The following is a 136,710-nucleotide window of genomic DNA, read 5'->3' on the forward strand; positions in this document are numbered from 1 at the left end:
TACAATTTGCAGTTCAATTAAATGAAGTGCAAGCTATCACCATTTCAATTTCCATTTCCCTACAACAACCGATACCAACTGGCTACTGGTGGGTTACGTTATCAGAAATAGTGGATAAAGGAGACTATGCACGTATCAATATTTTGAGAAAATGATATTAATTTATGGTTATTTTTTATGTGTACGTAAATTTATTAATTATTATACTTAACTTATTTCTTTCTGTCGACAAGTCGACACAAATGTTGTGTAGTAAAACAAACTATGTACGTACGAAGTATGTAAAAATCTTATGTGGAGCATCAAGTGACTAATATTGCACAAGAAAATTGAAAGAAGATATATTTCCTAGCAAGTGGCAACGTTATGGTAGACGACGTGTCGTGACGTGTTGACTGTCGAGGCTTAATTGGAAAACCCAGTCATTTCACACGGAACCACCAACCACGTATTATTGAAAAATAACACCTATACTCTTGTTAATTGGGTAATAATAAAGTTACAAATTTGATTCTCAATGAGATTTATATATTGACTTTCTTGATTTGAGTCAATCAGTTACGAACATCTGATTGGTTTACCTCCTTATGAGTCAATTAGTTACGAACATCCGATTGGTTGGCGTGTGATTATTGTATTTGAATGTTATAAATTCAATTTTACCAGCACTCTCTGAGTACAACTTGTCACACATAATTTTTTTTAGTGCAACTTAACTCTATTTAAAAATTACTTAAATTGATATTTAAAGTGTCATTTTGTTGTATAGTTGGTCCACTTTTGATTCGGGTCAAGTCAAAATATATTTGGGTTCTCTTAAGTGATGTTTAATTTAATATATTATACTATACGCTCAAAAAATGACAAGGGGTGAGCCTAAAAAGTTTGGCACATGTGCACCCTTGACCCGGACACGTCGAATATCCGGTTAGGTCAAATTGTTGTGACGAATATTTTGGTACTTTTGCTATCCAAAATTTTTAATTTTCTCTACTTACAAAATCTCTCTACTCCAACCGGGTCAAATTGTTGTGACGAATATTTTGGTACTTTTGCTATCCAAAATTTTTAATTTTCTCTACTTACAAAATCTCTCTACTCCAACACTTCTATTATAAACTATGAAGTGCGTCTTTGTTCAAATTCACTGAAAAGTTAATATCTAAGTGCTCAAATATTTAAGTGTAGTCCATTGTATCCTGAGAAATTGACGTTTCGACATTCCTAACACTTAGGAAGAAGCAAATTGATTTTAAGGAAATTATAAGTATCACACGCATTAAATTTTTGTTAGTTCTTGCAAACTAATTTTTTTTTAGAATTTTCTCGAACATCTTTTGTGAAGTTTGTGGAGTATTACAAAGGAGCATGTTGTACAAGGTATTCTTAGTTTTGGGGTGGGGATGGTGCACCCGTGCCAAAAGTTTATCCAATGCACATGCTTGGATAATGGTAAAGATTTTTTTTAAAATAAAAAATAAAAAATAAAAAATATTACTCGTACTATTTATGTAGATATATGCTCATAGTGATTAAGTTGTGTTGCTAAACTTTCAAGATGTACAATACGGAGTAGTTGAGAATGACATTATCCAATTTGCTTTTGGCTAAACAACCGTACCCAACGTAACAAGGCAACAACCGAGTGAGTTGATACCATCTACGGATCGGAATGATAAAATATTAGCAATTGTTTAAGTGACATAAGACGTGTAATATATATTTTTTAATGAAAATATAACTTTTTTTTAATCCCGTAAAAATGTTTTATTTTCACTATAGAGAAATGTGTTTTACGTAAAATGGTCTTACACAATTTGTATGAATATCAAAATATATGAATTGAAGTTTTTTTTCTTTTTGGAAAATGAAAATTATTTATTTGCTTACATTATTCGTAAATTAACTAGCCCTACATTGAGTTAGTAGAATATTTATCCAACAAAAAATAACACTTAAAAGAGAGTGACTAATACGAAATAATAATCGTAAGGCTCTTTATTGTAGCATTATTCTCCAAATTATTACTCTAGCTATTTAATAAGTAGGTGTCATACTGTCATTAGCGTCCTTTTTCTCTATTAATTATTATGTTTTGTGATCATAAAATAAAGATTAAAATAATAATTATCATTATAGATTGACAAAATTGAGATAACTATCAACCAAAAGAGATATCAACATCAAACCTACCAAATGAAGGGGCCGGAATACCTTTGCTTTCCTAGATAAGATGGGTAAATTACTATTTACAGTTAGTGTGATAGATATATGTAAAAAAAAAAAATTCTATTTAAAATTACTAAAGAATTTTATTTTTCAATAGAAATATTGTTAATAAAATTTTTAAATTAAAAATTCTTTATTCCAATTAATTACTCGTTAACTAGTCGACATAATTAGAAATTAACAAAAAAAATTCACATAATATTAATTAGAAAACAAATAATATATACTACGGAGTATATAATTAATTATATCAGAGAATGAATATTAATAAGTGATTTTTTTTTCTTTAAAAAAAACGTTTCATTAGTCTAAATATACGATGATGAATAATTTGAAATGCAACTAGTATTTGTAGCTATTTGGTATTGTATGTTTCCATATTTGGTCATTTTCGGGTAACCTTATTGCACATACATGATTAAGATTATTTAGCATATATAGCATTACTGCAAACGTGTCTCCAGGCTCTCTTTTCTTTCAAGTTTTTTTTTTTTAAATTAAATTTCGCCAGGCTATATTCTAAATCTCAAGAATTCGCAATTGTTATATTGTAAATTAAGATCAATCATGTCCATGATAGACCATGCTTAGATTATATACCTTCAATAGTTCAATTTATTTACATATATATAATATGTTAATTGAAAAGTACAAAATATGTTAACTATATATGCATTGTAAATTCTGGTTCATGATGTAATTTGCGCCTGAACCTATTATAGGCTTATAAAGAAATAAATCGAGTTAAGTTGAATTCGACACTCAACATTAAACTATACACTTTTATATATAAGCATAATTTAAAGTTAAACCTCCAATATTCATAGCATGGATCCAACTTGGTTTGATGGGCTTAACTCACTAATTCAGTAGGTAGTTTTTGAGGGAAGAGATCAATGTTCGAATCTCGACAACCATAATATGGAAATTATATTTAAAGTGGATAAATCTTTTATGCACAGACATTTAACTCTGTTTGCTGAGTCATTAAATTACTGTGATTTATATTCTCATAAATATTTTGTGGTGCTAAGATTTGTGATTCAAATTTTTGAGAGAAGAAGCATGGATCCAACTCCCATGATTAGAAGTAACTCATGGGAGTTATCAACCGACAACAATGACCGACACGTACGCAGAGAAGAGAATCAGTTATATCTGCCACTTGTAAACAACTTCAAGTGGATTAGATTCCTTATTTTCTTGGCCCACCTGCACCTTATAGATAGGGCTCCTTTCATGTATGCGGCCCTTGCGGGTTTGGTAAGGTGGGTCCTCCATTCTCTCTCTCTTTTTTTTTTTTTTTTTTTCATATAATTATAAGTTATATATTCTCTAAAATTAATTAATTTTTTTAATATTTACATTCTAATAGTCATATGATATTACTTGATTATACCTTTTATATTTAAATATTGAGTAAATTTTTTAAATCATTATAGGATCAGCACAGTCAAAACTAATGAATATACAGTGTTGTATTACCACGTGAGTTTTAAGAGATAAAATTGAGATAAAAATATTACTTACTATATGATATTACTTGATAATAATATAACTTTTAATAAAAGTCAAAAACATCTGAGATTAGATTTTGGAAATTGACTTCCAATTAAATACTTGGGAGACATATGTGAGGCGATGGCTTCGAGTCTCAAATGGAGGTGGTATTGACTCTTACTTCAGTAGGTGTTCGAAAGTATATTCGAACAGATATAATACTTGGAAAAAGTTGTATGATAAGATTCCAAAATTATTAATAATTATAATCTTATTATTATCTAAGCAATAAGCAATTGCTTTAATCAACAATATTTTTCTTTCACAAGTAGTATTATTATTTTGAAGGGGTCGTCTTGTTCTTGTACAATCCTCTAATAATATACTCTATCATCACCGTACCGTTACATACAGTTGAAATACAATCAAGGCATCATAAGGTAAAATCCAAACCCAAAACCATCTGTACAATATTTACCTGGAGGATTTTTCCAAGACAGACTATATAGTACGTAATTAATTACGTACATATATATATGACAAAACAGTTTCTAATTACTATAATATATTCATATTGTACGTATTATGGTTAATGGTCGGATTTGCCCATGGTGAAGCCAGTAAATGAAGAGAGTTCACTCATGTGGGGAATGGTGAATGGGCCCTGCAACAATCCTGTGGCTATCAATTTATATGCCGCTTCCGTTAAGTGCACTCCGTCCCAACTAACGTACGTTGACGGATCGTCGCACGTCGTCGATCCGGGACCGCCGCAGTCGACGGAAGAGTGATAGTGGTATGGACCCTCCCCTCCACAACATGCACTTGTCGCACTTGCAAATCCTACACCAAATAAAAGAAATAAATTAAGTATTCCGATTTTTTATCGTCCTAAAGTGGTCGGAACTCTAAGGTTTTTGATCAAATAATAAGATTTAATGTGGGAAAATATTGCATGGGAGTTGAGACGTACCGAATTTGCTAGGGGCACGGTAGATTCGCATGGCAGCGTTGTAATAATCAGCGTAAATAAGGGTAACGTCGGGGTAAAGTTGGCGGAGGCGGTCGAGTTCCTCCTGGAGGAGTTGGTTGTGGTACTGGGAGAATTCGTTTAGCCAATTGAGACAACCAGTCGTGGCATCATAATCGTTTTTATTATCACTGGCTAAAACTGTAAGGTAGGCAGCTGAGCATCCAATCGGTAGGTTTCCTGGAACGATTAGTGTTTGAGCCCCGAGTTCGATTAATTCCTGGAAATTGTTACAACAGACGGTTGTCACAAAAAGATGAAAACCAAAAAATAATGAAAGAAAAAAGGTCACTAAAGTTTGGTGAGAAGTCTTACATTAATAGCTAAGCTGATGGAGTTGACAACATCAGGCACATATGTTAAGACTTCTTCCTTGGAATGACCTTGCAAGAAGGGGTGATTATAGTCATTTCCTCCAATTTCTCCCATCAGAATAAGCGATTCTTGAAGATATTCTTTGCAACCTGTACACCGCAATTTAAAAATTACAAATATTATAAATACTTCCGCTATATAATTCAAATAATTCCTTTTAAATAAATAGTTTCATATTATTATCATTCTGTACTTAATCCAATAATTAAATTCTATTTCGACCGGCAATCATTGTATGATTAGTTTAAAAGTAGTTGGTGAGTTAAGACTAACCCACCACACCTTTCCCCAGCAATGAAAGAAATTGTCCAAACAGAACACGCAAAGCATAGTGCTATACACACATCTTATTGGATATTGACATCTAAATTATTTTAGAAATTATAATATGTTTTGAAGATTTCTATTTTGAACAAGTCACAATTCAATATAGTTATAGAATATAAATTTTTTCATGTAAAAAATATTTCTTTAACCAATTAGTGAAGTTTAGTTCTAAAAAAATATGAATTAAAAAGTCGGGAAAATTAAGGTAGTAAAAAAAAACAAATGGACTGCCGTTTTCTTCAAGATTCAACAAGGGCGGTCGTGGAAGCATTGACATTTTCAACATCGTGGAGCCAAACGTCGCTTTATTTACCTACCAACGGTCACACTCTTTATTTATGCTTTTTATTAAAAAAAAAAATATTTTTTTCCATTAAAACCGGACACTAAAAACCCACCCCCTAAATTCGGCCTAAATTCAAAATTTTATAGTCCTCATGTTTTATCTTTTTTTTTTTTTTTTTTACTAATTATATTTTGCTCACAAAAGGAGAAATTCTTTGGGCAAAATTTCTTTGTCCTAAAAAGTCCCTACATCCTGCCAGATAAATAGTAGAGTGATAAATCACTGTGATTCAATAAAATATTAACTTACTTGATGGAGTGTTGCATACAGATGGAAGCATTTGCTTGAACCATTCCAGCTGAGTTCCCAGGGAAACATTGGTGCTAGGGTTACTCACCCCTCTCGCCTCCAAATACGAGATATCAACCGCCGTGGCTCCGGCCACCGCGAAGTTCACACCTTTGGTAAAATCTCCGGCGGCGTTGGCGTTGGCGCTTCTCCTCGCCGCAGACGGTGGCAGGAGGGGGAATCCCATGCTCTGGGCTGCATATAATCAATGCTCCAATAATTTAGTCAAGTTTTTAATTTATTTACACAATTACACGGGCTGTTACGTTGTAAAAACACACTTTATTAGCAATTTACGTACCAATGAAATCAACCACGAGACGGCCGTCGGAAAAGCGGCCGGTGGGGTGGTGGAAATAGGTCTCTCCGTACGGAAGCTCGCCGGAGACGACGCGCTTATTGGACTGAGAAATACGGACCAAGTTTCCGGTGTCGGCCAGAGAGTCGCCGAAACTAATCATGGCCCGGAACTGGCCAACAACGTACCCACACGAAGCGAATAAGCTCAGAACAACATAAATTAACACAAAACCATTACGAGAAAAAGAAGAAGAAGAAGCCATGGCAGATGAGAAGATTAATGTTATTTCGTGCAAAGAAAAATATTTGTATATATTGATATATTGCTTATTATTACAACTGTCGTCTACAAGAGGCTTTACACTCTGAAAGTCCTCTGGTGGTTTTTGTATTTTTGGCGCACTTTTATAGACGTAGGAGTTCACCTACCAAGGACTAAAATGTAAAATTCCTCTTATCCACAACCACCATTTAAATTTTAATAAATATTTTATTTTCTTAATAGTGCCCACCTAACTCCCGATTATGTTACATGCATTCAGGACGTATTTCATTAATTAAATACTTTTATTTACAATTATTCTAAATTATCATAATTATATATTTAATATGCAATTAAGTATATTAATTGATCTTCATATATTATTTCCATTTAAGTAGCAGGAATGTCGGATTAGGAACATAAATCCGTATATGATCTTCCATTCTCAATACATTATTATTATTATTTTAAAATACTGACCAAAGTATATATATATATATATATAATGTAGGTACATCTAAAAATGAAAAGTATAACCCAACATTGGTTGTATAATAAAGGCTTTGAGGAAAAACTGGATATATAATAAATGAAACTGAAGTCAATTCTTATAAATATTTATGAAAGTCAATCTTAATAAATTCAAGTAGCTAATGAAAGAATCTAATCTTGAGAAAATAATCTTTTAAACAATTTTTGCATCATATAATGTCATTGTGACATGTAATTAACCAACCCACTATGAGTTTTTTTTTTTTTTTTTTAGTACAACCCACTATGAGTTAATTAATCAATTGAAAAATAATTTCTTGACCATTAATTTATATAAAATAGTAATTTTAATTTCTCAATTGTTAACATGAGTATTATTAACCATTCAATTTTTCGTAACATGGTGATTTTGGTTCCTTTCTAATAGAGATCAATATAGTCTAACACATATACAGTCTATTACAGTCCGTTTGGTTCGCTGAAAAATATTTGTAAGTTTCTAACAGGTCACCCTAATTTTTTCTTCGCCTTCGTCTCTGGCAAGACGAAGTTGTTTTAAAAAAAAATAATTATTTTTAAAAATTATTTTAAAATTAGGGTGACCTATTAGAAACAAGCAAATTGGACGAATTGCATTAAATGAGTTAGCTTAGGGATTCAATTGTAGTTTTTTAATGGTTTGATGGCCTAATTATATTATCGTGTGCAGTTACATGACCTATTTTATCTTTATTTCAATAATATAATACACAATATTTGCCATATGGATAAATGAAGAAGGTATTTCAATATCCTCCATTCATAAGGTTCAAATAGGAAATAATGGAGGGAGGGAATATGAAGAATAAACGCATAAAGACATTTATGTTGAACAAAAGCAAATGTATATTGGTAGGCAGCAAGGAAGCCAACGGTTTGAGATTATCCATATACTGCACCCCTGGGGCCCCTCAGTCTCACCACCATGGCCGAAAGGTGGAGAGGGGTGGTTGGCTAATATTGCCCAGTCATTAACAATTTTTTATTAATTAATTAATTAGTGTTTGGTTTCTTTCTCTTGTTGAATACTTATATATTAATTAAGCAGGACCAAATTATTGTTGAATATGTGTGTTGGTGTGTCGGGTGTGTTACATTTTTGACATTTTGCAATGTTTTGATTATATTAATCATGATTCATTGCCATTTATGTTATAGGAAAGAGTCATGCAACTCGGTATGAGAATATTTTTTTAATTTGTTTTTATTAAAATCTCAAGAGCTAGTTCCATGTATCTCTCAATTATTTAATTTTGTTTTTGTATTTGGTTTTCAATTTTAAAATCGACTTTATTTTGTCATTTGGTTTTGAGTATTCTACCAACCAAAAATAGAGTGCATTTTGTTATGATACAAAAAAAATTATACACTTCTACGCACACGAGGAGCTCAATCAATTCAAATACAAGCTCTCAATTTAAAACGCAAATTTTTTCAAAGTCATCCTAAGTTCTATTTTTAACTTCATGGATAGATTTTCTGTATCAATTTCTTATTCACCTATTTTTCATTTTAAGTTTATAAATATATGAAATTCTATTCTACCATAAGATAATTCTAATACCCACCAATCCAAATCAATAGGAGTGAACGGTAGACCCCATTTAAAATAATGTTTCAAAACCAACAACCACATACCAATTTTATGCCAAAATTTCGACACATTTCTGACGAACTTTAGCAACATACAATCAAGTTGTAGTGTTTGTCAGTTTCAGTTATCTATTACATACCAAATCGACCCATCAGTTGCACGCAAATTATATCGTGGAGCGTGGTCCACAATGCATTATGGACTGCGCATCAAAACGACGTCGTATTGATTAATAAAAATAGACGGATGAATTCGCGCCACTCACTTTCAGTTCATATACACTGCAGTTACATTTCAACACAACTGCAGTTACATTTCAACACAACTACAGTTACATTTTGATATAACTACAATTTCATTCGATAATATAAAAACACAAATGTGAAGCTGTTATTCAGTATCAGTTCATATACACTGCAGTTACATTTCAACACAACTACAGTTACATTTCGATATAACTACAGTTTCATTCAATAATATAAAACACAAATGTGAAACTGTTATTCAGTATCAGTTCATATACACTGCAGTTACATTTCAACACAACTACAGTTACATTTCGATATAACTACAGTTTCATTCGATAATATCAAAACAAATGTAAGGCAGTATCTTTTGAGATGAACTGTAGTGTCAATTACGGGCTCCGTCTCCCACTTACTGAAACGACGTCGTTTTGGGACCGCTGTCCACGATATAAGAACTGTGAGTTTCATGGGCATCAAATTCAATAGTACAAATGTACAATTATCATTTATCATTTCCTTAGGTTAAAATTTAAAATGTTTCAACAATTATACAATCAAAATCCTAACATTAAGGTTCAAAATTAAACTTCACACTAGTTAAAAAACATACAAACAAACAAAAACAAAAATACATTCACTCTAGCTTCATGCATGCAACCAGTAATTAAAGACTAATAAAATTTGACTTTAAATTTGAAGATTCTGACGATTTACATTATTTGTCAAAAACTTTAAGGTGTCAACAAATAAAAATTACAATTTTACATTAAAATGTAATGACCAACCAACATATATATTATAAAAGACCGACAAAAAGTAACAAATTTTCAATAATCAAAGACTAAAAGTAATTGATTTTGAATCGAAAATTCAAATATTTTTGAAAAAACACCCCCCAATAGTCAACAAACCTTTATTAGAATGAATACAAACAATCATCATTCCCCAAATTTGACTGGAGATTATTTGTTGGTGTGATCACTACCAAGTCCATGATCGAACTCGCCAGCTCAGCTAACCTACCTGTTCTTTGACTGGCTACGTGGTGAGCTCAGTCACCTGCTGGCCACTTGGCCACTTCTCTTGGCCCCATTTTTGACTAGTCTGATTTATTCAACCGGTCCGACGTCGTCAACTTGGACAAATAATAAAAAGGACAAATTATTTTGTAGGTGAGGAAAATTAAAGCAATTTAAAAAATGGAGATACAAATTATGTACTGTTGGGTTGTACTTATCCATCCATTAATTCTTAGGTTTGACGACCAAATAAATGCCCCTTCCAACTTTTTTTATTTGCTATAAAAGCTAGATTAAGGTATTAGTGTGATTTATTTATCTCATATGATTTAATTTCTATATTATTGCATAAAAGTCAAATTTATCTAATGTACTTGTAACATTGAATAGTGATTGCAGATCTCCGTTGTTATATATCAAACATTTCATAAATATAATTATTAAAATTCATATAATTTTATTATTATAATAATAATTATTATTATTAATGTTATTATTAGTCAATAATAATGCATATAAATAAAATAAAATGATAAGTGTATTCTTAGAGAAAAAGCTGCGCTGCATGTTCATATTTTATTAGAAGAAAAAAAATAATAAAAACATTTGTGTATTTTTTCTTTAGTCGATTAATTAGAACATGCCATATCAAAACTCTTTTGGTCAAAGCTATTGTACATGATCATCCTAGTATGATTGGAAAATGATAACGGGACTCCAAAAGAGTAAAACTTCCGCTACGTGTCTTGATTTTATTGGAAGAAGAAGAAAAGAAAATAATAAAAACTGTGGGTCATATTTTGTTTTGAATGAATCAAAGTGTGTCATGTAAATAAAGAATATGAAATGGAATAAAAAAGTGAGAGTATGTGTAATATTACTCATTATATATGATTAATAGATTAGTACACAAGAACATAATTTACCTATATATACACTCTCAAATAGTAGCTGCATGTTTCTTCCATTGCGAACATCCTTAGTTGGGAATTATCATTGATAAGCTAAGATTACTTTCATAGTTTCATTTAGGTTGGAAGAAAACGGCAACTTGCTTTAGCGCTGTGCTTTTCCCACCAACCACATCCTAAGTCAAACGCCACTGCCGTCGAAGTTGGTAGTGAAAACCAACCAACCATACGTTTTACTGTTGAGACTTTGGCCAAAGTTTTGAGAATACAAACACGATAATCATTGATTAACCTCGTAATGTTCATTAAGAGTTGAACCACCAATTTTTTAAGTCCTCCTAATTTATATCAAATGGCCGGGTGTCACTTTTCCTGATCATTTAATTTTTCTTCCCTTTTTTATTTTTCGGTCAAATTAAGGATGTTTCTCTACTAAAAAAAATTCAATAAATACTGACATAGTGTCATATCACATTTACACACACATTCACTTATGCACGCATCAATAGAAAATTTGGTGATTTAGTGATTCAAGGTTGTCGTGGCCAATTTTGCCAACATTAAGAAAAATATTTAACTAATTAAGGAGGTCTTGAATTGATTTCATTAGTTTGAGTCTTACAAAAACATGTATAGCTATGTTGGTAGCATTTATTTTAAAGTTTATAACTTATTTTAAATTACAAATAAACTATCAATTTTATTTGGTAAAACATAAAGAGTTTTAAATAAAAGCTTATTTATCTACTCCTTTTGATTCAAAATAATAATAATAATAATATTCCATATTATTATTATTATTATTATTATTATTATTATTATTATTATTATTATAAATAATATTAGTCAAAGAAAGAAGGAGTCCAAACAAGAAAATAAGGAAGGCTACCGGAAGTTGTAACTGTACAGAAATGACATTATATAAAGGCTCAGAAAGACAAAGGGTCTCAAGCTTATTCAGTCCTAAATAACCTATCTTCTAGGTATTCTTCTTCCTCTTTCAGTCATGGTCATGACTGCCTTTGTACACGTACTATACCTACAATATACATAGTGAATTTCGGATTGACTTAGCTTAAAAAGACCCGTGGTTTTCACCGTTTTGATTTCCATGTCAAATATCTTGTGTCTGCTTATTTATCAATTCCATGCAAATACTTTATCACTATTTTATTCATCTTTTTTCTATGTATAAATTTATTTTCTCCATCAAATAATAATAATAATAATAATAATAATAATAATAATAATATCTTATTTTAAAACATTAACATAAGTAGCGTTTCAAAATAAGCTAGTAACTACTAACTTTTAAGCTTTCAATTTTAAGCTAGCTTATACGGGCAAATAAAGTCTTAGTATTCATTTATTTAAAAGTTAGGTTGTATTAATTTGTACTTAGGTTGCATTAGTGTTGCTAAATGACTCCTTTGAAATTATACCGGCGTTGTTTGTAATGTATTAAGACCTCATTTATATGGATTGAGAATTATTAGTTATCATTAATAAAAATGAAAAGTTTTATAATGTCATGAATTACAATGTTGCGTTTTATTGTAAAGTTATTTGTAAGTTGTAAAATGTTGTGTTCTATGTTGGTCATTTGTTTACTACTGGTAAAGCAGTAAAGCATAATGTTCATCTTCACAAAGAACAATGTAATATTGTAAAATTTCCTTTATTAATATTTTTTTTTGGAAAATGAAGAGGGTTAACTGTAGAGATAACACATCAGGATCAAATCACGCCCAACTCTTTTGGTCTCTCTAAGAACTCTCATACTGATTGCGAGAGATTCTCAAGTCTCTCCATGTATGATTGCTTTCGATCTCAACCAACTTGTCAATTATTTTGTTTGGTTCATGTATTAATATATTAATAAGTGTAACTATATTGACAAATTGTAATTATATATTATCATACTAAACATAAGTAGAACTATATTGACAAAATTTAATTACATGCATGTTAAAAATAAAGAGAGAGAAAAGGAACTCGATCGATTTGTTGGATTGAAGCTAGCAAACCAAGCAAGTAATGACATAAAGAGTACATGTATATTGAAAGGAGATCATATGCAACCAAACATAATAAATAATGTCTCCTTTAACACTAACTCCAAGATTAAACAGTTGTATTCAATAATTAAAGAATGTGTATGCATCATAGTATGCTGGGGAAGTACAAACAATGCAAATAAAAGAGGAAATGAGATTATAACAGACCAAAGGAATCTCTGTGACGTCACTTTTGATTTAAAGAAAGCGATGGGGGAGGGGGAAGGGGAAAGAATCTCCTACTTAGGAAAGATGCATTCAAGTACGAATGTACCTATTTGAAGAAGTCATATGCCTAGAGAGGCAAAACACCACCATTGTTTTCGAAGCATAAAAGAATTGGTTTCATCGACTCAGTCTTTTGTTATATTCATTTATTTTACTAACAATAGTTATCATTAAAAAAAAAAAGTACAATCAAGAGAGTTTCAAAAGTCTAAATATGTTCTACACGCTCCTGATCAAACCAATGTTGAGTATGACTTTGATGTCAAATTGAGCAATTATATACTACTTGAACTAGTTACATAAGATTTATTTTTAGTCAATGTTGAAAAATCGCTTGGCGCCCGTGTATGTGTATATATATATAAGAGGCGGCATGTTCTGGACGGCTCCCATGAGTTTATGCCTAATTTTTTTATAGGCAACTGGAGGCGCGGCGGCGTCGCGGTGACCAATAGGGTGTGGCAAAGAAGTGGCCTGCGGCGACTACCGACTAGAGTCTGGGTGGACTGGCCAAGGTGTCTGGGCGTGGGCGGCCTTCTGGAGGAGGGGAGCCAGCAGAGAGAGTTGCGAGCCTGCGACTAGGGTGTTTGTGTCTCACAATTGGCGATTTTTATTTTTTTAAGGGTTATTCGCTAAACCAGCGTTGAGACTGAATCGGTCGGCTCGGCCGCCTAAGCGCCCGACATCGGAGGATGCTGATTCCGGTATTCTTTGGCGTGATGGCGCACCGCCTATCGCCTAGGCACGATTTTTACAACATTGTTTTTAGTATATTAAATTTTTTTTTTGAAGATTTATTTTTAAGTATACAACCTAAATTTAAAAAAAAAAAAAAAAAGAACCTTCAATATATTAAAAATGAACATCTATCCGAGACAACCTCATTTAAGTTGGTCAGACTGTTGATTTGAAAACACAGCGTTCCCAGAATCCAAGTTCAACTACTACTAGTGGGATTGACATATTGACCTTCTTGGTTTGAGTCAGTTAGTTATAGGTAACCTAGGTAGGTTTACCTCCTTGTGGTCCTTTGCTGACTAGGGTCAAAATGCGAGATTAATCCACTGCACACCTTCAAGTAGTGACTGCAGGTTTCCCTCGTCAACCCCAAAAAATATAATGAACATTTATGAAAGATACACATTTTGGTCCATAGTATAATTTGCCCAAATTAAATGATTTGTTCTTTTTCAATTAAAAATTTATATTGATGCCAAAGATTTTGTGGTTAAGCGGCATAAATGTGACTCTTCCAAACGAGAGGTCACGGGATTGGAACACTAGCGCATTCGTAGTTAGATGACACATCTTTTATTTATACAATTTAAATTTTATCATCACAAGCAATAAGCATTTAATATCCAGTGTCAGTTTACATTTCTTTTGTCGCAGAATATTATTTGGTAGAATATATGCAAACGTAACAAGATAGTTTGATATGTCACTATGTATAAAGTTGTAAAATGAGGTAATTGGTAGATTCCGTGTTGTGCTGGGTCAGCCGGCTTGCAAAACATGAACCGGGGTGACCGGGTCAGCACAACCTCTACGATTATGTATACATCATTTTTTTTTGGTTAGAGTAACACTTATCTAAGACCGTCTCACAGATTTTTGAGACAGTTTCACACAAATTTTTGTCTGGTTTTTTTTTTATTAAAGAAAACAAAAGTAAAGAAAGGAAACTTGCAGTATACAGACCATATACAACAAATTTGATCAAGAGGGTGTTGATAAGAATCGAACACGTAACTTTTAAGTATGATTCATATATATTGAACACATCTTCCAGAGTTGCATACATCATGTTTAGCATAGGGATGAATGTTTACCAAAAAAAAAAAAAAAGGAATAAGGTTCAAATTGGCCACTGAACGTAACCTGAAAGTGCAATCAGGCCACTAAAAAAAAAGGTGCAATTATGCCACTAAACAATTCAAATGTATGCAATTTCACCTGATAGCAGGTTATCATCCATTTCATCAGGTTACTTGCTTACGTGAACGGTGAGTTAGCATTTTAAAATATTTTAATAAGTAGTAGGCAGTTATTCAACGTAGGCGGCGGCCACCCCGACGTTTTTTAATTTTTAATTTTTAATTTATATTTTTAAAGTTTATTATTAAAAATTATTTTAAAATGTCAACTCCACATGTAACCTGATGAAATAGATGCTAACCTGATATTAGGTGAAATTTCATATATTTGGAGTGTTTACTATTCAGTGGCATAATTGCACTTTCATGTTACGTTCAGTGGCCAATTTGAACCTTATTCCAAAAAAAAAAAAAAGAGCATAGGGATGAATGGATGATAAGTCTCCCCAATAATTAAAGGGTGACACTTGTGTGAGACCGTCTCACGGATCCTTATTCGTGAGACGGGTCGGGTCGGGTCAAATCACCATGCAAATGTCATACTTATATGTGCAAATCTCACACTTATATGCTCAAATATAACACTAATCAAAAATACAATTTTTGTTACTTATAAGAGAAAAAGTAATACATATTTCATAATAAGTAATATTGACAAGTGCCTCTCACTTATAAGGGCAAATATAATACTTTTGAAGAAAAATGTAATACTTTTAAATCGAAATGTAAAAGTATTGTATTTTCCCTTAAAAGTATTACATTTACCCTAATAAGTAACAAAAATTTTATTACTGATGAGTATTACATTTGAGCATATAAGTATGACATTTGTGCATATAAGTGTTACATTTGCATATTGACCCAACCCGTCTCATGATGAAACAGTCTCACACAAGTTTTTGCCATAATTAAAATGTTTCATTATAATAGGTTGAAACGAAATTCATATTAACATTCAAAATGCATTCTAATATATAAAACTAGAGAAGGTAATTGGAGTTTTAAGAGAATTTCCATAAATTTAAATTTTCGTAATTTATTATTATTACTTTGAAATACTCATTATTCTTTACAAAGTAGCATCTATTTTTATACATTTTAAACATTTTTAGTCTAAAGAAGCTAAGTTACGGAATGCATGCAGTTGACAATTTTTTGTAATTTATTTAATACCATATTTTATTTTTAAAAATGAAAGGGCTACCACATATACATTTAACATTATTTATTGTGTAAAAGAAAAGAATGAGAACTACTACAAATGCTAATCCGTCACTGTCAAACCGACTAAAATGAGTCACTGAAAATGAGTTCACACGTCATAGTTACCACTCCCACAAGCATGCCATCCCAAAAGTCTATTCCCTTTCTCAAAACTCAAAGACATTTAAAAAATGGTGGTTCTAGTGTTGTTTAGTTTTAAAGTAATTTGGGCATTTAATTTGCTCACATATATGTATCTATGAAATTTCGTTTGGATTTTTTTTAATGATATTAAATCAAATGATATATTATGTTTCAGTAAAATATCTAAACGAATCATATTCAAGAAATTGTTGTGGCATTTTGATAAATTTTTCTAACTTTAAATGTGCAATTTTAACACTATATATAAATGCTATTTTTAACAATATAGTATGCACTTTTGAATAAACCCTAACATCTAATCCAAAAAATTAAATTATAAACCCAAACCATAAATATTAAACCCTAAGCAGTAAAAAGCGAATCATACACCAAATTATGAAGTGAAATACTAAACTAAACTAAAAAGTAAACCATAAATCCTAAAAGGTGAACATAAGTGCACAGCATTTTTAAACGAGTCAAAATATACGGTATAATGTTACATAATGCACCATGTAGTGTTCGAAAGTGCATTTTTAAAGTTGGAAAAATCACTAAAATGACACCACAAATTTATTTTTTCATGCTCTGGAACTGTTAGATTTAGCTAGATTGATAGATGACCGAGATTAATTTTTATCCTTTAAAAAGTTACAAATTTAATCTCGATAGATATTACAATTTTCTTTAAAAATTTAAGACCATGACTATATTTATATATTCACATCATATGAGGTGTAAACGTGTAGTAGGTTTCTTTGAGGAAAGCAAAAGTTGGCTTTCAAGGAGAAGCAAAATTTTGCCAAATTTAATGAGTGAGTGTAACATATGTACTACTTTGAAGCCACGCCTAAATCTCGATTGGTTTTTGGCCTTTTTGGGTATAGTATGATTGTTACATATAACGATCAACATGTAATTAACAACACAAATAAGTTTTCATCACACATCATATCACCACAAGTGCTAGACCGCAATTTGTGAAGAATTCAAGGAAAATATAACAAAAACACTTCCCTTATTACATGTTAAATAACACTTTGAAGCCACGCCATTTTAGATTCTTTACTTATAGCCAAAGGAAGTAAAGAATAAAGTAGCTAAACTCCTAGCTCATCAAACATATCCACACTCAACAATTTGTATTTATAAAATAAACACATGTAAATATGTAATTACAAAAATAACTTCATACTAAAATAGATGGCATATAGAGACTTTAAGATAGGCTCAGAATTGGAATGTAAGGGGATCGAAAAGTTCGTAACTTCAGGGTGAGAAGGACAAGTTCAGGATGCTGAGAGGATCAAATAAACTTCACTCACGTTATTATTACAACACTCGTTCAAGGTAAGGAGGATATTGAATGTATTGATGTTTATATTGAAGCACAAAGAGTTGGTGAACACTTCCAGTGAAGTTTAAACTCACAACCTTTCATATGAGAAAGCAATTTGGTGCAACATGACCACAAGGTTGACTAGTATTTTTGTATCTAATTATGTGTTGAATTAAAATGTCAATTTTTGTTAATCTCCAACATTAGCAAACCCACTTTGACTTTTCCACCAACCTTAGCTTGCGCCTCCATAGCTAATTGCCTAATTGTTCAATTGGCCAACCCTTTTGAGAAGAAAAAATTAATGCATTAAATCATCAGAAAGAATGTCAACAAGAAAAGGAGGAGGGTTATCAAACCACTCTCCGCAATCTGACATATAAATGGCTTCCCTAGCAACAGAGTGGGCGGCACAATTCGCAGATCGCTTAGCAAAACAGAAGCTAACCCCATTAATCATGGAAGCTACTTCTTTAACATCGTCAATAATATAACCAAAAGCAGAAATAAAAGAGTTTGAACATAAAGCAAAATAAACCAATTGGGAGTCAGTCTCAACATCAATATCTCCCATCCCAGTATCCTTTAACCAGCTTAGAGCTTCGCGAATACAAACGATTGGCCATCCTTTTAATTAGTGGTTCATCAATTAAGTATGCTCCGCGGTACCAGTTCAACTAGTACAGTCAAATCTCAATCACGATATTTATTAGCAAGTTAAGTTGATAGGTCCATGCTATTTAATGTCGCACAAATTGGTTGAAAACAGAGTTTAATTCAATGCGCAAAAGTGTGCATACATACAGAACCAAAGCACACTTTCGATATTAACTACAAATTTTCTAATAAAAAGAAAGGGGAAAAAAAAAGGGAGAAAGTTCGATAGCAAATATGATGGGTAAACTTGTATTGATTTCTATTTTGAGATGTCTAAAAAGAACTGGGTTAGGTCCCCGGCAATTTATATCGTGGACTAGGGTGCACAATGCATTGTGCACCCCGTAAGGAGATGAGTTGTGTGTATTCTAGGCAATCGTTCTGTGTATTCTAGGCAACCATTCTGTGTATTCTAAGCAACCGTTCTGTGTATTTATGTTAGTAACACAGGTTGTGATGTGCTTGTGTATTCGAATGTTTAGGAGGATGAGTTCTGTGTATTTTGTGTCAATATTCAGTGTATTATAGGCAATCGTTCTATGTATTCATGTTAGTAACACAGGTTGCGATGTGTTTGTGCATTTGAATGTTAGGAGGATGAGTTCTGTGTATTTTGTGTTAATATTCTGTGTATCCTAACATTCGAATGCACAAACACATCACAACATGTGTTACTAACATAAATATACAGAATGATTGCCTAGAATACACAGAACAATTGCCTAGAATACACAGAGCTCATCTCCTTACGGGGTGCAGAATGCATTGTGCATCCTGGTCCACGGTATAACGATCCGTCACGCTAATGGAATAAAAATGTTAGTTGGGCTGAACCGATACGGCCTGCTACAGTGCTGAGCCCATATAGGGTAGACGTGGGCCGGCTAAATTTTATTTTGCTGGGTTACCGCTAATTAAGCTGAAAGACCAGCATCATCAGAGACCCATGAGTATTAAATTAGTAAAATGAAATTACATAAAGAAACATACTCTCTTTAGATAAACAAACAAAATCAACAGAAATTAAAGGCTCATTTAACTTCCCCAATGTACACAACAGTTCAAAAGCCCAAACCCAAACTCAAATCCTAAAAGTTAAAATAAAAAAGACACTTCCTTTCACTAGAACCACAGAACAAAATTGATATTTTAATTTCCCTCCTTTTCACACTCCACTCTCTAACGTGGTAGATCCACAATTCAAAACGGTTATGTAGCATTACTATTTTTAAAAACATATATATTACACGAGTACACGACCTTTTGCCACGTCAGAGAGCAATTAAGGAGGAAGGAATAGTAACATATTATACAAACACGAATTTCATCTATGCATCTCATCTAACAATGAATCGTTAATCTGCATCATTTTTTATGAATGTCGTTTCAATTAAATTTGGGCAACTCGAGATGTTTTGCTAGAGTCAAAGCGACACAAACTTTTCATCCGAGGATAGGTATACGGACCCTCTAATAAACCGGTGGTAATAAGTTGATAGGCAGCCTCCGTTAAGTGATAACCGTCCCAGTTAACATACGAGGAAGGGTTGTCACAGGCGGTTGCTCCCTCGTTACCGCACTGTGCGGAGGTGTTGAAGTTGTACGGACCTCCGCCGCCACAGCATGCTCTCAGAGCTCCCCCTGAAAACCCTGTACACCATTCCATGCATACAATGCAATCAGGGAATGTTTTTGTATGTATATATTGTATATACATTTATATATATATATGAATTAGGTTTTTAATTTTTTAAATTATTAAAAATTACACTAATTTAACATTGTGACTAAAAATTGACCACAGGGATAGGGTTGGGGTTGCGCCCCACCCTGTTGCCATCCCTTTACATATTTGCATCCCAGTCAATGATGACAATAATATGAAACTGTCCAAACTTTGTGCTTTTTTTAATAATAAATACTCCGTATTAGAGTAAATATAACTATCAACATCTCAACAATTTTAATACTATTAAAAATATGCCACTCCTCACGATCTTATCAAAATTAGGTATAATAATAGATGATAGCTTCCCAAAAAAAAAAAAAGAAAGAAAGATGATAGACCCATTTTTGTCCCACTAAATACTATTGGATGGTCCACCCAATTAAGTTCAGTAAGTAATATCTGTAACCTTGCCCTCAGGTGCATAAATGCCCGTGCCATGTGTGCGACCCACATGTTTGGTATCCACTAAACTTCTTGTGAGGTATGATTATTGTACTTTTTTTTTTTGATTATTGTATGATTATTGTACTTAAATTCTTTATATAATCATATCATATCAACACGAGAAATAATTATAAGATGAAAAAATAATAATATTTTACTTAGAGTGAGGATAGAAATTTACCATAAGTATCGGGACCCTGGTAAACCTCCATAGCGGCATTGTAAATATCGGCAAAGACGATATTGGCATAGGGATGAATTTCTCTTACGTTGGCGAGTTGTTGCTGGAGGAGTTGGTTGTGGTAAGAAGCCATTTCGTTAACCCAAATAAGACAACCTAGTTCATCGTAGTCATCTGGGTTGGGACTTGGGTAGTATGTCAAGTACGAGGCTGCACATCCAAGTGGTAACACGCTGGGGATCATTACTGTCCTCGCACCTAGCTCCACTAGTTCCTGCATAGTGTTGTTAATTATTTAATTATAATATCAAACTTTAATTGATTTCTATAATAACGAGAAAAATTTACAGTCAGTATCTAAGAGTATGAAGATGCCTAATAAATTAGAAGATATAAATTTATGGCAATTGATTGATACTCACATGGACAGCCTGAGCAATTGCGCGGGTGACGATTGGAATGAACGGTCGGATGACATTAATACCTTTTCCGGATAGAAGCGAGTGCGTGTAATCGTTGCCTCCAAATTCTCCCAGTACAAACAATGACCCATCCAATAGCTCCTTGCAGTCTATATATATATATATATATATATATATATATATATATATATATATATATATATTAAATACAAAAGTATTAATTTTCTCCTTTCGTTTTTTACTTCTCAATCATTCAATCCGCATGACTATTCCAACCGGAAAAGCTAAATAAATAAGAGAAGAAAATTGTGATGAAGCACCACGTAGCATCATCATCCAGAAACCGAAGGCTTTGATTGGATGAAGATGGACTTTAAGATGGAGGGTGTGGACACGTAACTACGACTTTAGGTATGCAACCGTCCAATAAAATACAATAACTAAACGACACTTTTTACTTCCTGATAGCGACCGGGATAAAAATACCAAGTGTTTTCACACTAAAATACTTTTTTTAGTGAGGTGAGAAATCCGTAATTGACGGGTAATGTAGTTAATAGACTGTTTTTACTAAAAATAAATGTTGAAACATTAAAATTAAAAGTCGCCCCGATATTAATACTTTGATGTTATAAGTAATTAGTTGTTTAGTCACATCTATTGATGATATTGCAGTTTGACCGTTATTCATTTATATAATCTCCTTTATCCTAAAATGTTGAATCTTCTTGGAATGATGTAAATTAAGGTGCTCGACAGACGAGACTAAATTAAGAAATTTGTTCATTTTAAACATAATTTTTACACTGTAAAATTCGAATCTTAAATATTGTCGACTAAATTAATAAGTTAAGTTGGTGCAGATATTTATATAATCTTCCTTAAAATTAGGGATGGAGGAGTGAAATGACGTACCGTGAGGCGATGAGCACAGAGATGGGAGCAATTCCTTGAACCAATTCAACTGATCTGTCATGGAAACGTTGGTGACAGTGTCGAAAATGTCTCTCTGCTCGTAGAATTGCGCGTCGAGCGCACGTGATCCGACCACCGCGAAGTTGACTCCGGCACGGAGGCGGTTTTTGTCGCCTTCCAAACTGGCCGGGATCGAAGGCGGGGGTAGCGGAAGCCCGTAATGCTGAGCTGTAATTTCAAAATATTAGACGAGATTAGAAGGGCAATTATGACGACTGAGAATCAAAGACCGTTAATTAAACGGGGAAAACGAAAAGTGTCAATGGCAAAAGAACAGTACGAACCGATTAAATCGACGATGAGGCGGCCGTCGGAGCAGCGTCCGGTGGGCTTGTCGAAGTAGGTTTCGCCGTAGGGCGGGAAGTACATGTGGGGGACGGTGCCGTCAGGCTCAAGGCGGATTAGGTTTCCGGCATCCGTGAGGGAATCGCCGAAGCCGAAAACGGCCGAATAGCAAGCGGCGGCGTAGCCAATGGAAGCTAAGAGTATCAAGACACCAAGCAACGAGGAAGAAGGAGCTGCGGCGGCCATCGGAGCAGCGGTAATAAAGTCCAAGGAGAAGCGGCGCAGTGTTAATAATGAAAGAGCATAAGAAAGAGAAAACGCAGTCTGGCTAGCTTATTGGCTTATTACCGGTTTGAACAAAAGACTATTTTATAGTACACAACACATGGGCTTAGGTGGTCGGCATATATGATATGTGATATATGATCATATAGTATATATGTAATATGTTAGCCAGACCTATTGTCACATGTTTGACATGGATTCACACAATATGTTGTTGGTATTTTGTTGAAAATTATTGCACTCTACTGGTCAACAGTTTCATTAATTTTCTCATTATCGAACCAAATTTGCCTTGAGATACGGTAATAAAAACTCACCATCAATCAATTAAGCTGCTTCAGCTTTCAATAATTTTTATTTATAATAATACATGGTTTATTTATACTAAAACATATATATAAAAAATGGGGGTGGAGAAGGGCCCCTCCCCCTATGGATCTGCCTCTTGGTGGAGGCATGCCCACGATGTAGACACGGATGCAAAGGGGCGATGTTACATGATATTAAAAAAAAGGAAAAAGTGTCAAATAGGCCACTGAACTTATCGCTTTTGTGCAATTGGGCCATTGAACTTAAAAAGTGTGCAATTCAACCATCAAACAAGTAAAATTTGTGCAATTGGACCATTTTTATAAAAATTTTCTAGTAAAATCCAATTATATTACTAACATATATGTATTAAGAGTGGCATTTTTTTCTATCATACTAGTTGGGAGTCAATATTGAAATGTTTTTAACTCAAATTGAATTAAAAAATTTTGTAAAAATGGTCCAATTGCACAAATTTTGCTTGTTTGATGGTTGAATTGCACACTTTTTAAGTTCAATGGCCCAATTGCACAAAAGCGAGAAGTTCAGTGGCCTATTTGCCACTTTTTCCTAAAAAAAAAAATCTCTTATTAAATGATGAGAGAATTTATTTATATAAATTAATTTATCTTATTAGAGTTATCGAATCATGACACCCAATCAAAACATAAGTTATGACATGTTTAGTAAATGGTTGTTAACTGATTGATTTAGATGGTATAATTAGTTAATAATATTAGCTGATTGCAAAAATGTGCATGATAAATTAGTTGTTAGTTGTTAGCTGATAACTGTTTTGTATAATTTATTTTTTAAAAGGCTAATGAAAAAAGTTGTTTTGAGCAACTTTTCGAATTTTAGCATTTTGAAATTACAAAAAGCTGATTAACCAAACACGTATATTAATTTTTTAACCAAGTCAAATAACTAATAGTATTTAAATAAATCAAAATTGACTAATAAACTAACTGTTACCAAATAGGGTCATAAGTTATCTCGTTATATTCGATTTAATTTTAATTTATACAATTTCATTATTAGCCTAGCTTGCCGTGTGGACAAACTACTTTTGTAGTGTTTATAAGCATTATTCTCAATAATTATAATTTTGTAGCCCATGTGCGAGCACACAACTTTTGACATCATCTGATCTGTAGACAGTAGACTAGTGAAAAATATTTTCATATTCCACACGTCCGATTTCCTATTTCACACGTGCTGCTGATCAATTTGGGGTTTAATTTAGATGTAAATTTTGGGAAGTATTCATCTTAAACATTTATTTTTACTTTTTCAAGTTTTTTATTCTATATTTTTAAATTTTATTTTCTAAATGTACAAGGAAACATATTTCATTTTTTAATATTTTTAAATTATTTTTAAAAAATATATAATTTTACTAATTAATTAATAAATGTATCCTTAGAGTGTTTGCACAAAAAAAATGTATCCTTAGAGTTGACAACAATTGTCCACTGACAAAGACTCTTTTTAGACTATGATTGGTTGAAATGGCGTTCCATAATGCTAATGTACATTATATTACTCCAATTGTCACATTCGACTTGTTATATTTACTATTCATTAATCAAAATATTTTTTTTCACTGATTTTCTTTAATATTTTTTAAAATAATTTTTAAATTTATATTTATTATTTAATAGTACTTTTAATATATTTTTTAAATATATAAACTTTTTATACTAATACAATATTAAATTAACTATTACGAAAAATTAAATTATAAATAACTTGAGTCAATTCTTAATAATCAAACAAGACACATAAAATAAGGCGAATGAACTATATGATATATGAATCAAATAATCTACCTAATATATTTCATAAAATAATAAAGTCCTAGTCCAATAGAGAATTGTTTATTTATTTATTATTTGTAACTCTAATCCACTTGCGACCCAAAGAGAATGGTGGCTAATATTACAAAATAAAAATGGGGTCGGCATTGAATTGGCAATTTAGATTTTAGAAGTCGATCTCCACCTAACACTCTACACACGCTATTCACCAAGTCACCTACTTAAATTGGTTCCTAAAGTATTGGCATATGCAGAAATTTTGCTGATGGAATCCCTTATATTGGGTATATACCTCATAAATATAATGTTGTAGTCCTGAATCTATTAAGTTTTTAAATAACTAATTCCTGCTGACATGTATCAACACATAACTCGTTAAACATAGCTAATTCTAACATCATTCTACCCGATGGGCATTATTGGTTGTACATGGTCGAGCTACCATCTCGTTAAATATTGTCTTATGAAAAATTCTACTAAGCTTTTGAATCGATTTATTGAACTAGACATGGAATCTAATGATAATTCCCCAACACAAATAAATTAAAGACAAGCAAGATTCATTGCTCTTGTCTGTAGTAAGAGAATCCAATATCAATGGTTGTTAGGGATTTGAAGTTTCAACCTTCAACATACAAAACTAGATTAAAATTAGGGCTGCGTTGATTTTCTCTTGGAAAATTTTTGTCCACGTACAAATAAAGCCATACAGGTGCATGTATGAGAACTTATGTGATAGGCTTATGTTCAACGTGTTTTTTTGTGGCATAAAAATGCTAGTTTTACTTCTTTTGTTTTTTAAAGTAATTTTAAAAATATTTTTTAGCACAAAAAGTTACAATATTTAATTAGTTTCATAAAATTAACTTCTAATGAATCAATGATGATTAATAAATATGATTTTTTACTCTCAAAAAAAATATGATTTTTTATTACTTAATTTACATAAATAACAAACAAATTAGAAATATTAAAGACACTTGGCATAAACTAAATGAAGAATAAGAAGATTCATACAGGTAAATTAATGAAAAAAAAAATTACGGAGTAACAATTTTTTTGTTTTCATATTTTATCTGACATTTTTTGTTTCCCTTTATTTGGTTTGGAATAATGCTAAGCTCCACGCCTAAATCATTATCGAAGCTTTTCTGACTGATTTGATATTTGCCATTTCGCTGAGGGAAAAAAGGCAGCCGGAGGAGTTGGGAATTGGCAAAAAAAGCAATGAAGTTGATGGTGGTGGCTGCTGAGTTGTTGGACAATGTGGTTAGGCAAGTGAGGAAAGCAATTATGATGACAGGGTGGCGGCTATGTGGTACATGATGATTAGAAACGGAATTAATTTTGATATAATTTCGCATTTTAGAAACGGAATTAATCTGTCCTAATTTACAAGTGATTGTAAAGTACTAGTAATAGTTTAAGTGGAAAGTGAGAGGCGTCCATTCAATTGTTTAGACTGGCAACTTATTTGCCTATTAAGGACCAATTGATGGCTATGTTGTATGTATGGTTGAAAAAATTGATAGGCACTCGGGGAGCAGCTAGCGGCTAGCGGCTAGCGCCTAAGATGCCTAGACGGGGATTAATCGGCGTCTAGACGCTTGTGTATTTTTTTATTCTTAAAAAATTTGTTTAAGTATTTTAATTTTTTAAAGACTAATAATTATAAACTATATAATACTTTAATAGTTAATACTAAAATATTAAATATTAATCTAAAAAATATCTAGAGTTTGTACAATTTAGAATTATTTTACTCAAAACGATTTTGTTTTGAGCAGCCTAGTGAGTGCCTAGGAAGCCTAGGCGGCCGCTGGCGGTCGCCTAGCCGGCCAACCACCTAGACCACCATTTAAGGTGATACGCTAGGCAGTCGACCGGCGCCTAGCGCCTAGGTGGCAATTAATCGGCGCCTAGACAAAATTTTTGCAACACTAGTTGTATGAGATGATTAGAAATAAGATTAATTTTGATATAATTTTACATCGACTCTAATCTATTAGAGAGTAAATAATTATAAAGTGATACTTAAAGTTAGATATCATCTTTCCAAACACATCATGATCATCTTCCTTAGGCTTCTATTATTTATAGATATTGTTGAAATTGTTTGATCCATATTCTTGTAATATATACCTTTATAAAAATTTAGAATAAAAAAAAAACTCAAGCATTATTTCCAAATATCCAGCAACTAAAGAGAGAAAACAATAACACCAAACAAGGGCAATGGAGTCCTAAATTCATAATAATCCACTAAATAACAACGTTAGGTAGGAAGATAACACATCAATCATCCTATGTTTACATAAGTTTGGCCTAAATGCCTAATAAGGTGTTAGGTATCAAGTCACTTTCACATGGCCTAATCATTTTGCGCGTGAGTCATTTCAGTGTTTACAAATCATTTGGCTATCACATGATAGATCGCCTTTAGTTACTCAACAATGCTAAAGTTATATAGATCCAAACACCTGATTGAATAACTAAAAGACCACTTAGGCCGTTATCACCAATATAATGCAATAGAATTTTTAGCACTTTTAGTCCCACGACTATCGTGGCACTTGCAGGATTGGTCCACGACTTTTAAACTTTGTAATTTTGGTCCACGACTATTGTTTTTGTTGCAAAAATGATCCTTTTTCCCGCCGGAAAATAAATCCGGCGGTTTTTCCGGCAATTTTTGCCGGAAAAAAAAATATTGGCATATTTTTTGTCAAAAAATTTTCCTTTTTCAAGTAGGATTAAAATGAGCATTTACATTGTTGAAAAAAAACCCCCTTTCAAGCAGGAAAACATTAGTTGTCATGTTTAACACGCCATCTATTGCAAAAAAAAAATAAAAATTAATTCATTTCTAAAATGCATGAGATCGTGTCAGTATGGACTCCAAAATTATTTTGATTTTGGTAAACTTAAAGTTAAAACTAATTCATTTCTTAAAAAATATGTAGGCAATTTAATCTTAGTAAAATTAAGTACAAATATAATTCAAAATAATTTTTACTTTTTAGTTTAAATTTAATCTTACCTTTTTAGAATTAACTTTAATTAATTTACCAAAATCAAAATAATTTTGGAGTCTAGACTGACGCGATCACATGTTTTTTAAAAATGAATTAGTTTTTTTCGGCAATAGATGACGTGTTAAATGACAATCGATGTTTTCCTGCTTGAAAGGGAAATTGTTTTCAACAATGTAAATTCCCATTTTAATCCTACTTGAAAGGAGAATTTTTTCAGACGAAAAATTGACAAAAAATATGCCGATATTTTTTTTCCCGGCAAAAATTACCGGAAAAACCGTCGAATTTATTTTCCGGCAGAAAAAGGACCATTTTTGCAAAAAAACAATAGTCGTGGACCAAAATTGTAAAGTTTAAAAGTCGTGGACCAATCCTGCAAGTACCACGATAGTCGTGGGACTAAAAGTGCTAAAAATTCTAATGCAATATGTTATAACTTCTCTTAGCTTCCGCTCCATGGCCACAACCATCTAATAGTTCTCCTTCTATATCATAAATACTTCATCCTTCCTCTGAGAGTGGGTTCTTAATTCATCAATATTCAAAGTACCAAGAGGGGATCTTTATTCAGACACGTCCCAATTTTCTTCGTAAGCTATAATTCACAGCCTAAATCATTTAATAATTTATGTTAAGATTATAAGACGTATAAAACACTAGCATAACGAAATAATCTAGTTCTCACTTTTACTCACATAAACAACTCAACACCAAACACTCAAACCACAGACATCTTACCTTAAAGAAAGCAGTACAGTTCAACCCCAAACTAGCCTAGATGAATTCACAAGTCTTATACATCCATATATCTTGTTTTGGTTAGTACTCTAAAATAACCATTTCATGATCAATTATATGTTTTTATATCAAATTGCAGCTTAATCAGCTTAGTTTACAATAGCATTAGCTAATTTATAAGTAAACACCAAATATGAACTATCAAATGTTTCAATATCATATTCATCACAAAAATAAATAAATAAATAAATAAAATATGAATAACATTTTGATCAGCTCACTCAAATTCTTTAATTTATTGTGAAAATAAACTAATATTAATCATCATCCATAATAAACCTGTCAAAATGATTATTTAATCCGTGATGTTAACGATCCACGAAAAGATCAAGTGAGGAAGAAGACTGTGGTGTGAATTATTATACAGAGCAGCAGTAAGGGAAAAAAAGGATGATACAGAGTGCACCTTGATTAACAAGGGATTTGTTCAGTGAACCATTTGATCACCGAAAATGGAGCCTTGATCAACGACACGGCCAACTCTACGATCCACGTTACACAAAAGCAGCACGGGCACACGCAACTCACCAAACTCCTGCAATCACCCGATCAAATTCATTTCCCAATTAAAAAACAATTCAAAACCATAAAACCTGTCTCTTTCCCTGGCCAGAATTAATTCTATAATTAAAACAAAAATAGAATAAAGCGATTTTCTATGGTTGCATAGACATGCGGAGAGAACGGAGTACCCGACGATCCAGATGGCGACGCCGACGATGGAGAGGACGAGGGCAACGAAGGCGAAGGGGAGGCCTAACAGAAAGCCCAACGGCCGGCATTCACCGTCTTCTCCACAACACATCGTTGACTGACTTCGCGATTCCCCTTACTCTTCTACGCTCTGCCCACGCAATCTCTAGGGTTGTGACTTGTAAGAGACCCGACAGAATGGAAGATTGGAAGCCCAATTAGATTTAGACATTGAGTTATGGATTTTCACTTTCACCTCTTATGTTTTACAAAGTTTCATTTTAAACCTCCGGTTTTATAAACGCTTATCTTGCTTATTCTTGCTGCTAAGATCGCGCGGTCTAGTGGTGTTCGATTGCATTCTTATAAGAAGGGGTAGGTTCAACTTTCAAGTCTCATTGAAAACGATATTAACTCTTTGTGCTTCAGTAGGTTGAAAAATTAGTTATGAACAAATACTGCAATGATTCTTTTATAAAGATGTTACGTTGGATCTTTACCATTTTATTTATCAAGCCTATTGCGCTACTCAACCTAAAGAAGAGCGAGGAGTATATAATGTCGAATGATAAGTCGAAGAACACGATTTTTTTTTTCTTTTTCAAATCAAATTTAAATAAAGTTAGATTAGGATTATGAATATAATTAGTAATCTTTAATGACATATCTTAAATTAGTTACTCTCTTGATTAGTAAGGTTTTGTATATATTTCATAATACATTTCATGAAATTTTCGAATATATAAATTGTTATACTAACACTAACCTAAATATTTACCCAAAAAAATTGTAAATAATTTCAATACAATTTTATTAACCGATTTCTAACCCATAAAAATTAGATGAAAAAATACGGAATTAATATATCAATTGATGTGATATTCTAGGTATACACATACCTTTCCCTAATCATGTTCTTCTAGAACCTGCAGATTTTTAGGATTTAGCTTTATAAAATTACTAGTATTTTCTACGCGCGATGCGCGAAAATTCGTGCACAATATTAAAACATTAATTAAAATTTGTAATTTGAATTATATATACACAAATAATATATGTATTTTATATACACGCATATATGATTTACCATGCATAGAAATTTAATTAAAATATAATAATCATTAAATTAATTATATAATGATTTTAATAAAAATGATAATTAAAGAATAGGAAAAAGATATGATAAATATAGGTGTATGGTAATAATGATAAAGTTAAAAGTAACGGTGTTATAACGGTGTAAGGGTAATTTTGTATAACAAGAATGTATTAGGGGCAATTTTGTCTAATAACATTGAAGTGTACAACATTTAAAGTATAATGTATACATTTATTAGTATACAAAAAGATGGACATAAATCAAGAATATAACCTTGATTGAGACTTATTAAGTTTTTAGATACATTCTTTTGAAGGAAAATAAAATTATACATTTAAAAGAAGAAGAAAAAGAAATAATGGTGTTTAGTTTTGAACGTCTCTACAAAGCATTAATCAAAAGAAATAAATAAAAGCTTTAAAGAAAATACGTTACCAATTCAAGGTCAATAAATTTCAATACATTATAAATTGAAAGAAGATAGAAGATTCTTCACAGTGTAAAATGTTTATTGTGTTCTTATTTCTTATTAATAATTGTTGCTATTGCATAAATCCATTCAATGCAACTTTAGCTAGATATGCACCTGCCATTGCAACATGGTACGGTCCACCAAATGGACATGGAACTGATACTGGAGCATGTGGATTTGGAAATGTAGGCAAGCATCCTTACAATTCCTTAATAGCGGCAGGAAATCAAGCTCTATTTAAAAGAGGCAAAGGTTGTGGACAATGTTGCCTAGTAAAATGCACTTCAAATCGATCATGTTCAAGAAAGCCTATAAAAGTTCATATAACAGATGAATGTCCAGGTGCTTGTAACAATCTGTCAGTTTGGTTCGACTTGAGTGGAATCGCTTTTGGTGCCATGGCAAAATCGGGTCAAGCTAATGCCATGCGCAATGCAGGAAGGGTTCAAATCTCATACCGACATGTGAAATGCTATAATAAAGGTCAACAACACTCGCATATGATATAATTTCAAATGGCAATAATTTGTCACATGTTTAAATCAATGTAGTTACCAAATTCAAGTCCTCAAATTCTATAATTTGTTGGTTTGAGTCTTTGAGATTTTATATGAAAAGATGTAGATTTGATCTTTAAAATAAGATAGGTTACTTATTTCAAAAAAATAAGATAGGTTACAAATCAAACATAATTTAATTTATACATAAAACGTATGACAAATTCAAGTAATACTACAATTTTTGTTGTAAAACTGATAATAATATTAAATAAGGATACACAGAATAACTGATAACTCACCGCAAAAAATTAATGCGCATTATTATTATAAAATAGAAAAAAATAAAAATTCAATAAATCATTGAATTAAACACGATACTACCAATTAAATCACTGAACCTAAAAAAAATCTACAATTAAATATCTAAACTAACTAATTTAATGCGTTTTCAAAAAAAACTAATTTAATGCAATTCCTACCATTTGTAAATTTGTAAAAATTAAAATGTTATTCGTACGTAATTCCGAAATGATTGTGTGAGCAACCTAAAGCAAGACCAATGGTCTTCTACGTTGGCATATGCTAAAAAGTCAAAAGTCAAAAGTCAAAAGCACGTTGGACGACGGTGACACTTTGTACATAAACATAGTGCTATGAACACTGCCTTTGTTGGTGGATCAGATTGAGGAGCGTAGTGTAAGAGAAAAATAGTGGGAGTCATCATCCATAATGAGGCCAAAGATTTATGTTTTTGGGGACTCCATAACCGAGATGTCCTTCGAGGATGGCGGCTGGGGCGTTTCCCTCGCCGATCACTTCCGTCGCACGGTCATCAAATCATCTCTCTGCTCTTTAATCTTCTTCTTTGTGTGTGTGTGTGTAATTTTGTGTGTGCATTTTGGTTCAGGCTGATGTGGTGTTGAGAGGGTTCAGCGGTTACAATACGAGGTGGGGTTTGAGGATAATCGACAAGGCGTTTCCGGCGGAGCAGGGCGGAGGTGCGCCGCTGGCGGTTACGGTGTTCTTCGGAGCAAACGATGCCTGTGTTCCCGATAGATGCTCTTCCTTCCAGCACGTGCCTGTCGATGAGTACAAGCAGAATCTGCGTTCCATTGTCTCCTTCTTCAAGGTATTCCACACTCCCAAGTCCCAACCCTTGGGATTTGGAGCTTGTTGAGAACTCCAAAACCTCATTTTTGGACATATTATATACTTTCTGTGTTTATTTTTCCTAGAAACATGTTATCTCCTTAACGTTGTCAGGTAAAAATGACTATACTGCTTAATGTTATGACTCAGTCTGCAGCTGTATCTTGTTGTGTTCCACACTTCCACTTTTAGGGAGTAGAAAAACATTTTGAGATCTACTATGTAAAATGCCATCGGTGGCGAGCAATTTTCCCACTAAGATAGCATATTTCTTGCCCACAAAAGTTGAAATCCCTCACCACGGCCCCCACACCCTGGTCAGACAGGATTTGTAGAGGTGGTAAATCATGATACTAAGTGGCCCATTAGGTGGCCCCACACTCCGGTTAGACAGGATTTGTAGAGGTGGTAAATGAGGGTACTCAGTGGCCCATTAGGTGGCTCCCACATTCTGGTCAGACAGGATTTGTAGAGGTGGTAAATCAGGATACTCAATGGCCCATTAGGTGGGAAGATAGTATATTTCTTGTAACTACTAGGTACTAGTACTACCCACTGTGCCTTTAGTGTGAATAGAGATGATGCAAGAAATTACTTCAATTTAAGTATGATTGAATGTGTGATGAAAATTACTATTAGTAAGGGTGGAAGGAACAGAGTATACTTTCCTTTATTCATCTAGGGAGAAGAGTATAAGTGCAGGTACATTGAGATGAAGAACGTAATAACCTTGATGGGGGTTAAGTCAGAGATTTAGGCCTTCAGGGTGGGCAGAAAAAGTTTGGGTCGAGTTTACAATATGAGTTTACTAAAAGAGAAAAGTTATGGAATATTGATTTAGTGAACTTTTTTGAAGTGCTCAAGTGAAGAATCAATCGAAAGTATCTGCCTTTTGGGTCTTCCTTCTGTCTTTGATTGTTTGTTTGACTGTACACATCATTCTTAGAAGTCTATATCAATTATATTAACTTTAGTCCAGCAAAAAAACATATTAAAGCTATTAAAGTGGTCCATATATGGACAATCTCCAAATCCCTTTTTTCTTCTTGAAGTCTTTTCAGCAGTTATCTGTATATTTTCCATTGTTTTGTGTTTATGTGAATTCTTTTCTGCACTTGATGCTTGTAAAAAAAAAAAAAAACCTGGTTGCCTATTCTTCAGTCTTGATCACACTATGGGCAGTAGTCTAAAATTTATCTACTTATGCAGCTGCGGAATGCGATTCTGTTCTAACTTTACTGCTTTCACATAGCTATTCATTTCTCACTGATATAGCGAAAATCTAGAGTGAACCAGTATATCAGCTAAAAGCCTAAAACAATCTAATGCTTATTGAGTGTGCACTTTTTTTTTCTTTGAATTGGTGGGCCGGGAAGGGCCACTTGAAAGTAAATTAGCAAAAAGTATACACCCAGGAGGCCCAGTAGTTGCTATTAGTGTTTGCCACTTGACCATTTTTACTAGGCTTTTGCTGCTAAATTATTTAATACAATGCATGGAGTGCCCTGTCAGTTTCACTCACCCCTATAACTTTGTTTATGCACAAAGGTTATAAGGCAGTGCAATGCTCGCATAGCTTTACAAAGAATGTATCCTCTTTTTCTTATAAAATATTGGCTAATGGGGTGATTTGGTTGGTTGTTCATCGTTTTATTCTACCTAGAAAGATCTGTTCAGCTAATAATTGTGGCTGGTGGCCCATACAGCACAACTGTATTCTATTGTCTAATACTCTAATTGCATGCACCAATTTAAGTGTACATTTGATGATTTGAATATTGCATGACTTTGAATAGGGAGTGGTCATCATGCAACTGATAAAGAAACTTTAAGTAAAGCAAGAACTATTACCCTCAAGATAAACAATCTTCATATCTTCATGCTTGGTTTTTTACCTGATTTTGTGAACCAGGATTCTTTTTTTTTTGGTATGGCTCTATAGTTAATTGTCTTGTTAATAAAAGGCCAAAAAAGAAAAAAGGTTTAAACTCCCTGTTTTACATTCTACATTGTTAAGCTGATGGTTTTATCTCAAAGGTTTATGTGATATTAGAGAAAAACAATCTTAATGTAAGTTGTTTTCCCCCATAGTTTCTGCTGGTGTAAATTCTTACTTTTATTATAATCTTGATTATTAAAAACTATGCTAAAATGCAAGTTTTTGATTTTTCAGAAACAATGGCCAACAGTGCATGTCATCCTCATTACACCGCCTCCAATTTATGAACCGGCACGCCTTCTGTAAAGTTCTTCTCCACACATTCATTTCACGTGTATATGCAGAGTAGTGTTTTTTTGAGTTTAACACTACAATATTCTTCCTTTGCCCTATATGGACATTTCTACTGTTACTTGCAATTCGCGTGGATGACTGTTATGAGAAACTATGATATAATGTTACTTAAAAACCATGTGCAGATATCCATATGGTGAAAACAACTCGGGCCTTCCAGAAAGGACATATGAAGCTGCTGGAACTTATGCCAAAGCGTGTCTTGCTGTTGCAGCAGAACTTGGAATTCCATCTGTGGATCTATGGACAAAAGTTCAGGAAGTTCCAGACTGGCAAACTGCTTGTTTGAGGTAATATTGCAATGGATGTTCATTCTTTGTTTCTGTAGTCACCATACTATATAGGTATCGAAGGAATGTAGTAGCTAGTAAAACACTAAAACATCATGTTTTCTGCATCCAATTTCATCTGAAATGATTTGACTTAACTATATGGACACTAGACAGTCTAACTTCATATGAAAACGAATACATGTTTGATTTCTATGTCATATAATCTGCTCGATTCATCCTATTGCAAATTAACATCGTGTCACCCTTGAAATGCAGTGATGGTTTGCACCTCAGTCGTGCTGGGAATGCTATCGTCTTTAAAGAGGTGGTTGATGTGCTGAAGAAACTAGGCTCCAGTGTGGAAACTCTAAGGGTTGATTTCCCACTCATAGATGACATTGATCCAAATGATCCCCTGAAATCCTTTGAAAACTTGAAGAACTAAATCAGCATGCTGTTCTTGATTCTGATCCTTAAATCGGGTCTGTCTACAAACAATATCTTGATACCAACTTGTTCAATTTCCATGCCAACTTTTTGTACTTTAATACATAAACATGGTATGTAGCACGTTTGTTGGTCTTGTTCTTCTGTTATAAATTACAAACCAGATGATGCCGTTTATAAATATGATAATTTTGTGTTATCTGCTGCCCCTGTTTTGCAACCTTGTAATCAATTTGCTGTGAAAGAGTTTGGAACATCAAACATGCACTGCTAGTATAGAAGTATAAATGTTCATGGTAAAATGCTAACAGTTGAAGAAATGGGAAGACTAAGAACAACTTCTAGGGGCGTTTGGTTCACGGAATCTTGGATTATCTTAGGTAATAGGATTACTTCCAGGAAAGTAATGTGAGATTTTGAGGATGTAAGAATACCTTATAGGTTTGGTTTGATTGTGGAATATAATATTACCTTATTTGGTTAAGGCTTATATTTTAGGGTATATAGACCAATTCACTATAATGTCCTCAATAACACACACACATATAATTTAGTTCAAATGAGGTTGGGGTGCTCAAGTGCGGTTGTGTGGTAAGAGGAGAGCCATTGATCTTGCAAAAATCAACGTAGGGTTTTTGCTTAAGGTGCGTAAGTCTTGTGCTTAAGGTGTGTGGTTTCTGTGTTTAAGGTGCCGCCAGTTCTTCAGTTGATAACTTAAGGTGTGTTTTTTGTTAAAACTTAAAGGTGCGTCGGACTAAAGCTTTAGATGTGTAGGTTTGTTCTTAAGATACGTGGTTTTCCTTTTTAAGGTGCATCTTTGTATCACTTAAGGTGCGCCAATGTTTATAAACTGAAGGTGATGTTAAGACTTAAGTGCGTCATTTTAACACTTAGGGTGTGTTTGGAAAGTAGGAAAATGGTTTCTGGAAAATGATTTCCGGAAAATAGGTCATTTTCCAAAAAACATTTTCTTTTCTTGTGTTTGGATGCAGAGCAGAAAATTGACATTGTGTTTGGCTCATTTTCCAGAAAATAGACAAAAAAATTAACAAAATTGTAGAAAAAATATATCAAAAACAAATTAAACCAGTCGGCCACACCCAGAAACAGTGGTCGACTGGTTTCTGGCCGGAAACCAGTCTGGCCGGTCTGGCCGAGACTGGTTGCTCGAAACCAGTCCGGCCAGACTGGTTTCTTGACCAGCCCAAGCGAAGTCGTCATTTTCCGCCAAAAGAGCCTTGTTTTCCCCAGTCAACGGAAATCATTTTCCGTTGACTGGGTTTTCCCATGGTTGCCAAACACCCAAAGCCCGGAAAATGATTTCCGGAAATCATTTTCCGGGCTTCCAAACACACCCTTAAGGTGTTGTTCCATTTTTAGCTTGTTTTTTTTTTTTTTTTTTTTTATTTCATTGATTTGAGCTGTTGATCAACTGCTCAGATCTAACCGCATGACTGCACCTGGAACTTTTTACACGCCTGAACCCGTCCATATATATATATATGTGTGTGTGTGTGTGTGTGTGTGTGTGTGTGTATGTGAATGTATATCAATGCTTAAATATTAAAAAAAATAAATATATAAATAAACACACATGTATATTTGATTATATAAACACATATTTTATTATTATTATTATTATTATTATTATTATATTATATTAAATTAGTTAACAAGGGCAAAATTGAGATAATTCAAGATAATTTAAGATTACTTAAAAAAAAAAAGATACTCACATTACCTTGAAAAATATAACCATTTTAGATAATCTTAAAATTTGAACCAAACAAGGTAATATAAAACTCAAATTACCTAGGTAATCTAAGATTACCCGAACCAAACGCCCTTCTAGAGACATTTTATTGATAAGATACTGATAGATTCATACAAAGTCTTGCATACAAACTTTATACTCTCTTACATGACTTCATTTGATTAACTTTGTCAGTCGAAACATGTAAAAGACTATAAATTTGTGTGCAGATCGATGATGTTTTCCTTAGTGATGGCATCCTGGGCAAGCAAGCTAGCTGAAGATTGCTAATGATGTTCAGGATCAGGTCCTTCAGGTGCCAATCTGTCTTTACCCCCTCCCACCTTGTTATTGTTTCTGATTGTTTTTGGCAAATTGGAGCCTAAATCTTGTAAAACTTGCCTGCTATTCACCCTTTTCTGCATATTCACTAATCCACCATATCTTGTTGCATTTGAACTGCTGACATGCAAGGAAAGAATCAAAAAAATGAACACTAGACTTAGCATGCATCTTAAACTTGCCATTTCTTGGTGCAAAAGTGCAGAAATGCAGAGCTTCCCAGTAGAGATTATATTTGATAGCAATAATGTAGTGATGCATCAAATAACATTACGCGAATATATATAAGACCCGTACGTGTAGTGTCCAAGAATATGACCATTCCGCGAATTTTTGGCCTTTGCAGGAATTGCAGCACTCTGTAATGGAATTGCTTTCACTGTATTGAGCTGGATGACTACTCATCTTGCCACTTTAATAATATGTGCATTCTTGGATAGATTTGAAACATATCATTTTTCTCATACTCTCTTGCAATCATTCCAATAAAAAACAGCAATAAGACAAAGGTTACTTTAGAACATAAGACAACAGAGTCGCATCAGCCTAAAAGGTTTCCCTGTCATTCTCCTAACTGTGTGATGAAGCCACTGCCTTTATATTCAAATCGCCGCGTGGGAATTCAACATTATTCGTCAAGATTCAAGAATATAGTGGTGCTGATTCTTTTATGTTGTCTATTTATGAAAAAGGAGTTGCACTTTTAGGTCCTAAAAGGACAAGTTGCAGATCAGATCAGATAATCATTTTCTTGAGAATGTGCTTATCCAACTTGAAAGGAGAATTAAAAACATTGAGTGGAGATGGTGGCCAAATGATCATATTTCCCTTATTCAATATCCTGGTTTTTTTAATCTTTTGCAAGTCAACATTGGAACCATAAAACCTAAATTATCTCCCAATATGGAAGGAGAAAGGGGCAATTAGTGCAGAGTTTGTGTTCATGTAAAGTGTCTTTGCTTTTGTTTTTCCTAATACTTGGTCAGGACTAAAAGACAAAAGCACTTTGGTGGTTGACAGATCAATGCACAAAGTAATCCTTGTCTGTTTATACATGATGGGATTATAGGGTAGCCTAATTAGCTTAATAACCCAAATAGTAGGTCCATTATTAGTGCAATTTGCTCCGTAGGGGTCAAACTAAGTCAATCTATGCCTGTCATGTTGCTAAGCTAGGCCGTTGTAGATGGCTGATGATACTTACATGTTGTCAATCTGACTAACCACGTCCACCAACTAGGAGGTGTCTTATTAGCCTACTTACAACTTGTCATCATGGCACAAGCTAGTGGAATATTGAGATTCATCGATTAGTGCAACTTTCACCATAAGGGGTCAAACTAGGCCAATTTATACTTGTCATGTTGATAAGATAGGCCGTTGCATATGCCGGATAACACTAACATGTTGTCAACCTGACTAACCACGTCCACCAACTAGGAAGTACCTTGTTAGCCCACTTGCAACTTGTTATCATGGCACAAGCTAGTGGAATATTGGAATTCGCTATGAATACCACTTTAGCTTTTTTTGATCACCGCAAAGTACACTGAAATTCACCTGCACAGAATTGAAGTATGTGATTTATCTCAACTAAAAGCCTAGGTCGATTACCTTTTTTATGTGCTTTGATATCAAATTAAGCATGTACTCCATCTCAATTAAAAAGTTTAAGTTGATAGTTGAATTGCACATTTATGTTTATATATTATATGCTCAACAGAGTGGAGTAAAAATATGCCGCAATGTGTTTTTACACAATCCGCATTAAGGAGAATTAAATGGAGAAATGGAGGTAAACGGTGCATAAAACCCAATCCGCATTAAGGAGAACTAAATGGAGAAATGGAGGTAAACAGTGTGTTGGACAAAAGTTTGATGGGTCAAGCCCAGAGCATTCGTTCTTTTAACTAGGTTTTCTCCTTGTCCTGTGACCCTAGCCAGCAAAGAACTACAAGGAGGTAAACCAGTCTAGGTTACCCATAGCTGACTGGCTCAAACCCAAGGGTTTGAGGATCGAACCTCCAATCTCTCGGCTATAGGTAGAATACTCTTACCACCTAGACTGTCCTTACGGACTCAAGCCCAGCATTCGTGACCAATAAGGACATAGAGTTGCACATTATGGTATAGTGATATGCGCTTGATCGTAGCATTAAACAATACCTAGTTGAGTTGGCTTATTGCATCCCTGAGAAACATTGAATGAATCTAAGGAAAAGATGACAGTAGATATCATGGAGAATTTCTTCTCTGTAAAACAATGAAAGAGGCAACAGATGAATAATAAGGCATTTTATTCTTCTTCAACAGTTATATTTATTGAACAATCAAAATGAAAACTCACAAACAATCATGTTTGGAGCATATTAAAACTGCCTACACCATTTCCAACGCTCCATCAAATAGTGCAGACAGAGCTAACATTAGACTCAAGAACCTGTCTGCTAACTGTAGACAATGGAAAATTACAAATGGCAAATTAAGCTTTAGCACACACAAATGTTTTCTCTGTGAGTTCCATTGATCATAAGCCTTCAGAGACTAGAAATGTTCAAAGTGATGATGAGGATCAGGTCCCCCGGGGCTCACGCGTTCAGGTCTGCCCGGACTCATACTCTCAAATTCTGCCTCGAATACTTCCTTGGACATCTTAATATGCCTGAGAGGCCGAGCAACCCGAGCTTCAGTTACTGGTGGTGAAAGCAAGAGCAATATAAGGCACATTGAAAACTTCAACCAAGTCATTGCAGTAATCCTCTAGAGATTGACAGGTATGAACTTTGAATTGAAGTAGTAGATGTAAGTGTAAATCAAGGTAGAAGGATCTATATATATACATTTGTAACAAGCATTTGGCTTTTCTTTAAACTATAGAAACTGTATTATGAGGACAATGATGCAAAAAGCACAAGTTGTTGTCTGCACTTGTGGAAAGATAGATAGTTTGGCAGTTCTGGAGGATGCTCTGATTCGCAGATGTATCGAGAAAATATTCAGTGTCCAGTTATGTTTAAGAATGAGCTGTGTGCAGTCCACTACATAAATGGCTAGGACAAGTCAAAACTCAAGTAGGTACATTGTGTGTGGAGAAGAACACAGTGGAGATGCATGAAGAAGATGGAGATTATGGAAGATGACTTACCCAAAAGTGAATTTACAGCAAGGATGATGAGTTATTGCATAGATGCTGACACAGATTTGGAAATCAGAGGCTAATTCCTTAGTAGTCCATAAAGGGATGCTCAGAAGGGACAATAAGTCAACTTTATTGTGGTTTTCTGTCACTTTCTATGATCTTTTGGGTAACGCCAGTCAAATTGGTCAGGCTGTTGACTTGGTAACCATAAGGTTACAAGTTTGACTGTTATGGGCAAACTAGGTTAGTAACCATAAGGTTACAAGTTTGACTATGGGCAAACTAGGTTGATTTACCTCTTTGTGGTTCTTTACCGGCAAAAGCCACAAGGTAGGGTTTACCCATGCACACCCTTGGATAGTGGCTACGAGTTTCCCTGATGTGGTTGTGAGTTTCCCTTGTCAGTCAAAAAGTCGAAACAGGCCCAGGCATAACTTTATTTGAAGCTCAAAGCTTAAGGCCTTAGAAGTTTATCACCCTATTTATTGATTCAAATTATAAACATTACAAACTCATCACTGCCTTTTCCATACTATCATCACCACAATCTCAGTAGCTTCTGAGCCTGTTAATGTATTGTAAATAACATGGTATATATCAGTGTAGTAATATAAATTCCGTTGTCCTATAGTTTTGCGAATTCTCAGAACAAACAGATGGAAGTAAACGCTCATATCTTCCAAAGAATGGAAATAATAGTAATACAAATGGCTTCACATTACAGTTCCTTTCAGACAAATTTGACACTGCAAAGACTATATTTTTCTGTTTAAAACTTTCTTAGACAATACAATCAACTTTCTTAGACAATACAATCTTCATTGGCGGCTTCTGCTCCAAAATTTAGGCCTTAGTTCTTGAAAGTCAGGCGGTCTCTGATATATGATGGAGGCAGCATTGATTAAAATGCCAGCAGTTAGAGCCCAAATAACATAAACTTCATTCTCTGCCTGATGATCAAAGAAATGGAGCAGATACTTATTTCCCATCCATTCGCGCTCCTGTTGTCTTCTATTTTCGTCCTGAATTCATCGAGTATATAGTTACTCGATAAGGGCAAAAGGAGCTACAGATATGAGGTATAAACATAAGAATTTCAAGAATCTAGACTCAAATACCTTCAGAAACATCTCTAAAGGAGCATCAAATATGGCGTCTACTTCATCAGCATTTGCAACGAGATTCATTGAATTCTTGTCCCAAACTATGCCAACGACCGGAACTACTGTCATACCACGCTGCATGAGCAGACAGAACAATTGGCAAACTGGTTAATGTTGGTGAAAAATACTTGCTCAAAGTTCTTATGTCATTATAAGGAAACTAGAGTTGGGGCATTTTAAGGAATATTAGCTGACTTTTGAGTGACAAGGGAACCCTGCAACCACTATCCGAGAGTGTGCACTGGGTAAACCCCGTCTTGTGATCCTAACTGGCAAAGGACTACAAGGAGGTAAACTAGCCTAGGTTGTCCATAGTTGATCGGCTCAAACCAAGAAGGCCAATATGCCACTCCCGCTGAGTATCGAACTTGTAACCTTGTGGTTATTAGTCAATAGTCTGACCAATTTGGCTGGGTTTGACTTGAATATAGCCGACTTTTCACATGAATGTAGTGTCACTGAGGAGCATATTATTAAAATGGCTCTTAACAAAAGAATTTGGAGCATAAACAATTACCATTTGTCCAGTTATTAATGAATATTTAATATAGTAGTTTAACATGCTCTTTTCTCATCAATTTGATGGAGAAGAATCTTCCCCACCCAAGGGAATAGAAATCACTAACATTCAGACAAACTACTTCAAACTCATAAATATGTTATTAACAGAGTAAAACATCCCAATTTCTTTTATCTCATGCCTAGACAAAGATTAGGTTTCTGAACAGTTCATAATCTTCATGCCAAAGGCTAGAGAACCATAGATTTAGGCCTCATAACTAGTGAAAAAGCACCATAGATTTAGGCCTCAATTTAAAGCTGCAAGCTTTCACCTTACTTGTAAAGAATTCGGGAACAGTGACAACTAGTTAAAAAGCACCCAAAAATTGAGACCTCCATTAAAGCTACAAACTTTACCTTATTTGTGAAAGGTTCAAGGACAGTGACAACATCCACAAGTGAAGGGTCTAATCCTATCTCCTCCTTAGCCTCCCTCAAAGCTGTCTCAATATCATTGGCATCTCCTTCTTCCACTTTCCCTCCAGGCAATGCAACTTCACCTACCAAAACAAAACACTCCAAATTTGTCATATCTGGTTTCAGATTCCCAAACTTAAAAAAAAAAAAAAAAAAAAAAAAGTTCTTGAAGACACACCAGAATGGGTAGAAAGTTTGGAAGATCTTTTGGTGAGAATAACACGGAGTTCAGAGTTTTCGCCTTGGAACAAACAGATCAAAACCGCAGCCCTTTTAGATCTCAGTTCTTGGGGGTGAATGGCAGATTCTGAACACAACTCCGCCTGTTTGGGAGGTTTCTCCTCTGCAGAGTCTCCTTGAATCCTCAGATTTTGACATGAATTGGTGGTGGGTTCAGTGGGAGTGTGATGGGGTTTATACAAACGGAGCCTTTGAGCCAAGTTGATGAGCATTTGTGATCTACCAACACCGGTAGAATCCATTGGAGAAGCAAGAAAAGGAAAGGGACAATGGTTGTAGTTTAGACGTATAGGTAGTTGGTTACCATTTGAGGGCAAATTAGGTGGGCGGGTTTCCAACTTCTGAAGCTGAGTAAAATGGTAGTTATTTTGGTGGCAACGCAGGTATTTTTTGACTGAATTTTTGGCATTCTTTGTTTCACAACTATTATGCCGCCTCTTGTCCCAAGACACGGATCTAGTGAATAAGTAGTTACACTTCAAACTCTATTACAATTAGATAGATTTTCAATTAATTTTTTTTAACCGTAATATTTTAGACCAGTTAATTTTTAAGAATTTTAATTAACGATTAATTCAGTTCGAAAGTGTCGATTAATCAAATTAACCAATCGAGCTAAAATATTTCAGTTAATTAGTGCAAAATTATGAATTTACAACTAATTTTTAAACTTTTAACTTTTTAAAATTGAGCTAAAATATTTCAGTTAATTAGTTTTACAACTCGATTAATTTAAAAATAGAAATTTTAGTTCGATTAACAGTTAAAGCATCTTACAAGTTCAATAAATTCAGTTTGGTTATTAACTGAATAAACACCCTACATATGACAGTTATGTACAACAATGAAGAAAGGTGACATAACAAACATAAAATTCCCTCATTTCTCGTTGTCTTATCAGTCACACACTGCATATATATTTTCTAGCATGAAAGGCCATTTTGGCTCTTTGAAAGGGATTTTTGGCTAAATTATACACCAAGTATAATTTCAGTAGAATATGAATTTTTGGGGGCTCTTTACTTCTTTTTGGATGTAAAAGGGAATGAGTACCATACAGACGATACCGAAGAACTTCAAGAACATACACAAGTGTTTCTTGGCCAGCAGTCGCAGCAAGCCAGCAAAGGTATTAAAAATGAGATGCAAGTTTGGCGCCAATTCTCCAAAGCTATATAGAAGAAGGCCAAGTGTCCCGTTAAGCAAAAAGGGCGAGTGCAAGGAGGATTCAATCAAGAATCATCATGAACTGAATTCACGGAGTGTCCAAAATCCTGTTGGAGAGGGTTACTGCAACACTGCAATGAGATCACGGTCCTGCAAGAAATTCTGTTAATATGATCATCAGTGAACCCGAACACAAAATTTACATTTGATTGCTTGTTGGAGTAATTATGTCAAGATTCCGTATGCAATTTTGAAATAAATGAATTCTCTTGTACTTACAATTACATCTATTCCATACTATCTCTAAGCATATAGGATAAGTGCAAAATATATTTTACTTGTCAAGGGAACAAGTCAACAAACTTCATTTAACCACAATTGATACTGATGTGTGTTATAACAGTTAGGGTGATGTCCATTTATTTAGGAGTAAATTGGGATATGAATGTTACATACCATTATGAGAGAATTCTTCCAAATAATACCCCGCTGAAAATGAGAGCACCAAACCATTTGTTGGATACAAATCTGCAAGTGCAATGACAAAAAGGGTATCAGGTAATAGTTTGCAAATCATTCAAGGAAAAAAGTAGTGTAGAACTTAATCAACTTGTGAGGATCAAACAAGTGTTTCATAACAAGTTAGCAAGTGCAGTTCACAAAATGCCATCCAAACTCTGAAATGTTAAACATCAGCAGAATTCTGAAAAAATACTTGCTTTTTGTTGCAATCTGCACGAGATGATAGGTCTACTGTCCAAATCTGCCATGCTAATTGGGCACTTGCAGCTGCCAAAAAGGCATAATATGGCCATCCTGATCCAAATATCCAACCAAGAAAAAGAATTAAGGAGCAATTTTTATTTTTATTTGTAAAGAAGGTTATTAAGCATTAAATTTTTTTTCCTTAAAAAAGTGTCGTGACCTAATTGGGCTGAATAAAGGTGCAAAAAGGGATAAATACCAATATCAGCATTGTATCCACATAGAGCTAGACTACTAGTGCAAGCTATTCCAAATCCAGCAATCCACTCCTTTGTTGAATCCCCAAATCTTAAGGCTGTGGATTTAACACCCACTTTAAGGTCATCATCTTTGTCCTGGATCAGCATGTACCAAAGTATTTTAGTGCCAATTAAAACAAATGTCTTGTATGCATTATATTTTCCTAACACTAACATCAGTTTAAGAACATTGGAGCATATTTCTAGAAGATGGCAAAATAAGCTTGAAAAAAGAGCATGTGAACCAGAGATGCAGATATGATGAAAAAAAAAGCTCACACATTCGCATGAATTATGAACCACAATCATTAGATTGAGTGGTTGACTACCAGTGTGCTAGGATACTTTCACAGTAAGGGAGTATAGTGAAGCTTTTATTATTTCAGCAGAATATTCCCTAGTACATGGGTATTAGCTAAATGTAATAAGAAACAAGTCTGCAGGCATAAGAAATGTTACAAACTTAAGTAAACTTATTTTTCCAATATTTATATAAATATTTCATATGCAAAACCCAATTCCCAATGATTATTCTTTACCTGATGAGCATATATAGTGTCATAAACAAGTGTCCAAGACACACCAGATAGATAAAGAGGCAGCACAACAGCAGGGTCAAGATTGCCTTTAATAGCAGCCCAACCTAATAATGCTCCCCAGTTAAAAGTTAGACCCAGATAAGCTTGAGGCTGCACCAAAAGTTTTTGAGACCAGAAAAAAATTATCAAACTGTTCAAAACAAACAGGGAGACAGAGAAAGCAGGAGAAAGGATTGCTGTGATGCAAGTAGAGGGAGATTCAGGAATAAGGAGAGTTAGTTTAGATCTCTTACCCAAAATGTCAGCCTCTTCATGAGGGGATAGGAGAAAACCAGTAGCAAAGAAGAAGCTCCTAAAACACGGCTGTATGAAAACAGTTTCAGTCCATTAAATGAGTAAGATGATTACCATCCAAACACTTTCAATACAATCTGTTCAGATAGATGTTCGGTATGAAGGTAACATAAATAAACACTAACCTAAAATTGTTTAATTGCAGAAGGATCCCAAGACCCAAAAGCAATTGAAACCCAAGAAAACAAATCCCTTGAAACGGTGTCAGAATCCCACTGGCAATTGGTCTCAACCTTGTTCTCTCAACCTGCATAGTAAAGCTATCAGACATGCCAAAAAAAGCATTCAAAATAGCATCACCTAAGGAATAGAATTATCCAGACAACAGTAATTGCTGGAGTTTAAAGGTAAAACAATTATCAAACTACATATACAAAAAAGGACTTTTGCCATTAATAGTGTGAGAAAGCATTGTAAAATACTAACAATCTAAATTGTCCATTGGTTAACAATTCTACTATTATATTATTTTTGTAGCAGTTAATGAATGCATGTATTGGAGAGATAAGCAAATGAAAAGATATCAACCAAAAAGTATATTAAAAAGTCAATTGGCAAGATGAGTGTGAATACTTTTTAAAGTAAAAGGTGCTTTGCTATTAGTATATATGGAAACCTTGATTACCTTTGTGTCAATATCACGATCTAGCAGATCATTAATGGTACATCCGGCACCCCGCAGAAGCAAAGCCCCACAACCAAACAGAGCCATCATCTTCACATCAGGTATACTCCCTGGTGCTGCTGCCAAAGAAATTGACCTAAAAATAAGAGCTGAAAAAATAATTAAGTACATAACAGAAACACCAATTTTCATTTTGAAAAGACACATAATGAGTATTGACTTAGTGACTTACCACATGCAAGGCCAAGCAAGTAACCAGGTCCCAATGGGTTTATCAAGTCGAGCCAGATGCGCATAGGGCCTGATTTTTTGGGGCAAATACAAATCAATCCAAGAAGACTTCTGCTCATTCTTTTGTTCTTCTGAGTTGGCTAACGTAGAGAAATGAAAAGATTGCTGGAGGCCCAAAGGTCAAAGTTAAGCCACAATTGATAAGAAAAACGAAGTGCAGATAATTGCAAGGTTTCTTCATTTTAGTTTTAATATGTGGGTATTGGGTGAACTCAAAGTATAACCTGTGTATAGTTTAGAGGATTCTTCTGCAAATCAGTCATAATCAACTGAGCCTTTGCCTTCGCATATTTGTTTTCCTTCTCAGGACCTAGTAATCATACAATAAATACTGATTAACTTAATTTCCATTGGGAGTAAGCATAGTTATGAAAGAGAAACTTTGCAGTTTACCAGAATTCAACTTGTGAATATTCCAGCTTGTCTTGTAATCTGCAGAGTTGATTCCACCACAAAGACCTTTGTCTGAAGAAATAGTATTGATGGCATTCTTCTTCACATCAATACCTATTGTAACAAGAATTTAGAAGGTCAACAACAGAGGCAATCAGAAGATGATCAAGCATTAATAAATAGGCACTTGGTAAAGATTGTGGAAACATGCAAACATCTTCAAAATGAAGGAAACATACAAGTAAACATTTCACTGAATAAGTACATAATATAACACTGAAAAAGGGGAAAAAACAGTTTGCATTTGTATTGAAATCCATTAATCAATAACCTGTCAAGGTATTTGATTATATTAAGATTTGAAAAAAAAAAAAAAAACAGGTGCTTGGTTGCATCAGTTCCACAGAGGTCATTTAGTCTACTTTGAAGCTATCAAGCTAAACTAGTAATGTAAATCTCTTGCCACAAATACATTATTTGGTGTCTGTCCCAAGATATCATAAGTAAATTACATACGGAGTATTAAATAGTGCCAAGGTTCTATATTGTAAAGGAATCAGATGGGAATAGAATACAGAAGTGACCTCAACAAAAATAAAGCCCCCTCCCAAAATCCACCTCCTTCAGAAAATAGATTCATAAATTAAGAAAAATGCTGAAAATTAAATCCACACACTTACTTGGAGTGTCACCAAGGAAAGCAATGAATGGCTGCCAGAGGCCACGTGAATTTTCAGCTCTAGTCTGAATAGCTCGAAGCTTAGAAGCTGCAACATCAACGCTTCTTCCATGAAAAGGGCACTTCAATGAAGGCAGACCAAGCATAGAGAATCAGAAAATGGACCAATATAAAATTAAAGATCAATCTTACCAACTTGAGTAGAAATGGAGTGGAAGCCAGACAAGACTATCTCCCTGCATATAGCAGACAACTTCATTGAAAAGGGCAGAACACAGAATAAAAGATATGGTAGATATAAACCTGTGATAGAAATGAATTCATCTATACTCTCCATTTATGTTGACCAGGAATCCGTGAAGAATTAAGCTAATAACAGTTCATAGAAAATACTCTGGTACACAGGTAAGATTTAAGCTCCATAGTTCATATATAGCAAAATATCCTTGACACAGAGTAACAGAAAATTAAGGATAAATCTTACAAGTAGATATATAATGAGATCAAATATGCAGTAACCAACAATAAATGCTTACTTATCATGCATAAACTGTCTCCCTAGTACACATCCAAAAGTAAAACATACTCCAACCATTCATATTCAACAATTTTTACGGATAGCATAACACAATTCAGCAAATTACAAATTCGATACAGTTTATAAAGCTAAAAACTTTGGTCAAATGGGGTAAAAGAGCATTGCATCGGAAAACAAAATCATAGTTATCTGCAATTTCATTTCTGATTTTCAAACATTACAACTCGGCAACAGAAACGCTAAAGATCACAACTTTCCATGCTCCTTTAAAACGACAATCAAACCAAAAGTTCTCAGCAAATTAACCAATTTAAATTGTTAAAAGGAGAAATTAAAAAAAAAATAGAAGAATTGGGGGACGAATCATACTCGGAAGGAGAGACAAAAGAGGAGCGAAACGCAATGGGAGGGTTGGGAGAAGTGAACTGTGCGGCGGCCAAACGCCTCCCTACGCGTCTCAAAGCAGTCATCGCCATTTTGATATGATCGCTTCGTCTTCTTCTCGTGGATCAGTGAAAAACTCCCTAGGGTTTTGCATTAACGGCTTGATGGAAGCTGTACCAGACTGACCAGTGTGTTTGCTGACTTACTGGTCAATTTAGCGAGGGAACTTTGGACAATTTTTTATTTTTTATTTTTAAAAAAACTCACAATCATTACTTGAGAGTTGAAAAGATAATTGTTCTAATATTCTTTCTCAAGACTCATAATAAGATAATATTATTCTATACTTTCTTAATCTTTTTGGCTCTGCGGATCAATGTCACTCATTTAAAACAGAGTTAATACCACAAATGGTCCTCAAACTATTGGGGTAGTACTTCTTTTAGTCCTCGACTTTCAATTCGACCACAAATGGTCCTCTGACTTTTATTTTTGACCACAAATAGTCTTCTGTTAAATAGGTGTTAAATCTAGGGGTAATATCGTCAAATTGATTAATATTATTATGATTACTTCTTTTTGATAATTATATGACAACATAATTAATTTCAAGCATTAATAAACATTAAGTTAATAAATATAAAAACAAAATGGACGTGACAAATTACATAAATGAACAAATTAAATAAAAATCAATGATTAATGTCCGCAATTTGTAATTGATTAATTATATTAATTCAACGGTGACGGCCTTCAGTTATGTCCCAAACAAAATGTTTGATCGATTAATGAAGAGGGAAAACTATTAATATCGGCCATATATGAACAACCATGAAAATAATGGAAGCAAGGTTTTTGAAAAAAAAATTCCATTTTAATCTGTTGGTTAAATTAAAACAGATAGCTCTAATATTAAATCTTCATTTTGTACGCATAATTATGAGATATAAGGTGCATTATTTTTTATTTAGGAGTATTTATATTTGTTAATTGTTTCAATTATGTTTGTTGGTGAAAAATTCTAAACATTTTTGTTTTATGACCATTATATATATCAATTTGACGATAATACCCATAGATTTAACACATATTTAACAGAAATTTTAATGGAGGACTATTTGTGGTCAAAAATAAAAGTCAGGGGACCATTTGTGGTCGAATTGAAAGTCAAGGACTAAACGGAGTACTACCCCAATAGTCAGAGGACCATTTGTGGTATTAACTCTTTGAAACAATAACAGAAATATTATCGAACTACATAACGCGCTTTGTTCTAATGTAATACTCCGTAGTTCATACTTCATAATCTTTTGGTCCAACATTTAAGCTTCCTAAATGTTTCCGAGCTCAAGGATGTGCACTAATTACAAAGCTAACCATCCAATCAACTATAGCGGCTTTAATTTTAAAATTTAAGAAGGAAAATAATTTAAAAATAACTTCAAGAAATACATATATTCATTAAACAAGATGGAGAGTGTTGAATGCTCAAATAAGTATATAAATATTCTCAAAAGAAAATATTTTAAATATTTATTTACATTATAATTTAGTACTCCATAGTAGCTTAGGAGCACTCCAAGATACACATCAATTTGAAAAAACTGGCAAGCTTACATAAATCACAACACTGAACACTCTCACAAGATGAACCAGGGATCAATGGAAACATTCATCACTTCTTTGCTGACAATTCATGACAGCAGAGGGGCTTGTTCAGAACAACAAAACACAAACTTCTCATGTCTGCTCTTCAGATACTGCCTGCTGTTTCTTAGTGCTTGCCTCCTTGGTTTTCTCATTCCCTTTATTAGGAACTACTTTTACACCCGATTCATAAGATAGTCTGCGGGGTTTTGTAGGTACTTTCTCTTTAGCAGGAACCGGGGTTTTAGTTGTTGCTGTGATCGTCGTGATTTTGCTTGTTTTGCTAGCTTGCTTATTCTGCGCTTTCTTTGGACTTGGTTTAGTCGGGGTTCGGCTTTCCCAAGGCCTGGCAGCGATCCAGCGCTCTGTCCAGCTCCAGCCCCAGTTTGCTTTTCCCAGTTCAAGGTTACTACTCGATCCATATATCGGGCTGGAATTTGCCCTCCACTGTAACAAAATGCTCGTTAAAACGTTTGATGAGAGAGGAAGCTGTTAAATCTTACTGCAGTAAACATACTTGATGAGAAAATGCATAGGCCATAGTTCGCTCTCGCTTCTCTGCTGCTTCTTCTCTTTGATGTATCCTTGCAAGAGCTTCCTCCATTGTTTCAGGGCCACCGCTCCACTCTACCTGCCAAAGACGTGCTTTTATTGATTTTTAGTACCAAACTAAGCAGTTCAGCGTGAAAAATGGAAAAACTACTAGCAGGAGTTCATCATCTCGTGCAAGTCCCGAAACAGAATGAATGCCACATTAATTTACTTATGAGTTATAATGCAGACCTCTAAATTCTGAAGCTTGGCTTCGAGCTTTGATTGATTATCTAGCTTCCTTTGCCGGAGATGACCTTCTGCTACCATCTGGGCACGCCGTGCTCTAATCTCTGCTTGTATCCGAGTCCAAGAATGGAGATAGCTCAAAGTTGTCGAAGTTTGTCTTTTGACTGAATTGCCTTCAGTCAGGATTTGTAGTTTAGCATTTCCTTTTAAGCGGCGTAAAGTTTTCCTCGCCTGCAAGAGGGCGAAAGGACATTTGACTTCAAGTTGCATGCTATAGTAAATCCTATTAACTAATTCACATAAGATAATATGCAATAAAACCACACTTGAAAGGTTTGGTTATGGTTCCAAATATTAAAAGAATCGAAACAAAACAAAACAGCTTAGTCGTAAAAGGCAACTCAACAATATTGTCAAAATGAGAACAATGGTGATGGTTTTAACATGTCATACCATATATGCTCGGAATGCTTTCTGAATCTGTATTGCTGCTATCTGCTCTATAGGCATACTAAGAACCGCGTGATTTCCATCTGAAACGCCATTTCCTATTATAGGAGGTTCAAGGTTGTTCCCTTGGCTATTAATTGTCTCTTTATATCCCTATCTCGTGGCAAAAAGTAAGAATTAGTACTCGTCTCCCCTTGCCCAGGCAAGCCATGGTGAGCAAAAGAAGATAAGCAATACAATAAACTATCCAATAAGCGTATGCTCATCTAAGCAAGCTCGGAGAAACGAAGTGTTAAGTGTCATATATGTCAGGATAAAATCTTTAAATTACATGCAATAAGAAACTAATTATAGTGTACCTTTAACTTCTTAGATCTCCCATCTTTTGATTTTTTCAAACTGATTATATTCTTAAACCAGTCTCCGGAAACCATTGCTGATATAACCTGGTATGTATAGTGCTCTGCATAAAAATTTATTAAGCAGAGAAAATAGAATTAGTAATGTAGATATCCAGCTACAATTGATGCAAACTTGGCACACCTATAATTTCATCCTCTAAATTCACAATGGCTTTACCGAAATCCTTACTTTCAGAGAGATTATAAAAACACAGTTGAGACAAAGCGAACCCCCACAAAGAACGCCAATTTATATATATATGGCTATCATCACAACATTATTTAATTTCACATTTGCAATTAGTTTTAATGAAGCCCTCATCCTAAAGGCTAAAACCGTTAGCTTCGCTATCATGTTAGAGAACTATTACTGTCAAGGAAGATTAACTTCTAGAAACATTGTAGGCTCAATTATAATTCATGCCCTATTTGCAGAGGCAAAGCATTTCCCCCTTCACACCCATAAATAGAAAGGAGGAAAAGCGAAGATCTTCAAAACATTTCCCCCTTCATCACTTAAGACCCTACGTATATTTCTTTTTCTAAAAAGCTCCACCTTGCCAAAGAATAAGTAGCTGCTAATCCTGACCAAAATGCAGTGGAGGTTGAACAGTAATATGACGAGGAAATCAGCAGGAAGAAGATGACAAGTGACCACTAATATGATAGCTAGCAATCCATCAAAACCCCAAAATCTGGCCAAATTGCTGTACCCTTCTCCTTAATGCAATCCATAGTTAAACACCATAGTCCTAGTCAAACAGTGAATTTTCTTGAAATCATTAATCTCTAACATGCTATAAGCCTCAGAGTCATCTATAATTGTAGTGGGAATATGAAGCATGTATCAACTAAAAGGAGATTGTCTAGTGTCTACTTCAAACTCATTATTCTTGCCCACAAAAGGCGAATTCTCTCGCCCCAAGGCCAAATCACGATGACTCAGCAACCCATTAAGTGGGAGGACCAGTGCTCGATGCCCGCAAGGTGCCACCCCACAAGAGGGTGAAACACCCACGCTGCGATTGTCGGAGCTCAACCTTATGTCCTCGCCTATAATCCGTCGTCAGGAACCAACTGAACTACTCATACGGGCTTCAAACTCATTATTCTTATTCCATTAAAGGTCAACACATGAAGCAATACTATATTACTATTCCCTGCACATATGAAGTGCTGAATTCCAGTGATATACCATTCAAACACAAACAGTTAAAGAAACAAGGAGAATATTTTTAATTCAACCAAAACATCTTGAATTTAAAAGGAAAGTCTCAAAGTTTGGATTTAGACTCCATATCAGTATATCACAAACCATCTTTCCCTCCATTTCTGACAATGTCAAAAGTCAAAACAACACAGCATTCAAACTAGCCACAATGTTAAATTCTCTCCCACATCAACACACAGATCTTCAATTCAGTTCTTCCAATTTTAGGCAACGGGAAAATAAGAACACATAAAGATGTAATCTTGAAACAGAAAACAGCAGGAATTGACATACCAGAGAAGATAGCTGCAGTGTGCTCCCCCTTTTGGAGAATGGGTATCACCAAACTGTGAAGAAAACTATGGAATGAAAGCAAAGTGAAGGGGGGAACAATGACAGAGGAATAGTATGAGTGAAAGAGAAGAAACACTTGAAGAAGAATATGAGAGAGAGAGAGAGAGAGAGAGAAGGATGAATATCAAAGGGTTGGTGTGGTCTGTCGGTCTGTGTGCTTGGCAGCTTGGATATAATTTGCCATGGCCCATTGTTGAATCACTATACTAACATGTTTTCCCAGAGGAGTTGAACTACAAAACATCATGGGAATATAAAAATCAGTTTCCCTCTCTAGAATTTTGATTAAAAAAAGATAATATGTTCTCCTCAATCAAAGCACTCCCCCACTGACAATCAAGATGTGCTTTTTTGTGCTGAGGGAGAAAAAGAAAAAAGATTGTATTCACAGCAAAACCAACATTGACAATTTGACATTCTTTTGCTTGGGGAAATGGTGGCGTGGGGCCCGTGGTGGGGTCCATTTTATCTCCTGATGAGATTATTGCTAGTCATCTACCCGATTTACACGGACTACTATTCTTTTCGGGTCCGTATCAAATTAATCAAATTAAACCAATGTGTCTTCCCGCGGAACGAGTCAACATCTATTTTGAATATGATATATTTGTTCCATTCATCTTATTTTGTTTGTCTAATTTCAATTAATAAAATTTGATTAGAGTTATTTTTAAGTTAATTTTTCATAATATTAAATTTAGTATTAGTATATAAAATTTACGAAAAATAACACTTTTGACCCCTAAATTGTTTTACTTTTAGAAATTTGGTCCCTAACAATTGATTTAAACAAACTCAGTCCTTCAATTATTCATTTTGCGCCACATTTATCCCCTAAAGTTATATAATTGTAAATTATATTAATACATCATTTTTAATAAGGTTATATTTGTCAATTACTCTCTATCTTCATTGTATAAATTCTTCATTAATAAATTTTCTATTTTCTTTATTGAGCAGTCCAGATCCTGGAGCGATAGTTCAAGGATTTTTAAATGAGAAAGAAACATCTCTTGCGCTAAATTATCCCTAAATGTTGTACAATCATTAATTCGATGGTTCAATATAAATTATAATGGATGCTTTGTGCATTTGAGAAAGGATCTAAATCCATATACAACTCTATACATAGTGATGGTGTTTAAATTCATGAAAAACATTTTGGGTGCGTAGTAGCTACAGAGAAGAGAAGGAAGCTTTTAGACAATTATATAATTTCAAGAACTAAATGTGACATATTTTAGACAATTGAAGGACTAAATTTGTTCAAATCAATTGATAGGAATCAAATTTCTAAAAGTAAAACAATTAAGGGACTAAAAGTGTCGTTTTCCCTAAAATTTATATATTTAGAAAGTATATTAAAAGTATTATTAAACACGAAAAATTAAATTTAAAAATAATTAAAAATTACCAAAGAAAATAAGCAATAAAGAAATAGTTGGTTTAAACAATAAATAGTAAACATGGCAGACAAAATAAGATAAATAAAGTATAATTTATGAATCACACTTGTGTGAGAGTAATACTGTCAAAACGGGTCGCCTCGCCACACAACGGACCTAATTTTTTGCGGGATTTTACAGGTCGGCCCGTTAGGCCCGTCGACTAAGGTTCATGCAACCCTAACCCGTCCACGCAGGTTGATGGCCCAACGGGCTTCTTCTTTTTTTTCTTTCTTTCTTTTTTTTTCTTTTTTTTTTTTTTGGGTTTTAAATGTGTACTATGTACACACGAATATATAATGTGTACATATTTTTTTAATTTTTATTTTTTATAATAAATATGGCATGGCCCACAACACCTGCGCGAGTCGCGAGCCAGGCCCACACTTTCGAGGACTTTTTTTTTTTTTTTTACCTTAACTTGCCCCACTGAGTATTACTAATAATGCATATTGTAATATTTATAACTGAAATTGTAATACTTACAAAATATAATTCTAATGTAAATATTGTAATACTTATATATGAAATGTTACTTGTGAAAAAAATATTGTAATACTTATTGTAAAAAATTTAATACCAATTTTAATTAAATATAAATCATTACTTATTATAGATATTATAATACTTATATGTGAAATCGTGACACTATTTATGGTAAAACTTATTGTTACTAATGATACACTTACATACCTGGTTGTTTACAACCCGATATGTCTTACGGATAAAGATCCGTAAATTTTTACCATAATTTATTTGATTTACGTGAAAGTTTACAATCATTATTTGTTAGTGCATTGTCTGCTTACTCGATAAAGGATCAAACGAGGTAAATCAATATTGCTTATACATAGAAGATTAGATTAAACAATAAATTATAGTTGATTGGCTCAAACATAAAAGACCAATAAATAACTTACATAATAAGTTAAACTTGAAACCCTCTCTGCATATATAATTTATTCGAACTTAAGTTTTAGTCAGACAAATTTTTAATATTCAACAATGTTAAATGTTACATCAATTAATATTTTTATCGGACACGATTTTATCTAATTATATTAAATTATAATAGAATAAATTAACTTATGATGATGATAACCATTTTAAGTAATATGTTGTAATTTGTATATATAATTTGATAAATAAAAAGTGAAGAGTAGTAATATAAAGAAAAAATGTAGTAGGCCAAAATGTGAACGGTAGTTAATGATTTAGGAATTTATTAATTATTATTATTGTTGTGATTAGTATTATTCTGCAATTATAGCTTAGGTGGATTGGACTGACGTTCGGGCCCATTAATTAAATTCGTTGAAGATTCGGTGACAAGCATTCAATAGGGCATATCTGGTAGGCTGTACACCCGTAGCCTTATTTGGTAAGTGGTAGTAAAAAAATTGGTCCCGGCGGGGCTCGAACCCGCGACCTTCGGCTCATAAGACCAACGCTCTAACCAACTGAGCTACGGGACCTTGTTATTTAATTTTGGTTAATAACTAAATCGAATTTAAAAGTGTCTTAATGTTAATCCAGTCAAATTTCCTACTTCAAAATTAACTAAAATAATTTTTGTCCGATTAATAAATTAATCAAAATATTTTAATAAAATTTCAAATTTCTTAAAATTTATTAATACAAAATTTCAATATAATCTATAGTGTCAATCACAAAGTAGTCATTATATCAATATATGATAAAAATTTAAAAAAAAAACTAATTGAATAGTGTGATTTATGAATTTATAAATTAAAAATATATATACTAACAATTCGGTTAACAAGCACTTTGAAACCAATTTTGATAATTGAAATTCTAAAAAATCATTAATTAATTATTAACTGAATTGAAATATTTCAATTTGAAAAATGATTAATCGAAATTTATCAGTTTGACCGGTTAACTATTTTTTCACCAAGTTGTGCTGCTTGTGCACACCTTTATTGACTATCCTAATGTCTCTAACATTTAAAAATACATAAAAAAAATTCTCCGCCCTATAAATTTTGTACAAGGTTAGCTTTATAGGGATTACATAAAAAGAGAACGACAAAATGAAAACAAACATAGAGAAGTAATTGCATCCTTAAATTGCCAATTACTCATGAAAATTGTAGTATCACTTATCACTTAATTTAGTTTCACTACTTAAAAAAAAAAAAAAGAAGAAGTTAGTTTCACTTTTACTACATGGTTACTATACATTCCTTATATTTTTGTCTCCAAAATTATTAATATTGTTCACATTTTGTATCTAACTATAAAATTCTTGTCACATTTGAATATTTGATCCTTCAATCAAATTTCTAACCAAGTGTAATATTAATCTCCACATAATGGACGATAATACATATTATTTGAATTAGCATTTCTGTTCTTTAAATTTAACATGTAAATTACACAGTTGAAGAATAGAATGGTTTTGAGATTATTATTAATGAAAATTAGACACTATTGACTAGAAAATTGATCCAAAGGATGAAGTGTTTGAAGAACTTGATATTCATGCACCAAATAACAACAACAACAATAATAATAATAGGCCAAATTTGGAAGAGGTATTATAGTCAAGAATCAAAAGTATTAAAAAAAAAAAAGAAGAAGATAAAACCATTAAAATAGTAAAATATGTTGACATGAGAATGTAGTTCTTATACGTTTTGGAATTGTTTAACAAATGAAAAATATTTTATTCCTCCAGTAAAATTAAAAAAAAAAAAAAAAAAAAAAAAAAAAAAAAAAAAAAAAAAAAAAGGAAAAAAAAAAAGAAGAAGATAAAACCATTAAAATAGTAAAATATGTTGACATGAGAATGTAGTTCTTATACGTTTTGGAATTGTTTAACAAATGAAAAATATTTTATTCCTCCAGTAAAATTAAAAAAAAAAAAAAAGGAAAAAAAAAAAGAAGAAGATAAAACCATTAAAATAGTAAAATATGTTGACATGAGAATGTAGTTCTTATACGTTTTGGAATTGTTTAACAAATGAAAAATATTTTATTCCTCCAGTAAAATTAAAAAAAAAAAAAAAGGAAAAAAAAAAAGAAGAAGATAAAACCATTAAAATAGTAAAATATGTTGACATGAGAATGTAGTTCTTATACGTTTTGGAATTGTTTAACAAATGAAAAATATTTTATTCCTCCAGTAAAATTAAAAAAAAAAAAAAAAGAAAAAAAAAAAGAAGAAGAAGAAAAAGAAGTTCATATATAACTTCCTTGGTGTAGAAGTCCTGCCTAGCTTCTAGGCAATGGAAATATCAAATATATATGACTTTTATACCGCCAAGGAATGAACACACGTTTACTATTCAACCAGATTGACTCGATCAACTTCAACTATTATTATATTCACACCCATTCTGATACATTAATAACGACTTAGGAGAGGAGCTTCTGGATATATATACGCAAATCTCGTTAAAGAATTGAACCAATTAACTGCAAGACGCATATTTGTCCCAGTTTAACAAGAAAGATGATGGGCTTTAAGCCATCTTCTTTGTTGATTCTTTTACTCGTTTTTCCCTTTTCTGTTTGGATGGTATCTGTCTCAGGAACTGGGAATGAAACCATTGATATTGGTGCAATCATTGACTTAAACTCACGAGCCGGGAAAGAACACAAAGTTTCTCTAGAAATAGCTGTCCAAAAGTTTAATGATCATTCAAGGACTCACCACATCTCTGTTCATTTCAGAAATGCTAGCATGGATCCTATTCAAGCTGTTTTTGCAGGTTAGAATCAAATCCAAATTCGCCAACCTCATATATTTACTGAAATTTGTAGGGAGTATTTGTAGCTGTTCTTAATTAGGCTTTGATATTGAATTCCTAATTCTAATGGGATTGAGTCTTGTTTTGGTTTTTGTCAATAATTTCTGGCCAACATTATTTAGGATATGTAGTTAAGATGTGTTTCGTTTCAACTAAAAGTTAGTCTGAACGATTAAACTTGACTTACGTTGTTCTTTAACTGGAAATTATGGTGCAGCTGATGAGCTGGTGAGAGGAAAGCAGGTGAAAGCCATAATTGGGATGAATACATGGGAAGAAGCAAGTTTAGTTGCAGAGGTTGTGGCGAAGCGAGCTGAGATGGTGCCGGTTCTCTCTCTTGCAGCGTCTTCTGGGAAGCCAGAAAGTGTGCAGCTTCAATGGCCTTTCTTGGTACAAATGGCTGCAAATAGCTCTGAGCAAGTGAAGTGCATTTCTGCTATTATTCATTCTTGGAGTTGGAGGAAGGTGGTAGTAATATATGAAGATGGTTTGTATGGTGCTGATGCTGGGATGCTGGGAGCTTTATCTGATTCTCTTGAAGATATTGGGGTTGATATTGAGTACCATTTAATCCTCCCGGAGTTCTCTTCGTTATCTGGGGATTCAGAACGGATTGTTCGAGGAGAAGTCTTGAAGTTGCTGGAAAAACAGTCGAGGGTGTTCATCGTTCTTCGTTCATCAGAATTGATGGCTGGTTTCCTGTTCAGAGAAGCAAAGGAAATAGGATTAATGGGGAGAGAATCTGTGTGGCTTCTTGCAGATTCTGTGTCTGATCTTCTCGATTCTGTTGGGACATCCTTTGCCTTGTCTGTTCAAGGTGCTTTAGGAATCAAGAATCACTATGTTGAAACCACCAAGCCTTTCCAAGATTTTCAAACTCAATTTCAGAAGCTTTTCAGGTCAGAGTTCCCAGATGAAGATCACTCAAAGCCCGGGATTCATGCTTTACAAGCATATGACAGCATGAATACTATTGCTCAAGCAATTATGAATTTAAGCAAAAACAATGTTGTTGATTCAAAGTCACTACTGACAAGAATTCTGTCAAGTAATTTTACTGGTTTGAGTGGAGATGTTCATTTCCAACACGGAGCAAGGTCACAACAAGTTTCGATATTCAGAATTGTAAATGTTGTTGGATTGAAGTATAAAGAACTTGGCTTCTGGTCATCGGATCACGGGTTCTCAGACAGCCTTGAAGCTGGAAGCAGCTCCGGGGGAATACAAGAGCTATCCAGTTTGGTGAATTGGCCGGGCGAATTGGGCCGAGTTCCAAAGGGGTGGGCAATGCCTACTTATGCAAAACCATTAATCATTGGTGTTCCTGGAAGAACTGTATTTGATAAGTTTGTAAAGGTGGACTGGGCTAAAATTCCACACAAGTATACTGGTTTCTGCATTTGTGTATTTGAAAATGTTCTTGAAATCTTGAAGAAAAACTACATTGTTAACTATGATTTCAAGCCTTACAATGGCACCTACCCTGATCTGGTTCATTTTCTGGCTAACAAGGTAAAAATTACTTCTTTTTGCAACTTTTCAAGTTATCTTCTCATCTCTTTCATTTCCAGTTATCTGTGTTTGTTCTGCAGACCAACGTCATATAGTTTTTGGTGTATTGATAAGCGTTTGATCCTAACAGTAAGACTATTTGTCGAATCTGACCTGATGTTTCTCTGGTGTATGCTAGACTTACGATGCGATTGTTGGCGACATAACAATATTAGCGGAGCGATCAAAAGACATGGACTTCACACAACCATATGTAGAGTCAGGCTTGACAATGATAGTTCCTGTGAAGACTGATAAATCTAAGAAAGCATGGATGTTTCTGAAGCCTTTTACTAGGAACATGTGGGTAGTAACCTCAGCCATCCTGTTCTACACAATGTTCATCATCTGGTTCTTGGAGCATCAGTCTAACGAAAATTTCAGAGGTGCCCGGAGAGATCAGCTTGGCGTTGCGTTATGGTTCACGTTCTCATCCCTCTTTTTTGCTCACAGTAAGTGCATCATATCAGGTTGAACATTAGTTCGGAGTTTCCTTAACTGTGTAGTTTCATTGTACGTTTAAACTTTTAGTTGAGACAGAACGCATCATTCATTTCTGGAAACTAATCCAGTACTTTTCTGTTAAGCAGAGGAGGAACTTAAGAGCAATTACACCAAACTGGTGGTTATAGTGTGGCTTTTCGTTGTGTTCGTGCTAACCTCGAGCTACCAAGCCAGTCTCACTTCAATGCTAACTGTATCCCGGCTTGAACCAAGCGTGACAGACATTGATTGGATACGGAGAACGAATGCACCAGTAGGATGTGATGGCGATTCGTTTGTCAAAGATTACCTGAGAAACGTGCTAAAACTCAAGAACATCACCATTGTTGGAAACCAATATGATTACCCAGAGCTTCTGAAGAATGGGAGCATAAAAGCAGCGTTCCTCGAGCTTCCTTACGCGAAGCTCTTCCTCAAGGAATACAACAATGACTTCACATCTGCTGGTGTTACCTACAGATTTGGAGGGCTAGGATTTGTAAGTACACCACTTCACATCTGCTGGTTTTTGAAATACCTCAGTGGAGGCAGTATTAGCTCTTTGTGCTTCATTTGGCTGAGAAAGTAGCTATGAACAGATACTACATTGTAACAGAATCAATAGTACTCAAAGGTTGTTGAGTTTTGACTGATCCCATGCTGCTAACTTTTGCAGGCATTTCAAAAAGGCTCTCCTTTGGCACGCGATTTTTCCGAGGCAATCTTAACTCTATTGGAAAATGGCACAATGCAAAAACTAGAAGAAGAATGGCTGGGCTCCTCTATGACTTTAGTGAACAATGATACCTCAGTAAAGACACAAAGTTTGAGCCTTAGTAGCTTCTGGGGCTTATACCTGCTGTCTGGTGCCACTTCCACAATATGCTTTCTGATTTTCGTGTGTCGTCTCTTTCTTAGAAAATCGCGACAACATAGTCAGGTGCAGGATGAGAACGAGCCTAAAACCGAACAAGGTGCCAGGCCTGCCTCTCTAATGAAGACTGCAACATTTGGTCATATAGACAGACTCAGATCTTCAGAATGGGAGCTGGTGAGCCCTTCAGACACTTCAGAAATGTTTGATGCCTCCCATCCAGCCGAAATTCAAATTACAACCATGAATTAGTTACACTATAATAATTCATTAGGGAAGAACAACTGTGTATAAGATTCTTTTTAACATTAATCTTGTATATTCTTGTTCATATATATAGCTTTATACTGACAATAAAATTACATTCTTTCTTGTACTCTCCAAGTTTTCATGTGCAATGACTAAACATCTACAAATGAATCACAGAATTGTATATTAGGAAAACCCGCAGCCACTACCAAGGATGTATACTGAGTAAACGACACCTTACGACCCTAGCCAACAAAGGATGTAAACTAGCCTAAGTTGTCTATAACTGAACATATAACAACAAAAGAAGTTATAGTGGGCACCTGTTGCAGAACCAAAAATGTAAGAATACAAAGTGTTGAGGCCTGTGAAGTTTTCTCTTTTTCAGGGCCACAAGTGTTGTAGTCTGGGTATAAAAGCTGAGGCTGATGGATGGTCCACACCTTTAGTCTGCTCACTCCACTTCAGCTAACGGAAAGAGCAAAAAGGCAAATTTATTGACTGAGGAACTGATGTCCACAGCCAGTAATGGCAATAAAGTATAGTGACACTTAAATATAATATGGTATAGAAAGAGCATGACACAACTGGTGACTTGTCCCTTGTTGCATTTGCACATGCTACCCACTAATAATCTTGAGACTTCTTAAGAATGTTAGTACTCACTCTGTCACCTAAGCCAGCAAAATCCACAAGAAAGTAAATCAATTTAAATTGTTCATAACTGATCGGTTCAAATCAAAACCAATAGGTTGTTTTTACTGGGAGTCGAAATCTAGGGATGAGCACCAAATCTTTATAAATAAATGTAGGGCGTCACGGGCGTTGATTCTCTTTTCCAACATGACTATTTATGGTCCATTTTCTGCTCTTTTCTACTCCCTATATCCTTTGGCTCCCTCTATGGTTTCTACCATTTCTTCTTTGTCCTAAACCTTCTTCACTCCTCACTATATCCAATTAACCACTAATCATGACAATGTCTTCCACATTTCTGCTTCTCTTTCTCCTCCTCCTCCCCTGCTCGCCGTCTCAGGCCAATCTCCGGCCTAATTCCGGCGAGCGGCTGCCGCGGCAGCTCTCCGTTAACTACTACGCCAAAACCTGCCCGCAGGTTGACCGCCTCGTGGCCTCCGTCACCTCCCAGCAGTTCCAAGACTCCCCCGCCGTGGGCCCCGCCACCATTCGTCTCTTCTTCCATGATTGCTTTGTCGGAGTAAATCCCATTCCCATAATTCATCTCTTTCATTCTTTTTCCTCAAGCGTTCAATTCTTGGCATGCATGCAGTTCAACTAAGCATAGAATTCTCAGAAATTTCGTAGATTCTGAAAGATTCCTTTTATTGAAGGGTTGTGATGGGTCGATACTGGTATCAACGAGGCCGGGGAGTAAGCAATTAGCAGAGAAAGATGCAGAGGATAACAAGGACTTACCAATGGCGGCTTTTGAGGGCATAAAGAAGGCTAAAACAGTGGTGGAGAGCAAGTGTCCTGGTGTTGTTTCATGTGCTGACATTCTTGCAATTGCAGCCAGAGATTTTGTTCACCTTGTAAGTTGTCCTGTTTCAATTTCCATCACTACCCTTAATATTTTATTTTTAAATATTTGTTTCTTACATTGTTGTTAATTGAGCCAAAAGTCAATTAGCTGTAACCTACAATCATGTTTCTTCTCCTTTACTGCACTTTTAGTTACTTTTCTGTTCTTTAATACGAGGGGAATGGGACCAACCAAAAGGTAAAGATGTTTTAATCCCATTTATTAGAGGTGATATAATTGTCGAAAGAAAATAACAATTTTCGTCTCCGTGTTATCACTTTTCGTCCATTAATGATATACAAACCTTTGTGTATGAGTTTCACTCTTCTTACCTAATAACTTGCTGAATCATCCTGATTTGTCCATTTACTATTATGTCGAGTCGGGATGTGAACTTTTAGGGTGAGAAAATTTCACTTTTTGTGGGGAAAGTAATTTTTTTTTTCTTTTCGATCTTTAATTGTTTACGAATGAACTTTTTTAAAACCAAATTCTACCAAAATTGATGGATAAAAAATTTACATTGTAATAATTGAATGATGAAAAAATAATAATGACATAGTTGATGGGTTAAAAGTGCTATTTTTCTATAATTCAAGGACACAAATTGTTATGAAAACTTTTACAATGTTGGTTGTACTTGGTATACCGATATTATTAGAAATAGTTTTTATTTTTTTAATAGTATCTAAGTATGCATGATTCTACTATACAGTCCATTTCTGTGCTCATCTTTATTGTAAAATTTTCTTAATTGTTATAGATCACATGTCCCATCATTAATTGGTCACAAGAGTCAATAGACTATCTACTGGTCATGTGAACTATATATAAAACTTGGTGAATCCTAAATTTTCTCAATCCGAAACAAAGATTTTTTATTTTATTTTATTTTTTTGGAGTACAAACAAAGATCTAATTAATCAGAGACTGAAAAAAGTGCATTGGTACTAATCAATCAGAAAAATCCAAAATGAATCTTGGGTAATACCAGGCAACAGTCCAAACTATACGTAGCTGTACAAGTTTTGGACATTTCACATGCAGAACCAGACAAACATCATGTTTCAGGTTTCTCTCTGGTCAATTAAGTGGTTTTTCTGTTTCAAGATTTTGATGTTCCTGTGGGACGTACCAATAAACTTTCTGAGGTTGTTTGTCCAGACATTATATGTTTGTTGAATGCTGCAACTTAATTGAACCCGTTTTCGTTATTATCTTAGTGAGACTGCACGTTTATTATTTTATATACGTTATGCTCGAGGCTGTGTTTTTGTGTGCAGACAGGAGGGCCGTTTTACCAAGTGAAGAAAGGGAGGTGGGACGGGAAGATATCGATGGCGTCAAAGGTGCGCTCCAATCTGCCTAGAGCCAATTCAACAGTGGATGAGCTTCTGAAGCTCTTCACCTCCAAGGGGCTAACAATGGAGGATCTTGTTGTGTTATCAGGGGCGCATTCGATTGGCTTTGCACACTGCAAGCAGTTTGTGAGCAGGCTGTACAACCACAAGGGCACCAATCAGCCAGACCCCTCCATTGATCCCAGGCTTCTGAAGGCTCTGAAGATGACGTGCCCGAGATTTGGTGGGAATGCTGATGTTGTGACCCCGTTTGATGTCACAACGCCTTTCTCGTTCGACAATGCTTACTACTCGAACTTGGAGGCCAAAATGGGGTTGCTGGCATCTGATCAGGCCTTGTTTTTGGACCCTAGAACTAGGCCTTTGGTTCAGATTTTGGCCAAGGATAAGCAGAAGTTCTTCCAGAAGTTTGCTTTGGCCATGGAGAAAATGGGATCTGTTGGTGTGAAGAGGGGGAGAAAACATGGGGAGAGAAGAAAAGACTGCAGCATACATTTGTCTGTTTGATATGTTTTCTGCAGATTCTGATCTGATCTTCATTCCCAGAATCCCAGCTAGCTTGTCTATAGCAATTAGTCTGATTCAATTCTTTGAGACTTCTGATTAATTAACCTCTTTAATCTCTTGATGATTTTTGTTTTTGCAAAGCCTTGTGGTGAAGATTGTGGAGTGTATTATTGGTGTGAAAATGAAATAAAAGTTTCCATTAGCTATTTGTTACATAGAATTGAGTGCATATATATGGTACTTGTATGTAGCTAGTCGTTTGAAAACATGATATGATGAATGATGAAATGATGAACATTTTAGTTGGAGATGATAGAATCAATGGTTGGCCGAAGTGCTTGGGATAAGAGGTAACCTGTCTTCTCCGTTGGATGAATGGCGTCCCAGAAGACATATTTAGAAGGGTCTCGGCAGACGTAAGACTTGGGATTGCACATAAATGAAGCCTCTAGCATGCCTGTTCCGCAACACCCACTGCTAAACTCTTCAAAACCTGCCATTATTACCAAGATTATGGAGATTCAGGCATGCACGGACTAAATCCTACCTTGTAACCCTAGCCAGTAAATGAGACTTGTAACTCGATAAAGGACCACAATGATGTATAACCTATCAATCTATAGCTAACAAGCTCAAACTAAAAAAAAATCATCAATATACTGCTCCCACTAGAAGCAGGTGGAATTCAAATTTGACTGAGGTTGTCCTGACTAAAAGATTACAAGTAAACCAGATTACTAACTCAAATCAAGAAGATCAATAGACAATTTTTAAGAAAGTGGAACTTAAACATTCTATTATTAGGTGATTGGGATTTTCAAACCAACTTAATCAGAATTACCAGAATAAGTATTACAAAGTAGGGTAATGGAATCAATTGACTCACCATACTTGTTGCCTTGAGTCATCATGTCCATGAGCGGCCCATATATATCTTGGTAAGCAATCCTCGCACCTTGGGCGGCCAGTTTAAGCTGCATGGCGCCGAGCAGGCCTTGCAGTTGTGAGTTGTAGTCGCGAGCGGTGGCGGAAAACAGATCGATGCAACCGCGTTCCGTAAACGCGTTGTTGGAGTGAAGGGTGATGACAACCGGCAAACAACCCATGGGCGGTAGCCCAACCACTCCGATTCTTCTCCCACCCTCATCCCACAACCCCTACAACACATATAGATAAGGTTAAATTTAGTCAATTGGGTTGTGTTAATTAATTTTTTTTGTAAATCTATTAGGTGTTTTGGGTCTTTTTCTATCTATTTAATTGTCTGGGTCCACCCGACTAATTCTGACTCGCTCAGGTGGCACGGGAGCTGGCACCGGAAAAATTGTGTTAATTAATGAGCAATCATGAGTTATACATAAACCTGAAGGAATTCTTGGAGGTGTTGCTGGACAAAGTGGATATACTCTGGGAGAGTGTAGGTTCTACGTCGGATCGGCAACGTGTTATAGTTAACCACGAAGTCATTTGTTCCGGCGCTGACGAGGAACAATGCATTCTTTACTATACCTTCTGTCTCTCCCTTCCCTATCTTTTCCTCCATTTTTGCTTTGTACTCTTTGAAGTTCTCCAGCTGGTTTTGCAGTGATATAACATTCTAAATCCCCAACACACCAAAAAAAAAAGGAAATCCCATTAAGGAACTATAGATATATAATGCAAGAAAAATCTGTATATATCGCTTACACTAATTTTTGGAGTGAGCGGATCAAAGCCGGTGCCGGCAGACGCAAAGCTAACCCCAGTCTTGAGCTCTTCAGTGCTCAGACTTGAATCCAGATATGGCGGCACAGCGTCTTTAACCCCGACATACTTAGCTGCAGGATGCGGATATCAGTGCAGTATGTAAACAAAATCTTGTCGAAACAACCTTAATACATCACATGTTAATTCTAAATACTAAACGTACTTAGCTGCAGAGATGTTGATATCAGTGCAGTATACAAATTAAACAAAATCATGTCGATACAACCTTAATATGTCACATGTTAGTCCTAAATACTGAACGTACTTAATTAGCTACATAGATGCTGATATTAGTGCAGTATGCAATCAAAACCATTTAGACACAACATTAATATAATACATCATATGGTAATTCTAATTAACATTGAATGAAGATTTGGATGGAATAATTTACCGATGAAGTCGGTAGTGAGCAAGCCATTAGAAAACCGGCCGGTGGGAATATGGTTAAGGAAATCTTTACCATAAGGCAAGAAGTTGCTCTTAAAAGGAGTGGTTATGTAGTTATTGTTTCCTGGGTCAACGGTGGAGTCTCCGAATATAAAGACGGCGGAAACCGGCGTCTTCCCGGCGGCTTCATCCGCCGTGCATTTCACCGGAGCTTGGAATACAAAGATCCCAAACAGACACAGATACCATGGATAGTATTCAAACAAATTTTTCTGAGAAAAGTTAATTCTGGGCATTATATTGAAAGACAGTTTTCAGTTTCAATTCGATATTGGAATATTAGATGGCTTTTTATGGTCACTTATATAGTCTTTTGTTGTCTTGTTGAATTGTTTGATAAGTTTTTCATGTTATGTCGTGGTTTGATAAACCAATCGCCGCCGCTTAAGTTCATTCCAGTTTTCTCAACCACCATGTTGGCAGTGGCTTACTCTAATACGGGAGGCAAGAAATTGGACTGACTTTTCTAATCTCCAGAGGGTTCCAATTAAAATTAAATGAAGTTGGTGTTCATAATGGAAACTAAGTTTCATATTTGGTTGGTTTAGTATACCTAATTAAACTATAATCTAGTTGCAAACTTTTGGTGTATGTTTTAAATTTTACTTAAGTCAAACCACTTTAACATATTAAATTCATGATGAAGTTGATCAATTTTGTTCCATGACAGAAATTTGTAATTTTCGACCACCAAAAGTGATTAAATATCAAAGTTTTCTGGTTGAAAACATGTTTCAAATTGCTTTTTTGACTATTTAAAAATTTAAAAAGTTATACTTTAGTATTATCAACCACCACTGAAGTGGCAAAAATACTAATCACTTTTTTCTAATAGTTGCGAATTTGGTCGTTAAATTGTTAGGCGTGTTAACCTAAGCAACAATTTCAAAAAAAAAAAAAAGGGAGGGGAGCTTGGGGGGGGGGGGGGGGTTAGAGAACCCCCTCTTTTTCTTCCGATCCAATCCTCTCCTTCTCTTTTCCCAAGAGCAAATATTTCAAAATTTAAAATTAACGCCAAAAATTTTATTACGATCTCATCTAGAAAAGTGATTGAAATTTCCGACGATCCAACAAATAGATGGAAAATTAAATTGAGTATTTTACTAGAATTATTTATTTATTTTGCAACAATAGTCAAAGAGGATCATAATTTTCAACCTTAAAAAACTTGAACTTCCTTTGACTTAAAAGTCATAAGAACTTTGCAATTTTCTGACAACAATGATGTTATGACATGTAATATAAACCACATTACAAAACAAGACAAATTTTAATGTGTTGCATACACACAATATTTTTCTTAAAAGACTAAGCAAAAATTTATTAATTTTATTAAAATTAATTATAACAATACATAAAACTTTTGACTTTAACATAAGACGATGACACACATCAAATGACAAATCAAGTAAAAATACATGGAAGAACTATAGGAAGGCCAAAATTAGCCAACTTATTAGCCTTAGTCCCTTAGATTTAGCTAGGGTTTAGGAAATATAATAATCGAGTAGCTGATATGAATTTAATTACTTAACTAATTAATATTTCTTCATAGTAAGATCAATGATGGGGCGTAGTGTCTGGAACAAATTGTAGTACGTGGCCTGTGTTGGGTGTACAGAATCGAAGAATATGTATTTGGAGGCATTGGCGCAAACGCTGGATTTCCGGTTGCACAAGTACGACACTTCGATATACCCACTCCCACAACATCCTGTGTCTACTTCCTCGAAACCTGCGACAAATCAAACATATATTCTTCATTAATAACGTTATTTGGACGTCAATTGTAATATAAAGATTTTATGTGACTCTAATTAATAAATGATCACAATGAGATAAACCAGCTTATGTTTCACATCATTAATTCAAAAAAATTAATAAATTATTTATATTTGTAAGTCAGAATTTATAACTTTGGAAAAAGTTGTTACTCACCATATTTTGTGGGGTTTTGTATCATGTCCTCCAAAGGTTTGTAAATATCAGCGAAGATTATTTTTGTGGATGGGGTTTCCAAAGCTTTCAACTTCTCTTGAAGCATATGATTGTAGTCTCTTGCAGCGGCGGAGTAGGAGTCCAGACATTGACGGCTGGAAATCAGATCGGTGCCGGAAAACAACGTAATGACAGCCGGTAAGCACCCGATTGGTGGCATCCCTACAACGCCGATCACCTTAGCTCCCTCCTTTATTAAATCCTGCAATTTTCATTTTTAATAATCCACTGATGATTTGGCACGGAGAGTAGTTCAACTAATCTAAGAATAAAGCAATTAGTCTTTATATATATCCACTGATGTATACTGTAAATTATATTGAAAACGAATTGAAGGTTACCTGTATGAACTCCTGAGTGAGCTGCAACAGGTATTGGTGATACTCTGCGACGGTGTAACTCCGGCGCCTGAACGGGGTGGCGTAATAGTTGATGACCATATCATTTGTGCCGGCGCTGATTAGAAATGCCGCGTTGCTAACAATTGATTTTGTTTTCTCCTCTCCTATTTCGCTTTCAAGTTTCTTTTTGTATTCTCTAAAATATTCCAGCTGCGTGTCTAGTGATATTGATCTCTGCCATCATTAAACGCATCAAATTAATTACAATCAAGGAATCAACCTCATACTTTCTTCTTTTCTTCTTCTTTTTAGTGGTTTTTTTTTTTGAATGGTGGGAGAAGCCGCGCTTAGTATCGAGGGTATACATTTAAGTGTTTCAACATATATATAATATATATATATAAACATAAATGTGCAGTTCAACTATCAACTTTTAGTTAGTTGAGATAGAACACATATTTCAATTTTCTGCGAAAGGTCATGGGTAGAATAAAAAGAGGCCTTAAAACCCGTCAAAAGTAACTGACTCGACAAAGAATTATAATTAAAGAAATAAGCTAATTAAATTGTCATTATTAATTGGCGGACTCAAACAAAGGAGACCAATATACTATTTTATTGAAAGTCAAACTTATAAGTCATAACTAACCAACCAGACATGTCCAAATATGAAAATAGTACTGTAGAATCTAAGTTCTCGTATTTCAAAACTCATGTGATATGATAGTTTCTCTTACATTGGACGGTGTGAGATTAGGATGGATTTTTACTGAGATTAATTGGTTTGGAGTGTAGTTGCAGTAGTTTTTATAATAATGAAAATTGTGAGACAGTTTGTTTGTCACGTAACGAGCAAAATGCAACCTAACTGACACACATGCACAGACACATATATACATGTCACGTACGCTTATTTGATGAGTGAGGGGATCATATCCAGAGCCGCCGGAGGCAAAAGTGACGCCGGTCATCAGCTCATCGGTGGTGAGAGTTGAGTCCAGGTAGGGTGGCACGTACTCTTTCACTCCGATATAAGAAGCTGTTCAAAACCAACCAATCATATTGTTAGGATCAAACGTTTACCACTTATATCCAAAGTTATAGCTAGTAATGAAAGTTCAACTTTATTTTCTTATACTGTCAAACATTTTTTAGACGCTAGATGTTGGACCTTTACTAAGCTCTGTCCAACAATCTCCGAACCATTAGCTGCTAGACTTGGCCTTTTTGACCTCTATCCAACACATATTATGCAATAATTGAGATTGAGACTCGACTAAATTAATCAATAGTATACCCATATAATCGGTGACGAGACGGCCATCAGAAAACCTTCCGGTAGGGGTGTGGTTCTCATCAAAATCAATTCCGTAAGGCGGGAAGTTGCACTTAGTGACGCTTGTTATGTAGTTGTTGTTGCCGGAGTCGACGGTGGAGTCTCCGAAGATCAAAACCGCCGAAATGGTATTGTTGAATGGCCTATATAGATGGGTTAAAGCTGTGGCATTTTCAAGTAGAAGTAGTGCAAGAAGCCAGAAAAGGCAGCTGCAAGGGAAAGATGTATTCATGTTTCAACTTTTAATTTCTTGATGATGAGGACATTACTGTCTCCCCTACCGGCCTATTTATATAGCTAACATATCGACTGTCATTATATATTTTGTTTCGATCTCCATTTGATTAGAACATTGAATATTCAATTACCTAGTGGACCGCCGTTATATCATCATTTTTAACTACTATGAAAATATAAAAATAATAAAGCCACCACTTGCTCGGAAAATTTAATATCATTTTTTAAATTTTAAAATGAAAATTAATTGTAAAAACCAAATAAAAGTTAGTAAGCGATGTAGTACTAAAAAAGTAAAATTAAAAGAGTACGTAGAATTAATAAATGTGACATTGTCACAATAGTCGATGACTAAATAGATAAACTAAATAAAATTATACATAACCCAGTAATTTTGCACAGTTAGTAAGCGAGCTACTAATGCAATGCAAAGTTGCGAGTGCAAATGTGACCCATAATAAACTCGGATTAATCTCACAATGATGGATAGCCGTATGAAAAATAAATAAATAAAATATCCATGCAATACACCCCGCAAAGCGATTGCTATATGTATAAATTAATTTCAACCTAGTTTTAAAATGATGGATAGCCAATTGAAGTACATCCTACGATTTGCCTTCTATACCTATCTTCAGGGTAGAAGCAGTTAAGGCCTTTAAGTTTGAGGTTAAAATTAATAAATTTCAACCTACTTATTAATAGTATTATAAATGTGGTGTGATCTTACTTCATCTTATAATAATTATCTAACCACAGTATGTAAGCGGACTTTTTACTATTTAATTTCATGTCATCCCTATATTGCACCTCTCAAAGTCAATATAATAATTGTAAAAATTAAGAATAATTTTTACAATTTCATAGATATTTTATTTTAAAACAAAGTCAATACAAAATTGCAAGTAGGGAGTAATAAATTAAGTTTTACCATACTTTCAATAATATAATTAATCTAATCGCCGCAATGGCATGCATAAGATCATGTATTGCTTCGGCAATAAGCCGTTAAGTTTGCGGTTTTTGTCAACGCCCAACTGTTCATTAATCATTAATTAGGCCTCCATATCAACTCTTTGCATAAATTAACATAGCCCACATTGAAGGCCATTTCCTCAACTTCTTTACGTAAGAATGATATAATAATAATAATAATAATAATAATTAATAATTATTATTATTATTAATACGAGGGGATGAGAAAAATCATTAAACAAGAAATTATATAAAATGTGGCTAGACAATTCCAGTCATATCAGCAAATATAATTAGGTTCAAACTCTTTGGAGGACCATCGTAAGCATGTGCATCCCAAGTATAGAGGGTCCATAAATGGTGAATAGTATATGCATTGATGACCTTCCTATGAATGTGTCTTACGAAGTAGGGCCATTAGTAATAATAAATTGCATTGTATTGTTCGAAAATATGGGTGACCATAATTATCAAAAAACCGACAAAATCGATAGCGGGATAATTAAATTGACCGATAATTTCGGTTATCGATTATAAAGCTACAAAATTTTCAATTATTTGATCATTTATCAGTTATAAAGGTGTAATAACTGCAGACACAGAATAATCGATACTATTATATATATATATATATATATATATATATATATATATATATATATAATCTAAAATCAGTAAATCACTTCTCAGACTCTTAGTTTTCTTCTATGTCCTAAAATTCTAAATCATTATCTCTAAAATGAAAATCTCTTCACTCTCTCGCCACTCATCTTCAAATCTTCTCAAATTTCACATGGTTGTCCTCTGAGACTCACCGCTCACGATCTCAACCCGACGCACAGCCTCATGTAGACGCAATAACACCCTCACCGCTCGCCGTCACACAGTCTCCTTCACAGCGTCAGTGCTCGCTCTCACGGCTCATTCAGAGTCGCAGACTGACGTAGGCCCTGTTTGGTAAATGGTTGTTAGCTGATTGGGTTAGAATATATGTATGATTAGTTGATAACATTAGCTGATTGTAGAAAGTTGTTTGGTAAATTAGCTGTTAGCTTATAACTATTTGGTATAATTTCTTTTCTCAAAAAGCTAATTGAAAAGGATGCTTTGAGTAGCCTTTTTTTAGTATTTTGGAGTTACAAAAAACTTATTAACCAAACACTTATATTGATTTTTTAATCAAGTCAAACAATTAATAATGGTCAAATAAGTTAAAATTGACTGATAGGCTGATTATTTACCAAATAGGATTGTAGTCTCTCACTCAAAGACTCAAAGGTAAGTTGCTAATTTCTATTTGAGTATTTCAATATTTGTTCACTTGATTTATAAAAATAATAACAATAAAATTCATATGAATTTTATTTTTAAAAAAAATTACAGACTTGTTGGCAGGCCCCGGTCCTATCATTTTATAGACCCAAGTGTAGCAACAAAAATGGACCATATATTAAATTAATATATATTTATATAACTAAAATTTAAATTAAATAAGGAAAAAATACTAATATCAAATAACTTGAAATAAGATCACAAATTTTTAACAATTATACATACACATGAAAACAATTCTATATGCATTCCTCAATCCAAAATAATCAATAATAACCACAAATTTTTTGTTTTTATAGATTGCTGCCTAGGCACCACCTAGACTGCCCAAAAAATTAATTAAGAAGTGTTGCTCTCAAGTCTCAACATACCTTGAAGATCATAACATAATCTTGAGAATTTAGGTTACGAGAATTTGGATAGATATACAATGAATTTTTCACTTAATATTAGAGTCACCCCACAGATTGTGTCAGAGTACATCGAACTAGTGCCAAACCAAATCTTTTTTGTGTTATCTTCTCTTATTCATCGTCAAGTACAGACAGGATTTCCAATATAAGATGCCTTCAAATATTTCTTCTTAAGCACACAATGCACATAATTGATTACTATATTCATGAAAATGGCAGGCCTAGTTAAGGACCTTTCTCAATAATGTCAAAATCCGAGTATATTATCCTTTAATTTAGCTTAGTTATAGTTTGCATTACAAGTTTCTTGTTGGCCTCCATTCATAGTTTATGATTATATTAATTAAAGTGCGTGTAGCTTAGCTAGTAATTAAGACCAAATCATAAAATAAGCAATCTTTGGGTTATATATATGACATTGCATTATCTTCTGGTTATTATAGAAGTTTTGGGGAAATGGATGGGGAGAGAGAGCAGCAACAAGTAGTATCTGAAGCAATATTGGAGAATGTTTGGGCAAACTTTATAGCCAAAGGTGAGGAGGAAAAGGCAAAAGAAAATTGGGAACAACTTCCAAACCTTGATGATGGTGGAGATGTTTCATCAATGGAGAAAGTTCTGCAGAGGTTGCCAAGTCTTGGAAGGTGGATATCAATGGGGGCTGAGGCATGGGAACAACTTCTTGATGGGACAGTTGTTCCCCATAACTATAATAATAAGGTTGTTTCTAACATGGTATCAGAGCATGGTTCCGAGCATCGTAAAGATTTGTCGTCTTCTTCCTTATCAACCTGCAACGGCGAATTGGAAAAGACAGCTGAGAAGAAGGTGGTGGAGAGACATTACAGAGGGGTGAGAAGAAGGCCGTGGGGGAAATAAGAGACTCATCGAGAAAAGGAGCTAGGGTTTGGCTTGGGACATTTGACACGGCCAAGGAGGCAGCCATGGCTTATGACAAAGCTGCTTTGAGAATACGAGGTCCCAAGGCACGTTTGAATTTCCCATTTAAAACGGAGACTAAAACTTTGGAGATTTCTTGTCTTCCTCAAATAAATAGTGATTCTCAATGCTCTTATCATGAATATAGTGAGAGAACTTGCAATCCAAAGAAAAGGGCTTGCAGGAAATGGGAGGGATTTGAAAATTCATGCATGAAGACTCCAACTCCCCAAAAAAGATTAGTAGAAACTCCTCAACAGAATGATATTATAGATGTAATGGAGCTTTTGGATCTCGACAACAATTATCTTGACAATATTTTATCCACTTTATAAGACCAATTTCAAATATGTAATATGAAGTATCTTTTTAACACTTTGAAATTAAAAACATTACTTATCTCATTATATAGAATATACATACTATTGGCTAGAGACTTTTTTTTTTTTTTTGAATACCATTGACTACCTACTGAAACACAAAGAGTCAACGCCCCCACGGGAGATCGAACCTCTGGAGATTGAACCTGTGACCTCTCACTTGGGAGGGCCACAACTATACTGTTTGACCAAAAGGTCTTTGGCTAGAGACTATGGAGAGTCGAATCCAACATTAGTTGATTTGACAATTAGTATTAGAGCAACTACTACTATCCAAGAGATATGATCCTTCATAACATGGTCTTCTTGTTTTATTAAATTTCATGACCTACAAAGAATTGAATTCAGTTTTCATTATTTATTTTTTATTCTTTGATTTCTGTTTAGAAAACTTGTTTTATTAACACCCATTTTTCAAATTTATTTGTTTAGACAAATGCTATAAAATTAACACAAGTTCAAATTTGAGTGATTTTTAGACCTTATATTTAAAATATTTTTAGATATGTTTGGTTTAAATAGAATAAATATTGATGGGATTAATCATCAGGATCCGTGCTTGTGTGGTGGTCGGTGTCAAACCCTTGGCACGCGTTGTGGGCGACCCAACCTAGCTTTATCAACCCGTTTGGAAACCTTTCCCGACCATCTCAATTGCCGAGCTTACGGTCTATTCTATTATGCGAGGAACTACTACTATGGTCGATCTGGCCTGTTCGGCCCGGGTAGGTCTACCAGCCGACCAAGTTTCGTACTTTCAGGAGCACTTAGGGCATGTGTACATGGATTCCACATGCCTATCATGCCGGAATGCTGAAATTTGTTCCATCTTCCCAACTATAAATACCATATTTATTGCCGAGAGAAGGACTTTTGGCTATTTCGACATTATAGCTACGAGCTCGGAGATCCCTGACTCACTGTCAGGTCGACCGGGTTATACCTCATAGCCTTACGAGTGTTTTCCCATCCGGAACTTGGCATGAATCGACCTGGGACAGTACTCTCTGTATTTAGCACATCAAATATCTATAATTTTTATATTTTTAAGTCTAATATATGTAAGATTTTTACAGCTTATATCCGAACCAAATTTATATTCGGATATAACATAACTAAAAATATATATGATCCAATAACCTATTAAATTCACCTAAATTTAGTTTAATTAGATAATATTAATTTATATAAGTAAATGCAAGTAAAAAATGTAAAAGATGATGATAAGTAAAAGAATATGATAAAGAATGTAAGGCAAAAACTTGTGTGAGACCGTCTCATCACGAGTCTCAATCCGTGAGACGAGTCGGATCTTTGATTAATGAAGTTAACTATTTGACCCATTAATCAAAGATCCGACCCGTCTCCCAAATTGAGACGATATCACAAAAGTGTTAATGTAATAATAGTAATACATAATAAATATGTAAGTAGATAATGTTGAAAATGTGATTGTAATGATATATAGTCAAATAGAGGATAGAAATTTTATTTTCCATTTAGAAAATAGGAAAAAGAAATCTCCAATTCTTTAAAAAATTGATAAATATCCCAAAAAAACTATGCTGTTTTTGTTTTTTATTCTCCATTTTTAAAATACAGTCTCATTTAGTGGGATACAGATTCTTAATTTAGTATAGGCTACCAAGTCCAAAATAAAAGTGATAAATCAGGTACTATGTTAATTTACCTTGAACATTATTTTGGTTAGTGCTGTTCAAAAGTTGATGATCATAATAAAGAGCAGCAACAAGTTCTCTTGCTTCATCGTTCCCGGTTTCATCTTCATCGCCCTGTTTTACAGTAACACTGGACCGGTTGGATGACATCGCAGGACCGGCCGGCAAACGGCTTGGTCTAACAACATTACTGGTACGATCTCCGACATGGATGACACTCCAACGATCTTGTCCACTAATCCCAGCATTATTAGCGTAAGGAACAAGTGCGTTTTCCTTATTATGTCCGAAACTATTATGGTACGGCGGCGGTAGATATTGCTGAACCGGTCTATTTTGGTGGTTAAACCCGGTCCGACCAAAATTCGGCTGAATTTGTTGTAATCCATAGCCATTACTCATCCTATATTGTCCAGTGTAATTAGGATGGAAACTAAAATTCCCAACGCCGCCGCGGAGTGATTGGTAGGTCTCCGGCCGGGGCGGTGGTGGCGCGGGGATCAGCGGCCGCGGTTGAAGTATGTTTATTTTTTCCCTTAGAAACAAAAGCTCTCTCTGTAACCTATTGAACAGGCCCAGCGGGCCATGAACCGGGTCTTCCTTCCACAATTTTGCTTCCCACAATAACGATTTGACCGCTATATCCTGTTGAACCGGGTCCAAACTTTTGATGATCTTTGATATATTGGCTATGCCGAAAACCCTATTAACCGCCTGAAAATCTTCCTTCATGGTCGCCGGAAAGTGACGCCAGAGAACGCAGGTGTCCCCTCTGCACTTTTTCCGTTGGTGCTTGCATGCCGCGCATGCAGGGCGGTTGCCTTCCTCTCCCGCCATGATTCTGTACCTTCTTTACTGCACCAATAAAAGAATGAAACAAATTCATAAACACTCGATCTAAAATTTAGTGAACAGTAAAATTTAGTTTACCAAATCTTCTGCATGATTCAGACCGAATTCGAATTAGTCGCAGAGTGACATATGACCAAAAGAAAAAAAGAATTTTATTATTACATGGATATATACAAGAGCTCCAAAAACCGGAGGAGATGGCGGAGGCATGGACTAAGAATTAGGGTTTTGGAATGGTATTATTGGTATAAAGGAGCACGGCAAATAGTGTTATAGTGGAAGACGACTACTACTTCCCCAAAATAAATCAACAACTATATGGAAAATATGGTACCTAAAAGGAGTTATTGGTTAATTATATAACTATGTTTTTGTTATTTGGTAACTTTAGATTTTAACATTTTTATATACCATAGTACTTATCTTTTTTTTGAAAGCCAAATAAAATAGGATTATATTAAATCAATAAATGGTTCCAGAAATTAGGGTGGAACATCCCTCCATACCGTATGAGTAGTGTTAGAACCAACGGCCTTTGTCAATGCATGAGCAGCGTGATTTGCATCTCTATTAATAAAATGGACTAAACAATTCGGAATAGAACTAATTAACTAACTTTTTACCTGAGTGAATAACTTGACCACTTGTAACGAAATAACAAAGACAGATGTAGACTCGTACATAAAATTAAGCAATCGGGTTGGACTTTGATATTTGAGTAGCCTTGATCCCTTAGTCATGATAGAGCCTCTCGAATTGCCATAGCCTTAGCAAGAAGTGGTTTTGTTGGCAAAGTAGCGGTCTGTTTACTGCTTTTTTGGAGGAGCAGTCTAGGGTCGATTTTGAATTTTTGTGGTCCCGATTTTATAAATAAATGAGGCCTATAAGCGCAATCTTTAAAATCAATACGTAAAATATATGATTTTTACTTGAAGACATCATCTGTGCCATGCTCAATTTATTAAGTCCTAATTATTAGGAGGGTGAAGTGATTTGAAATAAAACTGATGTGTTTTAAGATTAATTATAGATTTTTTTTAATTTCTTAAATAACTATGTCAAAAATAAATATTGGACCCTCTAAAAATTGAAGGTCTTGTACTATTGCCCATCTTGCACGCTCTAAAATCGGGCCATGTTCAGCCGTCACTGTTGAGATAATGAGAAGTAGGAATCCGAATGCAGTAGCTCCTTGGGGTCCATCGAAGCCTATGTCAACCTTGCATATCCATTCCATGGCTGACTGCTGCTGTGCGTGTGAGTTTTCCAGTTGTCGAGTCTGTGTTGGAGGGGGAGGGCGTGCCAGAATGCTAGCCATCCAGGATAACCATTGCGCCATACTACGGTTGGGGATGGAAGGCAACCTTCCCAAACTGCTAGCTTTTTATAACCATCCTTGACCATATAACAACCTTTACATGGCGTTTGGTTAGAGGGAAGGAATTGAATGGGAAAGGAATTGCAATTCCATTGGAAAAGAATAATGTGAGAATAAAGTGAGAGTTTAAATTCCAGTGTTTGGTTGGAGAAAATAAAATTATTAGGAATTTCAATTCCAATGTTTGGTATACATGGGAATAAGTAGTATAAAGTCCAAAACGCCATTGTTATTATTATTAAATGGCAAGTACATGAAAAATATAACATATTAAATTCAAATATCACTCATATACCGTATCTCTTGATCTAGACATATTGTAAAAAATATTTGAGAGTTTTGAGAAAACATACTTGATTAAGGTTGACCTAGAATGATTATTGCTTGCTCATGAACGACTTTCTTGTTGATAGTTGTCGAAGATAATACACGGTATTAGCTAAAAGAGAATGTCATACATCGATTTTAAGTTAAAAAAGAGATGGGTAATTTTGTCTCATGAGTATCATTTTTTATTCCTAAAATCCATGAAATTAAAATCCCAAGGGGGGCATGGGATTTTAATTCCATGAAAGTAGCAGAATTGCAATTCCCTCCAACCAAACGAAAAAATTTAGTTGCCTTCGGAATTATGTGGAATTAAGTGGGAATGGAATTTAAATTCCCTCCAACCAAACGCCCTATTCATATCACCAATTCACCATGCCCCATTAACTTATCTTAACTACCTAGGACTATCTACTTTGGATAATTTTTTTTTGAAAGCAACCAAATCTTATATTACCTAAAAATAGAGGCTAAAAAATCTGGAGGAACATCATTCCAAATCATACACCCCACCCATCATAGACAAATTGATTATATTGTGAACTTCGTTATAAGTTCAACTCATAACGGGAAAATTATTGTGTATGTCTGATATGTACTGAAAGATAATAGGTATTGAGAAAAAAAAAGTGTAGAGCAGAGTGATTGGAGCTTCATGACGTTCTTTTTCACTTTGCATTCAATAAGCTGCACAAAATGGATGTAGCTGTTGAATTGTTGTAATAATGTTGTGTCAACCTTTATTTTAAAACTGAGAAAGATCATCCATCATCAGATCAGTTAACGGGCATAGTACGGGATGGAGCTGCTCATCAGATTAGTTATTGATTTTGTGACTATCAAGCTTTTTTTTTTAAAATCGACTATCAAGCTAACTATTAGATCAACTTGTTTAAAGTTGTTACCTTCTTGTTTTTTGTTCTTCTCTTTTCCTTTTGTTTTTATTTTTTTGTTCTCTTTTCATATTTCTTCACTATATAGGATAAATAATTTTTTTGATAACAATCAAACTCCTAATGTAGAGTTATGTTTCACTTATTTGAATACCCTTTTGGGACACTCATATATCATTTTTGGATGTTTGGCATGCTAAAAAAGTTCATGAACTTAGTTCCCCTGTCGGGATCAGATCAGACAGACCACAACCATTAATAATCTCCAAATTTAATGCTGTGTTCCTTGCCATACACATAATGTGGAAGTCTAGACTGTAGAGATGCATCAGAAATCCAAAAGCCTCTCCTTAATCGATGGATCTCGTCGTTCCAACTTCCCTTCATTTACTACCCTCTTCACCATATCTAAACTTAAAATCAAAATTCAAAATTCAAAATTCAATACCTTTCATCAAAGAATTTTGTATAATTATATATTCCAACTTCCTTGATACGGAAAATTTATTGCAACTATTCTTACAAATAAAAAGTGTGTATACACACACACGAATTGGAGAAAAAAGAAACACAAAAATAAATACATATATACAAATATATAAAATATGAAACTGAAAAATAAAAAATCGCACCTTCTTAAGGACAGTGGAAGAAGTCGACATATTAATCGTAGGAGCTTGAAAGAGATATGATAATGTATGTATTTATAAAGGTTTATAGTGGTATTGTTGGATTAATAAAAACATTATCTATTCTTGATGGATTAGGAATAGCTAATACCAATATAATGGAGCATTGTGAAGGGCTATTCCCATGGTAAAGATAGCTCTTTCTGTGAAATTCTATTACCGTAAAAATAAAACCAAATAGCATAATAGACCTATTCCACATAATGATATTTCATGAATCAAAAGTCACCTAATAATTGACACGGTACTAAAAAGTTTAAAAAAATATTTGTATTTTATTTTTTTTGTGAGTGATGAAAGAAATCCGTAATCACTATTCGAGAGGATAAACCGAGTAAACTCAACCTCTTTAATTGGCAAAAAACCACAATGAGGTACAACATAGTATATTGCTCATAGCTAACGAACTGAATTTTTTTTTTAAGGCCAATATGCAACACCTGTTGGAGTCAAACCTTTTTGTAGTTACCAAGCTAATACAGAATTTGGTGGGGTTGCATTATATATATATATAGAGAGAGAGAGAGGAGGAAGGAGAAGCTTGGACTTATGAATTGTCATAAAAAAACTAATCGCAAGAGAGGGAGAGAGTAGCAAAATAAAAGGAGGGGTTTTGGGGGGTTCCATTCATCAAAATTCATCAATGTCTTCATCAAAGAGACACTGGCCTAGCATGTTCAAGTCCAAGCCCTGCAACACTCTCCACCCATGGCACCGCCACCGTGACATTCTCAACTCTTCCCTCAAACCACCCTCAACACCCCCTTCAGGTACTCATACCAATTTTATATTTATATATATTTAGCTTAATTAATTAGCTAGCTTGTTTGATTAACAGGTGGTGGGAGTGAAGAGAGGAGCGCTCCAGAGCCAAAGGCGAGATGGAATCCGAAGCCGGAGCAAATACGCATTCTTGAAGCTATCTTCAATTCCGGAATGGTTAATCCTCCCAGAGAGGAGATTAGAAACATCAGAGCTAAACTCCAAGAGTACGGCCAAGTCGGCGACGCCAACGTCTTCTATTGGTTCCAGAACAGAAAATCAAGAACCAAGCACAAACTCCGCCACGTCCAAACCTCCACCAAATCGCCGCAACAAAACCCCAATCCTCCTCTCATAGTCGGCGGCCCCTCACCGTCTTCCTCATCGTCTTCTTCCGAGAAATCATCTCCTAATGATTCCGCGAATCACAACAGCTTTTTTCATGCACGCAATGAGTTGTTGACTGAACCGCCGCCTTCCATCCATCAAACCTCAACCGGTTTTGCTTCTTCCGACGGCGGCGCGTTCACACAATCGCTCTGCTTTTCTACTGTTTCTGATCAGACCACGGTTGAGAATTCTCCAAACCTTTTGCTCACCGAACTCATGGGCTTCGCCGCCGCCGTTCAGCCTCCAACTACTTGTATATATTCCTACTTTTACAAATTCTACTTTATTATTGACCTTATAAATTTTGGCCATCAATCATTAAAAACTTATATTAGTATATTTTCTTATAACTTTTTTAGTAGTGACTACGAGTGTTCTTCTGCACCAAAAAAAAATTTTGACATCTATAGGGGAAGGGTTGATTTTTATTGTGTGGTGGTACAGGTGGCGGAGAGACGGGTCCGGCAAAATCGACGGTGTTCATAAATGACTTGGCATTCGAGGTGGCGGCGGCGCACTTCAACGTGAAGGCGGCGTTTGGTGATGACGCGGTGCTCATTCATTATTCCTCCGGCCAGCCCCTCCTCACCAATGAATGGGGACTAACCCTTGATCCACTTCAGGACGGCGCTTATTATTATTTAGTTCGCACATAATCTGCTACAACTGATTACGCCGCCGGCGCCGGCGCCGCCACCGGTTGTTATTTCAATCCGTGTAGAACGTAGATTATTGTTTTGTAAACTATATAGTTATTTTGTTTTTTGATTAATTGCAGATTTAGAAGATATGAAGAAGCTGTGAATGATTCATGGAAACTGAAGAAGCAATGGAATGGATGCTGTTAGCTATTTACGTAGTGTATCTATCTGTAATTTCGTCGTCTCCAATTCCTAATTAAATTCTGTTTTTGGAAACTGATCAGAACAAAAAATTCAGTAATTTGGTTTTTTGTTTCTTGGAACATCCTAATTGTGGGTTACCTATGCACCTCTTTTATGTAATGTGTTCATGCCCAGTACTAAATTAAATAATAAGCTAGCTCTTTTTTTCCCTAAATAATACACATATATAACATATAGTTGCCTCCGGACACAGTTAACTGGTCAACAACAAAATATATATGAAAGCTTGTTGATCAGTTGTGACAAATTCCTCTTTAGAAATTCTAAGGTAGGAGTTATCAATGACTCTTAAATTTAGGGTTGAAATTTATCACTTGAACACAGAGGCTATATGGCTATACCTTTACTAGCTGCGCACAAAAAGTCCAGACTCGATCCTTAATCTCTTCCCTAATCTTCACTCATGTGACTAGTTGAGCTGACCATGCGGGCTACTTCTATCATTATTTGTCACATGAAGTGGGAATGTGACACATATATGACTATGCCTAAGAATAATTATCAATATAGAAATTTATCTTTAACGTGCTAGAACTTCTGGTGCATTATGTTAATTTATTTTAGTTGAACATGGAAGGAAAATATAGAGGAAATGCGGATTACCTCTTAATTAGAACTAAATCAACTACTGATGGTCAATCAAGCATTTAGAAAATAATAAATAAAATAAAAGTACACATTAGTAGTATAATTTTACAATGTATACTTGGTCATCTTTTAAGTGTATTATGTGATTTGAAAATGTAGTTTTTTTTTTCTTTTTTTTTTTTTAACATATGAAGTTCAAAATACAACGTTGTAAAACATAGCATATTGTAAGATTTTCAACATGTATAATTAAAAAAATAAATATATAGAAGTTAATAGTTTTGCTTCATTAGTTGTTACAAGATTAAGGTGTAATCCTTAGTATAAGGGGTTTGATAGGGTTATAAAACAACTCTAGATTTGATTGCTTTTTCTCTCCCCAAGATTTGATTGTTTTGTTTCATTATTGGTTGTCACACACTCACACCAATAACAACCGCTTGACACGATCGACCTAAGCACCAAGCTGAGAGACGTCATACTGACTCCATTAGGAAATTTTCAGTATGTTATATATTCTTTTAATTTTCTCGCTGACTAATATATATAAATAGAGGGTTTCACTAGTTTGAGACACCACGTCAATTTCATTAGGAGCTCTTCAACATGTTTCTTCTTGCCTCACAAACTGATATAAATAGAAGACTCCACTAGCTTGTTAGAGATTCCAATTTCACTGTTTGTATATGATAAACAATGCAACCACCTTAGAACGAATTTCCTGAACTCATATGTAATAGAACCTAATAAACTAATATTGAGCTCAACTAGTAACTATATAAAAAAATATTTATTTTCACTATGCTTATAGTTCAATCATTAAAATTCAATGATGTATTATATTTTAACTCGCTTAATCAGATCGTATCATACTAATAAAAAAATATATAATGAACCATATCTTGGACATCAATGTATATACACTTCAAAAAACTTGTAGATCATATCATAATAGGACTAGAGAGTGAGAGTCCTAATTGGAATGTACGGAGCAATTTTTTTTCAAGAAAATAAATGCAAGCAAGGCTGGCGTTGAAAGATGTGGTGTAGATAACATTGAGATTTATTAGAGGTAGACAATAGGAAATTAGCTTTTAGAAACAGTAGCTGCACATGATCTTGTTTCATCTATTTTAAGGCTACCTGCCTATGATGATAACAGTATTATGGTTGAGACTAGGTAGGTAGCTAGCTAGGTAGGATTACTAGCAGCTAGTGTGTTGTCAATTCACAAGCAAGAATAATATTTTGGCATTTTGCTGTAACATATAACCCTTTCTTTAATGTCACCACTCCCCTATCCTCCCCTTTACCAAATAAGAACAATCCTGCACATGCATCCCCTACCTCTCCCCTTCACCATTCACCTAACTATTATTTGGCCTGTGATCAAAAACTAAATTTTTAAATAATACGTTTCATCAGAGATCGGAGAATCAGCCCTTTTTTTTTTTTTTTTTTTTACAGGAATCAAGATGTTATTACTGTGGAATGATGACAGTTATCAGTTATCACATCAAATTTGTAACCTTGAAAACTAGTACTGTAAATGGTGGCATTTAATTTACAGCTAGCTAGGATGAAAAACCCTCAACCCATAACTGTGTTCATTAGTTGATTAAGTTGGCCATAAGTGTATACAATGCACAATCTCAGTAGTGATTCGAATTGCGCTCATCCAACAAAAAAAAAATGTCCCATCAATTACTCAATTTCCTTTTGAGCGACGTGAAAAATCTGCAGTACGTCACAACCTTAAGATGTGCACTGATAAATCAGGCCTTGTAATTTCAACCCAATGAGATAAACCAGCCTAAATTATCCATAACTGGCCTTAGACAGCCTTGATTGCTTTGAATTGTTATATGTCGGATTCTTGTAACCGGCGACAAATAAACCCAATGAGATAAACCAGCCTAAATTATCCATAATTGGCCCTACCCGGCATTGATTGCTTTGTATTGTTATATGTTGGATCCTTGTAACATTGCATCTTCTTTGCTGACATTTTGTAGTAGAAAGGAATCATTTTGACATTGACTGTTCACCCCATGGCTGCAGTGGTAATATTGAATTGCTTGCACTGATATATAAACCGACTTGTCTGCTAAGACTTTCATCCGCAGACTAGTGTGAGCTGTAATGGGAAGTTTAATTTGGTAAGTTTGGTTGTGTTGGCGGTTGAGTGGTGCAGAATAAAATGAGGTTTCGTAGGAAATGTAGAGAACAGTGAGACAACCTATACCTATACCTGTCACAGTATAGAGGTTTGATTGATGGAAGGAAGATATCATAATGAGTAATTTAGAAATGTCATATCAGTGTGATGTGCAAGAAATTCCTTTGCTGTCTCATCTCTACGTCACTGTGAGCAGTACATTTTGCACGAAGGGTCACATTGGATAATCATCACTTTTCCTGACAGGGCTGTATGTATTTTCTTCTGGATTGCATTTCAACTTTGAGAGCACATAAGAGCATGAGTTATTTAGGGGTTTATTATTATTATTATTATTAAAGAAAATTCTATGAGACCAAAATTGTTAAGCATAAAAAACTTTTTTCATGAAAAATAGAATACCAATGTAAAGATTGGAATTTTTTTTTTCTCAAATGTGATGAATTCTATTTTTATTATTGAAAAATAAATTCCATGAACCAAGTAAAGGAAAATAACATTTTCTCAAATTTTAAGAAATTGACTTTCTTGAAAAATTTTTCCACCCAACCAAACATGTTGTCTGTTGTTCTATACTTCTATTCCTCTCTCATTGTTTGGGATAGGAGCATGGACACATTTTAATTGAAAAAAATAAGTAAACAGCTTAGATTTAATTGATAAAACTAAATACAAGCACTTCATTTTAATAAATTGCAATACTTTCAAACTTAAATTTTTTATTTTTAAAATATGAAATGTATCGTGTTTATGTAATTTATATTTTATTTTTTATTTAAAATTAAAATACCCAAAAAAAAAAAAGGTTAACTATAATTCATGAATTGGAGTACATTGTCGGTTCAGGAACAACCGTGAACTGTATAATAAATGTTTGGGTTACAATTTTTTTCAATGATAATCATAAACCTTGAATCGAACTGTGGTCATGTGTACTATTTAATCAGCCTTTCTTTTTCTTGATATATATGAACCACCTAAACATCACATTGCTTATCCATAATACGTTGGGTTGTTACAGATGAGTGTTGTGTATGTTTTCTGAAAACAGATAAAACTACGGACCTTGGTCCACGATATAAATTCCCTTCTTTTTCTTGATATATATGAACTACCTGAGCATCTCATTGTTTATCCATAATACGTTGGGTTGTTAAAGATTAGTATTGTGTATGTTTTCTGAAAACAGATAAAAGAAAATTTGAAGAGAATGAATATTGTCGGATCGGAGCTTCTCTGAGTCATTTCCCTCCTAATCATTCGGAGGGATCGGAGATCTCCTCTATTGTTTTCACAGACGTAACTATCCTTCTCTATCCTTACGCAACAAAATAACCATTTTAGGCCAATTAGTTAGAGCACCAAATAATTAAGCTAAAGATAACATCCAGGCCAATTACTATAATGGCTTATAGGGCGGATGAAGATTACGACTATCTCTTTAAGGTGGTGCTGATAGGTGATTCCGGCGTTGGGAAATCTAATTTGCTTTCGCGATTCACCCGCAATGAGTTTAGCTCCGAGTCCAAATCCACCATCGGTGTCGAGTTCGCCACCCGCACTATTGAGGTCGATGATAAGCTCGCCAAGGCTCAGATTTGGGACACCGCTGGCCAAGAAAGGTAAACAATAATATTCATTTGCACGAGATTTGAGTAATATTCAACAAGTACCCAATGCAGGGTCAAATCCCACGAGGGACAAGGGGTGGGATGCCACAATCGGTGCAAAAACACCAAGGCACATCCTGGTATGTGGTTCAAACTTATATTCTGGTTCAAGTCCGACTCTTTTTGATGATGTTGTAGGTACCGGGCAATTACGAGTGCTTATTATCGAGGAGCGGTGGGGGCATTGCTTGTCTATGACATAACTCGTCATATAACGTTCGATAACGTGGAGAGATGGCTGAGGGAGCTGCGGGATCACACAGATCAGAACATCGTCGTCATGCTGGTAGGGAACAAGGCGGATCTCCGCCACCTGCGAGCCGTAACCACCCCGACTGCACAGGCATTTGCAGAGAGGGAGAATACCTTCTTCATTGAAACCTCTGCACTGGAGGCACTCAATGTCGAGATGGCCTTCACCGAGGTGCTGACTCAGATCTACCGGATCACCAGCCGGAAGGCCCTCGACATCGGTGATGATCCGATGGCTCTGCCCCGGGGAAAGGCAATCAACATTGGGGAGAGCTCTAATCCCAGTGGTGGTGGGTGCTGTTCTTCATAAACAAGGAAGAAATCCAACCATGAGAGAAGAAGAGGCAGGAAGAGAAAGTATGCACTTAACATTAGACAATGTATAGTAGAGCCTACTTAAGAATCCTCTATACAAATGTCAAGAAAGAAGAATTTGCAGTAGCTCGTCTTTTGTAGTTTTGTATGAATTCCATTAATAAATTTTCTAACACTTTTGCAATTGCCATGTTGAATATGCATGTAAAAAGGGAAACTTTCATCTCATTCCTTTCATCGTTTAGTACAACCATAGGAGTGCAACAAGTTTCAAGCAAGTGATTCAAAAAGCTTGCACATGGTATATATCTTATTCTAATTACACAGAAAATTTTGGATAATTACAGAAATTTCAAGTCATTGCCATTCTTTATTGTGATCTACTGCACCCTGCTGGAGAATATTTATCTGAACCAAGCGCATATCTTCCTCGTTCTAGTTTTCACACACCAGCCTTTCCGAGATGCCAACGAACCAGTCTTGAGCTTTTTGAAACCCTGCAGAGTTAACAGGACACCTTTGGTGTGTTAGCACACAGGAAAGGGAATATGCCAGAAAGACCGACGATTTGAAAATGTGAGAATCAAGCATCGAAACTTCTACAAGGGTTGGCTTAATAGTCATTCAATTATATATATATACCTAGTTTGACGACCCCCTCTCCTACGCAGATCATTTTTTTATGAATCCCTTTCATTAAATTCTTTTCGTCCTTTCTAAATGGATTCATTTTTTTAGACTGAATCATTACTAGATGTATAAAGAAAATCATTACATATGCATATTCAAAGAAACATCATTACTTGATTGATCTAAGTTTATGTAAATTTGTTTTAGAAGTATAGACAAGAGGCAAGTGTATCTAGGAAATGCAAATTGAGCCTTAGAAAGTAAAATTTCCCTCGTGTTTTGCTACATTAGAAAAGGTGTATTCACCCCGACTCGTGTGAAATTCATCATCGAATAAGAATACAGTGCAATTGTAGCTACATTTGCAGTACCTCTAAGTATTAACCATAGCCTAGGAAAGGTAGATAAGTGAAGCCTATCTTTTGGAACATTGTCTGTAGACTAATAATCAAAGAAAAGTTAAATGTTTTGCCATAGAAGATCCTAGTTGACTGGATAAGTTATAAGTCTGCTGCAGTTAGATTCTTCAAATATAAACTCATGAAACAAGGGGCAACCCCGGCCAAGTTGGTCAGGCTGTTGGTCGACTGTTAACCTAAGCTGTTCGACTCCTAGGAAAAACCTATTGGCCTTCTTGTTTTGAGCCGGACAACTATGGGCAACCTGGTTTACCTAGAAGTGTACATGGAACAATTTTATGGAATCTATTCATGTCTTTCATCATTATCCAATCCTGATACTTGCTCTGGTTTTTTATATGCCATAGCCAGTTAGATTCATGCAGTTCCAAATATATGTGTAATGAAATTGGAAAACAGTAGGGATTAAACAAGCTGGCCAACCAAGAACTGAACTTCAGAAACAGCAAAACCCCCAGAGCTCAAGCAAAACAACTCAAAAATTGGCAATTATTCAAGCAATCAAAGATTCCCATAAACAATACTGCGAAGATATATAAGCGAAAGAAAGGGAAATATAAAGACTTAAATACTGACCCAAAATAAAGTTCATATTTTTATTTTATTTTTCACTTTTTGACCTCGACAGCAGCATTTGGATCTTCAGATGGAGCGTTCTTGCGACCCGACTCGAGGGAGGGCAAGGGGTTGCCGCCTTTAATGATCCATCCAAGAGCAAAAAAGGATGCACCCGCGAGTATCGCAGTGCCCCATGCGTGGGAATACCACTTACTGTACTGCCTAATTGCGAATTTCCATTGCTCCCTGAGAGTGGCCGGGTCCGGGTTCACCCGGTCGGGCGGGTTAGGGAACGAATGACCGCCAGAAAACCCACCTCCATTGGAGCTCTCAATCGGTACTCTGGGCTGCGCTGCGTCAGTTGAAGGTGGAGGAGGGAAGCTGTGCGCAGGCTTAGGTTTTTGAGACTCAATTTCGGACATGGCGGTGCCAAACGCAGAAGTGAAGATTCACCAAAATCACAAGAGCTTTTGTTTTATTTTTATATTTATATTATATTTATTCACCTCCACCAATCATGTCAAAGTGTGCAAGTGATAAATCTATTTGAGAATATGTACGAAATAAATCTTCTTATGCAACGAGCTCAATCGTGAAGGTCCAAACAAGCTCTCTGATACAAAAATTCTGTACATTTAGTTAAAAACAAATAATTTGATAATTGTTTACACGAATCTGTAAACTACAAATACATCATTTGAAATTTATTTTTGTACTAAGCTCTCAAGTGGCCAAATCTCTCATTCCCTCAATCACACTTTTCGCACTATATTTATTTGGCATACTTTGTCCCCTAATATTTGTTTTGTACATAATCTGATCTTTAATTATCATCTAAAATTATTCAAAAGATAAACTCCATTCATGTGTAAAACACCCTTTCATTATGAGATAACGGAGAGATTCTAAACCACAAACAATAATTAAGAAAATCACATCACTTTAACCTCGAGGACACAAAGAAGTGTACTTGTATGTGTTTATTGAAGTTAACAAATTCTGTTTGGTGAGGTATTAAATCAGTAATGATGCTCCGTAATTGACAGTCAAATGCACATATGTGTTATGTCAACCAAATATAGTATATAAGTTTTTACGAAACAAGCATCGATAGACAAAAGTACAAACGTAGGAAAGTTGAAAACTTGGAAACCCATCTATTTGGAGAAGCATGAAAAAAAAAAAAAAAAAACTTGCACATAACACCCCTATTACTACTTCATATGTTATAGCTACATATAAATAGTAAGGAAGATCCGTTTGAATTCATTCCTAAGCATCCATGAAATCTCACTTTCGCGCTTCCAGTTTCTTCTGTTCTTTGGCTGTGCAGGGGAAACAATCAAACAAATGAAATTAGATGAATAAGCCCGAAAAAATAAAGGACAAAATATTAAGAGGTTCTGGGTTATCTCAGAAATAATACCAGCTTTCTCCTCCTCACGCTTTTTAGCGGCTTCTGCTCTCTGTTGCCTTATCAGGGCCAAGCGTTCTGCAAGTTTAACAGTACACTTGAGTAATTCATGCACAAGAGGAATATGCAGAACACTAGTATCGGGCAATTATGACAAGAAAATACTATGTACCTAAGTCTTTCCTTGCTTGCTCAGTTTTCCCTTGTTCTTGGAGCCTCATGTAACGTTCATGAGCTTTCTGCTTCTCTATCTCTTCCCTAATGGCATTGAAAGATTTCCATAAGTAATGCAGAGTGGAAAACAGCATCACAGTAAAATATTATTCTGGTACAAGAAACAGATAGTTTTACAGACCTTTCACGTCTTGAAAGTTCAGTTGTTTTCTCCATCTGCAAAATGAAAGAACCATCAGAAACTATAGCACGATAGTTATTGGAGAGTAGACAACTAATCTTTCCATCTTACATCGACGTCTTTGGCTTTCAGATTCTTAGCCTTGACTAAGTTAGGGTTCTCAATCTCAATGATGCCCTGTAAACCCTTCTGCCTCTGTTCAAAGGTTGTTCACAGTTAGTGGAAATTGAAATGTTAGCGGTCTAACAGTAAGCATAAACTTTATGGGACAAAATCTGAAAAGATGCTATATATGAGCAAGAGTTTACATACCTGTTCTTTATCAGACCCTTCAGATTCCTCTCCAGACTCATTCTCAGATATCTCCTCTTCCTCAACTTCGGCTTCTTCCTGACAAAGCAACAAGATAAAATAAGCTAAAATGCATAAAAAGAAATGAAGGTATATGTATGGAAGTAGATGCAATTTAAAGATAAGATGATATCAGAATTCAGAACTTTGAGTTCCACACTAAACCGCTGTTGTGCAGAAAGCCATGTTCCAAACAGCTAATGCTTCCAGAAGTGTGTCGAAATGAAATAAGCGCACACACAGACACACAAGCATACACATCATAATATAATACGATGACATACCTTTCTAAATGTGCGAGGACGAGCCGCTGAGGTTCCAGCCTCTAGAAGTGGACAAAAATACAAGATAGCAAAGTCAATATAGGCAAGGAACAATTATTTACAGCATCTAGAAAGCTAATTCTAGTACAATCACAAAAATACACGCCAAAAAAATTTACCAAAGTGTATAGACTGATAGACACCTAACACTATTTCGGAATTCAAAAGATGGTATATTACAAAGAAAACGAGGTTGAGTCTTAATTTTAGCTTCTCACAACAAGAGACAGACAAATGCAACTATGCAAGTAAGAATGTTATGACACCATTGTAATCATTTCTGCAGCCCAAAGAAACATGAAGTACACATCTTAAACCATTTTACTTTTACTTTGTTTATTTCAGAAACCACCTTCAGATGTGCCATTAAAATCAGCATCAGGCAAGCATATATAATCTCGAATACAAACTAGTAAAAACAGATAGATCATGAATAGCCATGGCAGTACTGCAAATAAAAGATCCAATCAAGACTATTCATGTCCCTTAGTAATCCTTACCAAATTTAAATACCGGTTATTGTTAAGTACCTCTCCCCTCAAATTTTACCACACCATCTCATAAATTTACAGAAAACAAAAGTCACCAATAAACTCATCAATATGGTACCAGCAAAACTTTGTAATTAGGTAGAACTAACTGTCCCCTTTGAATATGATAGCCACCATCCTCGTATTATAAAACATTAAACTAAGATACCCTCTATCTATTTGAGTCACTATTGGTTAGAGTCTCAGCAATCAATTATAATCAAAATCACCATCCAAGAAACACCCAAAATCAAGCTTAACTCCAGCTAAGAATCCAATCTCATTCCATAACTCAACCCAAAAAATACTCCAAATCCATCTCAAAATTCAGCAACTTTCAACCCTAGACCAACCAAATATTGAACGATCCAATCGAATCTCTAAACCCATAAACACCCTATTGAAAAACAAGAGATCTAAAATCAACCAAGCCATCAACAGCAAGCGGCGAATGCCCACAAGCACCTTGATATTCGTGCATATAATAAGCATATATATATGTAAATGTGTGTATCTATATACAGAGAGAGAGAAGAAAGGGAAACGTACTCATCTCCTCAGGAGTGGAGAACTGGCGGCGACCAGTGGGCTTTCCCTTGAACTTTCCTCTCCCCATAGCGCTTTTTCAGAGGTTTTCTGCTGAAGAGAAGAGGAGGGAGAGAGCCAATTCAGAAGACGATGAGTGCTTTGGCTCGTACTCGGGCTTTGTCGTATAAAAAGTCAAAAAAGAGGATTTTTTTTTTATTTGGGGGTTCGATCACCGTCCTCCTTAAATTACCTATAAACGCAAGTGTAAATTCCTGAACCGCAATCTTTATATCTTCAAATAAGAGTTCGAGTAGGGTTAAACTCGGTAAACATAATCCGAATTAGATTTGAACTAATTCTTATAGAATCCCAAATACAATACGTGAATTATTGGCGTCACACATGAAGCAGATATTCCTTCTTCAAGACTTCCACCACGCAAAAGAAAAAAAAAAAAAAAGGTGATAAAGTTGTAGTAGACATGAATTGATAAAAATATCAGAAACAATGTTTGGTCCAATTACCGTAGTGATTCATAATATGACTAAATATCACGATTGAACGTATATCAATATAAAGTTCGAATTCAGTGATCCAATTGAAAACATGAATTGTGAACTTAAATTTAGTTTGATGAAATTAAGATTACTTAAATACTTTTAAAAAATATTTTTCTTGAACAGGGTTATACTCGAATTAGTTTTCTTATATTATTATAAAAAATATTTTAATATTTATTTACTTTTTTTCCTTTCAATTTTCAATAATTTTATTTTTGTTTATAAAATCTGAATTCTTACTTGATTTTCATATTATATTTTTCATAAAATTACAATTACTTACCCTCTTAATTTTCTTCTTTCAAAGCTCGTAAATTTTATTAATCTCAAATTCATTTAACCCCAAATTTATATTACCTAGTAGTTAAAAATTGATTTTCCACACGTTAAAAGTTGATGGGTATTTTTTCATCTTTCACTTCGCAGTTTCACTGAGGTCAAGGGCGAGTAAGCTACTTTTTCTGGGTATCAAGATCGTAAGTTTTATTTCTCATATCTTCCTTACGTTTTTGCATTTTTGAGATTGTTAGGGCATATCAATTTAGCATCTTGATTGTTTTCCATCAAACTCTGGTAAATTTATCTATCTTTTTAATTGCTACTCCGTAACAAAAATTCCCAATTTTTTGTCTGTGTTTTATCCTTGATTCTGGGATCTGTTGTCTTCAATTTCATGTATTTCTTTTGTTCTTGATTACGCTCATGTGTCCCTCTCTTGGTGGGTCTGGCGTATACTTGTTTTTTTAAGATCTGTTGTTTTCATATTCTTTTTTTATTTTATAAATAAATTAATTAATTTTATCTTACTGTTTTTGGAGAGATCTCACCGGTTAATTTGCTTAATGAAGAAGGGAGCTTTTTGCCCTCTGAAATAAGGGCTTCATCAGCTAACCTCCTTTTCTTGTTCTCCAAAGTTCAATTTAATTTGATTCTGTTGGAATGTGTAGAGAGTTGTATTGCTTATCATTTTGTTTCTTCCTGAGGTTATTAGATGTCTTTTCAAACTAAATAATTTGAGGCCTTTTCCTCAAGTAAGAGTCAAACTCTGGTGTGCAACCAAGGTCAAATCTGAATTAGTCTTGGTGAATAGCGGATGTCATATATTTAAAAAAAAATTAAATGCTTTTGGATTGATTATAAGTTTATGATAGCTTTGGAGCTCTCAAACATGTAACAATCATTAGGGTTGAAGAGATATGGGACTAGATTTTAATAATTGCTTAGTCAAGTTGAGTTGGTCATTGTCTTCTTTATATTCCCTCTTGTGACTTATTTTATTAAATTGATCTGGATGATAGGAGCTTGAAGCATGGGGAAGAGGAAGTCTAAAGCAAAGCCGCCTCCAAAGAAGCGGATGGATAAACTTGACACTGTTTTTAGCTGCCCATTTTGCAGCCATGGCACCAGTGTAGAGTGCCGCATGTAAATATGCAATACATTATTATTTATTTGACGCACGAAGGGCAGAATTTTTTTCTGACTATGCCCCTTTTTAGCTTCATCACTGCATAGTATTTAATTAAGTCCATGCATAGTTAACCCTGGATTGATATTGTTATAAACTCAATGTGGGGAAAATAGTGCATCGTGAAAATTATATAGCTGCTGTTACCACTCATATATGATTATAACAAGTGGTAATTCCGAGGGAACAGGAAAGCTTCTGTAGTGGGGAGGTGCCTCCCAGGCTCCCACGCTCAACTGAGTTTAATAGTTGCATGATATTTCATGGGTGAGCCTATTGTATGCTTGGTTTCACTCACGTAATTGTGCTCTGTTGTTTCAGTGACATGAAAAACGCGATTGGGGAGGCAATTTGCAATATTTGCCAAGAAAGCTTTAGCACAACTGTCACAGGTAAATTTGCTTACCCTACACAGATTTTTCATGCAAACTGTAATTAGAAGGGTCTCGTAAAATTAAAGAAAACGGTACTATAGTGTGTGTCGTGACAAAGGGCTTGCATTGCACTTTCATTTTCTTGTTGCGTTTACAGAAATGTCGATACTGAATGCATTCTGTTGAAACATGTACATTCCGGAATCCTATGAATGGAAGACCATGTTGACTAATCCCTTTTCCTTTTGCTTATCTGCAGCTCTAACAGAGCCTATCGATATGTAAGTGTACCCTTACCTCCTCCCCCCTCCCCGAAGCTCTATCTCACAGGCCTATATACGGGTAATATGCAGATATAGCGAATGGATTGATGAATGTGAGCGAGTCAACAATGTTGAAGATGATGATGCATGAGGGTTCCTAGTACCTTGCCCAATCTGTCTAATGCAGTGCAGGCTTTGTACTTTGCAGCAACCATAAATGTTTCGAAAACCGCCCTATAGGCTTAAATCCCTGTTAGTCAATAATTCCAGGTTTCACCATTTCAGCACTATGTAATGGGATTCCTAGTTTCTGAACTCCAATAAATTAGCTTGTCTTACAGGCCTTCTTTATATCAAGGTATTAAGTTACTCTGTGTCATTAGATAATTTTATCATGCCATTTGGGTTGAACTTTGTTACTTTCTTGTTGATAACCATATTTTTGTCACGGTGGTTTAAGATTGGGAAACAGATAAGTGGTTGATACATTCACTGTAATTATGAAATGGCAAAATTGTAAAGATGTTGCAAGCCGCGATTTACCTCTTCCAACAGCTCTTAAGCGAGTTTAGGATAAAGCGAGTTTAGGATAAATTTAGCATAAAGTGAGAAACTTAATACAGTATATCATTATATCCAATAAATAAATGAAAAAATTGTAATGATGTTGTGATACGCAATTTACCTCCTCCACTGACTCTTAAGCAGCCAAAAAAATGGCAAAATTGTAATGATGTTGTGAATCTCAATTTACCTTGTCCACTAACTCTTATGCAGAGTTTGAGAGCTTATGAGTGACATTAGCTGGGAAACTTAATATATCCAAAAAAAAATGGCAAATTTGTAATGATGCTGTAACCACTGAAAACTGTATCCAGATTTCTATAAAGGTACAACAAGCACAAGAACCATTAACAGATCCAATATTAATTAGCAAAAATCATCACTACAAGATGATTAGAGCCATTTTAGTTGGAGTATTTCTAATAGTAGCTCTGTACATTCATGGCAATAGGAGTTAGCAATTCTCAGACATTAACCCCAGCTTCTCACTGAGATGAGAGACTGGAGTGAAAAATGTGACTGACAAACCAAATAAATAAAAAATAAGAAAAGAAAATAGTGTTCCAAATTCATCCTACTACGTTATGTAGTAGCCACTCAGATCATTGATAACATAATCGTAAGGTGGTAATGCAGTAGTATAACAAAGCCCTTCAGAATTTGGAACAGCGGGATTTGGAGCAGATGGAATACTTCCAGTGTTATCCTTGGCGTTCGCCTTTGCCCTACCCTTCACGGTGCGCTTGGTGTCAGGAGGGAATTCAGCGTTAAGTCTTCCCATTTGCTTCTGCAAATCAGCAACAGATGGATTGTTTACTTTTCCTTTTGGGCTCTTCTTGCCATCCACGAGCTTCAGTTCCAATCTATACAAAGCGCACTTGTCATAGTTGTTGATCTCGTATTCATAGAGATGCCACTCCAAGTTCTTCATTGGTTGTGGATCCATATAATAAGATCTCTTTAGTCCTCCAAACTCATTCATCACCTGCTTCCTTGACTCGTGCCACCCCCGTCCATTATAATCAGGCAATGACCTCTGTTTTCTATTTCCACTCTCAAACGCTCTTCGAGGCTTGTCAAAGAAAAGCCACTCCCTAATTGTTTCACCTTCAACAACTTTAAGATCAAAAAGCTCTGCAAAATCACAACATAATTGGTTATATGATTCCATCAATAAAAAGGAAAAGAATAGGATGATCAGGGAAACATCATTATGAGAAATGCAAGCGTGTCAAAATGGTAGAAACTAACCAGGTGCGTTCCATGGGGATTTTGTAGTTGCTGCACCCTCACACTCTGGAACACCGACTTCCTTTCCCTGTGCTTTTGCACTGATCGCTTGGAAAAGCAGATTATCCTTTAAGCCAATACCCATTGGTCTTACAATCGGGGGCTGTCCAATGTAGCCTTCGTTTGGAGCAAGGGAAGCATGATAGTCACTGCAGTAGTCTTGAGACTTTTGACACCAGTCTGACCCCATTGCAGGTCTCGGGCAATCCCAAAGTGCACATTTTGGGCCCAAGAATGCAGAAGGTGGAGGATTAATATGAATTGCAGGCAAAACATCTTCGAGGCAAAGATTCACACAATCAAACCCAGGGAAATACTGCTGCTCAAAATCTTGATGAAAATCATATGACTGATAATCCCCCAACTGTGCAGGACCTATATTACTAATGCCCACATTGTTAACCACTAAAGGAGCATTTTTGGATTGGTCCACCAACTGAAGATTTTGTTCCTGAAGCACCTGAGCTACATTCAGACCCTACGGGCAAACAACAACCCAAGAATAAATATTCAACAATGAAAAACCAAACAGAAATATAGATATTGCAAGAACCCTAAATGCCAAATACTTAATATGAAAAGAAAATTGAGAATGTCTAAAGAAGATGAGAAGGTAACCAAATGGTTGCCTTCTCCGTGGAGAAGGCGACCACAATGGTTGCCTGGAGAAGGTGAGTGGTTGCCTTCTCTAGGCGACCCACTGTTTGCCGCCTTCTCTGTGAGAGAAGGAGACTACTAGTGGATCGCCGTCTTGCAGAGAGGGCAATCCAAGTGGTTGCCTTCTATGAGATGGCAACCACCGGGCATTCTTATGGATCCTTCTTTGATTTTGTCAGAGTTAGTTTTTGTAGTCGGCCGGAATGTCGCCGGAGTAGCCAGAATATCATCAGAATTTTTGAAAGCCCTAGTGACCTGCTATAACAAGTCATTAATCAATTTCTGGGTTTCATTGCTTCAAAATAACATGTTGAAGTATTTAATTGCACTTTTTAAAGTTAATGAACCTAATTGCACTTTTTAAAGTTAATGAACCAAATTGCACTTTTGTGTAATGTTGAAGGGCTTATTTGACCCTTTTTCCCAATAAATAAATAAAATGACTGCACAGATAAGGTGGAGCCTTTCCAAATATGGAGTCCTCTCCCAAAACCTATTGCAGCAAATAAAGCTCTTCACCAATAAGTCCGCCCCCACCACACCTTTCACCCCTTCCCCCACTGCAGGAATCTAGCATCAAACTTTCCTCACAGCTTGCACATGTCACAATTCCAAAGTTTAAAAATAAAAATAATAATGACGAAAAAAAAAAACAAAAAAAACAAAAACAAAACAAAACAAAACAAAACAAAAAGGACATCCTCTATCATATCCAGAAGTTACCATTCTGAAGAATGTATCAATTTGTAGCAGAGAACAGAATTATTATCAACAGATGTGTACCTCTTGATAACCAGCAGCAGCACTAACTTTTTGCGCATCAGGTTCAGACTTTGGGGCAGCTAATGCACTGGTGGCGTCATCTTCCTCCTCACCAAGCTGCACCAATCTACAAAGGTCTGATGTGTTAAATCCCAAACTCCCCCCCTGCAATGCCATCCATAAAGGTCAAAGTCCACATCAAAAATTTTCAACAAAGGCACTCAAATCATAATTTGCAATCACAAACACAACCCAATAGAGGTTCAAAGAGTGGACTGCATTCAACATGAATAAGTTTATGTGCACTGAACATAAATGGGCAAGTTACCTGCAAAGAAGAAGCAGGGGAAGGCTGATTGAGCTCAGCCTTCCACTCCCGAAGCACCTGGTTAAGCTGCTCCTCAAGCACTGCCACTTCAGAAGTACGGCTCTCTTTCCTCAAGGACTGAAGATCAGTGAACATCCCTTGCAGATCATCCACCCGATTCTTAGCCCTGTCCTTGAAGAGCTGGTAAGATGCAGACTTGCCCACGCCGCTCTTCGAACCCTTCCCCATCCTTAAACTTGAAGCCTTTACCTTCAGTCTTAACCTGCAAAACAATACATCATACAAAAATTCACAACCACATATCGCAACTCTTGTGATCATATCAAAGATCACGAATTCCTCGCAACACTCGAATTCAATCAAACAAACACTTAATTACCAGCAAAAAATCCGATTTTTACGCACAAAGTTGCACCCTTTTTTTTTGTAAAAGCTTTTTGAATCAAGTACAGAACCCTAATTTCAAATCAAACTGCAACTTCACTACAAAAATCCACAAATATTAAGAGAATATAGAGCAAACAAGTTAAAGCAAGCGCAAGAGACACCAAAAAGCAGGAAATTCTCGTGAAATTACACCCGGGATTCAAGAAATAAATGGAATCCGAAAGATCGGGGGTTTTAGTACCTGGTAAGAAGTGGTGGTGCTGAAGAGCGGAGAAAGGCAGAAGAGAGGGGGTTTGAGAGGAGTAGAGAGAGAAAGTTGAGGAGTGGAGAGGAGAGTAGTTTTGTGTCGATGAGGTGCGATTGTGTACGCGGCAAAAGCATGAAGAACCACCGCGCTGAGCCGCTGACGCCGCAGCCTGCTGACAAGCTTTTGCGTACTCTTCACATTTCCAATTATGCCCTTTATAAGCCCTTCGTTACCATTTTTTTTTTAATTATAAAAATTCGTACCTTGAAATCTTATTATTAAAATATAATATAATATGTTCCTATTTTGCATTAATATTTAAAATTTGTATTTTATATATATAATTTTTTAAAAATAAAAAGTAAGAGAGATATATTTACAACTTGAAAGTGATATTAAATAGGTCCTTCAACTTTTAGTGAAAACAAGTAAGAGTATCTTCATAGGGTTGTTAACGAACCAAACATAAACGGACGGAGGCTATTCGTTAGGGGTGGCATTTCGGGCTTTGATTCGGTGGTTTCGGTTTCGGTTTCATTTTTTTATTTTTAAAAAATTAAACCAATCGCTTTAACATTAGAGTTCGGTTTCGGTTCGGATTTAGTTCATTTCGATTTAAAATCTCCAAATTAACATTTCCTATTTTTTTAAACATACTATCACATAATCCATATTCAAAATCTAAACATTATATAACAAAATAGCAATTCAATGTTCAAGCATACTACTAAATACTAATTATGGGGTAACGAACAATTGCGGCAAATAACAAAAGTGCAAAGTAGAGAACAAGCTATAAAGAAATCAAATAAAAAATTTAAGAAAGGTACTAGTGAGAAATGAATTGGACTAGGGAGCAGGCATAAGAAATTAGATTTACTTCTTTATTATTATTGTTATTGTTATTGTTGTTATTATTATTAGTATCATCATCATCATCATCATCATCATCATCATTATTATTATTATTAAAACTTAGGGTGCGTTTGGTTCGCACATGGGAATCGGAATCGGAATGGGTATCAAATACTTGGTAAGGGTAATGGGTTTTGGTGAAAGTATTTAGCATGTTTGGTAGTTGGGTGGAATGGGAATGATTATTAATAGTTGGGGAAGAAATGATGAAGGGAGATAAAACCCTTATTTAATAAGGATATGGGTTTTGCCATTGATGGGGGTATTCCAAACCCATAGTAGCATCCACAAAACCTATCAACCAAACAATAACAATCACTTTCATACCCATACCTTATGCCTAAACCCCCCAACCAAACACACCCTTAATGGTATTCGACTTGGATTTTGTCAAACCGAATCGGTTCGATTTTTAATCGAACCGTTCGGTTTACAATAATTCCGAACCATTCAGTTTTTCTGTATATTATTAGTTCGCTTTGGTACGATTCGGATAAACCGAATTGAATTGTCCACCCATACTATTCGTGTTCATTTGTTATGATTTTTTGAAAATCATGTTCGTATTCGTTTGTTAAGTGTTCATTAGTGTTTGTTAACGTTCACGAACACATTCACAAAACATGTTCTATACTAATAATCATATCTTGATATGAGAATATATCTTGTTCTGTACATGTTCCTGCGGGATAAACATCGTCTTATAAATTATTGAGCATATATCGTGTCATTACTCTTTTTTTTTTTGTTGTTGTTGAAATATTATAGTTTTAACAATATTGTAGCATTTTCTAAATATTTTATCTTGATATGTATTGTTTTATCATTGTCTTCATCGTGCCAATATGACCACATCTTACAGTTCGTTTGGTTACTAAAAAAGAATTGAATTTAAAATTGGAATAATATTTTAAAAAAACGATACAGTGAATTTATACTTGGTTGTACAGTCAAATAATAAATAAATACCTCTAAATATAAATACAATAATTTTATTCTAAAAATGAAAATCGCGTATAATAATTTTAATTTAAAACATGTTAATAATAATTAAATTCATAAATTTTAGATATGAGAATCATTGTTCACCCACTATTTTCACAAAATTTTACTTGCAACTTTTATGACTGTGGATATACACGCAAGATGGCCATCTTTAAACCAAAATGAATCTCAAGGCACTTTTAAGTGATTACTTACTGCTTCAACAAAAGAATAGGACTTTACTTTATGTGATGCCGACATTACAAATGTTTGGTCCGTCAACATAAACTTTGCGAGCGGCACTCTGATCCGTCGGTTGGGGGCAGATCAGGAAAGGCACAAGGTGCAGGGCGGAACACCCCCACTATCAATTTTCTAGATTTCGTTAAACTATGTTTTAAATCTCATAAAATTGTTTTAAACTTATGAGAAGATAAATTGTTCTTAATCAATCTAGTTCCGATACTTAACATCAAATTATATACTTTTGAGCACAATGAGTACAATACAAATTTCAATGTTCGTTATAAGAATCAAACTCTCAACAATATTAGTTTAATAAATGAAAAACCTCACTTAAAACTTGTTTCTAACGTAAAGACAATCATAGTTTAGTGATAATGTATCAAATTTGAGTGAGATCGCAACATTAGTATAGAACGACTAATGTAACAAATTTTAAGTCTGGATTAATATGACATATTTTGCAATTTACTACAAGATCTTAGGGGTGTGAGTACTGAGTAGTAGGCTAAGGAATATAATCTTAGAGCTAGATTGTGGTTCAATTTTTTTTTTAGGTCATTTTTATATGGAGGTAGGCAAAATATGGTAGGCGTACCACTTGCGTATTTGTTAACGGGTGTGGGATTAACCTCGCTTAACAAGTCGGAAAGGACCTTCCTTCTTGATGTTCCTTTTGCAATTCCTTTTTACATTTTCCTTTTACATAGTCATATCAATCACCAAATACCAAAAAAAAAAAAAGTTTGTGCGCCTCCAAAAAAAAAAAAAACAGTAACAAGAAAAAAAGGGTTTTACATAGCATCCCATGTTGTGTTCCCATCATGTCACAAATAAAAATGGTCAATGCTAATTATTTGTTTTTTTATCCCTCTTATAATTATAACATGTTTTGTTTACGGAATGAATTTTAAAGAAATATGAATGTATTTCATAATGAATAGAATATGCAAAAAAAAAAAAAAAAAAAANAAAAAAAAAAAAAAAAAAAAAATATATATATATATATATATATATATATATATATATATATATATTTTTTTTTATAACATGTTTTGTCCACGTCATCGATCCGCTACAGATTAGATCTAGTTCGTTCTTTACTTCCCTGCCAATCAACGGTTTAGATCTCTTCGTCTTCCCGCTTAAAATTTCCGAACGCCTATTTAAATCACCTCCAGTTCTCCAAACCTCCACACTGCTAACTGCTAAGGCATCCAAATTCCCAATTAATCAAACTCGTCTCCATCCCCCAATCAAAACCCAACAAAACCCTAGATTCCTAATGGCTCGTACCAAGCAGACAGCTCGCAAGTCCACCGGCGGGAAGGCTCCGAGGAAGNTACCAAGCAGACAGCTCGCAAGTCCACCGGCGGGAAGGCTCCGAGGAAGCAGCTAGCCACCAAGGCGGCCAGGAAGTCGGCTCCGGCCACCGGCGGAGTGAAGAAGCCTCACCGCTTCAGGCCAGGAACTGTGGCTCTCCGTGAGATCCGAAAGTACCAGAAGTCCACTGAGCTTCTCATCCGCAAGCTCCCATTCCAGCGCCTGGTTCGTGAGATCGCCCAGGACTTCAAGACCGATCTCCGCTTCCAGAGCTCCGCCGTGGCCGCGCTTCAGGAGGCTGCCGAGGCTTACCTTGTCGGGCTGTTTGAGGACACCAATCTGTGTGCTATTCACGCGAAGAGGGTGACTATCATGCCCAAGGACATTCAGCTTGCTAGGAGAATTAGGGGCGAGAGGGCTTAGGTGAGGCTAGCCTCTCGATTGTATATGTGGCTATTGCTAGGGTTTTGAATTGGTTTCTATTATGCAATGCAATTGCCCCCAAATATGAACTTGTATTAGTATAATGAAATGAAATATGAGTACTGCTTTTTGTTGGGTCCCTCCTATGTGAAAAGTTAAGTTGACAGCATTAATTCTGCATAAAAGGAAAGGGGAGTGGCTGACAGACAAGGGAAAATAATTCCCATTTAATTTTTGTTTGTTTCCCTTTTGTCCTTAGTGAATGAGGAATATTCCACAATATTTTATTCCTCATTTTCTTAGTGCTTTCGGCAGTGGAGGGGCAGCAGAGGAGGGGAATTATTTTGGTTCCCATTTCACTCCATTTCGGCATTAGGCAGAAAATAGAGAGAGAGAGGCAGTGTGCTTAGCAAGAAAAACACATTTTCTTCTCCTTTTCTCGGCAGTACGTAGCAGCTGAAGGAGAAAATCATCTATCTTTCTTCTTCTTCTTTGGTGCTATTTTGTCATGGGTTTGCCTAGCTCTTGGGTGTTTTCTTCATCAAATATTTTGAGGTCAGCTTGTATTTATTCCAGACATCATTTTGGATAATCTCGTAATATTTGTATTCATTTTACCTTGTTCGTGGTAGTTGAATATTTTGAGTACGAGATATTATTATGTTTAGCCTGTGGATGTTGAAGAATGTATTTGGCCTAAGTGTTGTAGTATTTGATGATTTTTTGGATGTTTGGCTCGTGTGGTAGCCTGAAACTTTGTACCCGAGATTTGTGATAGTGGAAATTGTTGTTGTTGGTGGCCCGTGGTTTTTTCCCGTGGTTTTGGGGTTTTCCACGTAAATCTTGTGTTCCTTGTGTTTATATTTAGTTTTGGGCTATTGTGTATTATCTCGTATTTGTGTACCGTGTCGGGTCTGTGATTTTGATTGTCACAGGAAGTGGGATTTTTCCCAACAAAGTGGTATCANTACCAAGCAGACAGCTCGCAAGTCCACCGGCGGGAAGGCTCCGAGGAAGCAGCTAGCCACCAAGGCGGCCAGGAAGTCGGCTCCGGCCACCGGCGGAGTGAAGAAGCCTCACCGCTTCAGGCCAGGAACTGTGGCTCTCCGTGAGATCCGAAAGTACCAGAAGTCCACTGAGCTTCTCATCCGCAAGCTCCCATTCCAGCGCCTGGTTCGTGAGATCGCCCAGGACTTCAAGACCGATCTCCGCTTCCAGAGCTCCGCCGTGGCCGCGCTTCAGGAGGCTGCCGAGGCTTACCTTGTCGGGCTGTTTGAGGACACCAATCTGTGTGCTATTCACGCGAAGAGGGTGACTATCATGCCCAAGGACATTCAGCTTGCTAGGAGAATTAGGGGCGAGAGGGCTTAGGTGAGGCTAGCCTCTCGATTGTATATGTGGCTATTGCTAGGGTTTTGAATTGGTTTCTATTATGCAATGCAATTGCCCCCAAATATGAACTTGTATTAGTATAATGAAATGAAATATGAGTACTGCTTTTTGTTGGGTCCCTCCTATGTGAAAAGTTAAGTTGACAGCATTAATTCTGCATAAAAGGAAAGGGGAGTGGCTGACAGACAAGGGAAAATAATTCCCATTTAATTTTTGTTTGTTTCCCTTTTGTCCTTAGTGAATGAGGAATATTCCACAATATTTTATTCCTCATTTTCTTAGTGCTTTCGGCAGTGGAGGGGCAGCAGAGGAGGGGAATTATTTTGGTTCCCATTTCACTCCATTTCGGCATTAGGCAGAAAATAGAGAGAGAGAGGCAGTGTGCTTAGCAAGAAAAACACATTTTCTTCTCCTTTTCTCGGCAGTACGTAGCAGCTGAAGGAGAAAATCATCTATCTTTCTTCTTCTTCTTTGGTGCTATTTTGTCATGGGTTTGCCTAGCTCTTGGGTGTTTTCTTCATCAAATATTTTGAGGTCAGCTTGTATTTATTCCAGACATCATTTTGGATAATCTCGTAATATTTGTATTCATTTTACCTTGTTCGTGGTAGTTGAATATTTTGAGTACGAGATATTATTATGTTTAGCCTGTGGATGTTGAAGAATGTATTTGGCCTAAGTGTTGTAGTATTTGATGATTTTTTGGATGTTTGGCTCGTGTGGTAGCCTGAAACTTTGTACCCGAGATTTGTGATAGTGGAAATTGTTGTTGTTGGTGGCCCGTGGTTTTTTCCCGTGGTTTTGGGGTTTTCCACGTAAATCTTGTGTTCCTTGTGTTTATATTTAGTTTTGGGCTATTGTGTATTATCTCGTATTTGTGTACCGTGTCGGGTCTGTGATTTTGATTGTCACAGGAAGTGGGATTTTTCCCAACAAAGTGGTATTGATTGTCACAGGAAGTGGGATTTTTCCCAACAAAGTGGTATCAGAGCTCACAGGAAGTGGGATTTTTCCCAACAAAGTGGTATCAGAGCCCACAGGAAGTGGGATTTTTCCCAACAAAGTGGTATCAGAGCCAGGTTGTTGATTTGGTATTTTTTGATAGCCTTGGTTGTTAATTGGATATATTTGAGATGGAAACAAATATGAGTAATATGGTACGATTGAATGGTAGAAATTATCACATTTGGAAAGCCAAGATGAAGGATCTCCTGTTTGTGAAAAAGTTACATCTACCTGTGTTTGCAAGTGCAAAGCCTGAAAATATGTCAGATGAGGAGTGGGACTTTGAGCACCAACAAGTTTGTGGTTATATTCGACAGTGGGTTGAAGATAATGTTTTGAACCACATTATTAATGAGACACATGCCAGGAGCCTATGGAGTAAACTTGAAACCTTGTATGCTTCTAAGACAGGCAATAATAAGTTGTTTTTGTTGAAGCAGTTGATGAATATAAGATACAGTGAAGGAACATTGATCAATGATCATGTTAATGATTTTCAGGGCGTTCTTGATCAGTTGTCCGGTATGGGCATCAAATTTGAGGATGAGGTACTTGGTCTCTGGTTGCTTAACACTCTACTAGATTCTTGGGAAACATTTCGGGTTTCTTTGACCAATTCAGCTCCCAACGGTGTTGTGACCATGGAATATGTTAAGAGTGGTATCTTGAATGAGGAAGCAAGGAGAAGATCTCAAGACACTTCTACTTCTACTTCGCAGTCAGATATTTTGGTTACAGATTATAAGGGGAGAAACAATCAAAGGGGTCAGAAAGGTAGAGATATTGAATGTCATTATTGTGGCAAGAAAGGGCACATCAGGAAGTATTGCTTCAAATTGAAAAGAGATAAGAAGCAAGACCAGAATGATGGTGATACCGAGAACCAAGTTGCAACAGTAGTTAGAGCAGACTTACTAGTTGCTTTTGATGAGAATGCCATCAACGTTGCATGCCATGAGACAACTTGGATTGTGGATTCAGGTGCAGCCTACCATGTTACACCAAGGAAGAAATTCTTTTCTTCATATACTCCAGGTGACTTTGGAGAACTCAGAATTGGTGATGATGGTCAGGTGAAGGTGACGGGTACCGGTATAGTTTGCCTTGAGACAAGCAATGGCGCAATTTTGGTACTTAAAGATGTCAAGCATGCACCAGATATCAGACTAAATCTTATTTCTACAGGAAAACTTGATGATGATGGTTTCTGTTGTTTCTTTGGTGATGGGCATTGGAAAATCACTAAAGGCTCGCTGGTTGTTGCACGAGGTAACAAGCATTCTAACTTGTACTTTTTGCAAAGTTCTGTTTCTGATGATTCAGTGAATGTGGTAGAAAAAGAATGTGTATCAGAATTGTGGCATAAACGATTTGGTCACATGAGTGTGAATGGGATTGATTATCTTGCCAAGAAGAGTAAGCTTTCTGGGGTAAAGGAGGCTAAATTGGACAAGTGTGTTCACTGCTTGGCTGGAAAACAGAGAAGGGTTTCTTTCATGAGCCATCCTCCTACAAGAAAGTCAGGGCCACTTGAGTTGATACATTCTGATGTGTGTGGACCAATGAAGGTTAGGTCACTTGGAGGTGCATATTACTTTGTAACCTTTATTGATGACTATTCTAGGAAACTCTGGGTCTACACTTTGAAGCACAAAAGTGATGTGCTTGGTGTGTTTAAAGAGTTTCATGCCCTTGTTGAGAGACAGACAGGGAAGNCGGGTCTGTGATTTTGATTGTCACAGGAAGTGGGATTTTTCCCAACAAAGTGGTATCAGAGCCAGGTTGTTGATTTGGTATTTTTTGATAGCCTTGGTTGTTAATTGGATATATTTGAGATGGAAACAAATATGAGTAATATGGTACGATTGAATGGTAGAAATTATCACATTTGGAAAGCCAAGATGAAGGATCTCCTGTTTGTGAAAAAGTTACATCTACCTGTGTTTGCAAGTGCAAAGCCTGAAAATATGTCAGATGAGGAGTGGGACTTTGAGCACCAACAAGTTTGTGGTTATATTCGACAGTGGGTTGAAGATAATGTTTTGAACCACATTATTAATGAGACACATGCCAGGAGCCTATGGAGTAAACTTGAAACCTTGTATGCTTCTAAGACAGGCAATAATAAGTTGTTTTTGTTGAAGCAGTTGATGAATATAAGATACAGTGAAGGAACATTGATCAATGATCATGTTAATGATTTTCAGGGCGTTCTTGATCAGTTGTCCGGTATGGGCATCAAATTTGAGGATGAGGTACTTGGTCTCTGGTTGCTTAACACTCTACTAGATTCTTGGGAAACATTTCGGGTTTCTTTGACCAATTCAGCTCCCAACGGTGTTGTGACCATGGAATATGTTAAGAGTGGTATCTTGAATGAGGAAGCAAGGAGAAGATCTCAAGACACTTCTACTTCTACTTCGCAGTCAGATATTTTGGTTACAGATTATAAGGGGAGAAACAATCAAAGGGGTCAGAAAGGTAGAGATATTGAATGTCATTATTGTGGCAAGAAAGGGCACATCAGGAAGTATTGCTTCAAATTGAAAAGAGATAAGAAGCAAGACCAGAATGATGGTGATACCGAGAACCAAGTTGCAACAGTAGTTAGAGCAGACTTACTAGTTGCTTTTGATGAGAATGCCATCAACGTTGCATGCCATGAGACAACTTGGATTGTGGATTCAGGTGCAGCCTACCATGTTACACCAAGGAAGAAATTCTTTTCTTCATATACTCCAGGTGACTTTGGAGAACTCAGAATTGGTGATGATGGTCAGGTGAAGGTGACGGGTACCGGTATAGTTTGCCTTGAGACAAGCAATGGCGCAATTTTGGTACTTAAAGATGTCAAGCATGCACCAGATATCAGACTAAATCTTATTTCTACAGGAAAACTTGATGATGATGGTTTCTGTTGTTTCTTTGGTGATGGGCATTGGAAAATCACTAAAGGCTCGCTGGTTGTTGCACGAGGTAACAAGCATTCTAACTTGTACTTTTTGCAAAGTTCTGTTTCTGATGATTCAGTGAATGTGGTAGAAAAAGAATGTGTATCAGAATTGTGGCATAAACGATTTGGTCACATGAGTGTGAATGGGATTGATTATCTTGCCAAGAAGAGTAAGCTTTCTGGGGTAAAGGAGGCTAAATTGGACAAGTGTGTTCACTGCTTGGCTGGAAAACAGAGAAGGGTTTCTTTCATGAGCCATCCTCCTACAAGAAAGTCAGGGCCACTTGAGTTGATACATTCTGATGTGTGTGGACCAATGAAGGTTAGGTCACTTGGAGGTGCATATTACTTTGTAACCTTTATTGATGACTATTCTAGGAAACTCTGGGTCTACACTTTGAAGCACAAAAGTGATGTGCTTGGTGTGTTTAAAGAGTTTCATGCCCTTGTTGAGAGACAGACAGGGAAGAAATTGAAGTGCATCCGTACTGATAATGGCGGTGAATATTGTGGACCGTTTGATGAGTATTGTAGAAGGTACGGTATCAGGCATCAGAAAACTCCTCCTAAGACACCTCAGTTAAATGGCTTAGCAGAAAGGATGAACCGGACTATTATGGAGCGAGTCAGATGTATGCTTGATGATGCAAAGTTACCTAGTTCTTTCTGGGATGAGGCAGTTTCCACAGCTGTTCATGTTATCAATTTATCTCCCGTTGTTGCTTTGAAAAATGAAGTTCCTGATAAAGTTTGGTGTGGAAAGGAAGTTTCTTACGATCACCTTAGAGTCTTCGGTTGTAAGGCATTTGTGCATGTTCTAAGAGATGAGAGATCTAAGTTGGATTCGAAGACTAGAGAGTGCATTTTCATTGGTTATGGGTTTGATAAATTTGGCTACAGGCTGTATGATCCAGTTCAGAAGAAGCTAGTCAGAAGTCGTGATGTAGTGTTCTTTGAAAATCAAACCATTGAGGATATTGACATTGAGCCAGTTTACCGCAGAGGTACACATGATGTTGATGAGGTTCAGGAAAATGTTCAGAATGGTGATCTTGTACCAGAATATCAGGATGATGCAGCTAATGTAGATGGTCACATTGATGATGTTGTGCACCAGGAACAAGAGGTTCCTTCGCAGGTTCCAGTTGATCTTCCGAGAAGGTCTGTTAGGGAGCGGATACCATCTACTCGTTATTCTTCTAGTCAGTATGTGCTTTTGACTGAAGGGGGAGAAAACATGAGTCTTATGAAGAAGCTGTGGAGAGTGATCAAAAGGGACAATGGCTTAAGGTTCGTTGCTCTATCGCCGAGTTGGTGATTACCATACTTTCACATAGTCGGTAGGGGGAGATTTGTTGGGTCCCTCCTATGTGAAAAGCTAAGTTGACAGCACTAATTCTGCATAAAAGGAAAGGGGAGTGGTTGGCAGACAAGGGAAAATAATTCCCATCTAATTTTTGTTTGTTTCCCTTTTGTCCTTAGTGGATGAGGAATATTCCACAATATTTTATTCCTCATTTTTTTGGTGCTTTCGGCAGTGGAGGGGAATTATTTTGGTTCCCATTTCACTCCATTTCGGCATTAGGCAGAAAATAGAGAGAGAGAGGCAGTGTGCTTAGCAAGAAAAACACATTTTCTTCTTCTCCTTTTCTCGGCAGTACGTAGCAGCTAAAGGAGAAAATCATCTATCTTTCTTCTTCTTCTTTGGTGCTATTTTGTCATGGGTTTGCCTAGCTCTTGGGTGTTTTCTTCATCAAATATTTTGAGGTCAGCTTGTATTTATTCCAGACATCACTTTGGATAATCTCGTAATATTTGTATTCATTTTACCTTGTTCGTGGTAGTTGAATATTTTGAGTACGAGATATTATTATGTTTAGCCTGTGGATGTTGAAGAATGTATTTGGCCTAAGTGTTGTAGTATTTGATGATTTTTTGGATGTTTGGCTCGTGTGGTAGCCTGAAACTTTGTACCCGAGATTTGTGATAGTGGAAATTGTTGTTGTTGGTGGCCCGTGGTTTTTTCCCGTGGTTTTGGGGTTTTCCACGTAAATCTTGTGTTCCTTGTGTTCATATTTATTTTTGGGCTATTGTGTATTATCTCGTATTTGTGTACCGTGTCGGGTCTGTGATTTTGATTGTCACAAGAAGTGGGATTTTTCCCAACACTTTTGTTATCCACCAATATATTAGCAATATAATGGAATCTATTGATTAGACTACAATTTTTTTTTTAAATATATATTTTGGAATTACTAAATCATGTGCAATTTATGTTGTGAATCCTCTGCTTATTAGGGTTACAATATGAAGTTTATTTAGTGTATTTGTTTATATAGTGGTTGTGATAATGTTGTTAACATAGTCCAAACTAAAAATAATTGGATAATTATTTGCAACCTTATATTATATGTTTATGGACTTAAAATACCTGTAAATTATAATTTTTTTTAAAATTTTATTTTAATTTTAATTGTAGTGTTGCAGAACCACTAATTCCTATGATTTTTCCAAGTTCTTCGCTTGTTGTTTTGATTGCATATGAATAGCAATAGGTTCCCTTTTTCCAGTTTCCGTGTGGCTAATCTCCCCACCACTCTGGGCAAAATCTTTGTCTGATATGAATAGCTTATAGCTATCATTATCCAGCAATCTTTCTAAAAATATAGCTTTAATTCTTCCTATCCTTGAACAGATACTCTATCCCCCATCATCCATATCCGTCAATAACATATCATATTTGTTGTTTTACAGGAGAATATAATCAATAATATGGCTGGTGTTGTATATTTGAAGACCAATCATTTTGATGTTAAGCTTGAAGGCATTACCTTCAAGGCTAATGATTTTGGGCGTTTGGGCATAGAGGATTTCTTGTTTCCAGAAGACAAAGTTTGGGTTCGGCCTCCCATTGTTGGCATTGATATTATGCGCCATCCTCGCGATCCCTCCATTCTTTTGGTGATCTTGTGTTTTGGATTGGGATGTGTGATCCTCCGGTTTCATTCAGGGGAAGCAATTCCTGAGCCAGTCCAGAGGTTTTTTACTGATAAAAGAATTCAGTTTGTTGGTTTTGGCATTCCTGAGAAAGCTGATTTGTTTCCCTTTGATGAATTGGGGTTGGTGAAGGAGAATACTGATATTGGTTACCTGGCATCCAAGTTTCTTGATAACCCAAATTACATAAAAGCCGATCTGGGAATCCTGGCTTACAAAATCCTTGGGATCAAGAGGATGTTTGGTCTAACCGAGGTTTCGTATTTCGAGAGGCATGAGCAGATCAAATCTGCAGTCTGCCAACTGTTCATAACCAGTGTGATTGCCATGGCATTGTTCAGCACAGGAGAGAATGTTAAAGCACAGGCATGCTCATGCTCATCCCCTTCCAAGAAAAGTTCATTTCTGAAGAACCTTTCATCACTGCCTTCCTTAACAGAAGGATGGTTCAAATTGCCAAAGGCATCAAAAAAAGAAGAGAAGTATTCACCGGAGAGAGGCAACAACAATCTCAGGATCGACACAACTCGAAGTGATCATACGTTCCTTGACAGCCATTGTCTCACGAGCAAGAACAAGAAAGGCAGTTTTGGTCATAGTGACCTAACTCATGTTAGATGTAAGGAATCCAGTGATGATTCTTCTCGGTCCAATGGAAGTAATGATGCCTGGAACAGAGTTAGAAAGGCAATCTGCAGAAAACCATTGAAAGGGATATTAAAAGGTCCATCATCTCCAAATTCTGAAGCTGGCAGTTCATCTTTTGATGGCAATTCCTCTCCTTCAACACCCAAGGTTCTGAGCAGTGGTCAAGTTCAATATAGAAGAGCCAATTCCAAGGGGCATAATGTAACCTTTAAATTCAAATGATTACATGTACCCAATGATCCTATGCTGTTAATATATGTGCTAGAAATCACACACTTCAGGAAATCATATTCTTATTGCTCTGTGTATGCTAGGATGCCTTGAAATTGTTACTATATATTACGGAGTTGATCTGAATACCTGACATTAATGCAGATGCTTGTTCCATTGGTTCCAATTATTTACTTAGTAAAAAATTTGGCAATTTGATTGAAAGCAAAGCATGTTATGCATAACTGGAGTGATAAGGAGTGTGTAAAGATACTGAAGAAATGCAGAGAAGCTATCACAAACAAGAATGGAGTGAAGGGTAAGGTCATCATCATCAACATGGTTTTGGGCATAATAAACTATAACACCTTATCACCGCTAAAATCGGTGAACGATATGCTTATTTTTCTGCCTATAATTACATATTTGTATTATGAAAATCAGTGGACATGTTTATTGGTTATATCCCTTTGAGATATTGTACTAGTAATCATTCCAAATCTGAATTCCAGGAGAATTGCTCAACCACTCTTCAACTTAATGACCAAAGCTAAACTAATTTTTTGGATTTTGATTCTAACTTTATTAGTTTAGCGAGTCAATTTAGATTTTCATTTCAATTGAAAATTTTTAAATTAGAATTCAAATTTCGTAGATGTTTTCGTTTCAAGTCAAACATCATGAGAAGGGTAATCTTTTTCCTTTAATTATGACCACATACTTTGCTTTCAAAAAAGAAAGTAAAAAAGAAGACCACATACTTTTCCGGTTTTCCCTTTCTAGTACTTGAGAAATGAAATGGCGTTTTCCCTAAAAATGGTAATGTGAACTGGAACATCACATTCCTGTAGTCTGTAGAGATTGTTGTTAATTTGTTATGCGTTTCTTTTCATTTAATATATCCAGATAATGCTGGTTCTAATTTAGTTCTTTCTTTCTTTAATTTCTTTTAAGTAGCGGCCTTACTTTTATGTTAGTGATTTACAATATTTAATTTGCTTATTGAGTAGCATACATAAATTTATTTGAACACCGATTGAACCACAGAAATAATATTTGTGAATTGTTTGATGGAAGGCAATGGTAAAGCAGAAGGCGCCATGGAAATGTTTGGAGCTCAGGCTCATATCTATAAGCACGCACGCAACTACGTAAACTCCATGGTTCTTGCCACTGCAATTCAGCTTAATATTCCAGACATAATCCACACCCATGGAAAACCAATTACCATTCCGGAGCTTGTTTCTTCACTCAAACTCCCTCCAAATAAATCTGGAAATTTGATTGAAATGAAAGCATATTATGCATGACTGGAGTGCGTGAAAATACTGAAGAAAGGCAGAGAAGCTATCATCGCAAATAAGGGGAAGGTGATCATCATTGACATGGTTTTGGGCGTAGAAGAAGACATAACTGAAATGAAGCTCATATTTGATGTTCTAATGATGGTTCTTGTTACTGGGAGGGAACGAACAGAGAAGGAATATGAAAGGCTGTTCATTGAGTCGGGGTTCACTCGCCACAAGATAACCCCAATATTTGGCCTCACGTCTCTCATTGAGGTGTTTCCGTAGTACCCACTTTTGATGAAGTGAACACCAATCAGCAAAAGGGGCATTCTTGTAATTTTTTTTGAGAAATTTCCACTTTTGATCCTACCCTAGCATTTCCACATTTGGTCCCTAATTATTAAAATTTCCAATTTGGTTATGACATTTTTCCCTTTGGCAGCGATCTTCCCCCAAAACCCAACCCTTTCTTGTGCAGCCATCTTCTTCCCCACCACTAGAAGCAGCAGTCACTCTATTTCTTCCTTCATTTGAGAAACACAGAAAAGCTTGCAATCTCATAAATCATTTTGATTCAAAAGCAAAAAATCACAATTTTAATCAAGAATAAAAATAGGAAAGAAACTAAATCCCATTTCCAGTACTCATGAATGAATGATTTACATACATCGAGTTTCCGGCGCCGGATACCTTTTCCGTCGTTCTGTGGTCGTCTCCTCCTTTCCGAGACAATCATGGAGACGGGCGAACCTCCGCCGACACAGTCTGGAGTTCATACCACTGACTTCCAGTTGACGTTGCAGACACAGTTGCCGACGACGATGGCAGCCGCGAGTCGTCAACCGGCGATGACCCATCTGAGTTGCGCCGGTATTCCTTTGGCAGTTGGGGAAGACGAAGTGTTGGGATTTTTTTAAAATAAAAAAAATATATATAAAAAAAAAGTGAAATGACAATTTTACCCTTAACTTAATTCATTCCCGGAAAAATAGTCACCTGTGATCGGAATTTGATCAGAAGGACCAAATGTGGTAAAGATTTAAAAGTCGTAGGACCAAATCTGAAAATTTTAATAGTTAGGGACCAAATGTGGAAATGTCCCCATACTCGTGGGACCAAAAGTGGAAATTTCTCATTTTTTTTTTCCTTCTCTTCATTCTGTTATAACTACCAAGCATGTAAATCAGCAAAGTGTTCCAACTACTTTTCATCCTCTCCCAAAAGGTTGAATCTTCAACCTCATTGTCCCACATTCCGACTTGACAGAGTATTTGGGATGATGTAAATAAGGTAATCCAATACTAAATGTTGGTGAACAAAAAGATCTATACACTGAATATAATTCTCAAAATAGTTTTCTCATTCAACTATATGTTAGTCCTATTGGGTTGGTTGGATAGGGACTGATATTTTCATATACTATTTACTATACAACCAAAAAATATATATAAACATTGTGATTCAAATGAAACAAGCTCGAACCTCTTTTAAGTAAGTATTGGGCTGGGGCAAAAGACTTTGATTTTGACAGTTGGAGGGTAACAGCAACAGATTTTTCCAAGATTAAATCAAATTTCTTCCAAAGTAGTTCTTGGTCCAGCCCAGATTATAGGAGCTTTAGAGAAAGTCCACATTGCATGTTGGTTCATATTTATTTCATATATAAGCCTATGCATAACCCCCGGCCCCAACAACATGAACAGTGAAACAACCTTCACTCTCACTTATAAGGTTATTTTCATGACTGGAGTGAAATGAATGCTACAAATAATATAATATAAAATATATGTTTAAATATTTAACAAAATATAAAAATATATAAAAGCAAAATAAGGATACAAAAGAAATTAATAAAGAAAACCATATGCAAAACAAGAAGAAGAAAAAAAAAAAATTAACAACGAAAATGGCGGTGGCGAGCACTGCGATGTTCATCAATGCTAAATTTTTTGGTGTTTTCGTATTCGTTATAGGAAGAAAACAACATATCTTGTACCAAATGTAAACAAATAAATTTTGAATATATATATGGGATTCAAAATTCATGTTACAATATGTATCAATATGGGTGTGGGTACAATATCTCTGGATGATTCTCTGATTCTTCAATTAATGTCTTGACGCTCCATTGAAGGCCCTCCGGATCTAGTGGCTTGATCTTCAAAGAAGAACTTATATGTTTGTTCTTCTGAAGGGCCTCCGGGTTCAAATGACTTGATCTTCAATTAGAGATTTTGATCAATATGATAGGCATGGAGGAGCTTTGGACTTTCAAGGTCGTGGGGCTTTTATTTTCATGATCATGATCTCTAATTTTCTAAATAAGCTTCAAGCTATTTCTATGATTTTTCCTAGGATGAATACATAGAAATAAAATGTCCTATTTATAGTTGTAGGATAAAGAGTTTTGATAAATTCAAACTCTTTTGATATTATCTAATTAACAAATTAGATAATATCAATATTATCCAAATACATTTAAATATATTAATATTAAAAAAATAACAATATTTAGCAAATTTTCAGTGTCAACACCAAAATAGCGCTTTGCCGCTTTCATTGGAGGTGGCCTAAGTACATCCCTAGTGTGGTTTTTTTTTTTTTTTTAATTAATAATATTCATGTTGGATTCTTGACTATTGAGGGGTTGGATTTTTGAAGAAATTTTTTTCTATTTTTAAGGGGGAGGGGGAGTTAAAAACTTGCACTTGATTTCAGACGTGCACTTAGCAACTTAGCAAGTGCGTTTTGATCTTGCGCTAGGGCTAGCTAGACGCTTGAACTTGCAAGATTAAAGGTGACAACTAGCTAGTCTATTTTGTCTATTTTTCAAATCGAAACAATAAATAATATCTATTAGTAAAGATGCTGAATCGTGACATGTGAAAACCTATGATAACAATAGGTAAGTGGACATAGTTGATCAATGTATGAAAATCACACATTTTTTTTAAAGGAGATACACTATTAAAAAGGGTGTCCTTCTCACCCTCCTAACCTCATCAACATCCTTATCGAAACACGTGTTTGATCTCTGCAGATTTATTGTCCTTTGGATTATTGGAAGTCAAGTAGGGGGGTAAAGGCTAGTTTTTGTGTCTTTGATTTGTGCTTTGTTTATTTATTTCTTAGCCAAGTTTTGAATACTATTGGGGACTAACGTGCCTTAAAATACTATTATTATTTTTACCCTACATGTTATATTTCTACTCGATTTATTATGAGTGCAATCCCGTAAAATTATCGATTTAATTTTTTTTTGAAAACTTATCGATTTAATTTAATCATATATAAATAATATTTTTCTCTAAACCACACATACTTTTACTTAAACACTAAGTATTCAATTAGGTAGTGCTACGTCAGGAGGGAGATAAGTAGAAAAATTTTAGGAAAGGTGTGTACCATTATTCTAAATTAATTGTAATTACAATTTAAAAATGATAATAAATAAAGAAATAATTAATATATAATTTTTGTAGATTAATGAGGCTAAAAAAAATTTTGAAAAAAAAATCAAACAATTTGAAAAAATGATTATATTTTTAAGATTGAATGAGATAGTGAATATTAATGTGAAATATTTAATAACAATCAATCACTTGGGTGGAGAGATACAGATGATAAGAATAATAAGGAAACATATTTTTGAATGCAACTAACATGTATCTATTCAAACATACTTTGGCCCTGTTTGGTAAATAATCAGCCTATCAGCCAATTTTGACTTATTTGACCACTATTAGTTGTTTGGTTGATAAGCTTTGTGTAACTCCAAAATGCTAAAATTCAAAAGGCTACTCAAAGCAGCCTTTTCAATTAGCTTTTTGAGAAAAAAAATTATACTAAACAGCTATCAGCAAACAGCCAATTTATCAAACAACTTTCTACAATCAGCTAATATTATCAACAAATCATACCTTCCAACCCAAACAGCCAACAGCCATTTACCAAACAGGGCCTTTCTCAACCTATTGGAGCACAAAGAGTCGATATGGCCTCCACTAAGGCTCTAAGTCATGACCTCCCATATGCGAGAGTCACTACGCTGCCATTTGAGTACAATGTGTTTGGCAAAAAAAAAAAAAGAAACAATTATATTCACAAAGTTTATTCACAGTTTCAAATTTCTCATTATTATTCTTCTCATCGGTATCTCACTACTCAAGTGATTGATTGATTGATTGTTATTAATATTGTCACTTATAACAATTTTTTTTTCTAAAAAAAAAAATCTAATTAACGGGATGCAAGCTGTTTTAAATAAAAGGTGCAGGATGAAGAGTGTACTTACACCTCATATTAAATGTCTCTCCTTTCACATCATTTGTTTGTTTTTGTCTACTCAGAACTCAAGTAAGTCAGGTGGAGGAATCGTAAGGTGAGAGATAACTAAGTCGCAGGATATATGGAATTCCGGAATTGGCTTATGGCCGCACGAGGAAAATTGTGCAAAAATGTATTCTCATTCCAAATTGAACACCAGCCACTTTTTTTTTTTCTTCTGTTTTTTTTTTTTTCAATTGACACTATTACATTGTAATATCTATTTATCTATATTTTTTAACCTATTGAAACACAAAAAGTTAATTTGACTCCACTGAGACTCAATCTCATGATCTCCTATATATGAGAGTTACTGCATGTCATCTGAGCACAAGGTGTTTGGTACTTCAATAGAACTTGATTTTAGCTTATATGACCAAAACTAAACCAATTTTTTGGATTTTGATTTTAGCTTGAATTAGTTTAGCGAGTCAACTTTGATTCCCATTTCAATTGGAAAACTTTACTAAATTGGAATTCAAATTTCATAGATACGGAGTATTATTTTTGGTTCACGGCAAACATCATGAGAAAGGACAGGGTGCGTTTACTAACTGGAAATTTTCTCTAATTTTCTGGAAATTTTGAAAACTGGAAAACAGAAAACAGAAAACGTGTTTACTAGCACAGTTTTCAATTTTGAAAACATGAAATAATTTTTCAGTTTTCTAGAAAACTGAAACACTATAAAAAAACTGTTTTCTAAATGAAAAACAGAATCAGCTATCATCTATTAGACTATATGTCATTATAACCACATTCTTACCATTATCTACTTACATATTTATTCATTACTATGATTACATTTATTATCATGTTCTTTTACTTATCATCATCTTCTATCTTTTCTATTTACATTATTTATTTAAACATAACTTATTTGATTATGCTTAAAATTATACATCATTCGCATTATCTAAATTAAAAATTGGAATCTATACCACGCTTTATATTTTGTTTGAACTCAATTGATTATTGGTTTTGGTCCAGATATCATATATCGAAATTTCACACATATATTACTATATTAGAATTCAAAATAAAAATTATATATTACATACATGTCATTCAAATGAATATATCCAAACATATTTTAAATATTAGCTCAAAAAATATTAATATTATCTAAACTAAATTTTTTGTGAACTTAATAGGTTATTGGTTCAAATATATTTTTATTTATGTTATATACATATATAAATTTGGTCAGGATATCAAATGTAAACTTTTTTTTTTTTTTTTTACATATATTGGACTTCAAAGTAAAATATATATTTATTCTATTTAAATCAAATATATTTTAAATATAAGGTCTAAAAATAACACGAAATTAAACTTATTGTTAATTTTATAACGTTAATTTGAAAAAATAAGTGTTAGTAAACAAATTTTCTAAACAAAAAACAGAGAATGGAAAACAGAGAATAAAAACTAAAAAATTGAAAAATAGAAAACAGAAAACAGTTTTCTATTAGTAAACAGACCCAAATTTTTTTGCCTTTAATTAATGACCACATACTTTTCTCCTTCTAGCAACTGAGAAATTAAAAACACAATTAAAATTTGTTTCCCTATATAGTAGTCCGTAATATGGTTGACACATCACATCCTTCATCTTGTACAAATTGTCGTGACGGTTGACTTTTCATGTAATATGGCCAGATAAGATTGCTTCAAATTTAGATTTTTTAAAAAAGCTGGTAGGAGTTGTAGTTTAAAAATTTATTTACATTTCTTCATCTTCTCCCAATTTATTTACATTTCTTCTTCTTTTTTTTTTTTTAAAGGAAGACCCGTGAAAAAAGGAGAAAAGTTATAACTACCAGACTCTCCGAATTAAGGCACCATGTGTATCAACAAATAGCAAGTTACGTTCTATAAAGCTTCAGGAAGATGATCAAGAACAGACGTGCCCCAATTTGCCGTTTGCCCTAAGTTTGCTAACATGTCAGCGCTTGTATTACCTTCCCGCAAAGTGTGAGAGAACTTGTATTTACACCCTTCCCTTTATACGGGAGGTGGTGGGTTCGGGCCTCAGTGAAGTCAGTATAAACAGATACTGCATTGTTATAGAGTTAGTAGTTTTTTTAAAAAAAAAGTAATAAAATTAAAATTTTATGATCATAATTAATTTTTAAAGAAGTATCATCTATGTCTCATTTTGTTTATCTTTACATGATGTATTTAATCATAACTTTTACATACATTTAAAATTGTAGATTTTAATAAACTTTTAATAACTTTCATAAAGTTGTTATAAACTTTTGTAAACTTTGTAAAAGCCTATAAAAGTCTATATCAAAAAACATTCATAAACTTTTATTAACTTTTTTATTTTAAAAGGTCTACGAAATCCATTACAATTATAAATTGAATACACCCTTATAAACTTTTAATGGCTTTCATTCTTATTATTCATAATTTTTTATAAAAAATATATTATAATATATCATAATTTTTTTCTTCTAGATCTTTCTCTACATAAACAATCACAAACATCGAAAAACAACAAGGTTTTGTTGTTGTGAACATCTTATTGTTGTTCGCAGCACATCAACACCTTATTGTTGTTCGCAACCCTAAATGGCTGCTGCTTAAATGTCCACTGTTTTATAAAAAAGGAAAAAAAATATATTAAAAATATAAAATAAGAATAAAAATCAAAATATACAAGTATTTATTCAAATATTATGAAACATATAGTAAAATTTGGAGGTGATTGTTGAAAATTTTGCTTTGTTCAAGTATTTGGGAATTAAAATTTCGTAAAGAAATAATAAGTTAGGAATAAAAAATTCATTCATACAAAGAATAAAAATCAAAATATACAAATTTTTATAAGAATATTATGAAACATATAGTATACGATGGTGACAAATAATGAAAAGTTTGCTTTGTTTAGATACTTAGGGAGAAAGTGTAAAGTTTAGAAGTGTGAGTAAAATTTGAACCACAGAAATAATATTTGTGAATTATTTGATGGAAGGCAATGGCAAAGCAGAAGGCGCCATTGAAATGTTTGAAGCTCAGGCTCATATCTATAAGCACGCATGCAACTACGTAAACTCCATGGTTCTTGCCACTGCAATTCAGCTAAATATTCCAGACATAATCCACACCCATGGAAAACCAATCACCATTCCCAACCTTGTTTCTGCACTCAAACTCCCTCCTCACAAATCCAACGCCATTTTTCGCATCATGCGCTTGTTAACTCACAATGGCTTCTTTGATTCAACAAAACTCAATGAAGAAGAAGATGGGTATGTTCTCACAGCTTCTTCAAGGCTACTCCTCAAAAGTCAGATTCCAAATCTGTCCCCTTTCGCCCTATTCGCGGTGGATCCGGTGATGTTAGCGCCATGGATGGTTTTGGGGGACTGGTTTTCAAGAAATGAGGAGTCCAGTGCGTTTGAGACCGCGCACGGGGCTCCTATGTGGGAGTTTTGTGACACGAATTCACGGTTCAACAACGTTTTCAATGAGGGCATGGCTAGCGATTCCCAAATGATGAGATTAATTGTGAAAGATTGTGAGCAAGCGTTTGAAGGAGTGAGGACGCTGGTAGATGTGGGTGGCGGCACTGGAATGATTGCTAAGCTAATCTTGGAGGCATTTCCTAGGTTGAAATGCACAGTGCTTGATCTCCCTCACGTTGTTGCAAAACAAACTGAGTGCGAAAACCTTGGATTCCTGGGAGGGGACATGTTCCATTCAATTCCTTCTGCTGATGCCATCATGTTCCGGGTACCAAATTTCCTAATTTCATAATACATTCAATTCCCTTTTATTTAATTTGTATGTGTGCTAAATTAAAATATGGAAATTTGATTGAAAGCATATTATGCATGACTGGAGTGATGAGGAGTGCGTGAAAATACTAAAGAAAGGCAGAGAAGCTATCATGGCAAACAAGAATGATGGAGTGAAGAAGGGGAAGGTCATCATCATTGACATGGTTTTGGGCGCAGAAGAAGACAATGAAAGAGACGTAACTGAAATGAAGCTGATTTTTGATGTTCTGATGATGGTTCTTGTTACTGGGAAGGAACGAACAGAGAAGGAATATGAAAACCTGTTCACTCAATCTGGCTTCACTCACCACAAGATAACCCCAATATTTGGCCTCACGTCTCTCATTGAGGTGTTTCCTTAAATTAGTACCCACTTTTGATGAAGCTGATGAAGTGAGCACCAATCAGCAAAAGAGGCATCCTTGTATTTTTTTTTTTCCCTTCTCTTGACTCTGTTATAACTACCAAGCGTGTATAACTAGGTACTGTAACTTCTTCTTGTTCAAGTTTTTACATTAAGCAACAAACCATTTCCAGTTTAAGGTGTCTGTTTACTCAAGCTAACATGATCTGAGCTCTTCCATCAGAAGCACCACAGTAACAAAACTGTGCCTATTGGGTTGGTTCGATGGGGACCAATATTTACGATACAACCAAAAAATATAGAAACAGTTTGTGATTCAAATGAAACGAGCTCGAACCTCTTTTAAGTAAGGTATTGGGCTTGGGCAAAAGACTAAAGAGTGTTTGGTTTTGACAGTTGGAGGGTAACAGCAACAGATTTTCGATCCCAAGATTAAAGCAAATTTCTTCAAAAGTAGTTCTTGGTCCAGCCCAGATTATATATAGGAGCTTTAGAGAAAGTCCAGATTGCATGTTGGTTCGTATTTCATATACTAGTATATTGTACGATGCGCGAAAACTTATGCCCAATATTAAAATATTAATAAATAAAAATAATTAAAATGTATAATTCAAATTATATATACACAAATAATATATGTATTTTATACACACATATATGATTTACCATTCATAGAAATTTAATTAAAATATAATCAACCATTAAATAGAAATTAATAATTTAAATAAAATGACAATTAAATAATAGGAAAAAGATATGATAGATATAGGTGTAGGGTAATAATGATGGAGTTAAAACTAACGGTGTAAGGGTAGTTTTATATAACAAGAATGTAGTAGGAACAATTTTGTCTAATAACATTGAAGTGTACAACATTTAAAGTAAAATGTACACATTTATTAGCATACAAAAAAAGGGACATAAATCAAGGATATAACCTTGATTGAGACTTAGTATGTTTTTAGATAAGCCCATGCTTAACCCCGGCCCCAACAATTCTCATGAACAGTGAAACAACCTTCACTTTCACTTTTCCCCTTTTTTTTTTTAATTGTCAGATTTTGCTTTTATTTTCTTTTTCCTTATTTCTTTCTTTACTCCCATATTTTCTTTTCTAATCATACTTACAAAAATCGCGAAATAATTCCACTAATAAGGATGCTCTTCAGGCTATCCCCATCCCTAAAATTTTACTTCTTTCAAAGTAACATGGCAATATGGCATGTCACTATTTATTAATTAAAATTTTATTTTAAGTAGGATGTGGCTTGCAATCATAGCTAGAATAGAGCATCTACACTAGAAGATAATTGGGAGTTATTGGAACAGTGTAAAAACAAAAGGATGATTTTAAATTGATGTGGCGGTTGGTTATTTGAAAAAATAAACTCCTGCAAATGTTAAGATAATGTCAGAATTTTTTTTTTCAAAAAAAATACAACAAAGAAATAAACACTGTTGTATGCGTTTTGTGCACTGCAGACGCTCTTGACAGAGTGACAAGGTTTTATTTATTTATTTATTTTTAAATCAGATTTCTTTTTTTCCTCCTCTCTCATTTCTGTTTCCTACTCACACTTACAAAAACTCCTCAAAAATCGCGAAAAAACTCCATTGATAAATATGCTCTTAGCAAGGATTGCAAGTCTTGGAAATTGTAATCAAAGTATAATGCATTAAATATGAGAGAGAGTCATTTTTGCTACTTTTTTACTTTTATCATTTTTAAAAAGTATAATGCATTAAATAATATTAATGAAAGATAGTATTGATTATTAAATGTGATGTGAAATGTGGTCCCACTATTAAAAGTGTTTTAAAGTTGAAGAGATTTAGATAAAATAGATAAAATGTGGAAGTAGGACACACTTTTAAAAGTGAGAAAGTATTGCAGATATAAGAATAACCTTAGTTTCTTCAAGTTTTTTTTTTTTTTTTATCATCCAAGTATGAGAGAGATGAAAGGAAGAGAAGATGAAAAAAGAGAGGGTAAAAAAACAAAAACATGTGCATCTGACGCCAAAAAGAAAAAAGGTTTAAGTGTATAACACGCCTGAGGTGAATGATAGATAATGGGGGTGTTTGGCAAACGGTTGATAGCTTATAGTTCATAGCTGGTTGGTTTAGCTAAGAGTTGATGACTGATTGCGTTAACTGGTTTGACCAGCTGGTTGTATTAGTTGATTATAAAAAACTGTTTGGTAAATTAGTTGTTTACTAGTAGCCGATTGAATGTAAAATGACATTTAAGGATATTATTATTATTATTATTATTATAAAATAACAAACACACCACCCATTTAAAAGTAAATCCCATTGATTTTAAAGGATAAAATAGTCAATATACCCATTGTTCCTAACCAGCTGATACAAAAAGCTACATTCATTAGCTTTTCAATTTTCAGCTTATTGGCCCTATAAGCCATTTACCAAACACTTCAAAATAGCTTATTGGTTGGTCAAAAAGCTAAACTTGGTCAAATAAACTAAAATTTGGCTTATAAGCCAATAACCAAACACCCCCAATGAGGTAAGAGAATGTAAAATGAACTCCTACAAGGTCTTGATTTTTTTATGGGTCCAATGAGAAAGAAAAGAATGAAGAAAGGAGGTTTTTTTTTTTTGGAAACAGTGAAGAAAGAAAAGAATGAAGAAAAGAATGACAGTTTTTTCCTTTAATTAATGACCACATACTTTTCTGCCTAAATAGTACTCCGTAGTCCGTAATATAGCTAACCCAATGGGGTAGCTCAAGTGGCAAGTGAGCTAAACGGACGGAGAGAAAGATATGTAAATTTAAAAAAAAAAAAAAGAGTAGAAATTGACATTACGGTTGACTTTTCATTTAATAGTTGGCTGGATAAGATTGCTTCAAATTTAGATTTCTTTTATTCTTTTTATTTTTTTTTTTTAAATAATTTGGTAGGACTGTAGGAGTTGTGAGTCGGTAGTATTCAAAAAGTTGGTAGGAGTTGTAGTTTAAAATTTTATTTACATTTCTTCTTCTTCTTCAAATTTATTTACATTTCTTTTACATATATACGTGATTTATCCAAGACCCCTTATAAATTGTTTTTTATTTAAATTTATTCGTGGTATAATTTATAAGTTTTTATTTTGTATTAACTTTAGTATTTAAAATTGTAAGTTTATAATTTATAAAGTATAAATATAAATTTTAACTTTATAAATGTATAAATAATAAATATACTTTGAATTGTCAATTATACAAATAAGTAATAAAATTAATTTATAAATATAATTAATAGTCTATAAAAGTCCATATAAAAAATAAGGAGAAATATGAGAAATAGCAGAAAAGAATAGAAAATATTCATAGTAGAATTGTTCTTTGATGTTAGAGTATTTATAATTCAATTTTAATAGTCAAATAATAGCCTGTATTTTATTCAAAATTATGAATTATATATATATATATATATATATATATATATACATACATACATACATACATACAATATAATAACCCCAATTATATATAATTACCAAACTATAACCATCCACTTCCAAAATCTTATTCTAAATTCTGACTCAACTATAAACATTGTTCCTAAGCTTACGGTAAGTATTCTTATTTTTTATTGTTTTTTTATTAACGGTTCTTAGCCAATTTCAAAAGCCTATTAAACTAAACAGACCAAGCCTATATATACCAGGTCTGGCCTATATATATATATATATATATATATATATATATATATATATATATATTTACAGTATAATAACCCCAAGTATATATAATTACCAAACTATAACCCTCCACCTCCAAAATCTCATTCTAAATTATGATTCAACTATAAACATTGCTCCTAAGCCTACTGTAAGTATTATTGTTTTTTATTAACTATTCTTACTGTCATAATTTTTAATGAAATGTCGCAAGTTAATTATGTGAGTTGATTGTTTATTATTCAAATAATGATACAATTGAATTTATTTCTAAACAAGTTTAGGAGCCTGCTGAAGTCGTGACTTGTTTTATTTTATTTTACATTATATATAGGCTTTAAATAGATTCAAAGTAGGACTTTCTTTAAAGTCTCTTTAATGTCCTAATAATAAATATTAAACAAGCTTTTAAAAATACTTCAGGTCAGACCAAGCCAATTGTACCTATAGACTTGAAGCTAACAAAAAGTCTAGATATAGCTCATGCCAATTGACAAGGCTTAGGCTTTAGATTTTTGTAACAGTCTCAGCCTGATTTTTTAAAGCTCCCATATTTTTCACCCCTACCTGCCAACACAAGACCTCTATCCGCACTTCTGATTCCTCTTCAACGTCACATTATTGAACCATCGAATGAATTGTTTGATGGAAGGTAATAGCAGGGGAGGTGATCAACCGGACGCCATTGAAATGTTTGAAGCTCAAGTTCATATTCTGAAGCACGCTTACAACTACATAAATTCCGTGGTCCTTGCCGCTGCAATTCAGCTAAATATTCCAGACGTAATTCACAGTCATGGAAAACCAATCACCATTCCGGAGTTGGTTTCTGCGCTCAAACTCCCTCCTCACAAATCAAACGCCGTTTATCGCATTATGCGCCTCTTAACTCATAACGGGTTCTTTGATTCAACAAAGCATAATGAAGAAGAAGAAGAAGAAGAAGATGGGTATGTTCTCACAGCTTCTTCAAGGCTACTCCTCAAAACTCAGATTCCAAATCTATCCCCTTACGCCCATTTCACGGTTGATCCGGTCATGGTAGCGCCATGGCAGGTTTTGGGGGACTGGTTTTCAAGAAATGAGGAGTCCAATGCGTTTGAGACCGCGCACGGGGCTCCTATGTGGGAGTTTTGCGACACCAATTCACGGTTCAACAACCTTTTCAATGAGGCAATGGCTAGCGATTCCCAGATGATGAGGTTAGTTGCGAAAGATTGTGGGCAAGTGTTTGAAGGGTTGAGTACGTTGGTAGATGTGGGAGGCGGCACCGGAACCATCGCTAAGCTCATCTTGGAGGCATTTCCGAGGTTGAAATGCACAGTGCTTGATCTCCCGCATGTTGTTGCAAAACAACCCGATTGCGAAAATCTGCAATTTCTTGGTGGCGACATGTTTCAATCAATTCCTTCTGCTGATGCTATCATGCTCAAGGTACCAAATTTCTTTCATCATATTTTTTACTTACTAACACATTCAATTCCCTTCAGATGGATTTATTTAACCCAAAGAGTGTACATATATTAGGGAGATAAATTCGTACTAATAGGCTGTAATGCTCTTGATCTTACAAATGGTTACATGATGTCCAAGACAAAGGACCCTTCTTTTATACTAGAAGCTCCCTAACCTCCCCACAAAAAGGTCCGCGCTCAGCTGAACACTTTCTCGGCCGAGCACCTCCCAAGCACTCCAACCCGAGTCCCCTAGGCCTCGGTCAAGCCTTTTGGGCCATGGCCGAGCCCCTCTGGGCCTCAACTGAGCATCCCAGCGTGGGCTCGGTTTTGGCCTAGGGCCGAGGCCTTTAGACCACGGCCCAAGCATGGCCCCGAGTCGAGTACGGGGCTCTACCTCGACCCTCGGACCCTGACCCCTCCACGTCACTCTTGATTTGTTGTTTCGGGTCGGCGCTTCCCAGTTCAATTTATAATATATCCATCACCTTCAATTCAATTTTGTATTAAAATTTGGCAATAAATTTGATTGAAAGCATATTATGCATAACTGGAGTGAAGATACTAAAGAAATGCAGAGAAGCCATTTCAGACAATAAGAATGATGGACTTAAGGGGAAGGTCATCATCATCGACATAGTTTTGGGCGCAGAGAAAGATAATGAAGCAGACATAACTGAAGTGAAGCTGATGTTTGATGTTCTGATGATGGTTCTCCTTACTGGGAAGGAACGAACAGAGAAGGAATGGGAAAGACTGTTCATTGAATCTGGGTTCACTCACTACAAGATAACTCCAATTTTTGGCCTCAGGTCCCTCATTGAGGTGTTTCCTTAGTATCCACTTTTCATGAGCGCCATGAACACTATCATGTTTCAATTCTTATTATTGCTCTCTCATCAATCTTCTATGTTTTGTTTCCTGCTACTGCCTGCTGTTTTGTCAGAATAACACTACTATAAATCAAATTCTAATTTAAAATTCTTTTTCTTTTTAATGTCATAAATTATACTTTTTGATGGTTTAGTAAATTGGGGTGTCAAGTGTCATGACTTATGGATACTACATGAATATCGATTACAAAGTTAAATATTAAAGTATTTTGGCATGAGTCTTTCATGTTGACTTCGTTGTTGCACCATTTCATGAACTACCCCAGAAGGCTCAGCTCAATACTTCCTCGATCTTCAACATTACTCCCATATACTATAATTTCACTTATCTCACCACAATTTATTTCTACCGCGGGCATACTAGGTTTGTTCTTCTGTTATTACCAACTTCCCAGGTTTGTACAATCTTCATTGTGTCTTCAGTCTCATCATCAACTAACTGTGAGAGGTATGTTTTTTCAATTTGTGGCTCCAATTCCAGAACATGCATGGTTTTTATAAGGGAACTTGTCTTAAAAGAATTAAGTCCCTCATAGTGTGAAAAACCTGTTCATTTGAATCATATACACGATAACCCTTCCACTCATGGGGATATCCTACAAAAATGCATGGCTTTGCTCTCTCATCTATCAAACTTGTCACCCTTTGGTTATGTGTATACACCAAGCAACCAAATACCCGTAGATGATCATAATTTGGTATTTTTGCATTAAGATTTCATAAGGTGTTTTGTGCGTGAGAACCTTAGAAGGCAATCTGTTAATTATGTAAACTGCAGTTAAGATGCATTATTCCCCCCAAAACTCGATTGGCAAGCCAGCTTGAAATCGCAATGCTTGTGCTATTTCTAGGATGTGCATGTGCTTTCTTTCAACGACCACATTCTGTTGTACGATGTCTGGACAAGATCTTTGTAAAAGAATACCATGTTCTTTATAATATTCCAACATATAAATTGAAAGTAATTCTGCACTATTATCAGTTCGAATTGTCTTAACCCTTTTTTCGAATTGAGTGACAACCATGTTGCAAAAAGAAACTAAGTGGTGTCTGACTTCAGATTTGTGTTTCATTAAATATATCCAGACACCCTACTAAAATCATCCACAATAGTGAGGAAATAGTGAGCTCCAGAAAACGAAGGTGTTTTATAACCACCCCAAATATCACAGTGAATGAGATCAAAACATGATTGACTTTTAATAGTACTAATAGGGAAGGGTAACCAAGTTTGTTTAACACGTATGCATGAATCACAAAAGAAATTATTCTCACAAGAAGTCACATAATCTGACTTGATTTTTTGAATTATCATACTAGCTAGAAGCATGACCAAGCCTCCTATGCCAAACGCTTGAATCTTTGCTCTTAACAGACATTGCCATATCCTCACGATATGCCAGCTCCATGTAATAAAGACCATCATGCATCCTACCCACTCTAATCAGTTTCCTCGAAGGTAAGTCCTGCATTATACTAAAGTCCGAAAAGAAAGTTAGAGCACAATCAAAGTATTTTGTCAACCTGCCAAACTAAATTGCATTGGAAATCAGGTATGTTCAAAACACAACTTATTTGCATCCCATTAGGGAGTTTAGTCCCCCTATGCTCCTGACTGCCACTTTGTCTCCATTTGGTATGGTATGACCTTCTGTGATGCCTCCTAGAGCATTACTAGGTGTCACCTTATCTTGATGGGCCCTTTCTATTTCTTCGTTGTTCTCATCCGAAGTCTTTGACTTAACCTTGTTCGCCTTGTCGTCACCAAGCTTTGATGCCATGATGAAAACAACACTGTATGGTTACAAGACTCTTATGCATGTGAACGAAGAAAAGGTTGCTTCCATTATTACCAATGAAGTCCATCTTTTATATTTATACACACACACACACACATGGGGTTGTTATGCCATGAACCCGGGTCCATGTTCACAATTTTAGTATTGTATGTTCACGGTTTTTGAACTCTATGTTCACAATTTTTGAATTCTATATTCACAATTACAAAACTCTATGCTCACAATTTCAGAATTTATATTCACAATTTCATAACTCTAAATTCAATAGTATAACACAGTTTTTGAATCTATATAATAAAATTGTGAATATAGAGTTCAAAAATTATAAATATTGAGTAATGTAATTTTGTATATTGAGATTTAAAATAGTGAATATAAAATTATAAAATTGTGAGCATAAGTTTTTAAATTGTGAACATGGACTTGATCTACCTTGCAATGTGAATCCGTCCATACCATAATTTGCCATATCCAGGAAACTTAATGCTATACAAAAGGCTATTGAAAAAGGAAGGAAAAAAAAAAGTGAGCTGTAAAGAATAATATTCCAAGACTCAAGAATGAAATATACATTTTGATTTATTTCCATATCATCAATATTAATGTGTGTTGACCGGATATGGCCTACAGGTTCAGCTCACGTGTAAATTTTCACGATATCACCATTTTCCTTTCTTGTGCTTTCTAAATAGGGTAATTAATTATTTGCATTTGCATTTATTCTATAAAAGTAATCGACACAAGAGCGTAATCTCAACTATATATTCATTATTCTTGAACACCGATTGAACCACAGAAATAATATTTGTGAATTGTTTAATGGAAGGCAATGGTAAACCAGAAGGCGCCATGGAAATATTTGGAGCTCAGGCTCATATCTATAAGCACGCATGCAACTACGTAAACTCCATGGTTCTTGCCACTGCAATTCAGCTAAATATTCCAGACATAATCCACACCCATGGAAAACCAATCACCATTCCCAACCTTGTTTCTGCACTCAAACTCCCTCCTCACAAATCCAACGCCATTTTTCGCATCATGCGCTTGTTAACTCACAATGGCTTCTTTGAAGAAGAAGAAGAAGGGTATGTTCTCACAGCTTCTTCAAGGCTACTCCTCAAAAGTGAAATTCAAAATCTATCCCCTTATGCTCGATTCATGGTGGATCCGGTCTTATTAGCGTCATGGCAGGTTCTGGGGGACTGGTTTTCAAGAAATGAGGAGTCCAGTAGTGCGTTTGAGACCGCGCACGGGGCTCCTATGTGGGAGATTTGCAACACGAATTCGCTGTTCAACAACGCTTTCAATGAGGGCATGGCTAGCGATTCCCAGATGATGAGGTTAATTGTGAAAGATTGTGGGCAAGTGTTTGAAGGAGTGAGTACGCTGGTAGATGTGGGTGGCGGCACCGGAATGATTTCTAAGCTCATCTTGGAGGCATTTCCGAGGTTGAAATGCACGGTGCTTGATCTCCCTCACGTTGTTGCAAAACAACCTGAGTGCCAAAACCTTGGATTCCTCGGAGGGGACATGTTTCATTCAATTCCTTCTGCTGATGCCATCATGTTCAGGGTACCAAATTTCTTAATTTCATAATACATTATTCAATTCCGATCCCTTGTATTTAATTTGTATGTACTAAATTAAAATTAATCTGGAAATTTGATTGAAAGCATGTTATGCATAACTGGAGTGATGAGGACTGCGTTAAACTACTGAAGAAAGGCCGGGAAGCTATCATCGCAAACAAGGGGAAGGTGATCATCGATGACATGGTTTTGGGCGCAGAAAAAGGCAATGAAAGAGACATAACTGAAATGAAGCTCATATTTGATGTTCTGATGATGGTTCTTGTTACTGGGAGGGAACGAACAGAGAAGGAATTTGAAAGGTTGTTCATTGAGTCTGGGTTCACTCACTACAAGATAATCCCAATATTTGGCCTCACGTCTCTCATTGAGGTGTTTCCTTAGTACCCACTTTTGATGAAGTGAACAGGAATCAGCAAAAGGGGGATTCTTGTATTTTATTTTTTTTCCTGCACTTTATTCTGTTATAACTACCAAACATGTAGGCACTGTAACTTCTTCTTGTTCAAGTTTTTCCATTAAGCAATAAACCATTTCGGGTTCCTTCCAGTTTAATGTTGTTTAATCCTTATCAAATAACGTGCTTACCTATGTTTGGACTGTTGGAACTAGTTTTTATCTTCTCTCACCAACCTCAAGACCCCCCACGCTCAGGCTGACAGGGTATTTGAAAATATGTAAATCATGTGCTCAACAGATAGAGCCAAATATCGGTGAACACAAGAGATTTGTCCACTTTGAACACAATTCCTTATTGGGTTGGTTCGGTTTCCATAAGGACCTATATTTTCATATACTATTTATGATACAACCAAAAATATATATATAAACAATTTGTGATTCAAATGAAACAAGCTCGAACCTCTTTTAAGTAAGGTATTGGGCTTGGGCAAAAGACCAAAGAGTGTTTTGATAGTTGGAGGTCAGGGTAACAGCAACAGATTTTCCTAAGATTAAAGCAAATTTCTTCAAAAGTAGTTCTTGGTCCAGCCCAGATTATATTATAGGAGCTTTAGAGAAAGTCCAGATTGCATGTTGGTTCATATTTTATATATAAGCCCATGCATAACCCCCGGCCCCAACAATTCTCATGAACAGTGAAACAACCTTCACTCTCACTTAACAGTGAACTGTGTGAAATGTGAAGAAAGATATAATAATGCATTAATGCATTTAAAGTTTTCAACAAAATAAATCATTGGGAAAGAACAGAAAAACAAGGACACATCTTCTGAACTTGAGATAACAGTCTAGGTAGGTCTTCTTTACCTTCATCCATAGGTGGAAAAAAATATGTGAAAAAACCAGCCAGCTAAGCAAAAATGTCAGACTAGTATAGCTAGCCTAATTGTACTAGGTTCTGAAACTTCCAGGATTACTGGGGAAATGGGGAACTGTCTGAGTCCTGGGATTTCCACTGCCTCATATTAAAACCTGCTCTTAAATAGTTGTGGACGATGTTATGTTCCCTCCATCTCAAGTACCCAGCAGTTCCTTATTAAGATTAACTGTTAAAATGATAACAAACTAACTAAATTGTACACTTTGCTTAACGCTATCTCTCTTATAGTCCATTAACTTGTATAGCAATGTGAAGGATATAAAATCTTCAATTTTCATTTAATACATGCAGTATACTACCCTCAAATCTTCAATCTATTACAAAATGCTAAAACAAAACGTTCTTATTTAATCATAAATGTCAATATATCACATTATTGTTCCTAAAAGAATGATCAAATGGATAAAATATGATTACCGTGTCTAAAAGTTATGAATATTTACTTTATTTATGTAGTTTACGAGTTATTATACACGAAGGCTCGTTATAGTTTATAAGCTTTAAAATGAATTTCAAATTTATTTGTCTGTTTTATATTTTGGGTAGAAAAGTCAAAATTGGGTTGTATTTGAAATTGTGTTTGGACCGGTAGAAGTAAAACTCCCGGTTCTGGAGGGCACAGTGAATGAGTGACATTACGGCATTACCCTTAATCAGTAACCGGGTGCCCACTGGCTCAGACAAGGACCGGTCTAGTTCCTTTTGGCAAATCGTATGTGGCTCTGTTTGAGTGGACCCGGTTCATTGGGCTTTTTAGTTGTTTGGATATGGCTGTTGACAAGACCACAGTACGATGAAACTTACTTCATGCATATTAGCTTCTTTTTATAATTTCTTAATTCTTTTGGTTATTTCACTTTAATTTTACTAAAATCATGGAGCTGGGATGTACTCTAGTGGAGCCTACTATCCTACCGCTAATACTAGGGAGTTCCATATGAATGACTATTCCTCCTGCAAAGGGAATAGCTCATTCCCGAGAATGTTATTCATAGAAATAGAATGACGAACCAAACAGTAAAATAGATCTATTCTTGAAAATTGTATTTCATTCCCGACCTATTTTATGAACCAAACACACTGTACAACTTCCACGTTGAGTAACCTGTAAACTATTTATTTCTCCCAACAAAATTTCATTGTAAGAATGGTAAAAGGCCTTGAATGAGGTGCCATATCTTGTTGGATAATGGTGTGTTTTTGTAACCAAAGGGTGCAGTGGTTGAATACAAAAGTGAGTTTGGTCGGTGGGTGGTGGGTGGTGGGCGGGGAGGGGTGGGGGGTTCAAAGGGGCAGTGGGCAAAGGAGAGGTCACGTTCAGAAGGGGGACACAAACTGTAAAGTGGGCAGGGACCAGAGAGGACTGAGGAGTCAGCGAAAAAGTCGAGCGACTTCTCTGAACTTCTGATATGTATCAGCTTAAGAAAATACTCCCTCATCACCCTCACGCTTTTCAACTCTCTTCTATACATCACGCGTCTCTATGGATTCTTTTTTCTCATCAATTTTATTGGAGCAGCGCTTTTTTATTTGTTATTTTTAATAAAAGCATACTACTCCGTATAACATAAAAGTGTGGTAGAAATTCTATTTTATATAACTAGAAAAGAAAAGAAGAATTAGGAAAATATTGTTGAGCGCATTTGGGACTCTAGCGGTCCACTCCCACATTACGAACTTTGAGCAAAAGGTAAAAGGTGCAATGATTTTGTTAACACAATTTTACAAATTTAATGACAATTATGACTACTTAGAAAATGGAACGCAATGACCCCTGATGGATATCCGGCTCGAGTACTCCGTCAAAGTCGCTAAGCAATCAAATTTAAAAAGTGGCCAATCTAACGAGCAACTGCAAAGTTAGAAATCAAATTAGCGTCCTAGAGATTTTAGAAGATCTGTTATCATATTTTCCACCACAATCTACGCTTTCAATTTAGGGAAAGAAAATCCCATGCTTAAGGAAGGAATCAAAATTCAATTAAGGAAGGTTACCTAAGTTAAATTTGTAAACATTTTCCTTTTCTTTCTTCGATCAATTCTCATATGTATAAATATCCACTAGGGGTCACATTGTAGAGGCGTTCTAATTGTTGCTTTGTAAGAAGGTTCAGCTTCTACTTTCTAGCAAGAAGGGGGGGGGGGGGGGGGGG

General features: G+C 35.1%; 21 protein-coding genes, 1 non-coding gene and 1 pseudogene across 29 annotated transcripts; 12 read left to right on the forward strand and 11 right to left on the reverse strand.

Annotated features, from left to right (window-relative positions):
* Positions 1 to 4,025: 4,025 nt before the first annotated feature.
* On the reverse strand, positions 4,026 to 6,761 carry LOC116033469 (GDSL esterase/lipase At1g28590-like). The gene is made up of 5 exons (XM_031276211.1): positions 6,397 to 6,761; positions 6,057 to 6,290; positions 5,075 to 5,223; positions 4,703 to 4,979; positions 4,026 to 4,572 (listed from the first exon to the last, which is right to left on the reverse strand). Exons 1-5 carry the CDS (start codon positions 6,656 to 6,658, stop codon positions 4,319 to 4,321), a joined length of 1,176 nt encoding a protein of 391 aa, XP_031132071.1. The 5' UTR covers positions 6,659 to 6,761; the 3' UTR covers positions 4,026 to 4,318.
* A 12,717-nt stretch (positions 6,762 to 19,478) lies between these two features.
* LOC116032855 (GDSL esterase/lipase At1g28590-like) lies at positions 19,479 to 22,895 on the reverse strand. Its single transcript, XM_031275592.1, has 5 exons — positions 22,501 to 22,895; positions 22,157 to 22,384; positions 21,242 to 21,390; positions 20,820 to 21,093; positions 19,479 to 20,115 (listed from the first exon to the last, which is right to left on the reverse strand). Exons 1-5 carry the CDS (start codon positions 22,745 to 22,747, stop codon positions 19,856 to 19,858), a joined length of 1,158 nt encoding a protein of 385 aa, XP_031131452.1. The 5' UTR covers positions 22,748 to 22,895; the 3' UTR covers positions 19,479 to 19,855.
* Positions 22,896 to 32,169: 9,274 nt separating this feature from the next.
* Positions 32,170 to 35,872, forward strand: LOC116032727 (GDSL esterase/lipase At5g45920). Its single transcript, XM_031275430.1, has 5 exons — positions 32,170 to 32,340; positions 32,420 to 32,641; positions 34,835 to 34,902; positions 35,080 to 35,244; positions 35,503 to 35,872. Exons 1-5 carry the CDS (start codon positions 32,242 to 32,244, stop codon positions 35,669 to 35,671), a joined length of 723 nt encoding a protein of 240 aa, XP_031131290.1. The 5' UTR covers positions 32,170 to 32,241; the 3' UTR covers positions 35,672 to 35,872.
* A 5,632-nt stretch (positions 35,873 to 41,504) lies between these two features.
* LOC116032690 (nudix hydrolase 15, mitochondrial-like) lies at positions 41,505 to 43,648 on the reverse strand. Its single transcript, XM_031275381.1, has 4 exons — positions 43,227 to 43,648; positions 42,989 to 43,131; positions 42,026 to 42,145; positions 41,505 to 41,929 (listed from the first exon to the last, which is right to left on the reverse strand). The coding sequence occupies exons 1-4, from the start codon at positions 43,528 to 43,530 to the stop codon at positions 41,726 to 41,728; spliced, it is 771 nt and encodes a 256-aa protein (XP_031131241.1). The 5' UTR covers positions 43,531 to 43,648; the 3' UTR covers positions 41,505 to 41,725.
* A 477-nt stretch (positions 43,649 to 44,125) lies between these two features.
* LOC116031639 (4-hydroxybenzoate polyprenyltransferase, mitochondrial-like) lies at positions 44,126 to 49,437 on the reverse strand. Of its 5 annotated transcripts, none has more exons than XM_031273891.1 (14): positions 49,248 to 49,437; positions 48,533 to 48,576; positions 48,342 to 48,428; positions 47,662 to 47,775; positions 47,493 to 47,578; positions 47,210 to 47,373; positions 46,978 to 47,113; positions 46,478 to 46,599; positions 46,292 to 46,361; positions 45,999 to 46,148; positions 45,420 to 45,555; positions 45,175 to 45,271; positions 44,912 to 44,983; positions 44,126 to 44,605 (listed from the first exon to the last, which is right to left on the reverse strand). In XM_031273891.1, the coding sequence occupies exons 1-13, from the start codon at positions 49,352 to 49,354 to the stop codon at positions 44,914 to 44,916; spliced, it is 1,383 nt and encodes a 460-aa protein (XP_031129751.1). In that variant the 5' UTR covers positions 49,355 to 49,437; the 3' UTR covers positions 44,126 to 44,605; positions 44,912 to 44,913. The 5 variants fall into 5 exon arrangements, with proteins under 5 accessions (XP_031129751.1, XP_031129752.1, XP_031129750.1 ...); XM_031273892.1 differs by having other exon boundaries at positions 44,126 to 44,617; XM_031273890.1 differs by having other exon boundaries at positions 45,171 to 45,271.
* A 1,303-nt stretch (positions 49,438 to 50,740) lies between these two features.
* LOC116031769 (protein IQ-DOMAIN 1-like) lies at positions 50,741 to 54,455 on the reverse strand. Its single transcript, XM_031274071.1, has 6 exons — positions 54,045 to 54,455; positions 52,499 to 52,602; positions 52,143 to 52,292; positions 51,693 to 51,920; positions 51,427 to 51,540; positions 50,741 to 51,356 (listed from the first exon to the last, which is right to left on the reverse strand). The coding sequence occupies exons 2-6, from the start codon at positions 52,571 to 52,573 to the stop codon at positions 51,003 to 51,005; spliced, it is 921 nt and encodes a 306-aa protein (XP_031129931.1). The 5' UTR covers positions 52,574 to 52,602; positions 54,045 to 54,455; the 3' UTR covers positions 50,741 to 51,002.
* A 2,495-nt stretch (positions 54,456 to 56,950) lies between these two features.
* TRNAI-UAU lies at positions 56,951 to 57,024 on the reverse strand. The gene has a single exon. It is a non-coding gene; the product is annotated as a tRNA-Ile (tRNA).
* Positions 57,025 to 59,009: 1,985 nt separating this feature from the next.
* On the forward strand, positions 59,010 to 62,617 carry LOC116031832 (glutamate receptor 2.7-like). Its single transcript, XM_031274145.1, has 5 exons — positions 59,010 to 59,286; positions 59,543 to 60,837; positions 61,016 to 61,328; positions 61,467 to 61,858; positions 62,036 to 62,617. The coding sequence occupies exons 1-5, from the start codon at positions 59,028 to 59,030 to the stop codon at positions 62,483 to 62,485; spliced, it is 2,709 nt and encodes a 902-aa protein (XP_031130005.1). The 5' UTR covers positions 59,010 to 59,027; the 3' UTR covers positions 62,486 to 62,617.
* A 736-nt stretch (positions 62,618 to 63,353) lies between these two features.
* Positions 63,354 to 66,105, forward strand: LOC116031901 (peroxidase 19). Its single transcript, XM_031274253.1, has 3 exons — positions 63,354 to 63,698; positions 63,832 to 64,032; positions 65,306 to 66,105. Exons 1-3 carry the CDS (start codon positions 63,456 to 63,458, stop codon positions 65,888 to 65,890), a joined length of 1,029 nt encoding a protein of 342 aa, XP_031130113.1. The 5' UTR covers positions 63,354 to 63,455; the 3' UTR covers positions 65,891 to 66,105.
* On the reverse strand, positions 66,064 to 68,322 carry LOC116033369 (GDSL esterase/lipase At5g45960-like). The gene is made up of 5 exons (XM_031276118.1): positions 68,031 to 68,322; positions 67,577 to 67,707; positions 67,254 to 67,487; positions 66,777 to 67,047; positions 66,064 to 66,383 (listed from the first exon to the last, which is right to left on the reverse strand). Exons 1-5 carry the CDS (start codon positions 68,320 to 68,322, stop codon positions 66,190 to 66,192), a joined length of 1,122 nt encoding a protein of 373 aa, XP_031131978.1. The 3' UTR covers positions 66,064 to 66,189.
* Positions 68,323 to 69,400: 1,078 nt separating this feature from the next.
* LOC116033370 (GDSL esterase/lipase At5g45960-like) lies at positions 69,401 to 71,993 on the reverse strand. Its single transcript, XM_031276119.1, has 5 exons — positions 71,723 to 71,993; positions 71,334 to 71,464; positions 70,426 to 70,659; positions 70,025 to 70,286; positions 69,401 to 69,821 (listed from the first exon to the last, which is right to left on the reverse strand). The coding sequence occupies exons 1-5, from the start codon at positions 71,991 to 71,993 to the stop codon at positions 69,625 to 69,627; spliced, it is 1,095 nt and encodes a 364-aa protein (XP_031131979.1). The 3' UTR covers positions 69,401 to 69,624.
* Positions 71,994 to 75,174: 3,181 nt separating this feature from the next.
* LOC116033371 lies at positions 75,175 to 75,992 on the forward strand (annotated as a pseudogene).
* A 1,721-nt stretch (positions 75,993 to 77,713) lies between these two features.
* LOC116033372 (LOB domain-containing protein 2-like) lies at positions 77,714 to 78,553 on the reverse strand. Its single transcript, XM_031276120.1, has one exon. The coding sequence runs from the start codon at positions 78,551 to 78,553 to the stop codon at positions 77,714 to 77,716; it is 840 nt and encodes a 279-aa protein (XP_031131980.1).
* A 3,864-nt stretch (positions 78,554 to 82,417) lies between these two features.
* LOC116033605 (WUSCHEL-related homeobox 8-like) lies at positions 82,418 to 84,000 on the forward strand. The gene is made up of 4 exons (XM_031276359.1): positions 82,418 to 82,625; positions 82,694 to 83,260; positions 83,452 to 83,706; positions 83,786 to 84,000. The coding sequence occupies exons 1-3, from the start codon at positions 82,499 to 82,501 to the stop codon at positions 83,661 to 83,663; spliced, it is 906 nt and encodes a 301-aa protein (XP_031132219.1). The 5' UTR covers positions 82,418 to 82,498; the 3' UTR covers positions 83,664 to 83,706; positions 83,786 to 84,000.
* Positions 84,001 to 87,872: 3,872 nt separating this feature from the next.
* LOC116031432 (ras-related protein RABA1f-like) lies at positions 87,873 to 89,100 on the forward strand. The gene is made up of 2 exons (XM_031273643.1): positions 87,873 to 88,301; positions 88,488 to 89,100. The coding sequence occupies exons 1-2, from the start codon at positions 88,084 to 88,086 to the stop codon at positions 88,909 to 88,911; spliced, it is 642 nt and encodes a 213-aa protein (XP_031129503.1). The 5' UTR covers positions 87,873 to 88,083; the 3' UTR covers positions 88,912 to 89,100.
* Positions 89,101 to 91,584: 2,484 nt separating this feature from the next.
* Positions 91,585 to 94,223, reverse strand: LOC116031774 (28 kDa heat- and acid-stable phosphoprotein-like). The gene is made up of 8 exons (XM_031274079.1): positions 94,046 to 94,223; positions 92,928 to 92,968; positions 92,605 to 92,682; positions 92,404 to 92,487; positions 92,293 to 92,327; positions 92,110 to 92,195; positions 91,950 to 92,015; positions 91,585 to 91,848 (listed from the first exon to the last, which is right to left on the reverse strand). Exons 1-8 carry the CDS (start codon positions 94,110 to 94,112, stop codon positions 91,814 to 91,816), a joined length of 492 nt encoding a protein of 163 aa, XP_031129939.1. The 5' UTR covers positions 94,113 to 94,223; the 3' UTR covers positions 91,585 to 91,813.
* Positions 94,224 to 94,954: 731 nt separating this feature from the next.
* LOC116032691 (transcription elongation factor 1 homolog) lies at positions 94,955 to 97,097 on the forward strand. Of its 3 annotated transcripts, none has more exons than XM_031275383.1 (5): positions 94,955 to 95,060; positions 95,883 to 96,006; positions 96,371 to 96,441; positions 96,683 to 96,704; positions 96,777 to 97,097. In XM_031275383.1, exons 2-5 carry the CDS (start codon positions 95,894 to 95,896, stop codon positions 96,835 to 96,837), a joined length of 267 nt encoding a protein of 88 aa, XP_031131243.1. In that variant the 5' UTR covers positions 94,955 to 95,060; positions 95,883 to 95,893; the 3' UTR covers positions 96,838 to 97,097. The 3 variants fall into 3 exon arrangements, with proteins under 3 accessions (XP_031131243.1, XP_031131242.1, XP_031131244.1); XM_031275382.1 differs by having other exon boundaries at positions 95,054 to 95,157; XM_031275384.1 differs by lacking the exon at positions 94,955 to 95,060 and adding an exon at positions 95,623 to 95,632.
* A 437-nt stretch (positions 97,098 to 97,534) lies between these two features.
* On the reverse strand, positions 97,535 to 101,118 carry LOC116032606 (transcription factor VOZ1-like). Of its 2 annotated transcripts, XM_031275259.1 has the most exons (6): positions 100,916 to 101,052; positions 100,667 to 100,770; positions 100,288 to 100,549; positions 99,981 to 100,124; positions 98,502 to 99,018; positions 97,535 to 98,384 (listed from the first exon to the last, which is right to left on the reverse strand). In XM_031275259.1, the coding sequence occupies exons 3-6, from the start codon at positions 100,513 to 100,515 to the stop codon at positions 97,828 to 97,830; spliced, it is 1,446 nt and encodes a 481-aa protein (XP_031131119.1). In that variant the 5' UTR covers positions 100,516 to 100,549; positions 100,667 to 100,770; positions 100,916 to 101,052; the 3' UTR covers positions 97,535 to 97,827. The 2 variants fall into 2 exon arrangements, with proteins under 2 accessions (XP_031131119.1, XP_031131118.1); XM_031275258.1 differs by lacking the exon at positions 100,667 to 100,770 and having other exon boundaries at positions 100,916 to 101,118.
* A 2,513-nt stretch (positions 101,119 to 103,631) lies between these two features.
* On the forward strand, positions 103,632 to 106,320 carry LOC116033373 (histone H3-like centromeric protein CSE4). The gene is made up of 3 exons (XM_031276122.1): positions 103,632 to 103,637; positions 104,342 to 104,808; positions 105,769 to 106,320. The coding sequence occupies exons 1-3, from the start codon at positions 103,632 to 103,634 to the stop codon at positions 106,178 to 106,180; spliced, it is 885 nt and encodes a 294-aa protein (XP_031131982.1). The 3' UTR covers positions 106,181 to 106,320.
* Positions 106,321 to 115,084: 8,764 nt separating this feature from the next.
* Positions 115,085 to 115,588, forward strand: LOC116033374 (trans-resveratrol di-O-methyltransferase-like). Its single transcript, XM_031276123.1, has 2 exons — positions 115,085 to 115,255; positions 115,349 to 115,588. The coding sequence occupies exons 1-2, from the start codon at positions 115,085 to 115,087 to the stop codon at positions 115,586 to 115,588; spliced, it is 411 nt and encodes a 136-aa protein (XP_031131983.1).
* A 6,990-nt stretch (positions 115,589 to 122,578) lies between these two features.
* LOC116032809 (trans-resveratrol di-O-methyltransferase-like) lies at positions 122,579 to 123,965 on the forward strand. The gene is made up of 2 exons (XM_031275528.1): positions 122,579 to 123,376; positions 123,468 to 123,965. The coding sequence occupies exons 1-2, from the start codon at positions 122,609 to 122,611 to the stop codon at positions 123,783 to 123,785; spliced, it is 1,086 nt and encodes a 361-aa protein (XP_031131388.1). The 5' UTR covers positions 122,579 to 122,608; the 3' UTR covers positions 123,786 to 123,965.
* Positions 123,966 to 128,084: 4,119 nt separating this feature from the next.
* LOC116033632 ((+)-6a-hydroxymaackiain 3-O-methyltransferase 2-like) lies at positions 128,085 to 129,884 on the forward strand. Its single transcript, XM_031276390.1, is given in 3 exon segments — positions 128,085 to 128,911; positions 129,468 to 129,484; positions 129,486 to 129,884. Coding segments are annotated over 3 exon segments (1,101 nt in total). The 5' UTR covers positions 128,085 to 128,110; the 3' UTR covers positions 129,769 to 129,884.
* A 2,558-nt stretch (positions 129,885 to 132,442) lies between these two features.
* Positions 132,443 to 133,599, forward strand: LOC116033691 (trans-resveratrol di-O-methyltransferase-like). The gene is made up of 2 exons (XM_031276449.1): positions 132,443 to 133,198; positions 133,300 to 133,599. The coding sequence occupies exons 1-2, from the start codon at positions 132,443 to 132,445 to the stop codon at positions 133,597 to 133,599; spliced, it is 1,056 nt and encodes a 351-aa protein (XP_031132309.1).
* The last annotated feature ends 3,111 nt before the right edge of the window (positions 133,600 to 136,710 follow it).

The sequence above is a fragment of the Ipomoea triloba genome, chromosome 10 (assembly GCF_003576645.1).
Source record: "Ipomoea triloba cultivar NCNSP0323 chromosome 10, ASM357664v1".
NCBI lineage: Eukaryota > Viridiplantae > Streptophyta > Magnoliopsida > Solanales > Convolvulaceae > Ipomoea > Ipomoea triloba.

Bases quoted from the DNA above. Each gene is read 5' to 3' on its own strand.
- LOC116031432 (XM_031273643.1), top strand. From the start codon at position 88,084: ATGGCTTATAGGGCGGATGAAGATTACGACTATCTCTTTAAGGTGGTG. The intron at 88,302-88,487 runs GTAAACAATAAT...ATGATGTTGTAG, and splicing joins GACACCGCTGGCCAAGAAAG to GTACCGGGCAATTACGAGTG.
- LOC116031769 (XM_031274071.1), bottom strand. From the start codon at position 52,573: ATGGTTTCCGGAGACTGGTTTAAGAATATAATCAGTTTGAAAAAATCA. The intron at 52,293-52,498 runs GTACACTATAAT...GCCACGAGATAG, and splicing joins GGAGATCTAAGAAGTTAAAG to GGATATAAAGAGACAATTAA. The intron at 51,541-51,692 runs GTCTGCATTATA...CGTCTTTGGCAG, and splicing joins CCAAGCTTCAGAATTTAGAG to GTAGAGTGGAGCGGTGGCCC.
- LOC116032691 (XM_031275383.1), top strand. From the start codon at position 95,894: ATGGGGAAGAGGAAGTCTAAAGCAAAGCCGCCTCCAAAGAAGCGGATG. The intron at 96,442-96,682 runs GTAAATTTGCTT...GCTTATCTGCAG, and splicing joins CTTTAGCACAACTGTCACAG to CTCTAACAGAGCCTATCGAT. The intron at 96,705-96,776 runs GTAAGTGTACCC...GGTAATATGCAG, and splicing joins CTAACAGAGCCTATCGATAT to ATATAGCGAATGGATTGATG.
- LOC116031774 (XM_031274079.1), bottom strand. From the start codon at position 94,112: ATGGGGAGAGGAAAGTTCAAGGGAAAGCCCACTGGTCGCCGCCAGTTC. The intron at 92,016-92,109 runs GTACATAGTATT...TTAAACTTGCAG, and splicing joins GCAAGCAAGGAAAGACTTAG to AACGCTTGGCCCTGATAAGG. The intron at 91,849-91,949 runs GTATTATTTCTG...TCCCCTGCACAG, and splicing joins GCGTGAGGAGGAGAAAGCTG to CCAAAGAACAGAAGAAACTG.
- LOC116032855 (XM_031275592.1), bottom strand. From the start codon at position 22,747: ATGGCCGCCGCAGCTCCTTCTTCCTCGTTGCTTGGTGTCTTGATACTC. The intron at 21,391-22,156 runs GTACGTCATTTC...ATATATATATAG, and splicing joins TCTGTGCTCATCGCCTCACG to ACTGCAAGGAGCTATTGGAT. The intron at 21,094-21,241 runs GTGAGTATCAAT...AACACTATGCAG, and splicing joins CAATTGCTCAGGCTGTCCAT to GAACTAGTGGAGCTAGGTGC.
- LOC116031832 (XM_031274145.1), top strand. From the start codon at position 59,028: ATGATGGGCTTTAAGCCATCTTCTTTGTTGATTCTTTTACTCGTTTTT. The intron at 60,838-61,015 runs GTAAAAATTACT...GGTGTATGCTAG, and splicing joins TTCATTTTCTGGCTAACAAG to ACTTACGATGCGATTGTTGG. The intron at 61,859-62,035 runs GTAAGTACACCA...TAACTTTTGCAG, and splicing joins GATTTGGAGGGCTAGGATTT to GCATTTCAAAAAGGCTCTCC.
- LOC116033374 (XM_031276123.1), top strand. From the start codon at position 115,085: ATGGAAGGCAATGGTAAAGCAGAAGGCGCCATGGAAATGTTTGGAGCT. The intron at 115,256-115,348 runs GTTTCTTCACTC...AAAATACTGAAG, and splicing joins CAATTACCATTCCGGAGCTT to AAAGGCAGAGAAGCTATCAT.
- LOC116033469 (XM_031276211.1), bottom strand. From the start codon at position 6,658: ATGGCTTCTTCTTCTTCTTTTTCTCGTAATGGTTTTGTGTTAATTTAT. The intron at 5,224-6,056 runs GTAAGTTAATAT...TGCGGTGTACAG, and splicing joins TGTATGCAACACTCCATCAA to GTTGCAAAGAATATCTTCAA. The intron at 4,980-5,074 runs GTAAGACTTCTC...AACAATTTCCAG, and splicing joins CCATCAGCTTAGCTATTAAT to GAATTAATCGAACTCGGGGC.
- LOC116032727 (XM_031275430.1), top strand. From the start codon at position 32,242: ATGAGGCCAAAGATTTATGTTTTTGGGGACTCCATAACCGAGATGTCC. The intron at 32,341-32,419 runs GTCATCAAATCA...ATTTTGGTTCAG, and splicing joins CCGATCACTTCCGTCGCACG to GCTGATGTGGTGTTGAGAGG. The intron at 35,245-35,502 runs GTAATATTGCAA...CTTGAAATGCAG, and splicing joins TGGCAAACTGCTTGTTTGAG to TGATGGTTTGCACCTCAGTC.
- LOC116032690 (XM_031275381.1), bottom strand. From the start codon at position 43,530: ATGGATTCTACCGGTGTTGGTAGATCACAAATGCTCATCAACTTGGCT. The intron at 43,132-43,226 runs GTGTGTCTTCAA...TTGTTTTGGTAG, and splicing joins CAAACTTTCTACCCATTCTG to GTGAAGTTGCATTGCCTGGA. The intron at 41,930-42,025 runs GTATTTGAGTCT...CGATGAATTCAG, and splicing joins CTTTAGAGATGTTTCTGAAG to GACGAAAATAGAAGACAACA.
- LOC116033605 (XM_031276359.1), top strand. From the start codon at position 82,499: ATGTCTTCATCAAAGAGACACTGGCCTAGCATGTTCAAGTCCAAGCCC. The intron at 82,626-82,693 runs GTACTCATACCA...TTTGATTAACAG, and splicing joins ACCCTCAACACCCCCTTCAG to GTGGTGGGAGTGAAGAGAGG. The intron at 83,261-83,451 runs GTATATATTCCT...GTGGTGGTACAG, and splicing joins CGTTCAGCCTCCAACTACTT to GTGGCGGAGAGACGGGTCCG.
- LOC116031639 (XM_031273889.1), bottom strand. From the start codon at position 49,354: ATGGCGATGACTGCTTTGAGACGCGTAGGGAGGCGTTTGGCCGCCGCA. The intron at 48,577-49,247 runs GTATGATTCGTC...TGCTATATGCAG, and splicing joins TCTTTTGTCTCTCCTTCCGA to GGAGATAGTCTTGTCTGGCT. The intron at 46,600-46,977 runs GTAATCAAGGTT...TTTACTATGCAG, and splicing joins ATCGTGATATTGACACAAAG to GTTGAGAGAACAAGGTTGAG.
- LOC116031901 (XM_031274253.1), top strand. From the start codon at position 63,456: ATGACAATGTCTTCCACATTTCTGCTTCTCTTTCTCCTCCTCCTCCCC. The intron at 63,699-63,831 runs GTAAATCCCATT...CTTTTATTGAAG, and splicing joins TCCATGATTGCTTTGTCGGA to GGTTGTGATGGGTCGATACT. The intron at 64,033-65,305 runs GTAAGTTGTCCT...TTTTGTGTGCAG, and splicing joins CCAGAGATTTTGTTCACCTT to ACAGGAGGGCCGTTTTACCA.
- LOC116033372 (XM_031276120.1), bottom strand. From the start codon at position 78,553: ATGGCGGGAGAGGAAGGCAACCGCCCTGCATGCGCGGCATGCAAGCAC.
- LOC116033691 (XM_031276449.1), top strand. From the start codon at position 132,443: ATGGAAGGCAATGGTAAACCAGAAGGCGCCATGGAAATATTTGGAGCT. The intron at 133,199-133,299 runs GTACCAAATTTC...TTTGATTGAAAG, and splicing joins CTGATGCCATCATGTTCAGG to CATGTTATGCATAACTGGAG.
- LOC116032606 (XM_031275258.1), bottom strand. From the start codon at position 101,055: ATGCTTTTGCCGCGTACACAATCGCACCTCATCGACACAAAACTACTC. The intron at 100,550-100,915 runs GTACTAAAACCC...ATTGTTTTGCAG, and splicing joins GCACCACCACTTCTTACCAG to GTTAAGACTGAAGGTAAAGG. The intron at 98,385-98,501 runs GTTAGTTTCTAC...GTGATTTTGCAG, and splicing joins ATCCCCATGGAACGCACCTG to AGCTTTTTGATCTTAAAGTT.
- LOC116033369 (XM_031276118.1), bottom strand. From the start codon at position 68,322: ATGCCCAGAATTAACTTTTCTCAGAAAAATTTGTTTGAATACTATCCA. The intron at 67,488-67,576 runs GTAAGCGATATA...TTGGGGATTTAG, and splicing joins CGCTCACTCCAAAAATTAGT to AATGTTATATCACTGCAAAA. The intron at 67,048-67,253 runs GTTTATGTATAA...TATGTGTTGTAG, and splicing joins ACCTCCAAGAATTCCTTCAG to GGGTTGTGGGATGAGGGTGG.
- LOC116032809 (XM_031275528.1), top strand. From the start codon at position 122,609: ATGGAAGGCAATGGCAAAGCAGAAGGCGCCATTGAAATGTTTGAAGCT. The intron at 123,377-123,467 runs GTACCAAATTTC...TTTGATTGAAAG, and splicing joins CTGATGCCATCATGTTCCGG to CATATTATGCATGACTGGAG.
- LOC116033370 (XM_031276119.1), bottom strand. From the start codon at position 71,993: ATGAATACATCTTTCCCTTGCAGCTGCCTTTTCTGGCTTCTTGCACTA. The intron at 70,660-71,333 runs GTACGTGACATG...TAATGATGGCAG, and splicing joins CCCTCACTCATCAAATAAGC to AGATCAATATCACTAGACAC. The intron at 70,287-70,425 runs GTAACCTTCAAT...TGAAAATTGCAG, and splicing joins TCACTCAGGAGTTCATACAG to GATTTAATAAAGGAGGGAGC.